The sequence below is a fragment of the Camellia sinensis genome, chromosome 4 (assembly GCF_055761805.1).
Source record: "Camellia sinensis isolate YWXY chromosome 4, ASM5576180v1, whole genome shotgun sequence".
In the NCBI taxonomy this organism is placed as follows: domain Eukaryota; kingdom Viridiplantae; phylum Streptophyta; class Magnoliopsida; order Ericales; family Theaceae; genus Camellia; species Camellia sinensis.
Genome location: NC_138964.1, coordinates 162,924,822 through 163,069,000, shown reverse-complemented (window position 1 = coordinate 163,069,000; position 144,179 = coordinate 162,924,822). Strand labels below are relative to the sequence as shown.

At 35.0% G+C, this 144,179-nt stretch overlaps 7 protein-coding genes across 9 annotated transcripts; 5 read left to right on the top strand and 2 right to left on the bottom strand.

Moving 5' to 3' along the window:
- Positions 1 to 7,265: 7,265 nt before the first annotated feature.
- Positions 7,266 to 14,415, top strand: LOC114274730 (beta-glucosidase 44). The gene is made up of 11 exons (XM_082866772.1): positions 7,266 to 7,675; positions 7,804 to 7,862; positions 9,085 to 9,160; positions 9,255 to 9,326; positions 9,428 to 9,515; positions 9,675 to 9,927; positions 10,049 to 10,164; positions 13,354 to 13,571; positions 13,691 to 13,722; positions 13,829 to 13,931; positions 14,025 to 14,415. Exons 1-11 carry the CDS (start codon positions 7,414 to 7,416, stop codon positions 14,300 to 14,302), a joined length of 1,557 nt encoding a protein of 518 aa, XP_082722898.1. The 5' UTR covers positions 7,266 to 7,413; the 3' UTR covers positions 14,303 to 14,415.
- A 2,893-nt stretch (positions 14,416 to 17,308) lies between these two features.
- LOC114274729 (5'-3' exonuclease family protein) lies at positions 17,309 to 32,193 on the bottom strand. Of its 2 annotated transcripts, none has more exons than XM_028216702.2 (12): positions 32,007 to 32,193; positions 31,887 to 31,923; positions 31,381 to 31,555; positions 31,208 to 31,286; positions 30,749 to 30,793; positions 30,462 to 30,611; positions 28,548 to 28,662; positions 28,313 to 28,413; positions 18,669 to 18,766; positions 18,474 to 18,566; positions 18,018 to 18,229; positions 17,309 to 17,785 (listed from the first exon to the last, which is right to left on the bottom strand). In XM_028216702.2, the coding sequence occupies exons 1-12, from the start codon at positions 32,082 to 32,084 to the stop codon at positions 17,379 to 17,381; spliced, it is 1,590 nt and encodes a 529-aa protein (XP_028072503.2). In that variant the 5' UTR covers positions 32,085 to 32,193; the 3' UTR covers positions 17,309 to 17,378. The 2 variants fall into 2 exon arrangements, with proteins under 2 accessions (XP_028072503.2, XP_082722897.1); XM_082866771.1 differs by having other exon boundaries at positions 31,381 to 31,568; positions 32,007 to 32,156.
- Positions 32,194 to 39,860: 7,667 nt separating this feature from the next.
- On the bottom strand, positions 39,861 to 42,592 carry LOC114274728 (small ribosomal subunit protein RACK1). Its single transcript, XM_082866770.1, has 2 exons — positions 41,432 to 42,592; positions 39,861 to 40,146 (listed from the first exon to the last, which is right to left on the bottom strand). The coding sequence occupies exons 1-2, from the start codon at positions 42,314 to 42,316 to the stop codon at positions 40,045 to 40,047; spliced, it is 987 nt and encodes a 328-aa protein (XP_082722896.1). The 5' UTR covers positions 42,317 to 42,592; the 3' UTR covers positions 39,861 to 40,044.
- Positions 42,593 to 89,833: 47,241 nt separating this feature from the next.
- On the top strand, positions 89,834 to 91,129 carry LOC145824181 (uncharacterized). The gene is made up of 2 exons (XM_082923798.1): positions 89,834 to 90,473; positions 90,801 to 91,129. The coding sequence occupies exons 1-2, from the start codon at positions 89,834 to 89,836 to the stop codon at positions 91,127 to 91,129; spliced, it is 969 nt and encodes a 322-aa protein (XP_082779924.1).
- A 2,558-nt stretch (positions 91,130 to 93,687) lies between these two features.
- On the top strand, positions 93,688 to 109,435 carry LOC114274727 (peroxisome biogenesis protein 3-2). 2 transcript variants are annotated; one of them, XM_028216698.2, is made up of 7 exons: positions 93,688 to 93,873; positions 94,252 to 94,413; positions 94,525 to 94,724; positions 94,881 to 95,011; positions 106,548 to 106,675; positions 107,603 to 107,830; positions 108,745 to 109,435. In XM_028216698.2, the coding sequence occupies exons 1-7, from the start codon at positions 93,869 to 93,871 to the stop codon at positions 108,998 to 109,000; spliced, it is 1,110 nt and encodes a 369-aa protein (XP_028072499.2). In that variant the 5' UTR covers positions 93,688 to 93,868; the 3' UTR covers positions 109,001 to 109,435. The 2 variants fall into 2 exon arrangements, with proteins under 2 accessions (XP_028072499.2, XP_028072500.2); XM_028216699.2 differs by having other exon boundaries at positions 93,746 to 94,013.
- Positions 109,436 to 111,983: 2,548 nt separating this feature from the next.
- MOS4 (modifier of snc1,4) lies at positions 111,984 to 126,099 on the top strand. The gene is made up of 7 exons (XM_028216697.2): positions 111,984 to 112,395; positions 113,209 to 113,384; positions 122,121 to 122,204; positions 123,711 to 123,780; positions 123,867 to 124,000; positions 124,088 to 124,146; positions 125,792 to 126,099. Exons 1-6 carry the CDS (start codon positions 112,141 to 112,143, stop codon positions 124,143 to 124,145), a joined length of 777 nt encoding a protein of 258 aa, XP_028072498.1. The 5' UTR covers positions 111,984 to 112,140; the 3' UTR covers position 124,146; positions 125,792 to 126,099.
- A 12,796-nt stretch (positions 126,100 to 138,895) lies between these two features.
- LOC114274746 (uncharacterized) lies at positions 138,896 to 140,051 on the top strand. Its single transcript, XM_028216719.2, has 3 exons — positions 138,896 to 139,412; positions 139,841 to 139,941; positions 140,037 to 140,051. The coding sequence occupies exons 1-3, from the start codon at positions 138,896 to 138,898 to the stop codon at positions 140,049 to 140,051; spliced, it is 633 nt and encodes a 210-aa protein (XP_028072520.2).
- The last annotated feature ends 4,128 nt before the right edge of the window (positions 140,052 to 144,179 follow it).

Sequence of the window (144,179 nt, the reverse complement as noted above, 5' to 3'; positions counted from 1 at the left end):
AATTACTCAAGAATTATTACTGATAAGTTCATTTGAATGAATGTACTTATGAATACCTTGGTCGATAATTACATGATTCTGAATGCCTTGTTCGAACAAGATGTGTGCAACTTTTTGTGGGTATTGATATGTTGGAAATTGTTCCATAGTGGCAATGGAGGAAGGGGTGGTGGGGAAGGGTATTGCTGGTGGTTGGTTTACATAGATATACATGTGTTTGTGTGTGTGTGCATAGGGGTTTAGTTCAGAATAGAGGAAGAAGATTGGGGTATTTTCATCAATTCAAAGTTCCGTTAATACATATTAGCGGTGTGTTTTAATCCACAAACAATTAGAGGTTACGTGCTTATTTCCAAATGACAGGGGCTTGTGTGTACATGGCCCAAACCACAGGGGCTACATTTAGTTCATCATGAGGAAAAACCAAATCTGAAATTTGGAAAATTAATGAGTACCTAGTTGCATTATTGGAGGTGTGAATTACAAAAAAAGAGAAATATACAATTGGAGGTGTGCAATTACAACATGAAGCATTTACTTTATTTTTAATCTATTAACCTTAGGATACTAAATTGTTATTTTTATGAATTATTATGCAGGCTGTAAGAGGTGGTAGGAGAGAAAATATTTGAATCAACTGTTGCAACTGTAGATATTACTGCTTATGAACACAAGAAAAAATAGTTTGTTACCTTTCTATTTTTCCCAGGTCCCAGCAGATGGAATCATAATTTCTGGTCATTCTCTTGCCATCGATGAATCTAGCATGACTAGGGAAAGCAAGATTGTAAGTTATTTAGAATCAACATAGAATGGGGATTGTTGATGGCAAGTATCTCGGAAGTATTTGAGCATTTAGTTTTTTATGTGATTTATTTAAATTAATTCACCATCAAAAAAATATATAAATGTGTATGTATCATATTTATAATCACCTAATTTCAAATTCAACCCAGTGGGATTCATTTTATGTCTTTACTCATTTCAGCTGTGCTCTAGGAACAATGAATTGTACTCTCCTTCACAAGCTCTGGTCAGGACCCATATGGTGTGGAAGAAGGACAAGAAGAGAATCAGGAGAGTGAGGTGCACCTGCTATTTCCCTTCCCACTGCAGGCATCCGCAGTGTGTGTGTGTGTGTGTGTGTGTGTTGGGTGGGGGGAGCCATCCTAACAATAACTCTTTGGTCCTTGTGGAAACTCATAAACGAATGTATATTTAAGAATGCAGCACCAGAATTGTATATTTTACACTCCAATTTTATTTACTAATTTTAGGATCGATTATCAGGTTGATATTTTGTATTACATATGTCGAATGGAGGAAATATATTTTGTATTACATATTTTGTATTACTAAATTATTGAGGTTGGAATATACTTGGGTCGTATGGAATTTGTATTACATATGTGGAATGGAATGGAATTGGATGTCGAATGGAATTTTTGGCATGCACATTGTCGAATGGTTGATAATATATATTTAGTATTGATGGATTTTGTTGTTTATACATTGTATAGGTTGTACTAATAATGGATACAGGTGGTTTCGAAATTTTAAAAAAAAAAATTTCTAATATAGTATTTGGCTACTAACTATTTTGGTAGCCAAAAACTATTTTCAAATGTTTTGGCCACTAATAATGTAGTAGGAAAATGAATAAAAGTTGGCATCCTTTGGCGACTAAATGCCATGGTCGGCAAATAGTTCAATTAGCGACTAAAACTTTAGTCTCTAAACAGTTCAAATTAGTTTTGTTATAACTTTCGGCGACTAATATTTTGGTCACCAAAAATATAACTTTTGCCGACTAACCCAATTTTAGTAGCCAAAAGTTGACGTTTGGCGACCAATAATTTAGTAGCTAAAAATTACCTTTTCGGCGACTGTTTTTTTAGTCGCCAAAGGGTCACATTTGCCGACTACACAAATTAGTAGCCAAATGTTGCATTTTCAGCGACCAAACTTGCGTTTAGTCGCTAAAACATTCACCGACAGGGTTTAGGCGACTAAGTTGGCAACAAAAAAATTTAGTCGCTAATTGGTTTTGGCGACTAAAAAGTGACCTTTGGCGACTAAGATTTTAGTCGGCGAAAGTCTAATTTCTTGTAGTGTATGGTCATTTTTCAGAAAGAATTTTCCAAAAATAAATTATAAATAATTCTAAAAAATTCCAAGAAAATTTATGGCACAGATTTATCACATTTTCTTAAATTAATTCCATACTTAAATTTATAAATCAATTCCATAATATAAAAATTTATTATGAAACTAGGATTCTCAAATTTCATTTTTTGTTTAGAAATTACCAGATTTGGTTTAATATAAAATTTTTAATGATTTTTCAAACACATAGTGAAATCTGCCTATAGCTCCAGATTTGGTTAAATTCTGTATAAATTCGTAAAAAACTCCGTAATTGTTACAAAAAATTCAGGGATGAAGTAGACATCATTCTAAACAACTTTGTAGAAGAAATTATATTCAAATTTTGAGTATAAAATTGTCTAAAAATTCGTACAAATTTTCTGGTAGATTCAATGACCAAATAAATTCTTCAATCCTCTCTTTAATAGTATAAACTACACATGCAAGCCTATTTCCATAATAATACCATGACTTTAAGACTATTAATATCTTCAAATATTTGATATACACATCACAAAATTTACATACATATATATAAAAATTTCTATCTATAAATTAGTCATTTTATCATATGAATATAATCTAAAAATTTCAACAATAAAAAAAATGAGAGGATTGAGAGGGTTTTCTTACTTAATAATAGAATGATGAAACGGTGGAAAATTTTAGCTTCCTTAATCTCTCACTCTTCCTCCTCTCCTACTCAACTTAGCTGCTTCACAGATTTCTTTTTTTTTTTTTTTTTCACCGAATGCTTGCATGCATATCTATATACAATGCTTGCTGAGCCCCTCTCTCTCTCTCTCTCTCTCTCTCTCTCATCATTCTCTCTTCATTCTATGAGTTCACTTTCTCTCAATTCCAAGAGTATAATGGGCTCTCCTTCCCTATAATAACATGCAATCCAACATGTGGAAAGTTGCCACCAAAAATCTGCAAGATTTGATTTTTTTTTTCCGTGTATTTGTGTGGGTTTCTTAAAATTGATACACTAAGATTTTTAATTAAGGTATTTAGTAAGAATAATTATCATATTGAATCCTAATTAAAATAATTTATAAACAACAAATATTGAACACCCACAAAATTATTATTCTTAATAATGTCTTCATTAGTGATTGAATTGGGTTAATTTAAAACTAACTTTTACACTAATATATATTTTAGATAAACTCTGGATAAAATTTATTTATTTATTTATTTTCTTTTAAGAATAATTAAATGTGGGTTTTCACAAGGGTAATTTCTGCCAGAATTTTATAGACAATTCTCCATACATAAATCAAGTTGTAGATATAAAAATCTATATCAAGTCAAGGAAAAAGCTCCATCAGATTCAAGCCTAAAACTCCAAAGGTGTCTTCATCAAAGTTTGTCAATCTACATAAAATATAAAGCTCGAAGATTCAAATTAAAGTTCATCAAATTTATCTTCTTCCACTAAATTAGAGAGGATTCTACAATCTGATTTAGAAAAAAGCTACAAAGCCTTCAAGTCAATATCTTACAAATTCGTCATCTTCTTCGCACTATTTGAAAAAAATTTCACCACTTAATCAGGAACAAGCTATCAAACTCTCAAATCAACTTTTTAAAAAGAAGAATCAGATAATTATCCTTTTGTATAAAATATTCTAGAGATTGTAATCACCTTATTCTAAATCAATAAGTTTTTATATGTTGTTACTCTATTTTTTTGCCTTTATTTTGAAGACAAAAAATTGTGTATTCAGTGACATTTCCCCTTGCAACATGCTTACTCCTTTTAAGGTGTTCAAATTACATTTTGTTCATTTTAAGCATGATATTATCATTTTTTTTTTTATTTGAAGGATATCATTTTTCATTGGCTATCATTATTCAAGACTATTGGAATTTGACAATTTCTTTAATTTCTTGTTTGTTTGAGTTTGTCCTATGTTTTTGTAATGGAACTACTTATTATGTTATTTATATATATGTATATATATAAATGCTTAACCATGACTGATTCTAAGAAAAGTGAAATCTGAGTTCTCAAAATTTACAGCTTAAAATCTTTACCGAGTTACCAGATCCCTTAGTTGTTGTCATTTACATGCTCTAGCTTATGATTATATCGTGCACATAGATTTCCCACTTCCCAATATAGTTGTCTCCAATCTCATCGCAATTATTGTATGCTATTTTGGCCTTATCTTCACTTCTAGTTTTTTTTTTTTTTAGATGGTGTATCTTAACCTCTAGTTAATAAAACATTTTCTTTTTAGGGCAAAAAAATGATATGCAAACAGTAAAGTGATAATGCATAAAATCAAAGGGGATTAACCAGCTAATCCTATTTTGTAAACTTATAATTCATAAGGTTTCAAATGCTTTTTTTGGTAATTGAGTAATTTTTTAAATTATTTGTTGATTATTTTATCATTATTAATATAGTTAGAGGAGAGCTAGCGTGATTATTGTATAAGAAAAGTGGTGGAGTGTTTATGTGTTATGTTGTTCGAAAAGCGCATTATTTTGATTGTTTTTAATACGCAGGACGTGAATTACTTATTAATTATTTTTTGGCACGTGACATAAAGACATGTAGTAATTCAATCAAATTGGATCCGTTACGTTAGAGTGTCACATGTTACGTTTAGAAAAAGTACGTTAAAGAATTTTTAAATTTTTTAGAGTGCTGAGGAGTTTTTATTTTTTTGGAGTGTCACATCATACCTATCATGTTATCACATTTAAAAAAAATACACTACAGATGAGTGAAAAATTTGGAGTGTCACATCATACCTGTCACGTTGTCACATTTGAAAAAAGTTTTAAATTTTTTTGAAATGTCACATATTTGGAGTGTCGCATTAATACCTGTTACATTGGAATATCACACCATACTTGTCACACATTCCAAAAAAAAAAAACAAATTTTCTCAATTAACTATTGAGGGTATATCTGTCCAACCAATGCCCATTTACATTTGAAAAAGAATTCACTAGTCACACACTATACTTAATAATAACTCCTCAATCAACCATTTAAAACGTAAGACCGAATAGTATAGAAGTTTCTACAATAAGATTTTCTAATAAATTTTCCTAAAATAAATACAAAACAATATAATAAATCTTTATTTTATTATTTTATCACGATGGCATGATTCTTGTGCAGAAAATAAAAAATTATTTATAAAACAAAAAATAAAAATTGTACGAAAAGTGTAATGTATTCTAATTATTATATTTTCAACGCTGTATTATATTTCTAGAGTATTATTTGTATACTAATTCTAACGTTACTCTTTATTAAAAAAGAAATATTTTTGTTATTTTACTTAATTATTATTTTTTATCTATATACTCGACTGCTATTTTTTATTTTACCTATTTATTCACACAAACTGTTTAAAAAGTCCCAAAAAACTTTTCAAATGTACCTAGTTTGAAATTATTTTGTTAAAATGGCTAGTGTAATAGCTAATGTGTTGGATCAAGTAAAATAGGATGAGACTATATATAAGACCATCTCCAATGTTGTATCAAAATTTTTATCAAATTTGTGTCAAAATTTGATGAAAATTTTGATCTGATTGATGCACTCCAATAGTAAATTCAAAATTTTTATCAAATCTTGTTATGACGTCATGAAGAAAAATTGACATTCAAATAAAGAAAACAAAATTGTCTAGGAGGATGATCGAGAAGACATCCGAGTAGATGTCCGACTCAACGACTACTTGTAAAATTTGATAAAAGATAAAAACTCTCTTCATTTGATAAATTGATGAAAGGATTAAAACTGACATTTAAAATATTTTTTATTAAATTTGTATTTAATGAAAGGTCTTATGAAAGTTTTGGAGGTAGCCAAATAGCAAGCTTGCCTTTTTTTTAAAACCACTAAGGTCTCGTTTGGGAATATATTTTTTTAGTAATTTTTTAATTTTTTAACTAAAATATTATGTAAAAAAAATTAGTATGTTTAGGATGACTTTTTAATTTTTTATGAAAATATGTGCAAAAAATAGAGAAAAAATGAAATTTTTGACTTTTTTGTATAGGTTATTGACTTTTTAACTTTTTTAATAACTTTTTGACTAAAAAAATTATTTGCCAAACGAGGCCTAAGTATTGTTTGTAAACCAACCAAAAAAATTAAATAATGAAATAAATCTTACAAAAAAACCAATTCTCATGTCCTCTTAATAAGTTTTTTTCTCTATTATTTTATTTTATAATATTATTTCATAAAAAATTAAAAAATCAAAAAAAAAAAAAATCAATTCTCAAATCCTCTTAATTATTAAGGGGAGCTTCTATTTACACACCACTTCCCCTCTCTTCACACACTTAATGATATTTTTTTTATTACATTTCCATCCTAAAATAAAATTACCAAAGTATCCCTTTCTTCTTCAACCAAAACCCTAACCCTAACCCTAACCCTAATACCCAACACAGTCCCTCCCCTCCGGTCATCTCCTTCCTCAACATCGTCCCTCTTTTCGTTGCCTCCCTCCGTCGCCTCCCTCCAGCCTCTCTCTTCTCGAATCGAAGCTCCACCGCACCCCATCGTTCGTCGCTCACTGACCCTCCCCACCACCCCCGTAACCCCTCACTTCGGAACACAACACCACCGCTGCCGCAGCTCCCACCCCTTCGTGACCCTCAATTCTACACACCCACAGAGAGAGAGAGAGAGAGAGAGCAGAACCTAAATCTAAAAAAAGACTCATTCAGAAATCAACCATCGAAAAAATGGCCTCCATTTGGAAATCAACCATCGAACCAATGAATTTGGTTCGACCATCAACATCCGAACAAAACATATTGATTCGACTATCAACCTCCGAAACCCCATTTTCGCGACTGAGAGAGAGAGAGAGATCAAGGGGATGAGGTGGGGGTCGCGGTAGTGTCGCCGGTGGGTAGAGAAAGGGGTGAGGATGGCGACTAGAAGTGAAAGGGAACGGTGGTGTTGCGTCGCCGCCGGCGAGGTGGTCGCTGGTGTGGAGGTGTGTGGATTGGGAGTGTTGGAAAGTTACGCGTATGAGGATATAATTGGAATAAAAGTATGTCTAATAAGTAAATTTTTTTTTTTTTTTCCTTAAGGTGTACGAATGGAGAATGATGTGTAAAAAGTAAGAATAGGTGTGTTTAAATCGATGCTCCCATTATTAAGTGGGTAATTCCCAAAAACACCCCCTGTGGAATTATCCTTTCTCGATTATAAAATGCTGAAACCAGTCACAACTCTCTTTCAGAGACTGTCTATCTGTGTGTAAGTGTGTGATGATGATGAGTAGTAGTAGTGTGAAGAAGAAGATGATGATGAGAAGAGCACCATTGGTGTTGTTGTTGGTCGTAACCGTGGTGGTTGCGAATGCATCGTCGCCGGAAAGTGTAATAAATTTCGACACGGGAGGACTGAGCAGAGGAACATTTCCCAAGGGTTTCGTGTTCGGAACGGCGACTTCGGCTTACCAAGTCGAAGGCATGGCCAACAAGGACGGCCGTGGCCCTAGCATCTGGGACGTCTTCATTCAAACTCCCGGTACACACACACACACACACTCACTTCTTCTATATCTATATGTATATATGTATTGCCCTTGTACTGTTCTTCTTCTTTGATATTTTGTTTTAATTTTGGATACGAGATTTATGGGTCTTCTAATGCAGGAATTGAAGCTAATAATGCTACCGGAGCTGTCTCAGTTGACCAATATCATCGCTATAAAGTACTATATTTATATGCTCTGTTTTTTATTATTTATTTATTATTATTAAACGAAGAACATATGCTGCAATTTTTGGGGGCTAAGTGCTGCCTTTGTTTGGATTAATTACACATACAATGTATTTCAACTTCAAAAATGATGCATTTGGACTCATTAATTTTTAGAAACGTAGAAGAAAAAGGGTACTTCTAAATTTCTTTAACTAAAAAAAAATCATACCTGTACCGTTTTGATCAAATAATTTGGTGAGAAATGATAAGAAATAAAATCAAAAAGATTTTCTTCTTTTTTTTTTTTATGTTTGGTTTATAAATTAAGTGACGAAATGGTGAGAAAATTACCTCTTTTTTTTAATGGTAAAAATCTTTTATTTTATAGTTTAATTTCTCATCAAAAGTGATGAGATTTGGTGGAAAAAAATTGATTGGTTCTATATATTTTATAATATCAAGATTGTCCATTAAAATAGGAAGGAAGAAAATGAAATCTCATCCATATCCTTATATCACATACTATTAGTTTTGTTTTCTTATTCATTCAAATATAATAGTGAGAGACCACAATCATTTATATTCTTTTCTCTTCCCGCAATTCAATTGGAGTGTTAAAGTGATGAAATGGGTGTACATTGTTTGTAAAAATGTGTGTCATGAACAATCTACAACCATTTTAAATGTTGCTGGCCGATGCACTTAGGACACTCGTTAACAAGACCCTTCAAAATCATGGAGTGGACTTTCTTCAAATATATATTACGGTTGTAACACCACGCGTTACGACAAGCTCATGGCCAGCCCAGAATAAGTGGCCCACATGAATGTGTGAATGGGTCGGCTCTGATACCATTTGTAACGCCCCACTACTTGCTGGCCCAAATAACCTGTGGGTCGACCAACAATACCCAAAACCTTTAGTCCAAAGTTATTTGGTAGCAAAGTAGTGGTGTTTTATATGTTCAAGATCACCCATGCAAACTTCCGATATGGGACAAAGTGTTACAAACTCCCCACTTATAAATCCTTGCGTCCTCGTGAGGGTCTATAATCAATCAGAATACCACGACAAGCTCATAGTGGGGCGTTGCAACAGTAATCATTTTATGTACTAGACTTCCTTTAAAATGCTTTGCAAAATGTATTTGAGTTTTTTTATCAAGGAATTTGGATTTTGGTTAGCAGTTTGTAGGAAATATGAAATTTACATTTCTATTCTCTGATGACAGGAAGATATTGATATCATGAATAAGTTGAACTTCGATGCCTACCGGTTCTCAATTTCATGGTCTAGGATATTTCCGAGTAAATATCGTACTACAATCATTCATTAATAAAATTATCGCTGAAATTATTCGTAAGTACTGAAATTTCCTTCCATCCAATTTTCTCTATGTAGATGGAACCGGGAAAGTAAATGAGAAAGGAGTTGCTTACTACAATAGATTGATCAATTACATGCTCAAAAGGGGTAGTTTTTCTTTGACATTGATAAATTGACACTGGGTGACAAAAGACAAATATGATCTTAACACAATTTGACTTTACTCGTTTTGAATTGAACATTCACAGGAATTACCCCTTACGCAAATCTTAATCATTATGATCTTCCTCAAGCACTTGAGGAGAGGTACTTGGGATGGTTGAGTCATGAAGTAGTGTAAGTATCATCACAAGCAATTGCCTTTGTTTATTCCATATGGTTTTACCATTTCTTAAGAATTTAAAATTTTTGGACTATAACATCTAAAATAAATGTGTAGTTTAGTTTTTTTTCTTTCCTATGTTGAGGTTTTGACAAATAGTTCAAACTATACAGGAAAGACTTTGCGGATTATGCAGATTTTTGCTTCAAGACATTTGGAGACAGAGTGAAGAATTGGATGACATTTAATGAACCTAGAGTAGTGGCTGCTCTTGGATACGATAATGGATTCTTTGCTCCTGGAAGGTGTTCCAAAGCATTTGGAAATTGCACAGCAGGAAATTCTGCAACCGAGCCTTACATTGTGGCCCATAATCTGATCTTATGTCACGCTGCTGCAGTTCAGAGATATCGTGAAAAGTATCAAGTAAGCTCCCTTTTTTCTATTTCACTAGTACTTTCAAGATCTCTCACCACAATCCATTTCATTAACAAACAAAAAATAATAAATAAAGGTGCATTTGCTTACTATACACTTAATGTCCCAGGAAAAACAGAAGGGAAGGATTGGCATTCTCTTGGATTTTGTTTGGTATGAACCTCTTACAAGATCAAAGGCTGACAATTACGCAGCTCAAAGAGCAAGAGACTTCCATATTGGATGGTAAGAACTCCTACTCATGGTTACTTTTACCAAGCAAAACAGATTCAGCCATTCAAAGTAAAAAGAAAATTAATATTCTTGGTGACAGTAACAACTGCATGATTGAAAACTAGTAAATCACTTGATATAATTTGGTAGTGGGAAAGCTATGAAGCACGGACACGGACACGCGACACGACACGGACACGCCGACACGCAAATTTTCAAAAAATGGGGAACACGACACGCTGGGGACACGTTCAATATATATAATTAATTTTATTTATTATATATCATAAAATTATTAAAAAATAATTAAAAAAACATTGAAATAACATAAAATTGCATTCCATCAATACATAACATGTCATTTGAAGCTACCAACCATCATTTGTTACAAAATGCATGAAAATCAAACCACAAAATATAAAATTATCCAATGTACCAATAACTATCATCTATTACAAAATCCATAAATATCAGAAAATGTGAATTTAAGTAGAGGAAACTATTACAACATCTTCACCACCACCTCCATCTTCTCCTTCGTCTGTAAATAGGACCGCCTCCATAGCCGGTTCATCAAGTGAGAGGTTAGCTATCCCAAGCATTCCAATATCATCAAGTGAGTCAAAGTTATCTCCAGCAATGTCCCACATTTTTGTCTCTCCTTGCAAGTATTGGGAGCTGCTCCTTGATAAAAGACGAAGATTGCTATGAATGAACACCAAGTCCTCCGCTCTTTGAGGGACCATTTTGTTCCTTCTCACTGAGTGAATAAAGGAGTAAGTACTCCAATTTCTCTCACAACAAGATGAAGAGGCGGGTTGCACAAGTAATCTCAAAGCTAGTTTTTGAAGAGATGGTGCATATGCACCATATGCACACCACCAAGTATAAGGGTCCATGTGCCACCTATTATGAATGGAATCATACTCCGAGAATGCTTCAACATAACCCGAAAATTTTCCAAACTCAGTTATCACCTTGGTTCGCTCTGTGATATCTTCAAAATACCTCTTAAAACACTTGTTCCTCTCACGTGTCACCTCTTCATCCCTATGTGGAGGAACTCTATTTTGATCCTCATGGAGCCACTCATCACTATAATATCTACAATACAAAATAGGAAAAAATAATTATTTCAAGAAAGACTAGATAAGTCCATTAAAATGAAATATCTAATAAAATGAGAGAATTGAGCTTCAATGAGTTGTCCAGCTGCCTTACAATTAGGAGCATTATCCGTAATGACTTGAACAACATTACTAGCCCCAACCTCATTAATCACTTCTTTCATCAAATTTGCAATAAAATATTTGTCTTTAGTTTCTCCAGAACAATCAACTGCCTTAATAAACATAGGCCCACTTTCACTCACCGCCATAAAATTAATCAAAGGCCTCCTTTGAGAATCACTCCAACCATCACTAACAATGCTCACCCCTTTTTCCTTCCATGTGCCCCTAATTGGTTGTAACAATCTATCAATATTTGCCCTCTCCTTTTGAAGTAATGTGGTTCGTAACAAATTATAACCGGGAGGCAAATATCCAGGAATATTATGGTTTGCAGCAAATGTGTAAGAGCTAACATAGTAAGGATTTCTTGCAAGATTAAATGGTACCCCCCTGAGTAGAACATCCTAGCAATTTCAAAATGTAATTGCTCTCTATCCTTCATGTTGAATGCTTTCTCAATAGCACTCCCACTCCCAGGCACACTTCCACTCCCACTCTCACTCCCACTCCCACTTGCACATGTCCTCCTTTTCTTTGATTCATACGCATAACTACTACCAATTGATACACTAGAAGGGGGTAGTGGTACATTTTTGGGATGAGCATTTTTAATTCTCAATTCAGCAGCATCATTCTCATTTTGCAATTGTGAAAGTTTTTGACTTGTAATTCTCTTACAACCACCAATTCCCTTTCCTGGAAGTTTTAATAGATGTGCCCTTGCTCTTGTATATGAACCTTTGAAAGTATTATTACAAAAATTACATTGTAATTGGCAATTTCCTCCTCCTTCCCCAGGTTTTGCTAATTTAGTTACATACTTCCACAATGGTTTGTTCTCATCAAACTAATCATCAGGCATATCATTAGAACTACCACCCGCAGTAGCCATTGTTTCAGAATTACAAATTTGTTCCTATAATAAAATTAATAAACACACATTATTATTAAAATTAACAAAATTAATAAAAAATATATATATATATATATATATATTAACAAAACTAATAATAGATATATTCTGAAAAAGAAATATTAACAAAACTAATTAATATATATATATTCTGAAAAAAGAAATATTAACAAAACTAATTAATAAATATATATATATATATATTCTGAAATAAATACATATTATAAAAAAAAGACTTATTTCAACTTATTAACAAAACTAATTAATAAATATATATATATATATTCTGAAGTAATAGAAGAAAAAAAAAAAAAAAAAAAAAAGACCGAAGTTGTTTATATATATATATATTTCTGAAATAATAGAAAAAAAAAAAAAAAGAAGACCGAAGTCGAAGACGGAGGAGAAGACCAGAAGGAGAGAGAGAGAGAGGAGACCTCGACAGACACAGAGAGAGAGAAAGGTGTACCTTACGACGACGAGCGACGGCCGAGGAGCGACGACGACCGACGAGCGATGACGAGCGACTGACGAGCGACGGACGAGCGACCAGGTTGTCTTTCTCCTCTGTTATCTGCCTTCTCTCTTTCTCTTTTTGTTCTCACTAACCTCTTAGATCGATTTAGGGCTTTTGATTTAGGGCAAACAGAATTTTTTTTGCTTTTTTACAGATTGACCCCAAAAATATTTTATAAATTCTGAAATTGACCCTAAAAATGTTTTCTAAATTCTGAAATTGGCCCCGTGCGTGTCCGAAAGTGTCCATAACGTGTCCTGGACGTGTCCGGCTTCAGAAAAAATAAAAAAAAAAATTGGACACTCTCTAGTGCGTGTCGGACACGTGTCCACCGCGTGTCCGTGTCCGACACGTGTCCGACACTGGTACGGAGCCCTCGGAGAGGTGTCCGTGCTTCATAGTGGGAAAGCAACAATGTGATAGAAAATACATTACAATTAAGTGACAATTCATTTAGATGATATTAACAGAATTTATTTTTAAGTGATTCTTTCAAAATTTGTAGGTTTTGCAATAATGCCCTTGGTTTTTTGATGTAGGTTTATCCATCCCATAGTATATGGTGAGTACCCAAAAACAATGCAAGAAATTGTGTGTGATCGGCTGCCCAAATTCACAAAAGAAGAAGTTAAGATGGTAAAGGGTTCGATGGATTTTGTGGGTATCAACCAATATACTGCTTACTACATGTACGACGCCCATAATGCCAAACCAAAAGATCTCGGCTACCAGCAGGACTGGAATGCTTCATTTGCTTGTACGACACTATTTTCCCTCCGTTCTTATCTGACAAAATTGGAATAAATATTCATTGTTGGTGTAGATCTTTATATATTTGAATAATATTTCCCTCTTTTTGGTTGTTGAAATTTGCAGATGAAAAAAGAGGAGTACCAATTGGTCCAAGGGTGAATTATCCAAACCATACATTGATATCTGTCTTTTCTTAACCTTTATGACCTAATTGTGTGTGCCACATTTCCAATCAATGGTTGATTAATTGAATAATTGCAGGCATATTCTTATTGGCTCTACAACGTGCCATGGGGTCTCTACAAAGCTGTGACTTACATAAAGGAACATTATGGAAATCCGACTATAATTTTGGCTGAAAATGGTGTGGTTTATTTAAGGTTTTCACATTTTTTTTTTTTTTTAATCTCCTATGATCTAGTATTTCAGTGTTATATCATCTATGCATGATTTGCAGGCATGGATGATCCGGGTACTGTCACTCTTCCAAAGGGCTTGCATGATACAACCAGAATCAACTATTACAAGGCTTATCTGACTCAACTGAAGAAGGCCATTGATGATGGAGCAAATGTAGTTGGCTACTTCGCATGGTCGTTGCTTGACAACTTTGAATGGAGACTAGGCTACACTTCAAGGTTTGGCATTGTTTATGTCGATTTCAAAACCCTCAAGAGGTACCCAAAGATGTCTGCCTACTGGTTCAGACAATTGCTTCGCAGAAACAAGCATTAGGAAACCACATCTGTTGTTTTTCTCTGTTTTTGGTTACAGAATGTGGTTGTTGTAGAACTTGTGCTATTTGACCAATAAAGGCTGTAGTCAGTGGCTCAATGCATATGCTTTTACCCTCTTTTTTAGTTTTTCATAAGAAGTGCATGTGTTTTCCTAATTGGTTCTTGCAATTACAACTATTTCCACTGACTCGAGCCAGTCAAAAAATTTAAAAATAAATAAATAACAAAAATCTATGGCATTGGGAAAGGAACTCTGTTTTTAGGTGCTTCCTGTAAGCAATTTCTTGGAAAAACAGGTTTGATTTCTCATGTTCTGTTTGCTGCATATGTCCTAAGTGAATTATGTCAATTTTCATCTTTAGTGCATTTTTTTTTTTTAATTATGTCAACTTTTTTCTTTTTAAATCTGTCTCAACTCGATGAACCTGAAAAGTTTTCAAAAAAGACAAAAATAAATCAATTTTTGCAATTTTTTTAAATAAAGTTTTACTTATTTTAACCAAATGAAACCAACGCTCACTTTGCTAGCAAGCAAGTTGGGAGGGCAACGGTTTATCCGAACCGTTCAAACTGCCTAACCCGTCCAACCCGCATATAAATAGACAGTTTCACAAACATAATACGGTCGGATGCGGTTTAAAATATGACAAATTTGCGGGTTGCGGGCGGAATTACGGATTAAATTCGCAACCCGCAAAAATCGCCCGTACTTTAATTATTATTATTATTATTATTTTTTATATACCAACTTTGTAACTTTAACAGGAGCACCATTATGTTTTCTATGACACTACGATCCTTATTTTTAAGTATTTCTCAACTTTCTTAATGTCGTAGAATTATCAAGTCCTAAACTTGGTTTCTTATATGATTTTCATTGGTGACTCATCCACTTTTTCTTAATAAAATTTTCCTTCTGGTGGTCGATGGAACTTTTAATTTGATTATTGATCACTAAACTGACAATTCTAATTAAGTGCAACATTTAATGCATTGATATACAATTTGTGGGACTATCTAATAGTTTCTCCATGGTGGTTATAGAAAAGATTTTTTCACTAAATAAATCGGTGAGAATACTGGTTGGAAGGAAGTTCATATTTATTTTTATTTTTTTTAAATGATATTCATTTTTCTTTACTAAAACAAATCCCAGAGGGTCAAGTACACAATTAATGTTGGATTGGAGTATGTTGAATGATTTGTTTGTGTTAGGAATTGATTTTGTTATGTTTTTAATTTTATAATTTTTAATTCATTAATTATTAATGTTGAAGCATTTTAGAAAATTGGAAGAAAATGACTCAAATAAATATTTACAAAATGGGAAAAAAAAAATCAAAAATTAAATTTTAAAGGAAACAATCCAAACCGCAAACCGCCCGCACATTCGCAATCCCTATCTGCACAAATCACAAACCGCACTGCAGGCGGTTGCGGTTTGACTTTTTCCCAAACCATATACATGCGGGTGAGTCAAAATCGAATCGCAAACCGCACAAAATCGATCTACGAACGCCCCTAGTTGCAACCCTTAGATCGAATATCAAAATCAAAATCATTCCAGTAAAATAAAAAAGTGAATTGTATTATAAAAATGATTCCAAATTTGGTGCTGAAAAATGTGATCAAATTTTCCATTGGTGTTTGGTTTCATGCTCATATGTTTCAATCAACTTTCATTAAATCAAAATTCAAAATTTAGGTTACAGGAGAAATTAAGGTTGCGTTTGGTAGAGTTTTGTAAATATGATTTAAGAGTATGAGTTGTATTTTGAATTTGAGAGTTGTAGAATTATGATTTGAGTGTAGAAAATTTGTTTGGTTATGATTTTTGAAGAGAGTGTTGAATTGAGTTTTGAATTGAGTGTGAAATTGAGTTTTGAAAATTTGATTTGACATGTGAAGTAAAAAAATTGTTTGGTTATGAGTTTTGGAAAAAAATTTCAAAACTTAATTTAAATTGTTATAACTCATAACAAAGCATACTACTTTCACACTATTGAAAATTTTGATCAACACTCGTAACCAAATTCCTTTTAAAATTCAATTAAAAAAATTTATTATTAACAGAAAATAACATTAATCAATTTTTTAATTGAAAATACTACAAAGGAAATAATTTTTTTTTCAAAATAAGACCTTGTTTGGAATATCCTAAAAAAGTCAAAAAGTCAAAAAAATACTATTCATATCATCTTATTTAAGTCATATCACCTCTCTACCACATCACTTCAAACCCAACTCATATTTCATAAAAAGTCAAAAAATACATTTATTTAGATCATCCCAAACCACTCCTAAACATTCAAAAAAATTTAAATCATAAATATTTAAATAATTTAAATAATCTAAAAAATTTAATAAGTAAAAAGTTAAAATAAATATTCAAAAAATGTAAATCGTAAAAATTTAAATAATATAAAATGTTAATATTTTAAATTTAAAAACAACTCTATAATCAAACACATAAAACAAAACTCAATTAAGAAATTATTTTTAAAACTCATAATCAAACACATAACTCGAAACTTCATACTACTTTCATAACTCTACACTCAAATCGTAACCAAATATATAACAAAAAAATTAAAATATTTAAAAATATTTTTATAAAATAGAGTTTGAATTTATTTTTATAAAATATTTTAAAATTTAAAAAATTAAAATCATAATATTTTGAAATTAAAATATTTACAAATATTCAAAAATTTAAAAATTTAAAAATTTAAAAAAATCATAACATATTTAAATATTAAAATATTTAAAATCTTAACAAAATTAAAATATTTTTAAAATATTTAGAATATTTAGAATATTAAAAAAATTAAAATATTGATTTGAATTGAATTGAGTTTTGAAAAAAAATTTGAATTATGTATTTGGTTATGAGTTTTAAAAAATAATGGTTATATTTTAAATTAAGTTTTGAAAAATAGGTGTAGAATTATGATTTGAAAGTTCAAAATAAACAATACATTCAAATCATTTAGTAAAATTATAATTTGAAACCTAACTAGACGGAGCCCAAGTTTCTCATAATCACAAAATTTTTAATTTATAACCAAAAAATATTACACTCGAGAAAAGAAATTTAAAATACTGCTCTTGTTTTCTGAACTTTGGCAATTCCTTCTCTTCAACTTCTCATTTTTGGCTCTCATTTTCCCATCACTTGTCTTGATAATAGGTTTAGAATCTACACTCTCTTGTGATTCTGGTGTCACACATAAGATTTCCGAGTTCTCAACCTCAGTCACCTCTGAAACTTGTTCAGTAACATTCTCACACTGATCCAACTCAACTTCAACAAGTTTTCGCTTTCTGAACGGGTTGTTGTCAGGAACTTTTAGGTGAATTTTGTCAATAGCTGTCTCATTTTCTTCTGTAGATCGAGCATTCAAAGGGCATACCAACTTCTCCAGCACTGTAGATTCATGTAAGTATTTGCTTTCTTCTATCACGATTTTCTGCCCCATTACTGCAATGCCACCGGAGAAACATTCCATTAGAAATGAGTAAACTATGTTTTAGCCCAAGGCTTTTACCTATAATAGAAAATATCTATACAGCAAATAAATATATATTTCTATAGCTTCAGAATTTTTGCAAGTTGAGATAGAAGTTTCAAATTGTTGAAGTCATCTGAACACATTTTGCAATAAAAATTTTATGAGCTATATATCATGCATGCTTGGTTAGAGAACACTTGCCTGCAGTTCTTTCTTTTCTGACTTTGTGAGAGGAAACAACAGAAAAGCAGCACTCTTCTGTAGATATGGCAGTGGCCTCATGTCTTGGGAATTGGTTTTTGGTAGTAGGATTGAGATGAGTTGCAGAACTGGGAAAGTGATCAAAGGCCTCCATGGTACTTGGATCCAAGTTACCTTCAGCAATTGCTGCTGCTATTGATGGTGGCATTTCTCTAATTGTGGTCAAGGATAAAGAAACTTAAATCTTGTTGTCACAAAAGATTTTCAACCGCTGATCACATTGCTAATTGCCCTCACATTACTTAAATTGCCCAGTTTCGAAGCTATGAAACAAGGATTACTAAAATTGATGTTGTCTTATCAGATCAAGTGCCAAATATTGAAACCTATAATATGACGCACAAGTTTACCTAAACATTGAGAAAAAAAATAATAAATACTAAAATGAAAGGATACGGCCCCAGGAAATCAAAGCCTTCATCTAGAGACTGCAAAAGCTTTTCTGGAAGAGGTTTTAGGTGTTTGAGGCTCTTAGAGTCAGCGTCATATCTGCACAGAATATAAGAAACAAGGCATTAGATATAAGCCAAAAAAAAAAAAAAAGAATTAGAGAGACTGGTTTAAATGGAATATATCTAACAAATTACAGACATTCGGGCATGCTGGAAAACTGCAACTGCTTCTCTGAACAATTTTGAATAATCTTCAGGCATTTGATTGCGCTTCTCAAACTTTAAGATGGATAGAACCTATAAATAAAATGCGCAAACATCTGTATAGATGAGTGAAACTGTAGAACTCATACATCATTAAAACATACAACAAAGTGGCATATAGTTTAAGAACAATAAAATCCTTCTAAAAAAGATTGCATATGGTAAATAGAAATTGTGGGCGCTGATTTCCGACCACACTGCCAAACAGGAACTCAGCAAGAGAGCACAGGTAGAATAGATTAAGCCCAAACAACCTGTTACAAAAAGATAAGAATCCGGTGGTGGTTCGTCCACCCGACGGCACTCCGACGATTAAGTCAGTAATTATCTCTCAAAAATAGGTAACAGTACTTAACTCACTAAACAGAGCATAAAAAACATATCTTTAACCCACGAGGGTACCTTACTTTTGTAGCCAGCACTAACTTGATCCCTATAGAAGCCTAACTTCAATGGACTCCGGCTCTCAATGCTCATCTATGACTCCCAACCAAATAGAGATAAACTCCCTAAAAGTTTTATCTTTATCCAAACTGAGGTCCTTCCCTATTCTAGGACTTTTGTCTCTTATTCGTTCATCTCGAATTCCGATATCTCCGCAGATAACCTCAGTCTAGCAGAGATCACCTCGGCGCCATGACTAAGACACATGGCACCTCGACTGACACTTTGGTGTCACCTTGGCCACATGTTGTCATTCACAAAATATGTCCTCACAACTGCCCCCTAAGTTCTATTACCTCAGCATCCTGAGATGATAAAACTTATATCATTTGTCCATATAGCACGTCGGCTAAGACTTACTCCATCCTTTATGATCAAGATCATCATATGTCGGCTTGACATGACCAAGACTCTGCAGTCTACTTTATCAATGATCAAGAACCAAGTTCTTCAAGTTCCTTAACCAAGACCGTTCCTCTAGCTGAGGTTCTCACTCCATTAAATCAATAACTCCAAGAGTTCTATCTGCATATGAGCTGCCCCGCACGGTTTTCTCAACCGTTTCCGCCACGTGTCCCTCTTTCATTAATTTGTACCTGACACACGCTATTAGGCCGCATCGCTTCTGCGCGCGCCGCTTGACAGGCACGTCGTCCAAAGAACATTTTATTGTGGTTTTGCCGCCTTTTCATGTTTAATCAAAACATCTCATTCTCGCTCCGTCTTTTCACCTTTGCATTTTTCGTTTTCCTTTTGCATTCAAGTTTTTCTCTCTAAACAAATCCTCTACCTCCATTGTTATCAAGCACTCTGCATCTGTACTCCGTTTATCTCCTCCGGCGACGCTTTCACCGTTCTGCTCCACATATTTCCCCCGTCTAACTCCGGCAAACCTCAACCTCGGACCCAACTGGTGAGTTCTTTGTTTTTTTTCATTTTTCAGTTTCAATTTTCCATAATTTGAATATGTTTCCATCTATACCATACGTTTATTCTGTTGCCATTGGATTCGTTTTCATGGTTACACTATGTTTCTTTCTTTTCTTCGATTATGAATCGATTTTCTATTCTTGGATCTTAAATCTTATACCTGTATAGTCTTTTATGAAAAATGCCAATCATGTTCTTTTGCTATGACTTTTGCATACTGTTCTGAGTTTTTGCACATCTGCACACACTCACTCAGTGTTCTTGAATTTCTTGAGTCTAAATCTCATTTTCTTTTCTATTTTTATTTCTTTATTTCCAGATTCTTGCCTCTAATTCCTGTATCTACATAGATTTAGGCTTGGGTTCTGATAGAAAAACCACATACTTAGGAAAATTGAAACAAACTCCCCTAGATCTTAAAAAACCCTTGCCCCCATTCCTGTTTAGGGTTTTAGCCGAGGTCCTCCAAACCCACATCAACCGCTCCCCTCTAAAATCTTACAACTTCCTCTTTTAGCGAACATCATGGGTATGTTCAGATGGAAGGTAAATACCTCAGAAAAAATTGAGTACTTTAGAAGAAAGGTTTCCATCCCAACCGATGTTCACCTTAGGCTAACAGGGGAGGAAGACTCCATCATACCTGATGGGAACTCCATGTCTTTCCCCGTAGTTACTTTGATAGAGTGTGAACTTAGGTTCGCTCTAAACATCCTCAACCTAATGCAATTGGCCATTAACTCTTCTAGAGTCATAAATGGTTTAATTGCTCTAGCTAGCCGAGAAAATACTAGGATAACACTAGCCGTTATCCAATATTGTTACACCATGTATGGCCTAAAATCTAAAAAAAGCTACGTCTATTACCTCAAGCTGAGTACAAACTCATAGCCGACCTCCCAGACTCGAACAAATGTGCTAGAGATGATTATTTCATCGTCTCGGGCAACTGGGAGTTCTCACCCGATGATAACCTCCACCTCTATCCTTTAAGCCGAACAGTGTTTAAAGAAGGTGATGGTAAAAACCAAGTGTCACTTTGCATGCTTTTAAGTCTTACCACTTTATTCTCTTTATATGTTCTAATATCTAATATTTGTATTTGTAACTCTCCCTCAATCATCAAAAGATTTCCGCAAAACCTTCTTTCCCAACAAAGACTTTAAGAAGTTGCTGGACTTGCCAGTTGACCAGCGCAAGGCCCCTCCTACTCAACTATATACCGACGTACAAATCCACAATGCCCGACGTCCCCAAGAAGAGCAAGTCTCCACCTTCAGCAACAACTCCACAAGCCGAATCATCATCAAAGCCAGATCAAGAATCAACCTCTGGTCTTGTGGAGCAACCATCCACCTCGACTCCTTAATTAATTCCTCCACATCAGCACCAACGTCGTTGCCGAGTTCCTACCAACGCTCCAACCGGTAAAACCCGTAGCCGCAAATGCTGACTTTCAGAATGATGAACCTACGACCCAAAAAACCCATCTACTGCACTTCCAACTATCCACCTTGGCACCAAAATAACTGTAGCAGCCACTGCTAAAGAGATGAGGCGCAAACTGGTAGTTGTTGAAGACCTACTCACTAATATCCCCGAGAATGTGACAGTGCAATCCTTGTCCTCCCCTTCTCAACCAATTCTGAAGCCAAAACGGATAAAAAAAGGCCAAAGCAAAGGCCACAGTGACTTAGATTGATTCAGAGAACACTATGCCTATTTTGAAACTACCCAAAGCCTAGAAAAGCGCCCCTTCTGCCGATAAACGGCCAGCTGAGGCCCTACCATCCGATGCCCACCAGCCAAAAAGTCGAGGTCCGACCACCCAGAAGGCAACAGCTACTCTTGAAACATGACTTGCGCGCCCGAGGTTATGGTCGACGACAGACCTCTTAATGCCAATGATACCACGACAAATCTTGAAGTCAGCGCAGCCCTATCAATGGTTGTTCTTCTTCCAAAAGACATGAATCGGATGGCCGAGTTGCATGAGTATGAGAACTTTGCTCTCATGATGCAACACTCGGTTTTGGTAATCTTCTTTTACCCATTTCTTTATAGTTCTTTCTATATTTAGAAAAAATCACACTAATCCGTTTTACTTCTTGCAGGCTATTCAGCATGCTTACTCATATGCTGTCAAAACCGAGGTAATGAGAAAGGAGTTGGCAAGAAAGACAAAAGAAGCAACCAAACTTCTATCCTCACTCAACAAAGCCGAGGCCAACAACCGAGCTCTAATAAACCAAGCCAAGGATGCCAAAGTTGCTTAGAATTTGGCTGAGGAAAAAGTAAAAACGACCAATGACGAAGCAGAGGCTGCAAGAGTCAACCTTGAAGCTGCCAAGGCCAAAACAGGTGATTTGAAGGCCAAGCTTCAAGAGGCCCTTGCCTCTAAGGAGGCCGAGGTAAAGACAGCTGATGAAAAGCCTTTGAAGAGGGACAGGCCGCCGTTCGTGATCAATACAAATAGCAAGCCAACTTGCTTGCTACCGAGGTTATTACCTCAGTAACCTCGGTTGGACGACAACCCTCAACAAGTTAGCGGTTTCCATGGACTCCGACCTTCAAGACATCAACCAGCTTGAGGTGCCTTTCCCTCCAAAGCCCAAGGATAACATCGAGGATGACAAAGCCGACGAAATGGAGGAAAAGGCTGCCACTGATGTCAAGTCTCCCACCCTCAATGAGCAAATAGACTTAACTCAAGACGAGAAGGATGGCTTGGCATCCAAGGGCACCTCCCCCAAACCAACTACCTTTGAGGCCGAAGTCCAGTGCGCTGAGAAGAGCTTGGATTAAACTTTGTTGGAGATCGATGCCAAGATAGCTACCGAACAGAATATAACACTGCCATCCGAGGTTAAAAAATCACAAATCAATCCAAATACTTAGGATGTTTTATCTTTTCTTTATACTATCTCTTCTTTTAGTTGTATTTTGTTTTGTCTGAACAAATGTTTAGCTTCATACTTGGCCGATGTGCCCTTTATGTAATTGAACAAATAATCTTTTTTGAATGCAAGTCTCCTCCTTTTTTCTAAGTGTTTGAATGCATTTTTTTCTCTTATGCATGTTTACTAGTTTCATACTTAAAATAATTTTGCATGTCTTCAAAGTATATCTTTATCTATATAACCTCTTCGAAATGAAGTACATTGGACATAACTTCTAATTGTTTATCTCGGCCTTGACTTAACATTTAAAAACATTGTAAAATATTTTCACAAGTGTTGTTTTAAACTTGCCACTTCACTCTCACTTATTGTCTTCTATCAAGACTTCTGTCTTCTATACTTCCCAAGTTTGGCAATCTGGTCATCTCGGCAAATACGTATGTACTTCTTGCAATATTACCTCGGCCTTAACTTCAACTTGTAAATTTTTCTAAAAATTTCAACAAGTGTTAAGCCAACTCTAACTTGTAAATTGTTCTATAAAATTCCAACTCCGAAGCACTTTAAACTTTTACTTATCATTCTCCAGCTCCTTGCCCCCTAATGTGAACTTAAGTTTCACTTATGTCCACATTAAGTACGTATAGTTTTTGCCGAAATCAGATTCAAACAAAGACTAGCCAAAGTTTTCAACCTTAATTTTTTTGTTAATCTAATTGAAATGCACTTAGTTTCATTCTAAGCTTAATTCTGCCAACATGGAAAGGCTATGTTAAACCAACTTAATGCAACTCCATTATATGCAAGTCTAATTGCATCTCTGCCATATAATGAGTCTAAGTTATTCGTCAAGTTTCAATCAGAAATATCGCCAACTTAGTTTAACTCTATTATATACAAATATAATTCAGCTCTGCCATATAATAAGTCTAAGTTATTCATCATGTTTCAATCAGAAACATTGCTAACTTAGTTCAACTTTATTATATGCAAAATATGATTCAACTCTGCCATATAATAAGTCTAAGGGTTGGTTTGTGATGTTTTAAAAAAGTACACATTTTGACTTATTGACTTATATGGGTTGGGTTTGTGTTGGGTTTGATGTGATGTGTTAGAGAGGTGATGTGATTTAAATAAGATGATGTGACTTAAATAGGATAGTGACTTTTTGACTTTTTGTATTATTTAAGTTATGCCAAACTTGGCCTAAGTTATTCGTCGTATTTCAATCAAAAATATCGCTAAAGGACTAGTCAGTCCAATCACACAGATTTTCAAATTTTTTTAAAAAAAATTAGGCTAATAATTTTATTATTACCTCAACTAAGAAAATTATGACACAAATTTCGAAAAACAAAAAAGTCTAATGATAGAAAAACTTTAAGTTGTAAGTGTTCTAAGGCCTTAACAACTCTTTGCCATCACTGTCCTCAAGCCAATATGCACCATTGCTAGCTATCGAGATGATTCTTTAAGGTCCCTCCCAATTTTGGCCCAACTTGCCCTCTCTAGGATCCTTCTTGTTGCCAATCACTTTTCTTAACACCAAGTCCCCAACTTTGAACTCTTTTGGGTTGACCTTCTTATTATAGGCCCTAGCAAGTTGTTACTGGTATACCCCCAGCCGAATTGCTACTCTCTCCATTTTCTCCTCAAATAGGGCCAGATCTCAGGTTAGGAATGCCTCGTTAGTCCCATTCTCTACTCCTTGGATTCTGATCCCTTAGATGCCGACTTCTAGAGGAATGACTACTTCTGTGCCATAAGCCATGGCAAATGAAGATTCCCCAATTGATCTTCTCGGAATAATTCGATATGCCCAAAGTACATCGGACAACTCTTCCACCCATTTTCCTTTTACTACTTCCAACCTTTTCTTGATCCCATCCAAGATAATTTTGTTAGATGCTTCCACCTGACCATTACTTTAAGGGAAACTTGGAGTGGAATAATAGTTCTTGATTTTGTACTTTGCACAGAAGTTTTTGATTAGCTTACTGTTAAATTGTGTACCACTATCTATTATTATTGCCCTTGGGATCTCAAACCTGGTGATAATGTTCTTCTATATGAAATTCCTCACATCAATGTCCCAAATCTTCGCAAGGGGTTCAACTTTTACCCACTTTGTGAAATAATCAGTTGCTACCAGCAAAAACTTCCTTTATCCAATCGCTTGGGGTAGTTGTCCAACAAGATCCATGCCCTACTGGGCAAATGGCCAAGGGCTGGACACTTCGTTTAAATCTGCTGCTAGTTGATGTATCAAAGGTGCGAACCTCTGACACTTCTCACATTTTCTAACATAAGCTTCAGCATCCTTCTGCATGTAAGGCCACCAGTACCCCTGAGTAATGGCCCTATGAGCAAGTGATCTGCCACCAACGTGGCTTCCACATACTCCTTCGTGTATTTCATACAAGAAGTCTTCAACTTGCGAATGATGCACACATCTCAAAAGGAGACCAATAAAAGACCTTATGTAGAAATGTCCTGCTGTCAGACTAAACCTAACCGACTTCAATCTGGTCTTGTGTGCTTCTTTGCGATCATCTGACAGCTTTTCATTTCTAAGGAGTATTACTATTGTATCCATCCAACTTGGTCTCATCTCTACACATTATTTCGTACTCTGTGATCAGTAGTTCCATACTTGGGCCTAACAAATAGTCAACCATTATTGTCCTTGCCTCCCTTGATTTCATTGCACTAGCCAGGTTAGCCAAGGCATCAGCATGGCTATTGTCATCTCGGCTAACCTGCCATAGTCAGCAATCCTAAAACAAGGCTAGTAATCTAACAACCTCTTTGACGTAGGCTATCATTCTTTCATCTCAGGCTACATACTCGCATGTTGCTTGGTTCACAATAAACTATAAGTCACAAAAGACCACCACCTCATCGACTTCCATTGCTACTGCCAACTTTAATCCCACAATCAGTGCTTCATATTCTGCTTCATTGTTTGAGGCTTTAAACCTTAGTCGAATAGATTGTTCTAATATCTGCCCATCTGGCGATACTACCAGTACTCCTGCCCCCGCTCCTTGTCGGTTTGAACTCCCATCAACAAACAGGCAAAAGGAGTCGCCGATGTAAATATCACAGGGCTTGAGTTTCTCTTTTTTCTTCTGCTCTGTTGTGGGGTTTTTCATCCCCAACTGAGTTTCTTCTTATTCACTTGGACATCCTAAGCCGCGGCTCACCGAAGCCCAACGTGGTATGGCACCAAATGTGAACTCAGCCACGAAGTCAACCAAAACCTAGCCTTTGATTGTTGTTATGGGTCTGAACTCTAACTCAGATTGGCCCAATAGCACTGCCCATCTAGTCACCCTACCTGTTAGATCTCCTTACTATAACAAGGACTTCAAAAGGTGCTCAGTCAATACCATAATCTTGTGAGCTTAGAAATAATGTTTCAACTTCTTGGAAGCCATTATGAAGGCCAATATAAATTTCTCCAGGTGTAAATACCTGATCTCTACGCCCACTAAGGTTTTACTCACATAGTATACTGTCATTTGTGCTCCCTTCTCTTCTCTAATTATCACTGCACTCGCTGTATGCTCTGAGACTGCCAAGTACAAGAATAACTCCTCTCTAGGTACTGGATTTGAGAGAACTGGGGCTGTGGTCGAGTATCTTTTCAAGTTGGCCAAGGTGCCTTTACATTCCTTTGACCACAAGAAGTCAGTAGCCTTTTTCAACAGGCTAAAAAATGATTTACACTTATCCAAACTTTTACTTATGAAACTGGTCAAGGTTGCAGCCCTTCTAGTCAACATCTGCATTTCTTTTGCTGACTTTGGACTTTTCAAATCCATGATGGCCTTAATTTGATTTGAGCTTGTCTCAATGCCCCTTCTAGTAACCAAGTACCCTAAAAACTTTCCAAACCCCACTCCAAATGCACATTTTGAAGCATTGAGTCACAGCCGATGTCTTTAGAATGTCAAAGATTACCTTCAAGTCAGCCAGATAATTCGCAGGTTCCTTGGTCTTCACAACTATGTCATCGATGTATATTTCCACTGTTTTGCCAATCTAATGTCTGAACATCTTGGTCACTAACCTCTGGTACGTTACTCTTACATTTTTCAATCCGAAAGACATCACTTTGTAGCAATATAGCCCTTTTGGGGTGATAAATGCAATCTTCTCTTCATCGAGGGTACATTGCTATTTGATGGTACCCCCCATAAATCCAGGAAGCTCATCCTCCCATGTCCTGAAGTGGCATCCACTAATTGATCGATCTTGGAGAAGGAAACTATCTTTGGGACAAACCTTATTCAGGCTAGTAAAGTTCACGCAGACCCTCCACTTGTCATTCTTCTTTTTCACAACCACAGTGTTAGACAGCCAAGTAGGGTAGTTTACCCTCAGATGGCTTTGGCTTTTAATAATTTGTCCACTTCCTCCTCTACTGCCTCCACATGAACCAACGTCGGCCTCCTTACTCGCTGAATGACAAGTTTTGCCAACCTGTCTACGTTCAGTCTGTGGCATGTAACCTCGAGATCAATGCTAGGCATCTCGTATGGCGTCCAGGCGAACACCTCTATGTTTGCTCGCAAGAACGCTTCTAACTCCCTTTTCTTTTTCTCTACCAAGCTGAGCTGAGGAGGAAGAATCACTCTTCATCCCCTTACTAGACCAAAATTTTATTCAAAGCTTCCTTGCTTTTGTCGACAGGCTCTTTGCCGACGTCATCCAGGACCTGTTTCTGTTTCTTTTTTTATAATTTCCTAGATGCATTTATGTTTTTCTTATAGAAGTCCATATATTTGATCCTCGACATCTTATCAAAAGTGAATAGACAAGAGAAATCAAATAGAATCTTGTGTGTGATACAACTTAAGCAACCAAAACATACATAGGTTACCATAAATCTATCCTTCGGTGTGTTCAAATGTCTAAATAAACCAATGTACCATTTTTTTCATTTCTATAACTGTACCTAATATTTGATATCATTAATTCTAATAAATTGCCACAATTTGTCACTAACACTTCAGTCTAGAGAGCACTGAATCTGAAGATTTCAACTCACCAAATGGCAAAATTGAAGAGAAGTTTCACTAGGTTATGAAAGAACTATCTAGCTTCCAGGTTTTTTCAAAGCAATTATTCCATAAGAGTGCACACTGCATATATAATAACAGAACTATTTCAATGGAGTTGAAGCATGTCTTTTCCTATTTATATCTTCTCTTACCGTAATAAGAAATGTAGTGAAAGCAATTCAAGTAAAAAATGAAATGCAATTCATTTTCAGAAAGAGAAAAGGCACACTTACACGATCCAAGTTCCGGTACTTGGAAACCAAAGAATAAGCTTTCGTAATTCCAATTCCAGGAACAGATGGAAGAAAATCGCAGCCAGCTAATACGCACATGCCTGTGAGAAAGCTAGAAGATAAATGTATCTCCCGTCTCAAATAAGTTCATATATATGATAGGAAGGAACCGCAAAGGGTTGTATAATTTTTAGAATTATAAGTTTGTAAATAAATTTGAAGCGTCTCAAATCACCTGTGAAAAGCTCTTTATCAAAACATTGGAAGGAAGGCACACAAGATGTAGACTCAAAAACCTTGTTTTGCACTATCTCTTCACCATTGCCATAGCGATCCATCTTGAAGACAACCTGCTTGCAACCAATGCAAAACATAAAAAGACAATTAGTGCTAAAAATGATGCTCGAGTCATCAAATATCAAAGGCCCGTTTGGTAGAACCATGGGAAAATGATTATAGATCTTAACTTAACCGATTATAACTTATAACTGTGAACATAAAATGTTAACCTATTTGGTACAGCTGTGGAAATATGAATTTAAATAGCAAAATAATGTTTGGTTGATAAGGTGTAAAATAATTTTTTCTGTATAATTGACTTTTTTGCCCTTATATGATATAAAAATAATAATTTTGTAATTTTTTTGAATTTTAATTGAAAAAAATTATTTCATTAATAAAAGTTAATATAATTAGTATTAAATAGTATCAACTAATATAAAAATTAATACATTTGATAAAAATGTAATGAAAGTATTATTGTAACAATTTTTTTCCATTATAAATTAATTAGTATCAATTAACTGCTTAATCAGTATCAATTAATACTAAAATTATTAATTAATATCAATTGGTGGCTTAATTAGTCTGAATTAATACTAAAATTATTAATTAGTATCAATTGATATTAATAATTAATTTTTATTAGTATCAAATAATATTAATAATCAACAATTGTTATTAATTAGTATCAATTAATTGCTTAATCAGTATCAATTAATTGCTTAATTAGTCTAAATTAATACTAAAATTATTAATTAGTACCATTTGATATTAATAATTAATTTTTATTAGTATCAAATAATATTAATAATCAACAATTATTATTAATTAATATCAATTAATTGCCTAATCAGTATCAATTAATATTAAAATTATTAATTAGTATCAATTAATGGCTAAATTAGTCTGAATTAACACTAAAATTATTAATTAGTATCAATTAATATTAATAATTAATTTTCATTAGTATCAAATAATATTAATAATCAACAATTGTTATTAATTAGTATCAATTAATAATTAATTTATTACAAAAGTATACAATATTAATTTATTAATAATTACTATTGATTTTTTAATTAATATTGATTTTTTTTCTTTTTCTTCAAAAATATATAATTTTTTATTTTTTAATTAATATTAATATTGATTTTTTCCTTGTTTTTCAATTTTTTTCCTAGGGTTTCAACGCCGCCGGCGAACAACCGCCGATGGCTAGGGTTTCAATGCAAATTGCGATCGCGACGACGACGGCCACGACCACAAACAACACAAATCAACACACACACAGAGAAAGAGAGATGGCAGTGGGTTTCAGATCGCAATCACAAAGAGAGAGAACAAGCGACAGAGCAGATCGTGATTAGGTTTCAGATTGCGATCGCGATGGCGGTGGTGACCAGAGGTGACGACGGACCTCTAGTTCGTTGATGCGATGGTGGTGGTTCTCCGATCGCAACGTTAGGGTTTCAAACCGCACGAACCAGAGAGAGATATCGCTAAGAGAGAGAGGAACCAGAATGTCGCCGGAAATCATCTCTTGTCGTTGAAAATCGCCTCTCTGGTTCTTGAGAGAGAAAAATGAGTGTGTGTTGGTTTATATACATGGCACACTTGTAATAAGTTGAAATTGTGAGGAGCATTTAAGTCATTTTGCCCCTCAAATGAGAGCTTCCCGCTTAAGCTGTTTTGGGAAGCACCTCCTCCCCCACTCAACCAAAAAGCTCAATTTTCACTTATAAAAAGCTATAATCTACACCCATAAGCTACACCAAACACGCCAAAATCACTTATTTTAAGTTATAAGTGGATTTAAGTTGAAAAAAGGCTGTGCCAAGCAGGAGCAAAGTTCTGTTGAAGTTCTTACAGCTGGACAGCCATATGCCAATAGATCACTGTCCTCTGAAATCACTGCTACAATTCCACCTTTTTCTGCTTCAAGGCTGGATAGGTATGCTAATTGTGCATCAGCTTCATATGGAGATACTACAAATTCAATGTTCTCTGATCTCAGAATCTGAAAAATCAACAGTTGAAAGAATCAAAGATTATGAAGAATGGCAAATTGGTACTTTTAATTCACAGTAGGTGATGGAAAAACACTAAATAGTATTCCAAGTTGCAAATAGCTGATAAAGAGTCGCAATTTGGTACCTGAATCAGTTGATGTGCTGTTGATGGAGTGATACTCACTGCCCTCTGCAAGTGAAAACAGAAAAGTGAGTATGAATGCTTGATTGTTTCGATAATTTGCATATAACACATAAGTATCAGAAACTCATAAGACATTATTAAAGAACTGAAAGGAGATTGTTAAAAATAAAATTAAAAAATTCCGCAACACCAGAAATCAAAAAAAAAAAGAAACTTTTAAAATTAGGACAGAGTGGTTGTAATTCATCAAATCTTAGATAACTGTAGTCTATAGATTTCAATATATTAAATGGTCAGAAAATAAACATTGGTTAGTACACTGTTCAATAGTTTCTTATTGACTTGGTTATCAATTAACACCAACACAGAGCACTTTTCTATACATAAGTTAATCCAAATTAGGATAAGAGAGAAAGAACACATAAACAACTGAACATAATCCAACAATACTAATAATACCTGGAAGAGCTCAGAGGCAGCATTGAAATTGCCTTCCTTGAGCTTCTCCATAGCCAAATCACGGTTGGCTTTTCTTCTCCTAATTCAAGCAAAATTAAAGGTCATCATCTCAACAAAAGCACCAAATGGGTAGACTCAATCAAATACCATCAGTATGCTAAGTAATGACATGCCTGTGTCGCTCGTTCTCAGTGGTAGCCTTACAGGGGATATTCCCGCCATCAAAAACAACCACCGGAATGATCTTATGGTGACGGAGCAGATTGATTCGGTGCATAAAGTAGTTCAAGTACTGAAATTTCTTTTCACCCTCCATATTGAGAGAAAGCTCCATGCTACATGAATATGCTGATAATTTCCCCTTGTTATTTTCCAAAAATAAGATTATGCGCAGGCATCAAGAACACAAAAACAATAGCTACAATGTTGAATGTACAGTAGTTTTTGTACAGTAATTTTGAACTTATTTGTGAAACCCAACACATTTCAGTATTTTTTTTTTTTTTTTTTGTGGGTCTAGTGAGTTGTTTTTTGTGCATTTAAATTTTTAAAAAAGTGACTAAAAAATCACTAAAAATAGAAAACTAAAAAACAGTTATTGAAGACAAAGTCAAACAAGGTGTGATGGATTTGGTCAAAAAAAGAAGTCCAATCCAATAATACAGATTCAGAATCCTACCTCCTTTGTGAAGCCATGAATAAGCATCAATACCCACCTGAAAAAGAATGCAAAAAATGTAACTACGAAGAATCTGACATCGACAGATATACATGAAATGAGAGGAGGTGAATATATTACCCGCTTGCCCGCATACTTCTTGATGTGAATGGGTTCAATATGGGGTTTCATGAACCTGAGAAGATCTTTGATACCCATTACTTATACACTGGACTATACATACATATATATATCAATTTCAGGGTTTGTGATGAAGAAGAATGGAGATTTGAGGATTGGAGAGAAAAAGTATTACCCAGAGGGAATGGCGGGTATATATATGTATATGTTATATTTTATATTCAGGGGTGATTTGGTAGGTGACAAGGTACTGTGAGTAATTTGTGATAGCCAATGAAGAGAGTCCACGTAAGAAAGTAAACATGCTGAGGGTGACGTGGTGAAGTGGTATGGGTGTTTGTCTAAACTATTTGGTGAGCCGGAGAGTAGCTTAGTCGTTTTCTGTTTTTATTACTACTAGCTCTTGATTTTTACCGCGAAATGAGTTTTGAAATTTTTGATTTCTCAAAAATGAAAAAACGCCCGCCAGAATTGGTCGGGTTTGCCAAACGCTCTTATGGTCCGCGTGTCAAACACTTCTCAATCAACGCACTAAAATAGAAGTAATGAGAAACATTTAGGCCCGTTTGTTTCACTTGATATAAAATGGAGGATATAATATGATTTGAAATTTAGTCATGATATATAATGAATAAGATATAAGTATTGGATAGTATATCCCCCAAGTCATATTTGTTAACTTGATATATAAGATTGGATATATGTTATACATATTTGTTTTACAAAATATATTGTGGGATATAACAAGTAATTTTTAAAATTGCCCTCATAATATTATATTATATTAAATTAAATTAAATTAAATAATATTATATTATATTATATTCAAAATTTATATTAAATTAAATTAAATTCAATAATATTATATTATATTAAATTAAATAATATTATATTAAATTCAAAATTTGTATTAAATTAAATAATATTAAATTCAATTCAATAATATTTATATTAAATTAAATTCAATAATTATATTATATTAAATTCAAAATTTATATTAAATTATATTATATTAAACTTAAAATTTTATATTAAATTATATTATATTAAATTAAATTCAATAATATTATATTAAATTCAATTCAATTCAATAATATTATATTATATTAAATTCAAAATTTGTATTAAATTATATTATATTATATTATATTATATTAAATAATATTATATTATATTATATTATATTCAATAATATTTATATTATATTAAATTCAATAATATTAAATTAAATTCAATAATTATATTATATTAAATTCAAAAAAATATATTAAATTATATTATGTTAGATAGACAAAAGGGTAAATTCGACTTTTTACATCATATCCCAACCAAGGGGATATGATATAATGGGGGGTGCTATTGTATATCCTCCACTTTTTGGGGATATACAATCCCACCAGATATTATATCCCCTTCAAAAAAAATTGCAAACATGGGATATATGGATCCCACCGGATATAATATCCAATCCCAATCTTCATATCCCTCAATCAAACAGGGCCTTAAAGCTATGTTTATTTAGGATAAACTTCCCTTCATATTTAGGAGTTGTTTGGGATGTCTTAAATAAGTGTATTTTTTGTCTTTTTAAACTAAAAAGTTGAGATTGAAAATATGAGAGTTCGTTTGGTTTGTATTTCTGAAAAAATTTTGGGAAATTTTCTTTACAAATAAGTTTTTAATAATAATCAAACCAAACAAATTTTTCCATAAAAATTTCTCAAAACTTGTAAACCAAACAAGTTTTCCAAACAAATCTCTCTCTCACACACATCAAATCAATCACTTTTTCTAAAACTCTCTCTCAAAATAATTTTCCAAAACATCTTTTGAAAAAAACCAAACCAAACAACTTTTTGTACTTTTATCTCTAAAACACATCTCTCAAACACAAACCGAATGTTTTGGTTAACTTTTTATGAAAAAATGTATATTAAAAAATTGTATAAATTAATGTGTAGTGGAAAATTAATATTGGGAGTTGTGCAGCTGTAATTGTTGACTTTTTAACTTTTTGAGTAACTTTTTGACTTTTTTGAGACTCTCCAAACTTGGCCTTACATTTTTCTATATATTCAAACTCTTTTTGTGATTTTAAATTCGAATTCATAGCAATAATTTGAATTGTTTACTTTGTACGTCCCGTAATAAAAGTCATCCATGAAAAAATCAATTTTATCGAACATCTATAGATATAAGAACAAATCATGTTTTGTTTTATAAAATAAATAGCAAAACTTAAATAATTCATTTTGTAAAACAAAACGTGATTTGTTTCTATATTTATAATTATCTGATAAATTTAATTTTTTGTATGGATAATCTTTACTGTAAAGCCTAAAAAATAGATGATTTTGATCATCAAAGTGAATCCGAATTGAGATCCGCAAGAAGAATGTGGATTGTTTATGGAGAGAAGCTTATCCCATTTATTTTGGCCCAAAATAAATTTTAAAAAATTTGGAGAATTTTTTTTAAGGTCCCTGCTATTAAAATTTTACAACATAAAGGACACTCAATATTTTCATAATGTCTAAGGTCCCTCAAGCTGATCCAGAGAAAATTGGTCCAGATAAAATTAGTCCAGAGAAAATTCACGTCACAGAGAAATTTCCCACTGTAAATTTCTCTGTCTTCTATGTACTTCCCACTGTCACAGAGAAATTTCTTTGCCTTTCCACAAAATTACATCTCTAGAGAAATTTTAAATTTCTCTGCCTCTCCTAGACTCAACACTCCAGAGAAATTTGAAAATTTCCCTGACTCTACCGGCCTTCAATTGATCAAAATGAATCCAGAGAAATTTAAAAACCCAGAGAAAATTGGTCAAAATGAACCCATAAAAATTTGAATTTTCTTTGGGTTTGATGTGTATATAAGAACCAGTTTGATGTGTATGTGTATAAAAGAACCTGTTTGGTCAAACATTAATTTGATGTGTATATAAGAACCAGTTTGATGTGTATATAAGAACCAGTTTGATGTGTATATAAGAACCTGTTTAGCCACTGAGATATGTGTATATTTTGGTCAAGAACACTGAAATATAAGAACCGTGTTTGAAAATATTTTGGTCACTGAAATATATAAACACCAAACTGGTTCAAACTGGTTCTTATATACATATCTCAGTGACCATACATATCTGTTTGGTCAATCCAAACCAGAAAAATTCTCTGGATCAACCTAGAGAAATTTCAGTTCAAACCATAGAATTTCTCTGGACCAATCATAAGTAAAAAGAAATGAATTGGCATTCATCACAAGAAAAATTTTCCTTTACTAGAAAAATCTTATGCAATACTCACTTTGAAAAACACACTTCATTATCTATGCCCAAATGTCAGAGCATCGTGGATTTGCATATGCTTGATGAGTTCCATAGCACTGAATCTCTTACTCTGCGTTTGAGAAGATGATTGGGCATGCACACACAGTTAGTGAGAAAAGAATCTATGTACTAACATGTTTGGAAGGATAGAAAATGGAGAGACAGATTTGAAGTGTTACTAAGAACCAAAAAGAAAGTATAGGACCCATTTATCTCGGGTTCTTTCTATGGTTACTTTCTGCAGCGAAATTAAAGTAATTTACCAGAAAGGTTGCTTGGTTGGTAAGCTCAAGGTTGCCAAGGTGCCCGGAGAAGATGCGGGTCGACATCGACATAGCGTTGTTGATCAAATACACCATCACCGCCGGTCCGCGCGAGTTAAAAAAGGATCTTCAATTCAATCCAACTGCCCAGCCTCATCCTCTTGAAGAATGGTAGTTGGATATCTGAAAGTACTTTTTCGAGCTTCGACCTCGATTCATAGGCGGCGGCGGCAGTGGTGGATGGTGGTTCTGGTGGTTCCAGTGGAGGTAGTGGTGGTGGTTGGACGGACTGTGTGATGAAGCGACTGAGACTTCTTGGTGATGTTGGCGCAATGTTGATGCGAGCATGCGATGCGGAGGAGTACAAATTCCATGCTTTTCAATCCAGCTCCACCGCTATTGAAGCTATATATATATATATATATATATATTTGTGTATGTATTCTAGAGAGAGAGAGAAGTGGGAAGCTGAGGTTTGATTTCAGTCAAATTTCTCTGTGATATATGGGTGTGGGAGTTGAGGGACCTTAGACATCATAAAATAATATTATGGATCTCTTCCATTACTAAAAATGGGAGAGGGACCTTAGACTAATTTTTCTTTAAAATTTTGGGTTGCTTTTGGTTTAATTTTGCAATTATAATTCTCTTTTTTGAGTGTGGAATTGTAAGTTGAGTTTTAAAAAGATAAAATTTGCTTAGTTATGAGTTTTAAAAAATGTTTTGAAAAGAGTTTTTGAATTTTAAAAAGAGTTTTGAGTTGTATTTTGAAATTTTTTGGATTTTTTTTAAAAATATTTAAAAATTTTCTTAATTTTATTTTTTTTAGGATAAATATTTTATATTTTAAATATTTATTTATTTATTTTAATGTACACTATATTTCATACATTTATGTGCTTTATTTTTGTTTAGTATTAAAAAAAAAATTAAAAAATTATTTTTTATTTTAAGGATTATTTAATTTATTTTTTATTTTATTTTATTTTATAAAATATATTTTTAAATATTTTATTTGTTTTGTTATGCATTGATTAGTTAGGATCTGAGTGCAAAGTTTTGAAAATAGTGTGGAGTTTCAACTTATAGCTCGTTTGGAAAGTTGAGATTTGAGTTTTTTTGGCTAAAATAGCTACAAAGAAACAAAATATGTTTTTTAGCTCAATAAGATAAAACATCACATCCAATCCATAATCATAACATTTTTTATCTCAAAAAAAGTCCAAAAAACTATTCTCAAACGAAACTTTTTAACTCCAGGCTAAAATAGCCAAAAAAACCAACCAACTTCCCAAATAAAGCCTTATTTATTTGGCTATGAGTTTTGAAAATAAATTTTGAATTGAATTTTGAGTTTTGTGTTTGGTTACAATTTGAGTGTGAATTTGTATTTTGGGTTTAAAATATTAAAATTTGAAATTAAAATATTCACAAAAATAAAATAAAAATATTTAAATAAAATTTATATATTTAAAATAAAAACACAAATTTTCTTTAACATTTTTTAATATTTAAAAATAAATAAATCCAAAAAATTCAAAATTCAAAAACTCAAAATACAATAATTCAAAAAAAAAAAATCAAAACTTATCACCAAACAAATTTTCTCTTTTCAAAACTCAACTCACAATTCTACACTCAAATCACAACTCAATTCCAAAACTAAGCCAAACACAACATATAATAATGACTGAAAAGGCAATTTAAGATTTTTCTCAACAGTTATTATAATAGAGCTTTACATAAGATCATCTCCAGTCATTCATATTTTCTTTCATCAAATTTAAATTTGATAAAAATTTTGCTCAAAAATCATCTCCAGCCATTTTATAAAATTAGGGGAGAGTTTTTTTTTTTAATCAAATTGAGAACTCATCAAATATGAATTTGATAAAAATTTTAAAAGATGAAACATTGGGGATGATGTTTTTTTCATCAAATTTGAAGAGAAGGGAAATTTTGAATAATAAGGGAATTTTAAAAATATATATATTTTTATCAAAATTTGATGGAAAAAATTGAATAATTCATATCAAATCAAGTTTTTTACTCAATTTTAGAATCAAATTAGATAAATTTAAAAAAACGGTGAAGAAATGAAGATGCTTTAAGTATTTAAAAACAACTCAATTTAAAATTTTCTCTATAGCCAAAAAAAATACAGTTGCCAAACCAAGTTTAATAATGTTTCCTGCAACTATTATGCAAACGCCTGTAATAAATCATTTTATCAATTTTTTTACCATTTTTTTGAATCCCCACCTAGCAAATTGAATTCTCTTCCTTTTCTATTTCAATCTCCACCTTAATACCATTGTAGCCCTCATCTTTTTGACCGCCAACTTTTTTTATGCAATTTTCCCACCACCAACAGTCCCACCCTGCTGGCGACCTTCCAGCACCTTCCTCACCAACGACCACCATTCCATAACCTCCGACCACTGTGACTCTCTTCCTCTTCCTTTTTCTTTCATTTTTTTTCTTTCCAAATTTGATCTCTCTCTCTCTCTCTCTCTCTCTCTCTCTTCTTCTTCTTACACATAGCGACACATTTTTGTCCAAACCGGCACTGTCGTCTGTGGCGGAAATCACGACAGCAGTTGCGATTGTTGAAGGAATCAAACAGAATGATTGTTCAAAGCCTCTAATTGAGATTGGCTATGACCCAGAGCTCCATTTGTTGAATTGGTTTGGGTTTAAATATGAACTTGGGTTCGAACACTTGTAGGTATAAGAGAAGAGGAACATAGGGTTCCTTCATTTTCACCACCACAAAGAGGCACGCAGTGGTGGCAAAATCACCGGAGATGGAAAAAGAGATCGCCAGCAACAGTGGCAATGGTGGTCTCCAGTGGAGATGGTAGTGAAAAGGTTGATGGGATAAGGTTCAAAAAATTAGGATTAGAGTTAAGTTTTGAAAAATTAAGATTAAAATATTAGGGATAAAGATAAAAATGTCACTTCATGCTTAAATAAAATTAGAATTAAAAAAAAAATAAAAGAAATGAGAGTCCAAAGAAAAAAGATAAGGACTAATATGGTACCTTTTTTTTATTACTCGGGTGAATCAAAAGTAGCACAAGAATTCAAACATCACATGACATGAATCAGTTTGGATTTTGGCCACAGAAAATGGAGGATAATAGTTCACTTTCACCCTTCTTTTTTCAGGTAAGAACATAATACACTGTTAGAGCATCCACACTGGAGCTGCTAATGCTAGTGTTAGTGTCAATTGTTAAAATTTAGCTAGCAATGTTTGTTGTTAGGTCGTGCAATGGAGCTGTTAAGGGTAATATTAGTCCACTTTGTTAGTGTCAGTTGTTAGTGTGTTTGTTATCTGCAGCGAGTGTTCTAGCGAGGGACGGGAAGTGAGTTTTTTTGTCTTCCGGGTTGACCGGCCGGACGTCCGGCTGGGTCAACTGCAATTTTTTTTTAAAAAACTTTTTGGGATTTTTTTTTTGGACTTGAATTTAATTTTAGGCTTGAAATTTTTGATTAAACTAAATTATTTATTTATTTTATTTATTATTTACACACATATATATATATATATTTAACACACCCCTTAACACATTCATTGCACTACCACTCACTCTCTAAAATTAACAAACTCTTGACACATCTTAACAAATATTTTTGACCCCACTTTTATCACTTTTTGTCATATAACACACTTTAACAAACAATTTTGACTATCTCATTGTGGATGCCCTTATTGGCTTCAATCTCAGTCTCAGACAGCTTCAGTCCAGCAGGACTTTCACCTAAAAGAATGGGGCAATCAAATACAGAAAACAGTTCCAAGCCACAAAACCATCTTCTTGACCTTCAAACTTCTCAATGAATGTCAACTATCAAACTTCTCCCGAAGGAAGTTTGAGAAGGTATTTTATGTAACATGTAAAAAGTGAGATCAGAATTTGATGCGACAGAACACCCTATAACACATCCAGCCGAAAATAAAATGACTAGTCGGATCTCACATTTAACACTCCACGAGTAAAAAAGTAACTCGACCGCATGACATACCCATAAAATAAAATACTACAATGGCTGCGATGGGAAGGGAAGGGAAGGAAAAGCCACAACTGCATAAAGAACACACCACCATGGGACCAATGCAATTCTCCCAAGTAAAGCAGCAATTAATAAAAACAAAAATTAAACCCCTGCATCAAAGCATGCTGCATACTTCATTTCTCACCTGAGAATTAGGACTACATTATCTAGTGTACAAAATGTTCATAAGAAAGCTCAAACAAGGCAAACAAGCCTATAACTTCAATTATGGTAAAAAACAAATGTAAACAACTAACAAAATATCCAAAACAAACAAAAATAACATAGGCCACAAAGCCATCAAACACAGAGAATCCAAATTATCCTTCCAACATTTCAACTGAAACCTAGATGACATAAAAATTTCTACAATGAATTGCAGTCAGAAACGACCAATCCCCCAAACTCTGACTACGCCATCAGTATATCCACTGAATAATGTGCTTCCATCGGCACTCCAGCTCAAGCTTGTGCAGTATATGACCTGCATATACAATGTAATGGCTTTTCAGCATTAAAAAGATGCAAAACAAACACTGGTTGCCATCATGTCCCCATTGTCATTGCATACTTGTGCTAAATGAACAAAAGTAAAGAACAAAAATATCAAGTGTTTGTGCTACAAAGACAAGAATGGCATAAAATTTCATAGCAATACTTATTGAAAAAATGAAGGGCATAAACCATGAGAATATTATAATTGTGCACAAGGACTGACCCCACTACTCATCAAATCCACATGAAGTTGACAACAAAACTGAATTCCTCTTGGTAACAGCTAACAATGATCAATCAAGCTACTTCTTAGAAGACAAAGAAAGATACTACAGAAACAAACCATTTGCTGGCAACATGCAGTTTCATAGCCTTGGAAAATCCAACTGCACGAGGCATACCAGTGCAGCATAATTAATAATGGGAAAGTCTGGGGACCCAGACTTACCCACCCAGGATTTTCTGGGGTGGATGATTGTGTGTTGGAGATTAATTTGTGTAGTGTGAGGTCCATGTGGGTGGTGGTGGAGTGTAATTTTTGGGTAATTTCTGGATTAATAAGGGTGGGTTTATAGTATTACTCATTAATAATTTCAAACCTTGTGGTCAACAACAGCCAAAGAATTATTGAACATTACAAACAATCATGCCTATATGCACCCAAGCAAATCCACGGAATGAAATTGCCAGTGTCTGACATTCAGAAAACAATGACTAGAACAAAATTGTATTCGTAAACATAAGTAAAAGACCCCAAAAAACATCGAGATTTAAAATTCTTGATAAGGGAATCATCAAGTGACACTACTGATACAAACTAGACAAAACATTTACAAGAATGTAGTGTGGTAGCTATCCTAAAACTTAGATCCATACTATCAGTAAACAGTAAAACATGTCATGAACAGACACAGACTAGAAATGACCTTGAAATTGGAGATGAAATCACAACTGATGTGAATGTAACATGATTTTATTGAATTTACCATTTAAACGTATCAAATCTTTCTACACCTACGACTTCAGCTTATCAAAGTATAAATACGGTATTAGCAATTCAATTGTGGGCATTCAAAAAAATATTCTGAGCTTAAACTTGCATCTCATATTAAAATATATCCCAAAACAATATACAACAAATACATACTACCAAGAAATAACCTTTAGCGAACAATCATATGTCAGAACCAATTCTAAAGTTTCAGGCTACACAAAAACATGTAAATCTCGTATGTCTGAATGAATATATAAAAACAGAAAGAGAAAGAAGGGACCTTGTTTTTGACACCAGAGGATTGCGTATTCCCGCCTTCGGCCATTTCCGCCTCCTGTTTAGCATCGACCCTGAGATCCACAACAATGCTCTTGCTCTCCAAATCCCAGATCTTGATGCTGGCCTCAGTAGCCGCACAGAGCCAGTACCTATTAGGGCTGAAACAGAGAGCATTAATGATCGAGCCAGCATCGAGCGAGTAAAGCCTCTTGCCCTCCGACAAGTCCCACAACAAAATAGTCCCATCTTTCCCTCCGCTCGCGCAAAGCGACCCATCAGGCGACACCGCCACCGTATTCACATAGCCAGAGTGGCCAGCGAGAGTAGACCTGATCTTACAGTTGGTAAGATTCCAGATCTTCACGGTCCGGTCCCAAGAGGAAGACACAATCGTCGGCTGGAGATTGTTAGGGCTAAATCGAACACAGCTGACCCAATCGGAATGAGCATCACCGTCCTGAATCGTGTACTTGCACTCTCCGAGAGTGTTCCAGAGCTTGATGCTTCGGTCTCGGGAGGCAGAGACGATCTGGCGATTGTCGATGGAGAAGGCAACGGAGAGAACGTCCTTGGTGTGGCCGACGAAGCGGCGGGCGGTGGTGCCGGCGGCGAGGTCCCAGAGCCGGAGCTCGCCATCCCAGGAACCGGAGAGAGCGAACTGGCCGTCGGAGGAGAGGACGACGTCCTGGACGAAATGGGAGTGTCCGGTGAGGCGGCGGCGGGGGAGGCCGTAGACCTTCTCTTCCTTGGTGAGGTGCCAGAGGATGATGGATTTGTCGCGGGACGCCGTCACGATCATGTCGGAGTTGTCGATTGGGGTGGCGATCGCGGTGACCCAGTCCGTGTGCGCCCTCATTGTTCCCCGCAGGACCAGAGTTTCCGCCATTTTCTCTCTCTAAACGCTCTTGCTCTTGCTCTTGCTCTTGCTCTCTAGGGTTTGGGAGTGAGGCCGGAGCGAATGAAGCAGAGTATATATACGGGCTTTGTTGGAATTAGATTAGGGTTTTGAAAGGGTTCACATGCTACTGTAGATTGGATGGGGCCTGGGTTTATCATCGGGTTTGGGAGGTTTGTTTATTGGATGTTGGCTGGGTTTATCATCGAGTTTGGGTTGATGGGATGGTTTGATTGGGTCCGGAGTTTGGACAGGAACCAATTCATATACATGAGAGGGGTGGTGGCCAAATGTTGGGTCGGGTCCACACTGTATAATAAGGGTCTGTTTGGTAATTATCTTATTTTTAGTTTTCAATTCATACTTATAGAATTTTAAAAATTATCATAAAGATTTATTTGATAATTTTTTTGGTTTTTAAATGATTGTCTCAGTTTATAAATTTAAAGAAAAAACATAAACTCAAAAAAAAATTTAAATGGAAATTTAAATATTTGACTAACAATTTTTTTTAATTATATTTTTTTCAATTATTTTTTTTTTCAATTATAATGTTTATGATCCTATTGTCATAAATAATAAAAAAATATATAAATATTTTAGGCCTAGACAAACATCTTTTTTAGTTTATATTTTTAAAATTTTTCAAATATTTTGTTCAAACCAAACGGGTTTGTAGTTTATGTTTTTCTAAAAATAAACAAAACTCAGTTTATAAATTTTTTGTAAACATAAACAAAAAACGTAAACATTACCAAACGCTACCTAAGGGTTTTGTATTTATCTAAGTTCAATCTTGTTCTAACATTGAGCTTTTATATCTATCAAAGTCCGATCCAAAAAATAATTATAAATTACAAACCCGTCTATAAGACTATATGTTAAAAAAAATTTAAAACATTTCATAATTAAATTTAATTACATGTTATATTTATTAAATAAATATATTGACATCATTATAAATTGAAATATTTTATATATAAATGGAAGGATTTCTTAAATAAATTCAATCATACATCATCACACAAGTTTCAATAAAATCAATAAAGATAAAGTCTAAATCTTAACAAAAAAATTTTCTTAATATATTATAAATAAATAAATAGTTAATTAATTTAATAACAGGGCGAGCCAGATTGAAAGTATAAACCCAAACCCAATCCATTAATATTTCAGACGAAAAATAATGACCCAATCCAACCCTATGGGCTAAAACAACATTTTCAAACCCTACAAAAATATAACTGAATTGAGCGGGTCAACGAGCTGATGTCCACCCCTACAAACAAGATTATATGCATATGGGTAATTGGATATAACTTGAAAATGTGAATTATTTTGGTTGATTGAGGAATAAGAAGTCCTAACATTGGAATTGTTGGAACAATATTCTGTGTAAAATAAATAACTTGAAACAAATCAAACAAATAAAAATAAATTTCTTACATAATTTATTTTACCGAAATGTAAAAGTACAAAAATATCAAGTCGAGTGTGTGACACTCTGTCCTTAAGACAGATTCGCCCCACCACGGTATTTACGGATAAATGGTGTCTATATCCCAACATACAATGATCTTCACAAATTGTAGTGATACTTCAAACAATTTGTACGGCGAACAAAACATGTGTTCTAAACTCTTTGAATTTTTTCCTATAAAACTAGTGTGTAGAATAATGCAAATAGAGCAAAAATTCAAAGCAATAAGAGAATTTCTGAATACCAAACTACTAGAAATGATGTAGTATTTATAGGCAAAATAGGTGACCTTTAGATCTGTCCGAATAGATACAAAAGGGATGAACAAATCTGTTTTCAAATTGGAACAGGTGCAGTTCAAATTTGAACAAATCTGCTAGCAGTTTTGGACAGATAACTGCTAATCTGTTTAGGAATTTTTGGACTGGAAGAGGTACAATGTTGGACAGAAATTTAAATTCAATTTTGGCACAAAATTTGAATTAATTTTATTTAGAAAAATAATTTTTACTGCAAGATTTTTTTGGAAAAAATTCAAATAAATTTTTTTCAAAAAATTAATATTAGAACCGACTTGACCCACAACCCACTCCTCGCACCCAAACCCAAACCCAAACCTGGCCCGGCTCGGCCGGTCGGACGGCGGCAACGGCACATGCGCGTGTGGTGGTTTGGGCTAAGGTTCACTTTGTTCATAACTTCTTCATTCTACAAACTTGGGATGCCCCTTGGAGCCCAACTCAAGTTTGTACACCTAAAGCTTATATACTCACAAAAGCTCACTTCAAGTTTCAATGTGGGACAAGCCTTACAAGGAAACTCACATTTAATTCTTTAATTGTCCATTCCACAAACCCTAAAACGACGTTAAGTTTCTATTCACTCATAAATGGTTTTGACGAACTGTCTTCACTATGTGACTTGCCATGTGGCAAGGAACACGTCATCTCTTTGGACCCACCCCAAAAGACGTATGGGCCCCACTCAAGTTTGGGCTTAAAGTTGGCCCAAAATAAGCCTATAAAAACCAAATTTCCAGCAATTCCCCATATGAATAAAATTTAATGCAAAGAAAATGCAACAACATGATCTAATTATAGAGAGTACAGAAATTGAGAATAGTTTGCAAATGATAGGTAGCTTTTGGCTTTGAACCTTCCCTTGTGAGACACTATCAGATTTACTAGCAAACTAGCGAACATGATGTATTGAACTGTTCAGCTATTTGTGTAAACCAAGACAATAGAACTCACACAGCATTTTACCAGACACAGTTTAGTTCTCATTATTGTGTTCATTTTGGCCCTGAACAACCTGGTCTTTTATGAGTGCTTTAGAGAATTATAGCCCTTCACAAATATCATAGAACCAGCCCAGTTCATACTTATATAGGTGATTCTTATGAAGAGTATCTTGTCATACTCTACTAGGTACACCTAGATATAAGAATCATTAAAAGTATTACTTAACCTAAAACGTTGCAGACATCACTATTTCATCATAGAAATAAGTAAGAGTTTGACTCCCCAGTGATCCTTCTGAGTCATACACAACTCAGTTGTCCCTTTGAACCTAGATCTTGGGATCTCCAGTCAACCAGGTTGGGTTGCCGTTGTGGTAACTCTGATTTAATAAGCTTAAGTCCTATTCCCCTGGATGAATTCTCAACTAACTCTCTTGTTAACCCTTTGGTTAGTAGATCCGTTATGTTGTCTTTAAACTTCACATATTCAATGGAAATAATTCCATTAGAGAGTAGTTATCTCACGGTGTTATGTCGAAGACGAATGTGTGTGACTTACCGTTATACATATGACTTTGTACTCTACCAATTGCTGATTGACTATTACAATGTATGCATATAACAGGCACGGGTTTTGGCCACATTGGAATATTTTCAAGGAAATAGCAAAGTCATTCTGCCTCTTCCCCAGCTTTATCTAAAGTTATGAATTCTGATTCCATAGTAGACCTGGCAATGCAAGTCTGTTTAGAAGATTTCCAAGATACAGCCGCACCACCAAGTGTAAAACACATACCCACTGGTGGATTTCGAGTCTCTAGTATCTGATATCCAATTTGCATCACAGTATCTTTCAAGTACTGCTGGATATCTAGTATAATTTAACCCAATGTTATAAGTAAATCGGAGATATCGTAGAACCCTTATAATAGCTTTCCAGTGTTCTACTCTTTGATTACTCATATATCTACTTAATTTACTTACTGCATAAGCTATATCTAGGCGAGTGTAGTTCATCAAGTACATTAAGTTTCCAACAATTTGGGCATACTCTAATTGAGAAATACTTTTATGTACATTCTTAGAAAGAAACAAATTAACATCCACAAGTGTTATAGCAAGATGATCATCATCTTTGCTAAAATTGTCAAGTATTTTCTCAATATAATGAGATTGTAACAAAACATAACCTTCTGATGTTTTGGTAATTTTCATACCAAGTATTACATCAGCAATCCCCATGTCCTTCATGTTAAAATGTTTATTCAACATTTTCTTGGTAGTTTTAATCATGTCATTATTACTACCTATGATGAGCATATCATCCACATAAAAACATACTAGTACATAACATTTGTCTGTGTTTTTAATATAAACATATTTGTCACGTTTATTAATTTGAAACCCATTTGATATCATTGTCTTGTCAAATTTGTTATGCCATTGCTTTGACAATTGTTTTAGACCATATAATGATTTAACCAATTTACACATTTTTTTTTTCTTTTCCTGGAACAGAAAATCCTTCTGTTTGTTTCATGTAAATTACTTCATCTAACTCACCATTTAAGAAAGCGGTTTTTACATCCATTTGATGAATTTCTAGATTGTATAAAAATGCAATGGCAATTAACATTATAATGGATGTTATTCTAGTAACTGGTGAGTATGTGTCAAAGTAGGCAAGACCTTCTTTTTGTCTATATCATTTTACCACAAGTCTTGCATTGTATTTGTCAATTGATCCATCCACTTTTATTTTCTTTTTGAAAATCTACTTGTACTCAAGAGGTTTACAACCTAGTTGTAAGTCCACTAATTCCCAAGTTTAATTTTGCAAGATAGATTTAACTTCGCTGTTTACAGCTTCTTTCCGTAAAAGAGCTTCAGAACTGGACATAGCTTCTTTGAAAATTAAAAGCTCATTTTCTAACAAAAATGTTAGAAAATCTGGATTAAAAAATTTTGAGGTTCTAGCACGTTCACTACACCTAGGTTCATCTTCCTCATTTTGATCTATCTCTTGCTCTTGTTCTTGATCATAACTAGTAATAGCATTAAAATATATTTTGTTAGTACTAGTCTCTATTTCAGTCTTGTTTGGAAATATATGTTAAGAACGATGCATTCCGAGATTCAATAATAGTATTTATATGCATTTCGGAATGTTCTAACTTATGAATCAAAAACCGATATGCACTACTATTCTTGGCATAACCAATGAAAATGCAATCAACGGTTTTAGGACCTATCTTAGTCTTTTTAGACTAGGAATAGCCACTTTAGCTGAACACCTCTACACTTTTAAGTATTTGTAGGATGGTATTCTCACATGCCACATTTCATAATGTGTTTAATTCACTTTCTTTCGGGATACTTTATTAAGTAGATAATTAGCAGAAAGTATTGATTCCTCCCACAAATTCTGAGGTAATCTAGAACTGATTAACATGGTATTCATCATTTATTTTAAAGTCCTATTTTTCCTTTCAGCAATTCCATTTTGTTGAGATGAGTAAGGAGCGGTGGTTTGATGAATTATTCCATGTTCTTTACAAAACTCACCAAAAGATGATTCATATTCACCACCTCTATCTCTTCTAAGTTTTTTTAATTTTCTTACCAAGTTGATTTTCAATTTCATTCTTATATTGAATGAAAGTTTCAAAAGTTTCATCATTTGTTCGAATTAAATAAACATAACTATATCTAGTATAGTCGTCCATGAAAGTGATAAAATATTTTTTCTCATCTCTAGTTTGAATTGATTTAAAATAAAAACTGTCACTATGAATTAATTCAAGTGGCTCCGTACTTCGTTCAATTGAATGAAAATGAGTTTTAGTTAATTTTGCCTCAACGCAAATTTCACATTTATAATTTAAATCAATGCCAAAATTAGGAAAACATTCCATATTAATTAATCTATGCAAAGATCTATAATTAATATGTCATAGTCTACCATGCCATAAATTTGAAGGCTCAAGCAAGTAAGAAAAATATGTATTTTTATTAATAACAGAGGGTACAACAGTCATTACATTCATTTTGAAAAGACCATAAGACATGTAACCTTCTGCTACATACATCATGTTTTTGGTAAGTGCAAAGCCTAAACGCATTTTTACTCAACATAGATCCGGAGACTAGATTCTTGCAAATGTCCGGTACATGCAGCACATTGTTGAGAGTGAGTTTCTTTCCAGATGTCATCTTCAGAATAATCTTTTATTGTCTTTCAACTTCAGAAGTCGAGGAGTTGCCCATAAAAAGTTGTTTACTGTTGTCTACTATTGAATAAGATATGAACATCTTTTTGTCGACACAAACATGGCGAGTAGCACCAGTGTCCACCTACCATTCTTTAGGATTTCCGACACGGTTTGCCTCAGAAACAACTGCAGAAAGATTTATGTCATCAACTATCACGATCCAAACCCGCCCCTATAGGTTTAGCATTGTAACCGGCCAGTAATCCTTGGACTACCGAAGGCCTCTGAACAGATTAACAAGATTAAGGGGCTAGCGGAAACAAATACATAAATATAGTTGTCCAATGAGCTGTGCTAACTTATATGAAACGGAATATTCAAAAACTTTATATACAATAACCGGTAGTCAACCATACATTATACCCACACACATTACAGTATTTTAAGTACAGCCAACGACATCAAATCAAGTCTTAAATAAACAGAAACCACAGAACTTAAACACAGGACGCTTCGGGAACCTCCACGTGAGGCACAATGGTTGGCTGACAACAAAACACAGATCCAGACAAAAACCTTTAGGCTCGGGCTCCAGAATGCTCACCTATACATATATATACACATAATGAGTTAAAGCCCAATGAATAACATTAAGGTAAAGCGGTTAGTGAACGAAATCCGAATATATCATAAGTAGAAAACAGACCAGAGCATAATCATTCTCATATCAGAACATAATAATGGTACATCCCATAGAACACATCACAGAACGTCTTCCGACTAGAGTAATCGATTCCAGATACTGATTAAACACATATCACCACAATGAAGTGGCTAACGAGATCTCGTAATTACTTGTATGTCGTGGACCCGCATTTTCATGCCGTCCCCCATGACTTGGGACTATCTATGGATACCATAATAGATTTCAAACATGGAATATTCGTTCACGAAAACAGATATCATTTCAGAAATCAGAACTTATCATATTTCATTTGGAACGTAATTCATATGAACGTATCTTTACAATAACGTTACTCACAGTGGTTTCCTGCAATGGTCAGTCAACCCTCAAGTCTTGACCTACAACCACAAAATACATAACACAAGCATGTCTTATCATTACAAATTCAAGTGGCCATTAAGGCTTAGCTTTCATTACATTGGTTCTTATTCTTTCTTATCACATTGCCTAAAACACACACACTTGCAGTCTCGGAACTTAGTACATTCTTTTCTTAGTGTGTTTCTAATCCATAACCTCATTACTATGGCTTAATTAAGGCTTAGGAATGCCTACGATGCAATGAGGATGCCAAAACATGCCTTGGAACACTTAGGAAAATATCTGAAAATAAGGTCCACGCTCGAGCGTAACTTTCATCGCTCGAGCGGACATGCAAAATGTGAATGGTCGCTCGAGCGCACATTCCTTCGCTCGAGCGATCTGTAAAAGACATGAAACTTCTGGGAGCTTGCAATTCACGCTCGAGCGGACTTTTGGTGGCTCGAGCGGAGTGCACGCACTCAGATTGGTCGCTCGAGCGTGAACTCCCATGTTCGAGCGTAGATGCAAATTCTGGAATTTCCAGATTTGATCACCAAGCTCAAAACTCGAATACAACCTTCCAAAACACATCTCTTGGGCCCCAAAACTTGAGATAACAAAGCAAACTTGTAAAACATGAAGAATAAAGGATCATTTCATAAAATCATGATCTAAGAGTTTGCCAAAAGTTCACAATTCATCTTGAAATTCAAGAAACAAAACATGCATGTAAAATCTTTTCTTCAAACCTCATGAAACTAGCAAATTGAGCTCATAAGCTCCATGCATGTAAGAAATTCTTCCCAAAACATGATTTTAAGTGAAGGAACATGATAATTCAAACATGCATGCACTAAATAACTCCCAAAATAACTTAGATGCTCAAAATTAAACTAAAATGACAAACCTCTATATATATATGTATACATGCAAGTGAAATTATAATCAAATTCTCCATCTTCTTGACCAACATATGTAAATTACATGCAATGATCCTAACAACTCCATGAATTCATCTCTACAACACATAACTCTTTGAATTAATAGTCAAAAGCTTATCTAGAGTCTTGAATTACTCTTGCTCTAGCACAATCTTTGATCAATTAATAGTCAAAAGCTTATCTAGAGTCTTGAATTACTCTCTCTCGAATTGCACTCTCTTTCTGTCTAAAATGAATTCTCAGATTTTAGCACTAAGGGGCAAAAGGATTGAGCTAAAAAATGAGCTTAAGACTCACATATATAGTTATGGTGCTAAAATATATTAATTAGAATATAAGGCTAACTAAACACGACTTAATTAATCAGACTAAATCAATTTTTAATAAAACTTGCCATATGGTTCTAAAAAATCCAAATAACATATCTGTGTAGTCAATTTCGGTTTCGGATGCCGATAAGGCTTTCAATTTACATATTAAAGTGGAATTCCAAACATATATTTCTATAAGTAATAGATAAAAAGTCAAAATCATACAAAGTGCAGAATAAACACATAATTTATTTTAATCCACTCATTAACATCATTAAATACGGATTAGTGGCTAATTACGGATAGGGGTTGTTACATCAACACTATTGGAAATTCTGTCCACTTCGGTCATATTATCTTGAGCAGACTTCTTGCTTGATTTTCCTTTGCCTTTGCGTTTGCTACGACAATCTTTGGCCCGATGTCCCTTTTTGTCAAAGATGTAACATTTGCCATTGAACTTGTAATTTTTAGTTTCCCTTCATTTAAAGCCTTGTGTAGAAAACTTTCGTTTCTTAGCTTTTGGAGCATGTTCCACCACATTTGCCTTAAACTCCATTAGATGCTTACTAGTCCGCTCCTCAAACTTGTTATTGTTCTCCACAATCCTTAAACACATAATTAATTCTTCCAAAGTCATTTATTTGCACTTGTGTTTGAGGTAGTTTTTGAATTTCCTCCAGTCTTGTGATAATTTTTCAATTAAGGTAGTAACCTAGAAGGATTCACTGAGAGACATGCCTTCTGCATGAGTGTCATGCAAAATGAGTTGGAGATCTTGAACTTGGCTGATCACAGTCTTAGAATCAACCATCACAAAGTCTAGAAATTTGCCTACTATGAATTTCTTCGAGCCGGCATCTTCTGTCTTGTATTTTTTCTCCAAAGACTCTTAAAGTTCCTTTGCCGTCTTCATAGGACTGTAGATGTTGTACAATGTGTTGTCAAATCCGTTCAAGATATAGTTCCGACAAAGGAAATTAGTATGTTTCCAGGCATCGACCGCAACAACTACTTGTCGGTCGGTTTCATCCTCTTTCAGAGTAGGAATATCCTCACGGAGGAAACGCGCTAGGTTGAGAGTAGTAAGATAAAACAACATTTTCTGCTGCCATCTTTTAAAATCAGTTCCTGAGAACGTTTTTGATTTCTCACCGTGATTGACTGGCACAGTCACAACAGAAATAGGGGTTGGCGTAATTGCAATCATCATACTAGTACTTGTTTGAGCATTAGTTTGACCATTTTTAGTAGTCATGAATTCTAAATTATAAAACAAAATTATAATTAGAATTTCATACTACATAGAAAATTTAAACAAAAACCACAAAATTAAATTCTGTAAAAAATAAAAGAAACAATAATTGTAACTTTTATTTCCAATTAATTTGAAAATAAAATAAAATTTTATTTAAACAAATTAATTCCACACAGAAAATTGTAACATTTCAAAAATTAAAATGCTGAATAAGAATTTTAATTAATGAAAACTCATAAATTATTTATGAAAACCAAAATTAATTTCTGACCAATTTCACAAATAAATATTCTGAATTGTTAATGACTACCAGTATATTACTACTAGTTGTCAAAGAAAATAAACAGCATATTATTACTATTTGTCAAACAGTATATTACTACTATTTATTTTTTCAACCAGAATATTATTTTGTAAAACCACATAAAATAATTTATGTAAAAAGAAGAAAAAGAAAAGGAAACAAACGAAAAATTCTGTATAAATAGAATAATTCGAATATGTCTTAAGATTGTTGGAACAATATTCTGTGTAAAATAAATAACTTGAAACAAATTAAACACATAAAAATAAATTACATACAAAATTTATTTTACCGAAATGTAAAAGTACAAAAAGATCAAGTCGAGTGTGTGACACTTTGTCCTTAAGACAGATTCGTCCCGCTACGGTACTTACGGATAAATGGCGTCTATCTCCCAGGATACAATGATCTTCACAAATGATAGTAGCAATCCAAACAATCTGTACGGCGAACAAAATCTGTGTTCTAAACTCTTTGAATTTTTTTTTCTATAAAACTAGTATGTAGAATAATGCAAATAGAGCAAAAATTCAAAGCAATAAGAGAATTTCTGAATACCAAACTGCTAGAAATGATGTAGTATTTATAGGCAAAATAAGTGACATTTAGATCTGTCCGAACAGGTACAAAAGGGATGAACAAATCTATTTTCAAACTGAAACAGGTGCAGTTCGAATTTGAATAGATCTGCTGGCAGTTTTGGATAGATAACTGCTGGGTAGTTTAATTAAAAACAGTTTAGTCTGTTTAGGAATTTTCGGATTGGAAGAGGTACAATGTTGAACAAAAATTTAAATTCAATTTTGGCACAAAATTGTACCTCTTCCAGTCCAAAAATTTCTAAACAGATTAAATTATTTTTAACAGATTTAAACTGCCCAGTAGTTATCTGTCCAAAAATGCCAACAGATCTGTTCAAATTCGAACTACACATGTTCCAGTTTAAAAACAGATTTGTTCATCCCTTTTGTACTTGTTCGGACAGATCTAAAGGTCACCTATTTTTCCTATAAATACTACATCATTTCCAGCAGTTTGGTATTCATAAATTATCTTATTGCTTCGAATTTTTGCTCTCTTTGCATTATTCTACATGTTAGTTTTATAGGAAAAAAATTCATAGAGTTTAGAACACAGCTTTGTTTGCCGTACAGATTGTTTTGAGTGCTACTACAATTTGTGAAGATCATTGTATCTTGGGAGATAGACGTCATTTATCTGTAAGCACCATAGCGGGACGAATTTGTCCTAAAGACAGAGTGTCATACACTCGACTTGATCTTTTTGTACTTTTACATTTCGATAAAATAAAGAGAGCAAAACTGGAAGGAAACTAATGAATTTCGGATAAAAAATCTATTGGAAATGTCCTGGTATATATAGGGCTGAACATGTATGAAATTCAAACTCGAACAGATTTGATTTTTACTGAACAGATGCAGTTACTGTTTGAACAGATAACTGCTACAGTTTCATATCTGTTCATAACTGTTTAATCTGTTTAGGAATTTTCAGACTAGAAAAGGTACAATGTTGGACAGAAATTTAAATTCAATTTTGGTACAAAATTTGAATTAATTTCATTCAGAAAAAATAAATTTTCCTGCAAGAATTTTCTGGAAAATATTCAAATAAATTTTATCAAAAGAATTAATGTTAGAACTGACTCGACTCTTAACCCACAACCTTGCATCCGAACCTGTCTCAACCGATCGGCGGCGGCAGTGCGCACGTGGTGGTTTGGGCTAAGGTTTACTTTCTCCATAACTCCTCTCTTCTACAAACTTGGGGTGCCCCTTGGAGCCCAACCCAAGTTTGTACAGTTAGAGCTTATATACTCACAAAAACTCACTTAAAGTTTAAATTTGGGACAAGCCTTACAAGGAAACCCACATTTAATTCTTTAATTGTCCATTTCACGAACCTGAAAACGACGTCAAGTTCTCATTCACTCATAAATTGTTTTGACGAACCATCTTCACCGTGTGACTTACTATGCGGCAAGGAACATGTCACCTCTTTGGAACCCCCCAAAAGACGTATGGGCCCCACTCAAGTTTAGGCTTAAAGTTGGCCCAAAATAAGCCTATAAAAACCAAATTTCCAACAGGAACCTCTATAAGGCTAGGTAGAATAGTGTGGGAATGGAATAGAGGGCTAGGTAGAATAGAATGTTCATTTTATTCTATTGCTTGGATACTTAATGGTAGCAAAATTTTTCCAATCCGATTGTATTTATTTTAATTCAATTTTAATATAAATGAGTTGAGAAAGCATTGATTGGATAAAGTAAATTATTATAGCAACATATAAAGATGCATTACTAAAAATATTAAGTTTAAACACAAGAATTCACACGCAAAACTCACAAAAAATCAATTTGTTGCCATCCTTTTATACCCACACCGAATGATATCATGATAGAATGACAATTCTCATTATTATATTTTAGTTATACTTATTAACTTTATGGAATAGAATAATATTTTTTATTTTTCCTTACTTATCAAACTAGTAATAATGAATTTCACATTGTATAGATCATGATAATTTTGATAGCTATGATAGTAGTTATAGCAGCGGTGAATTGGTGGCGATAGTGGTAGTGATGATAGTAGTATGATGGTTATAATAGTAATAGTAAGATGGTGGATATCGTTGGTAGTTATAGTGGTAAGGCGGTAGTAGTGGTGGTGGTGATAGGTTGACAGCAAGGTTTTAAAAAGCGACCACAACCGTTACGTAACGCCGTTACGTAACGGTTTTGGCGGTTACCGCCACCCGTTCCGGCCGCTTTTGCAGTGTGATTGAGATTCACAGGGGTGTTGGCCGTAGCAGCTGCCGTAGCAGTCGTAACGTTGCCGTAACAGCCGTAACGGCCTGTTACGCACCGTTACGTAACGGTTCCAAACTGTTTCTTTCAAAAAAAACATACAAAAAAAAGTTGAAAATGGGGGAAGAGGGATAGAGAGAAGAGGGAAGATAAAGAGAGAAAATAGAGAAGCAAGAGATAGAGAGAGAGAGAAGAGGGAAGATGAAGAACATGTTATTGATTTGTTGCAACTATAAGACCTATGCTATTCTATTCAGCTGCTATCACTAAACCATTTTGTTTGTGTGTGTCTATCTATATATTGTTTGAAAATAATAATAATAATAAGTGGTCATTATCTATTTGGCTTAGTTAAAATATGTGTATATATATATATATATATTTAGGCTCTTATTTATTCTCTTACTTTTGTCATTATTTATCTTATATATAATAGCTAGTGATTGATTTTTTGTAAAATATAAAGTCATTAATTATTAAAATAAAATGTAAAAAACTCAGTTTATAGTGATTTAAAAATATGAAATATATTGGATCATACTTAAAAATTTACAAAAATTGATCAATATTTATTTTTAATCCAATAAATATGATCATGGAAAAAAAATATGCGTATCGGTAAATTTTTTTCAAATTGTGCGAAAAATAAAAAAATTCACGGTTCCGGTTACCGCAACCGTTACAGTACGGCCTTTATACCCCGCAACCGCAACCGCGTCACCGCCACCGTTACAGCGACCGCAACCGCTTTTCAGAACCTTGGTTGACAGTGACGGTGAGACTATATGTTAAAAAAAATAATTAAAACATTTCATAATTAAATTTAATTGCATGTTATATTTATTAAATAAATATATTGACATTATTTTAAATTAAAAATTTTTGTGTATAAATTGAAGGATTTCTTAAATAAATTCAATCACACATCATCACACAAGTTTCAATAAAATCAACAAAGATAAAGTTTAGATCCCAATAAAAAAATTATTTAAATATATTATAAATGAATAAATAAATAATTAAATAATTAATTTAATAACAGGGCGAGCCAGATTGAAAGTATAAATTTCAAACCCAATCCATTAATATTTCGGACTGAAAATAATGACCCAATTCAATCCTATGGGCTAAAACAACATTTTCAAACCCTACAAAAATATAACTGAAGCGAGTGGGTCAATGAACTGATATCCACCCCTACATACAAGCTTATATACATATGGGTAATTGGATACGAGTTGAAAATGTGAATTATTTTGGTTGATTGAGGGATAAGAAGTCCAAACCTTGGAACTCTATAAACTTCATTTATTATTTACTATGATAATAAATGAAATAATGTGGGAATGAAATATAAGGCTAGGTAGAGTAGAATGTTCATTTTATTCTATTGCTTGGATGCTTAATGACGGCAAAATTTTTCCAATCCGATTATATTTATTTTAATTCGATTTTAATATAAATGGTGTGGGAGCCGAATAAATAGAAGAGTCGGAAGGTGTGTACCCCAGAAATTAGATATTATTCGGCTCCATATTGCGTGACTAGGATGCCGAATACGTTAGGAAGACCGAATAACCGGAGATCAGTAGCTCCGAATAAATAAAAGGGGAATGAGATAAAAGTAGGCTCAGGCCTTGAGGCCCAAAAAGCAAGTATAAATACAAGAACCACAGATTTAGAAAGGTATGTAAGAATCACTTCACTTAACTTAGTAAAGAAGCTATCATGAGTGTCTAAACTGACTTGTCCGTCGGAGTGCTAATTCCGGCACCCCCGACCGGAGTGTTTGTATCTTTTCAAGTGACTAGCTAAGGATCACTAGCGTCTCCCAGGATCTGAAGAGTATTTCCAAACCACCTCCCCACAATTGGCGCCATCTGTGGAAATACTCAAATACATCCATGGCAGGCGTGACTGAAGATCCTCCGATAGCTACTGACGAGACCACACGGAGAGATGACCTCACTCTAGCAAACTTGCTTGGACCAAAAACCATCGCTGCAAGACTTGCGTTAGACCTCTGCTCATCTTCAAACCCAACGCAAAAGACAATACAAGTGACCATGGCACAAGCTAGGCAACCCAAACAGAGGTTGGACAACATCATCGCTGAGAACGAACGCCTTCGTCGTGATCTAGCCTCGGAAATAGCAAAATCCAAACAAATAGTGCGCTAGGCTTCTGAGCGACCCCCAAGGGCAGATGATCGATGATCTCGAGCCCGACAGCAAGAAACTGACGGCCGATATGCCTCAACAGATCATCTTGAGGAGTTGGCAAAGGACGAACGTCTCCAACAATGCGTCCGGAGGAGTGCGATCAAAACACCTGTCCTTCCAAAGGATGCATTTCCGCGTGACACCGTCCACATGATATACAGCCTGCCAGCAGCCCCGGCCGTATATGCGATCCAATCACATCCAGGCCCCCAACAGCAACTCACGCCAGCAAGGCGGCCCCGAGAAACGCCAAGTATCACCTTTGACAACTCTTATTTGATCGGATTAACACTCCCTCACATCGATCCATTGGTTGTTGAGCTACGCGTAAACCGGTTCACCGTCGAACACGTTCTTATTGACCAGGGCAGTACTTCGGAGGTTATGTATTATAAAACCTTAATCAAACTCGGATTCAACGAGTTAGACTTGAGTTCGGCTCCTTATCCACTATTCGGCTTCAATGCCAATCCAAAGTACCCATTGGGAAAGATCAACTTACCCGTCCGAGTAGGATCCAGAACGGTGGATGTGGAATTCTTGGTCGTCAGGCTGCCATTGCCGTACATTCTCATCATGGGGCGATCGTGGTTGCATACCTTGAAAGCCGGCCCAAGCACCTATCATCAACTGCTATGTTTCCCAACAGAACACGGCATTGAGCAAATCCGCGGCTCCCAGAAATCGGCACAAGCATGTTATCTCCTTACCGCCAAAATGCCAAAGGAACTGCAAGTAAACTCCATTGAGGTGCCGAATCGGGAGATACTTGATGACATTGGGCGGTATCCAAATGAGAAGGCCACGAAAGGTTTAGACTAAGTTGACATCGATGGAAGCCCAGAAAAGTTCTTCATGATCGGCGCTTCTTTGAATCAGGCTGACAGGCAGCAGCTGATCTCTTTCTTGCTCAACAACCTCGACGTCTTTGCGCGGACTCCGTACGAAAGCTGGGAATAGACCCGTCAGTTTTACAGCACCATCTGAACGTCGATCCCAAATGTAAGCTAATCATTCAGAAAGGCCGGCGGTCAGTTGCGGAGCACACTGCCGCCGTTGTTGAAGAGGTAGACAGACTGCTTGACGCTGGGGCAATTAGAGAAGTCACTTACCCTACGTGGCTCTCCAATACAGTGGTGGTGAAGAAGAAAAATGGGACTTGGCGAGTGTGCGTCGATTTCACGGATCTGAACAAAGCTTGCCCCAAAGACTGTTTTTCGCTACCCAGAATTGACCAGCTTGTCGATGCGATGGCACGCCATCAACGCATGAGCTTCCTCGATGCTTACAGATGCTACCATCAAATCGCCATGCATCCAGATGACCAGGACAAAACTGCATTCCTCACCCCAAGAGGAACCTACTGCTACAAAGTTATGCCTTTTGGGCTGAAGAATGCAGGGGCAACCTACTAAAAACTGGTCACCGCCATGTTCAAAGAGCAACTCGGCCACACTATGGAAGTATACATCGACGATATGGTGGTCAAGTCCAAAGAAGAACAGAATCATATAGCCGATCTAGAAAAGACATTCAGCATCTTACGCAAATACAGAATGAAACTGAATGCTTCCAAGTGTGTGTTCGGAATCGGCTCTAGCAAATTCCTGGGTTACATCGTCAATCACCGAGGAATAGAAGCCAACCCGAGGCAAGTCACAGCAATCTTGGAACTCGACTCCCCCCGTTCAGTAAAAGAAGTCCAAAAGTTGATGAGGATGGCCGCTGCACTCAACAGGTTCATCAGCCGGTCTACAGATCGCTGTCGACAATTCTTTCAGACACTACGGCAGGGTAAGGCTTTTGAATGGTCCGCCGAATGCGAGACAGCTTTCAACGGACTCAAGAACTACCTCCACTCAGTACCTCTCTTGACAACACCTGCCGCTGGTGACCTGTTCATTCTATATCTGGCAGTTTTCGATAGGGCTGTCAGCGCCGTACTGCTAAAAGAGGAAGAGGGGGAGCAACGGCCGGTGTATTATGTGAGCAAGGCAATGGTTGATGCCGAAACACGCTACCTTCCGCTGGAAAAAATCATCTTAGCCTTAGTCACGGCGGCAAGAAAACTGATGCATTACTTCCAGGGACATAGCATTGGGGTGCTAACAGATTATCCCCACTGATTAGTACTACAGAGTGTAGAAGCATCAGGACGTGTATCAAAATGGGCTCTTGAACTTTGCCAATACGACATTCAGTTTTTACCTAAAACCGTAATTAAGGGGCAGGTGTTGGCCGACTTTGTTGCCGAATTCACCAGTGAGCTTGCCAACCTCAAACCTGACGAAGTTCGACCAAAGGCTGAAGTTCGACTAAAGCCGAACTGGAGAATTTATGTCGGGGATATTTGGCAATTATACTGTGATGGATCATCTAATCAAAGGGGCAGCGGCGCTGGAGTTGTAATCATGTCTCCAGACGGCGTAGTAATTGAGCAGGCCGTCAAGCTTGTCTTCGAAGCATCAAATAACGAAGCCGAATACGAAGCCCTTCTAGTCGGTCTGCGGAATGCGCACCTTCTCGACACTCGGCATTTGCTTGTGCTTTGTGATTCAAAATTGGTAATCAGTCAGCTAAAGGGGGAGTACGCGGCAAGAAACGACCGTATGGCGGCCTACATGAAAATGGCCAATTCCTTGCTGGCAAAATTTGACCATCACGAACTGAACCAAATAACACGCGACCAGAACACGCATACGGATGCCTTGGCGTGCCTAACCTCCGCCATCAATTCTGAGATCAAACGGACGATCGAAGTAGGCTTCATCCCGGAGTCGAGTATTGGCCCTTCGGAGGAAATCCATGTCAACGTTATAGAATCCGCACCAAGCTGGATAGACCCCATTGCTGCATTCCTCTTTTCTGAACAACTCCCAGAGGACAAAGAAGAAGCACACAAGTTGCGGAATAAAGCCCTGCGATGCTATCTGGATCCGCAAGGAGGGCTTTATAAAAAGTCCCTATCTGGTCCATATTTGGAATGCGTGCACCCTGACAAAGTGGAGGACCTTCTGACAGAATACATGTGGGCAGTTGCGGTGCCTATTCTGAAGGACGCTCTCTGGCCCATCGAGCTATAACACAAGGGTATTATTGGCCGACAATGAGAGCTAACGCGGAGAGTTATGTAAAAAAATGCGAACAGTGCCAAAAGTTCTTCCTATTAACCCATCTGCCTGCTGAAGGGTTGAACTCTATCACCAGCCTCTGGCCGTTTGCTCAGTAGGGACTTGATATCGTAGGACCATTGCTGAGGGCCCCAGGGAACAAGCGATTCTTAATCGCCGCGACAGATTACTTCACAAAATGGGTCGAAACAGAGGCTTTAACACATATACGAGACACCGACATTAAACACTTTGTATGGAGAAACATCATAACACGATTCGGCATTCCGAGAGCTCTCATCTCAGACAATGGCACCCAGTTCGATTGTGGCGTATATCGAGAGTTATGCAACAAATATGACATTCGGCCTTACTTCTCTACATCGGCCTACCCCCAAAGCAATGGTCAAGCCGAAGCCTCTAACAAATCCATCTTGGACGGCATCAAAAAGAGGCTGGAAAAAGCTAAAGGCAAATGGGTCGAAGAATTACCGAGTGTATTGTGGGCTCATCGTACTACGTCGAGGAGATCCACTAGAGAAACGCCGTTTGCTCTATGCTTTGGAACCCAGGCAATCTAACCCCTAGAAATCGGCCTCCCAACTCTGAAATCGCAAGTTTTTGATACGGGCCGAAACGACATGATGCTTGCCCTGGATCTGATTCTAATCGAAGAACGAAGAGACCGCGACCTGGCATCCATGGCACGGTATCAGCAGCAGCTTGCCAAGTCGTATAATCAGCGAGTTCAGTTGTGCCGATACACGCCAGGAGAGTTGGTCCTAAAGAAGATACTTCCAGCCGACCGAAGACCGGCCGATGGAAAATTGGGTCCAAACTAGGACGGCCGCTATTAGATAGAATCCATCGCAGGAACAGGGGCATACCGGCTCTCAGACATGTCAGGAAGAAGCCTGCCATGGCCTTGGAATTCAACACATTTACGTAAATTCTATCGTTGACTCGACTTGTGGGCTTGGTACTTGTACATATTCCACCGTTGCAATACAAAGCTTCTCGTTTTCTCAAGCTCGCTCCCAAGCCTTTAAGGGCCGATTAAGCCTTCCAAGGCCAAATTAAAGTCTCCGGATTCGGAGCCCCTTTTGGTGCATGACACCTTAGGGCCGATTAAGTCTCCGAATTCGAAGCGCTCTTCGTGGATATCACGATTGGCCAAATTAAGTCTTTGGATTCGGAGCCCCTTTTGGTGCATGACACCATAGGGCCGATTAAGTCTCCGGATTCGGAGCGCCCTTCGTGGATATCACGATTGGCCAAATTAAGTCTCCGGATTCGGAGCCCCTTTTGGTGCATGACACCTTAGGGCCGATTAAGTTTCCGGATTCAGAGCGCCCTTCGTGGATATCACGATTGGCCAATTAAAGTCTCCGGATTCGGAGCCCCTTTTGGTGCATGACACCTTAGGGCCGATTAAGTCTCCAGATTCGGAGTGCCCTTCGTGGATATCACGATTGGCCAAATTAAGTCTCCGGATTCGGAGCCCCTTTTGGTGCATGACACCTTAAGACCGATTAAGTCTCCGAATTCAGAGCCTTTGTGAGAGATGCATTCGGACCAATCCACTGGCCGAATAAATGTTCACTGAGAATTGTTCTCCATTCGAGCCGGTCAATGCATGTTTAAACATTTGCACCACACAAAACAAAACTTGCCAATAAGTTAAAATAATACGTTTAATTAAACACATCATATTTCAAGACCAAATACGAACGTTGAAAATAAAAGAAATTCTATTTGTTCGGTGCGAGTCTGTTCTCGCGTTTCAAAGTCTATTTATTCGGCACTCTCATCGTCGCTCTTCTCAATTTTGAAATCGGAATAGGGTAAGTAGTGATGATGATACAGGGGTGAAACCAAAATCAATGCCCACGGCTTCGAGAGCTTTCTCGGTTTGAAGGGTCTTGATCCAGCTGTGCTTGAATCCACGATTTTCACATCGACAGACCTCCTCGACAAGGTCTCGTTTGGTCCTCTCTATCCCGACCTTCAGGCCGTCCTGAAACCCGTTTTCATAATCCGAGGTCCGTTGGGTCACTCTCTCCTCAACGACCAATTTAGATTGACCGGCCGCTACCGACATACTCGTTTGAACATTCTTCAGCTCCCAAAGCTCATACTCAGTCTTTTCCGCGCGAATCTCCAGACTATGATTCCTTTCGTCCTTTTTCTCACTCTCACGTCGCGCTTCCCGCAGACGCATGCCGACTTCGTAAGCAGTATATAGTCCTTTTACGGCCCCATGTATGCCTGTAGCACGTCCGCGAGGGACCCCGCTACAGTTCGGACTCGATTTGTGTCACGGTTCTTAATCTTGAACCAAAGAGTCCGCGTCTGGCAAATCGTTTTGAGAAAACAGATTTTTAGAAAAAGAAGTGCCAAACATGGACTGCTTTGCCAGATACAGAGTCGCCACCTAAATATTTTATTATGGGGGAATTTTGGAAACCCTGACTCGGTGCCAAAGGCCACGTGTCCGTCATCACCAAAGTTGCCTCGGCTCGGGAACTTGGGTACGATTAGGGAAGGTCAGCTATGAGAACCCCCTCTCGCCCGATCCGAAAATCGGCCTCTACTAACCATGATATCCATTTTTAAAAACGTTATGTGTTCTTATCCCAATTATTAGCCTAGAATTACTATGTTATGCGCGCAGCAAACAAGTATAGACTAGATTGCCTAATTTGGAAATAAGCATTGCATATCCGTTTGTTTTGGAAAAACATTTTGAAATTTGCTACTCGCAAGTAGGCTAAAACACGGATTTCAACGAGTTTTTCCAACTCAGGCAGTCCAACCTTCACCCACAGGCATCCAAGCAGTTTATCACATAAGCATCTAGCCACATGGTAAACATGCTGTCATAATAACATTCACACGCATGTGATATGCTAAAGCATGAAACATACTTACATCGTACTCCGTGCCAAAACAGAGAACTCATTAGTAATCAATACATGATCCAAGTCCATGTTTTAAATGTCTAATGCAACACATACAGGATGCATTTAGAGTAGGCTCGGCTAACCTAAACATGGCACGTGAAATACAACTAATTGATGCACGTATTCAATTTGGAATTGAAGTACAAATGCAGTTAGCATGATATACCGAGCCCGGTGCATGCAAGACAAATGTATGGATGCACGCATGCATAGCATAAGGTATGCTAATTTAAACATGACCTATTACTAACCATCAAAGCAGGTAAGTAAAAGGGAAGAAAGAAGTGGGGATTGAAAGACATGCACACACACGCACCCACACTTATTACAGATTTGCCCTCGCTCGGAGTGACCAAAAGAATAATACAGTCCGAATAATAAATCGACTATCCTAGCTAATTAATTATTACAGACCATTAATTAATTAACAAAATAAATGCAGCAAGAAGGTGGCCGCAGCCCTGCCTTGGGATGCGTAAGTGATGCATGCTCGAACCCGTCTCGCCCGGAAAGTCCGCACCATACCATTACTGCCTCTGTTTTTACTGCCTTGCTTCTCTAAAAAATGCCAAAGTTCCGGGACAGGTCCCCTGCACACTGCAGAATATCATCGGCTGGAGGAAATGCCCACCGGCAATATATAATTTCCACCGGCAGTTAATGAAGCCCTCGGCCCATGAAGGATTGCCGGCCGGCACTGAATGATGCCGGTCGGCAGAAACTTCCTGCAGAAGACAGTTTTGACAGCAACAGAGGGCAAGCAGTGTATGGCATGAAATTTTTAGGCAAATGTATGCATGGACACACTCCCTATCATGTAATGGACTCAAGGGAGCATGGCCCTCGACCCTCGGGCCGTCAATCACGCATTTCGATGCATGATGGCCAAAGAGTCAAGTATGCATTTCAATGTCAAATGCAATGCACACAAAACATACAAGGGACCCAACCTCAATCATGATTGGTCAAGAGGCGAGGCAATGCACAACAATGCACATGCGACCTAAGCATGCAAGCAAACATACAAACATGCAATAAAACTACATGGCACACACAATGCTAACAACATAACATGCACAACGCATTGAAACATGGCATACACAATGCAAGATGGACTTACACCAATGTGAGTGGACCTCAGCCGCACCCACATCAGTGGCCATTAGATGAAAAATGAGATACTCGAAATGCGTGCACACGTGCACGCAAACCGAGGACCGACCCTAAGGCACCGAAATGGCACTCTAATGAGACATGGCAAAGACATGGAATATGATATGCAAACATGCAAAAATCAGTAGTAAAATGAGGGGCAAAACAGCCCCGAAACAAGGCGAAATGACACCCGATGCACGGAATTTCTCCCGAAATGCAAAACTAGGTACATGAAATGGCTTACAGCTATACAAAGCATGCATAATTGGTACATGGAATGAAAATATAGAAGAAAAACAGCCCCAAAATAAGCATTTTTACAGTTCAAAGCATGGCGAAACAGTAAGCACAAGTGGGACTAAATTAGCATACAAAAATGGGGCCAAGAGAGGGGTAATGAAGCAACTCACAAATGCTGGCCCCAAACAGAGAAGGGGCCTTCTAAAATATTGAATAGGGGCCAAAAATATGATGTATTATAGTTTACGACAAACCCCAAAAACAGATACAAGTATGCTCAAAATGCTATGCAAAATAATGGCACCAAGAGAGCTATAACATGAAGTATAAAAAGGATGTCCCAAACAGCCATAGACCCTTAATGAAACATGAAGATAGGGTCAAAATAGGGCCATTTTCAGTTCGGACCAAGGTCCAAAAACAGAAGCTCAATAGGCTAATAAATCATGCAAAAATAGGGACCAAAGAGGGGGATAATGACAAGTGGCATATGGAGATCCCAAACAGTGATGAGCCCTTCTTCAATGTTGAAGAAGGGCTCAAAATAAGACTATCTATAGTTTACATCATGCTCCGAAACAGATTACACATAGGCTAAAAGTACTATGCAAGATTATGGCACACAAAGGGGTAATGAAGCAAGTGCAAAATGGGGGTCCCAAACAGGGTAAGACCCTTAATGAAAGATGAAAAAGAGCTCAAAAAAAATGCCACTTTCAGTTTTGGTCGGAGCTCAAAACAGCAAGCATCTATGGCTTAGATATGAAGCAAGACAAGGCTAGAAAAGAAGGAATGAAGACTTACCCTTGAAGAGCAGCAATGCAGCAGCCTTTGATCCAAGAAAAGGAGCTCCTAACCTCTGAAAATTAGCCTCAAGCTACTAGAATGGATGATGGTGAGGTTGGGTTATGAGGTGTAGGGTAATGGAGCCAAGAACCTTACACTTTGAAGCTAGAAGGGAGAGATACAAAGGGAGAGAGTGTGTGTATGCCTCTGGAGTTTCAGAACCTGTGCAAATGAGAGGGAGGTTCTCCTTTATAGGCAAAACAAAGTGTAAAGCTTCTTGTGGAAGCTAAACAAGGGTGCATATCCTCCATACACGTGTATGGAGGATCCAGTCTGTGCCCTCCAGCTGGCACAGCTGGCATACACTCAATCTGTAGAATGCTCTAGAAGGTCGTTGGCCAGCAAAAATGGTTGGTCGGCTAAAATAAATGGCCGGTCGGCACAATAAATTGCCGGTCTGATAAACAGAGTGCCGATGGGTGGCCGATGAGGTCAAAAAGTGCCGGTGTATGTCCAGATTGAAGCCCCGGAAGTTAACTTTCCAATGGCGCAAACCTTGCATTAAAATTCCTCCTGTGAAAAAAGTTATGCTCATTTTGGTGAAGCCGCGCAGATTCGATCCAACCGGGATGATGCCCAACTTCAGCTGATCATATCTCCCCCACCCGGACTTGGCTTTAAGAGATTCTTGAGTGCAAAATGAAGCCCCGGAAGTAAGCTTTCTGACGGTGGTGGCCCCATAGCTAAACTCCAAGTGTACAGATAGATAAGCCCGATTCAGCGAGGGCTGCTTGACTCGCTTCTACCCGGATTCATGCCGAACTTCTCCCAAACTAGTTTTCTCCTCTCCTTTCCTCTCTTCTTCAACTTCAAACCCCTAAGTAAGGTGTTTTGAAAGATTTTTTTAAAGATTTCATCTCTCTTTCATTAATTTCCACTTTGTCCTTGCTCGGTTTATCGAAAAGCGCATCATTTGACAAAATGTGAGCCTCGGAACATTGTAGAAACTTTATTTCAAAAATGTTTTGAAAGAGAGGGTTTTAAGGTCTAAAAACCATCCAAAATAACTTTGGTCCAAAATGGGGTGTGAAGTTGAGATTTGTCTCTCTTCTTGCCGAAGAAACTGAACATTTGCCCTGCACACCTGTCTCCACCAAGTAAATCATCAGTAACGCCCAAGTCTTATGGGCTGTCAAAAATGGGGTGTCTACAATGCCGTCTCAAAATATTTCGAAATCTTAACGTCCGACCATCGATTATTGGACTTCCGGCAGGAAGATCTGTCGAGCGAACTCAACTGCCACACCTGGGTCTTTAATGATAGAATCCGCCTCCGTCATTCGTCTATTTCTCACAAAAACCGCAAAACTCAACGGTCGTGGCGTCGCATCAGGCTCGATTGTCGGTCACGGGCGCGTAGAATTTCCCCGTTGTTGCCTGTCTTTTCGGGGCGATCTGCTTCGACGACTAAGGGGCTGTTGTGTTTCCCGATCCTTGGACGTCCTTCTTCCCGTACGCATAGGCTCGCTACTGCGACTCATTACGACGTCTAATTCAGCTAATCTTCGTCCCTCCCAAGTTTCCTGAATGGAAATAAGTAGGGCCTCTGGCGTGCACCCGCCCCATTTATCCTTCAATGTACGCAGCTCTTCCGAGGAAACGTCAGTAATCCCAAACGTCAAAAGACGGATGACAACTGTCCAGCCCACGAGTTAGGCCCATTCGGCTTCGCAAGCTCGCACCCTGGCTAAGGCAATGGCAGATTTACTAATCTGGTCGACCATGTTTTCAAGCGCAAGCGCCAATCAGTCTGTGCCTCAGCCAGCCCACGAGTTAGGCCCATTCGGCTTCGCAAGCTCACGCCCTGGCTAAGGCAAGGGTAGATTTACTAATCTGGTCGGCCATGTTTTCAAGCGCAAGCGTCGATCAGTCTGTGCCTCAGCCAGCCCACGAGTTAGGCCCATTCAGCTTCGCAAGCTCGCGCCCTGGTTAAGGCAATGGCAGATTTACTAATCTGATCGGCCATTTTTTCAAGTGCAAGCGCCGATCAGTCTGTGCCTCAGCCAGCCCATGAGTTAGGCCCATTCGGCTTCGTAAGCTCGCGCCCTAGCTAAGGCAATGGCAGATTTACTAATCTGGTCGGCCATGTTTTCAAGCGCAAGCGCCGATCAGTCTGTGCCTCAGCCAGCCCACGAGTTAGGCCCATTCAGCTTCGTAAGCTCGCGCCCTGGTTAAGGCAAGGGCAGATTTACTAATCTGATCGGCCATTTTTTCAAGTGCAAGCGCCGATCAGTCTGTACCTCAGCCAGCCCACGAGTTAGGCCCATTCAGCTTCGTAAGCTCGCACCCTGGCTAAGGCAATGGCAGATTTACTAATCTGGTCGGCCATGTTTTCAAGCGCAAGCGCCGATCAGTCTGTGTCTCAGCCAGCCCACGAGTTAGGCCCATTCAGCTTTGCAAGCTCGTTCCCTGGCTAAGGCAAGGGCAGATTTACTAATCTGGTCTGCCATGTTTTCAAGCGCAAGCGCCGATCAATCTGTGCCTCAGCCAGCCCACGAGTTAGGCCCATTCGGCTTCGCAAGCTCGCACCCTGGCTAAGGCAATGGCAGATTTACTAATTTGGTCGGCCAAATACCTAAGCTAAGCAGCCAATCTAACCATAACCGAAAGCAATATCATTCATCAACAACATTTTCCTTAGCAAGTTGAGCACAACTCATGAAATTTTATATACGCAAATTACTAAACAAAAAGCTACAAGCCCGCATGAAAATGCCTAGCAAAAAGATCAAATTAAAAACTGTAAAAATACATTCAACATCCTAAAAACTATGTCAGTCGCCCAGATTAGTCATCGGAATCAGACTCCAATGGCTCAACATCCACTTGCTCATATGGTATTGGCATAATCAATGAAACTTTAGCAGCAGCAAGGGCTTTGTGCCAGCCATGTTTGAATCCTCGATTTTCAAACTTCAGGACTTGGTCCAAATACTCGGCGAGTCCAGCATTTTTCCCGGCCTCGAATACTTTGGAAGCCTCCGAGTTGGCTGTTTCCTTCGCCGTCTTTATTTCAGCCAACTCAGCCTTATAGACACCCAATTTTTGACCATCCTCAAGACTTGGACGTCATCGTTTGAACACTCGATGATCATCTATGCTCGTGTTCGTTTTGAGTTCCCAGGGGTCTCGACTACGCGCCTTGCCTCAAGATCTCTTAACTTATCTGTTTTGTGCTTGGTTGTGAACCAAGCACTTGGGTTTTTGCCTCTGAGGGCAGGGAATGGCTTGTTGGCCATCCCCACACCTCACCGGCCATGGCTTGAGGCCACTAGCCCTGTTTTCTTGCTACCGGCCAAAGGTGTTGGCCGGTTGGCATTGTGTTTGATCGGCCGGCCACTGATTTTGGTCAATCGGCCACTTTTTCTGGCCGAGACCTTTTCTTGAGGGGGTTTGAACCTTTTAAACCCTTGTTTTAGCTTCTTGAGGAAGCTTGAACCTTTTGAACCCTTAGTTTTAGCTTCTTGAGGAAGCTTGAACCTTTTGAACCCTTGTTTTAGCTTCTTGAGGAAGCTTGAACCTTTTGAATCCCTCGTTTTAGCTTCTTGAAGAAGCTTGAACCTCTTGAACCCTTGTCTAGCTTCTCCAAGAAGCTTGACCCTTTTGCTCTAGCTTCTCCAAGAAGCTTGACCCTTTTTAGCTTCTCCAAGAAGCTTGACCCTTTTTTAGCTTCTCCTAGAAGCTTGCCCCTTTGCTCCAAGCTTCTAAGAGAAGCTTGGACTTTTCTTAGCTTCTTGAGGAAGCTTGACCCCTTTGCTCTAGCTTCCTCAAGAAGCTTGACCCTTTTTGCTTTAGCTTCTAAGAGAAGCTTGGCCCCTTTGCTCCAAGCTTCTTAGAGAAGCTTGGACCTTTCTTCCTCTATAAAAGAAGAGCTCCTCTTCCATTGCAAGGGTTGAAAAATTGGTCTAAGGCACAAGAGTTGTGTCTCTCTCTATATTCAAGCTCAAAAGTGCATTGTTCTTGCACCTTTGCATACCATCTCCTAACCTAACCCCTCCACCATCACTCTAAGCATCTTGGAGGCCATTTTCAGAGGCTAAGGGACTGGTTTTTCAGACCAAGAAGCTGCTGTCTCCTTGAGCTTCAAGGCTAACACTTTTTTCCCTCTTTTAAGTATTGTTTTGCTTCGTATTTTTGCCATACTTGCAAGCATATTTGGGCTTTGGCATAAACTGAAAAAAGTCTTATTTTGAGTTCCTTTTGAAGTTTGTTTAAGATCACTTTTGTGTTTGGGGTTGTTTACTCCCTCTTAGGCCTTGTTTGGCCTCATTTTTGTGCATTTTTTGTGAGCTTCGGGACCACCTTGTATTGGCCCTCTCTGGATTTCAGTGGTGGGGATGGTGTTTTAAGGTCCTAAGTAGAAGAGGGTCATCCTCTCTCCTTGTTGTCTTGTTTGTTGCCTTTTTTGGCCTTCCAAAGGAGCATGCCTCTCTACATTTTTGAGGTTTAGTTCAGGCCATTTTTTGTGACTTCTGGGACCTACCTTGGCCCTGTCCATGGCTGGTTTGGTCATATTTTGCATGCATCTTGTATGTGTAATGTAACCCCAGTCATAGCTCATCAAAGTAGCATGTTTTCTTAGCTTGTGTTGAGTCCATTTCAGTAGGTTTTTGGTGATGTTTTACCATGCCATGGATCTGTTTTAGGTTGGTTTTGTCACTCCATGCTTGCATGATACACTTGTAGTGTAAACCCCCTAAACTAGCTTCACATGCTTCATGCTTTGTCATGTCTTGTTAGCTTGTTTGGTTTACATTTCAGCATATTTTTGGTAATGTTTTGCCATATCATGACCCTATCCATAGTTGGTTTGGTCCTCCTTTGCATGCTCCATATAGGTGTAGAACAAATCTTGTTTTCTAGCCTTTTGTGCATGATGTTTCGACTCATCATCCTAGCATATTTTGGCTTTACTCTAACATGATTTTATGCTTATTTTGGGCTGTACTAGGACTGTTTTGGGCTTCCATGGCCATATCACTCATGCTTTGTATAGCTATAGTGTAAATGCTTAGGCTAGTCTTGGGTTTTGAGGCCCCTACCATGCGTTGTGTGAGTGTTTGCATGCTTCGGAGTCATTTTGGAGTCATTTAGTATGCCATTTCAGAGTTGGAATGTATGCCATATGTCCATGTTTATCTTCTTTTAAGTGTGCTTAAAAGTTGTCTCTTTGATGCTTGAGTGTTAGTCCATTTGCATGCATGTTTGTATGTGTATTTGCCCCTCATTCCATAGCATTTTGGCCACTGTTTTGGGCCTAGTAGAGAGCTGTCCATCTTGGTGTAAGACCATCCCTTGCATGTTGTTGCATGCTTGCCTTACATGTTGTTCATGTTTAATTGCATTTGGCATGCTTGAATGTCTATGTTGCATGCTTGTCTGGGTTGCATTGCATTTGGTATGCTTGTTACCTTAACATGACCATGTTGCATTAGTTTTGCTTGCATGATTGCATCCCATCTCTCTTGATCAACCATGATAGAGATTGGGGGCCTTATGTTTTTATGTGCATTTCGTTTGACATTGAAATTGCACACTTGGCCTCTTTGGCCATCACGCATTGAAATACGCGATTGGTGGCCCGAGAGTCGAGTACCATACTCCCTTGAGTCATAAACATGATAGGGAGGTTGGTTGTACAAACATTTGCTTTGAAATGCATTGCCATGCCTTGTTTGTCCTCTGTTGCTGTCAAACAGGTTTCTGCAGGAATAGATGGCCGGTCGGCCATCTCCAGTGCCAGCTGGCTATCCATATTTGGCCGAGAGCTTCATTTGTGGTCGATGACCACTTCCCCATGGCCGGTGATCATTTCTCTTGGCCAGTGGCATCCCACAGTGTTCAGGGAGTGTTCCAGAACCAACATTGGGACTTTTGCAATTTTCAGAGGCATAAAGCAGTGTAAACAGAGGCAACATGAGCATGGCGTTGGATTTCCGAGCGAAGCCGAGCATGTGTGCATTTGACCCTCTTCCCGAGGCTGTTTTATTGCTTTCTTAACTTAATTAATTTTGTTTAATTAGTTAAGTAGTTGTGTAATATTTAATTAGCTTGTTAGTTAATTAATTTGTATTATTCTTTTGGTCCCTCCGAGAGAGGGCGAATTATGTAATAAACATGTGTGTGTGTGATGCATGTTTTCCAACCTTCACTTCTTTCTCCCTTTTCCTTAGCCTCCAGTTTGGAGACTGCCTTCTGGGAAAATTTGAGCGCATCTTTGCTCGCGTCCGCCGCCTTCTCGGCATCCGATCTCAATTAATCCGCGCTACGAGCCCTCTCCACCTCGGCCTCGGCCCTTGATGCTTCCTTGTTCGCCCTCAAAGCTTCGACCTTGGCCCTTCTCCTCTGGCCCTCAAGTTTCTTTCGTAAACGACCAATCTGTTTGACGACGTCGCAATGGCGATGGCCCATATCGGCTATCCTTCCGACAATCTGCAAAACAAGAATTTAAAACCACAACTTCAACAGTATTTGGATAAAGTGAAACAAAGTCCGAATATGTACCAAAAGTGCCGATTGGGCGGCTAGTGCTGTCGCATTCAGATCTGGTTCCACCCGGAAAGCCTCCGTGTCAAATGACAACAACACGGACGTAGCCAAGCTGAATGTGACTTCTGGATCTTTAAGCGCCGAAGCATCACGAGAAACCGGCATGTTTTTTATCGTCGGCTGAATGACAAAAAGAACGACCACATTCGATCCTTCTAATCGAGGACGTTTGCCGCTTTGTTCTTCTGAGTCGGCCTCAAATTCGGCAGGGCGTTTCGCTGCCTCTTCTTCAACTTCTTGGTCGTCTTGCACGACCAAAGTAGATTCGGCATTCCGATTTTTTGCCGTCTTTACCATAATAACGCGCAAGGACTCTGATTCGCTAACAGGCAGGGAGAGTTGAGATCTGGTGGCGGGCGGTACTTCAGACGGAAGGGCCTCCGCTCTTTGCCGCGCGGCCAACCTTTCCGTATTCGCCTTCTTAGCAAGTTTTGTCAGGCTTACCCCGGCCATGTCTTTGGGGCCTGTAGTGGGAAGATCCTCTAAGCCGTAAGAAATGCCGTCAAGTGAAAGATCTCTTCGGCCCGAAGTGGATAGAGGATCGTCCGAATTCAATACCTCGTCAGACTCGGTTTCGTACTGATCTGATGTGGTAACATTAGCTACATCCTGCTCCGAATCTGACCCTTCAAAACCAACCTGCCTCAAGTTTTTGAAGTCGGACAAAATAAGAGCAATAAAAGAATCTTCACCCTCCGGAACAGGGATATTTTCCGCCGCCGAGAAGGTCGTATATGTCGGCTCATAACGAAGCAGAATGTGGGCCGCCCTCCCTTGTTTCTGAAGACTTCGACGGTCGAAATACTTGAGCGTGACTTTGATATTCGAAAGAATGACGTCGTCAGTCGAAGACAGGACTTTCTTCAAGTCGTTCCCTGCACAAGCCAAGCCGTAACATTTCAAAGAAGAGGCTTTACAACAAAAATGAACAAATAATAAAAGCGAGAAGGCAATCGGCCACCTGGCTCGCCCTTCTGTCTAGGAATAAGGTTGACGTGATCCTCCCTTTCGCCAAATTCCCAGTTACCCTGGACAACGACCATAACATCATCAACTCGTTTTCCAAAACTGGAAAGCATAGTAATTAGCTGATGGTCGATATCATTGGAGCTAAGAAAGAAACGCCGTGCCGACCAGAAGACTTAGCCAAGGCATAGCAATGCTGGATGGCTGGAATGCCAAGGTTAATTCTAAGGTGATGGTTGAGCGCTACAACCCTCATTATAATTCTAAAGAAATTCACATTGAATTGGGAAGGGATTAAACCCCAATGGCGACGCACAGCCCTAAGAAACGGGTGAAGGGGAAAACGGACTCCACCCTCTGCGATTGACAAAAGAGGAAAGACAATCGAGGTTTTGTCCTCTCTCTCCATATCAAGAGTGCCATCTGCCACAAACGACAGACGGACATCATCAGGAATGGAGAAATGACGTTTAAAGCCAGCAATTCGATCTGATGAGAGGAGGTCTTTTAAATGTTTCGCCATACCCTACAGTTTATAAGAATATGCCAAGGAAGGAATAAACCAGAAAGAGTCTTCGAAGCAAGGAAGAAGAGAACTTACAAAGGACGAAGAGGATATCGGAGAAGAGAGTTGTAGGGACGATTCAAAAGGCAATCTAGCGACAAGCGTCATAAAATACATACTCGAAAGGACGTCAGAATTTTATATCGCAATAAATAGACATGTACGAGAGGGCGGGAAGTCGACACGACAACCGAAAGGGGTGCTCTTAGATATCCGCATGAGGATGAGGCCAACCGCCAAATTTTGGCTCTAGTTTTTCAAAATTCGAAACCAAGCACTCCAGCCAACTGTCGTTGGTAAAGTGCTTGGGGGGCAATTGTGAGAGCCGAATAAATAGAAGAGTCGGAAGGTGTGTACCCCAGAAATCAGATATTGTTCGGCTCTATATTGCGTGACTATGATGCCGAATACGTTAGGAAGGCCGAATAGCCAGAGATCAGTAGCTCCGAATAAATAAAAGGGGAATGGGATAAAAGTAGGCTCAGGCCCCGAGGCCCAAAAAGCAAGTATAAATACAAGAACCACATATTTAGAAAGGTATGTAAGAATCACTTCACTTAACTTAGTAAAGAAGCTATCCTAAGTGTCTGAACTGACTTGTTCGTCGGAGTGCTAATTCCGGCACCCCCGACCGGAGTGTTTGTATCTTTTCAGGTGACTAGCTGAGGATCACTAGCGTCTCCCAAGATCTGAAGAGTATTCCAAACCACCTCCCCACAAATGGTTTGAGAAAATATTGATTGGATAAGGTAAAGTATAGTGGTAGGTAAGTTAAAAATAAATTTTGTAGCAACATATAAAATTGTATTACTAAAAATATTAAGTTTAAACACAAGAATTCACACGCAAAACTAAAAAAAAAACAAATTTGTTGCCATCCTTTTATACTCACAGGGAATGACATCATAATAGAATGACAATTCTCATTATTGTATTTTAGTTATACTTATTAACTTTATGGAATGGAATAATATTTTTTATTTTCTATTTACTTATCAGACTAGTAACAATGAATTTCACATTGTATAGATCATGATAATTTTGATAGTTATGATAGTAGTTATAGCAGCAGTGAATTGGTGGCGATGGTGGTAATGATGATAGCAGTATGATGGTTATGACAGTAATAATAAGATGGTGGATATGGTTGGTAATGGTAGTGGTAGTGGTAAGGTAGTGGTGGTGGTAGGTTGACAATGACGGTAATGGTAATAATAAGTTGATGGTGGTTGTGGCGGTAGTGGTAGCGTGTGGTGGTGGTAGGTTGACAGTGACGGTAATGGTAGTAATAAGCTGATGATGGTTGTGGCAACGGTGGTAGGGTGTAACAATGTTTGGCAATAATGGTAAAGTGGTGAAAGGAGGGTGGTGGCAGCGGAAGCTCATGGTAGTAATAGCAGCATTCATTTTTAAATGATTCCATGATAAAGTGGAATATTTATTCATTGGGTTTGAGGAAAGAATAAATGTTTTCATTTAGATAAGACGCACCAAATAAGGGAAAAAATACAAAATTACAATAGACAAAAGTACAACTCATTTTATCGTACCATATGTGCTCTTATTAATAACTTTGCAGATAATCATGTTTGATGGGCATAGCCTAGGAGGGCACAACCCATGGCCCAGGTGAGGTTCAACCCAATGTTGTCTTAAGCTCCTCAAACAATAACGTGGGTAAAAGCCCAACAGTAGGCCCAGTAAGGAGGCAGAGGAGCTGATACTGGCCTAGGCCCAGTAGCATTTGGGCTTGTGTGTCAAGTAAAGGGGCTAGCCACGTGGCAAACAAAGATCCTACAGAATTGTTGACACCATACATTAGGCATTTAATGCAACAAGACCTCTCACTGCGAAGGGGGGTGAGACGGCTATGGCCGATGATAGGTAGGTGGAAGACTTTCGGCCAATGGGACAACATGAATAGACAATAAAATGATTAGCAAGAGATATAAGGAAGCTTCGATAGGATGTTGGTAAAGGGTAACGCTCTCTCTCTCTCTATCTCTTTTTCAACCTCCAAAATTCTTTATGTTACTATCCAAATCACGTTTAATCTAACGCGATCGTTGGAAGGTCCACGGGAAGGAACCACTCCCATTTTGATACCTTCCCATTGGACTTGTTGCAAGTAAAGTAGAAGGAACTAAGGATAATATTCCCATGGAACGCTTGGATTAGTCCAACTCGTTTTCTGTCGAACAAACTGCATTATCAATGTTAATTGATAAAATATTTTGACTCATTTCCTTAATCATAATCTAGGTCCAACCAATTCATCCCAATGAGAATCAAAGCAAATCTTATCGAGTTCAAATCAAAACTTATCATGATATATTTATTTGATAACTTAGTATTTGACTTAATAAATAGATTAATTTAGAAAATTAATCCTGCCATCCACTCGTAGAAGTAAACACGAAGTTCTACCTAACCAATTCCTATTTGATTATTTGTATTTATTTTGATATGGGTATTGTTAAAATAATAGTATATAGTGATTAGAGTATTAAAAGTGATTGAGATAGCAGTGGTTTGCAGTTAATCATAAAGTATAAATGGAAAATAAGTAAAACAGTACAAGGAAAATAAAAAAGAATCATTCTAATATTATTGATACTTTGTATCCACTTCACCTATACAATAGGACTATTTTATTAGATGTCTCATAATGTTTCCCTTATTTATTAAGCCTTCTCTCATATCATTGTGAGTGTCCTTATTTCTCAACTCTACTTTCGCAACAGCGGCGGCAGTGGAGTTGGGCAGCAGTGATGGGAATGACGTCGACGGGACGACGCACTTTAAAATAGATCTTACTTTTAAATCACATATTTGAGATGATTGGTAATTTTTCTTAACTCGTAATTGTTTTCTTTTTGACAGATTTATTTTTATTTTTTATTATTTGATTGTGATGGCTCTCTAGAGTTTTGTTTATACATTGTTGGTGTTTATAATATAATTAAATCACATATTTGAGAAGATTGATAATTTTTCTTAACTCGTAACTGTTTTTTTGTCAGATTTATTTTTATTTTTTATTATTTGATTGTGATGGCTCTCTAGAGTTTTGTTTATACATTGTTGGCGTTTATAATATAATGTTTTTCATGTTTTAAAAAACAGTAACTATTGATCATCCGTTGAGCAATGATTCGTATATTATTCTATGACGTTTTATTTTGGAGAATTTGAATTATAAAGATTTGAGTTTAAGTCACTCTAATTAGAGATTTGTTCTGTTAATTTTAAGACCACAAAATTAATTGGTATGCATAAATTAATTCATACATCAAATTATCAAAAAAAGTAAACACATTTATAATTTTTGTTTGATTTGTATGTGAATAAGCATATCAATGGTTTATTTAAGAATAGCTTTTTTAGCATAATTTTTGATTTTTTGATTAATTTAGCCTAACTAAATTAGCTTCGTTTGAGCAGAATTTTTAATTTTTTTTGACTTTTTTATTTTTTTAAGAGAAAAAGTAAAATGATTATAGTTTAAATGTGATATTTTGTCTTATTTAATCTATTTTATCTTTTAATATTTTTTTAATCCCAAGCCAAACCCAACCCACTTGTCAAACAACAACTTAGAATTGTTAGGGTTGGTTGAGATGATTTAAATAATTATATTTGTTAATCATGTTGTTTAATTTTGATGATATCTAAAATATTATTTGAAAATTTGGATCTTCTAATACACATATTTGGATTTTTTAATGCACATGTTTTATATTATTTGATACAAAATTAAATCTGTTTAAACTATAGGTTGTATGTTATATTTGTTATAAATATTATTTAAATGGAAATATTTTGAAAATATTACTATTCACGATTTTGAAAAGTTCGGCCGGTCACTATTCACCTTTTGACGAAATTAATATTGATTAGTTGTATTAATTTGACAAATTTGATATTGATGGGTTGTCTTCTTTTGACAAAATTTATATGGAGTGATAGGATATATTTAGTTTAAAATCTCTACAACATATACATTAATTTAAATAGGACATATATTTTCAGATTTATCATAAATTTTATTTAAAGAGATTTTTCTGTGTATGAAAATATTTGATTAGAATATTATATATATATAATGCATTTAATACAAATAGCATACATCACGGGAGCAATTAGACTTTTTACACAAACATCAATTGTATCATATATATCAGCATATGGAAACATTATTAGTGGAAACATTATCATAGCATGTGAAAAGTCATTATTAACTTTTTGCTTTATTGTACAAGTTTGACTAATACCTAAAGATGTTCAAATTTGCAAGAGTGCAAATTTCTTCCACATGATTCTCTTCCAAATTGATTCATTCAGCTGACATCTTGAGGAGCGTCTGTCTTCTCCAACAGATATATTTTTTAGTATAAATAGAAGTGTTGTGTATGAAGAAAAATAAAAAATTTGAAGAGAAAAATTTATGTGTGCTCCAAAATTCTGAGTATATTGTATTCTGCTCTTTCACTTTCAGATCTTAGTATAGCATTTGTTCTTACACTTTCATATCTACTATTTGTGAGAGAATTGTTGTAAAAGAGGGTTTAAGTACTACTTATTTTTATTCATTATTTTTGTGAGAGATTTTGAAATGGTAAGGCATTTATTGTTGGGTGAAACTCAATAGATAAGAGTAAGTCATGTGCCAAATTTATAAGCTTGGTGGTGTATTTATTCAATTGATAGTAAAGAAATTCTTAATGAGGTTCCTTGGGGAGTGGACGTAGGCCTGGCGTGCCGAACCACTATAAATCTCAGTGTTTGATTTTCTCTCTCTATCTCTCTTACTTTTATATTGACAATTATTATTTTGTTTTTTTTATTTGTTAAAATTCTGAATATTGTGTTAATTTTAATATTGTAAAATTTTTAATAACCCAATTCACCCCCTCTTGGGTTGCCTACCTGGGATAACAATTGGTATCAGAACCTAGACTCTAGTTTGTGTGACTTAACCGTCTTAGAGTAGATCATGACAACTCCTAGTTATTCCTTACCTGAGGGACAAGCCTCCAATAGGCCACCACTATTTAGCGGCACAAATTTTAGCTATTGGAAAACTAGGATGACCATACATGTTCAATCTAATGATTATGAATGCTGGAAAAATATTTGCTATGGTCTAAAAATTCCTACCAAAACCGTAGATGGACTTAGGGTACCAAAACTTGAAGATGAGTGGAATGAATCAGATACTATAATGGCCTAAATTAATGTCAAAGCCACAAACATGTTATACTGCGCCTTAGATGCCAATGAGTTCAACAGAATTTTCACATGCAAAACCGTAAAAGAAATTTGCGACAAGCTTATAGTGACTCATGAGGGAACCGAACAAGTTAAAGAATCTAGAGTTAGTTTGTTAGTCCATAATTATGAACTCTTTAAAATGAAACTTGATGAAACTATTCCTCAAATGTTTACTCACTTTATTGATATTATTAATGGTTTAACTTCTTTTGGAAGATTTTATACTAATGCTGAAATTGTAAGAAAAGTGCTTAGGCCATTGCCAAAAAGTTGGGAGACAAAAGTTACTGCCATTACCGAAGTCAATGATTCATCAAAGCTAAGTCTAGATGAGTTAATGGGATCTCTCTTAACTAATAAGCTCATAATGCAAGAAGAAAAAGAAGAAGAGGACAACAAAAAGAAGAAAGGAATAGCTTTCAAATCAACCTCGAAACATTAAGAGGAAGATGATACAGATGATGATGAGAAAATGACATTTATCACTATAAAGTTCAAAAGGTTTGTGAAAAAGAAACAAGGCGTGTGGAATTTTTTTAGAAAAGATTTCAATAATAGGGATTTTCAAAAGGAAAAAAATCACAAAAAATCTGAAGTTACTTGCTACAAATGCAACAAACCTGGACACTACAAGTCAGAATGTCCAGAACTTAAGAAACAGTTCAAGAAAGACAAGAAAAAAGCCATAATTGCGGCATGGGGAGAAGATAGCGACGAAAGCGACTCAGAAACCGAAGTCGACTCAGAAACCAAAGTTTGCAAAAATGAGGTTGCTAACCTATGCTTAATGGCACTTGGAAATGAAGATGAGGTAAATGATGAATCTTTTACGTTTGATGAATTACATGCTGAATTTAAGAAACTTAGTTTGAAAAGTAATTGTCAAAAGAAAGTGATTTCAAGTTTATCAAAAGAAAATGAATCATTAATTTCCAAGATAAATACTTTAGAAAATGAAGCCATAAAAATGAAAAAGGAAGATGAGATTTTAATTCGAAAAAGAGTCTTCAACTTCTGAGAAAAGATTAGTTGTTTCACAAGAAGAAAATGAGTCTTTAAAAAATGAGCAAATTATTTTGAAAGAAAATATTGAAGACTTGAAAAGTACTCTTTTAAAATTCACTCAAGATAGAGAGACTTTAGATAAAATTCTTAAAAATCAAAATCGTACTTTTGGTAGAGCCGGAATTGGATATAAACCTTTTTCAAAAGTAAAAACCGTCAAAAATGATTTTGTGCATGCATCTTTTAGTCACTCTCATCTCACATGTCATTTTTGTGGTACAAAAGGTCATATTTCACCTTCATGTCCTGTTAAAAGAATTCCTTTTGCTAAAATAAAAAAGATGTGGATTCCTAAAGACATTTCAAGAATGTCAAATTCTAACTTTTATGGACCCAAGAAAATATGGATACTAATAGAAAAATCAATTTTGTGTAGGTATGTTTCAAGACAAAATCCAGTAACGATAGATGGTATCTCAACAGTGCATGTTCGAGACACATGACCGGAACTAAAACTATGTTCGCCACACTCCAACCAAAAGATGGCGGATATGTGACTTTTGGCGACAATAGCAAGGGAAAAATCATTGGTGTAGGTAGTATTGGTAAAAATCCTTTTCCTATTATTGAAAATGTTTTACTTGTTGAAGGTTTAAAACATAACTTGCTCAGCATTAGTCAACTATGTGATAAAGGTTATAGAGTTATTTTTGAGAAAACTCATTGTACTATTGAGAACACCCTAGAAAACAAAAACTTATTTGTAAGTTATAGACATGAGAATGTATATGTGTTTGATTTACATGATTTATCTTCTCATGTTAACATTAAATGTTTATCTGCTATAAATGATAATGGTTGGCTTTAGCATAGAAGATTAGGACATGCTCATTTTGATTTAATTTCCAAACTTTCAAAAAATGAATTAGTCATTGGCTTACCAAAAATTGTTTTGAAAAAGACAAACTTTGTGATGCATGTCAATTTCGAAAACAAACTAGAATTTTTTTAAATCCAAAATTATCATTTCAACTACTAAACCGCTTCAAATCTTGCATGTTGATTTATTCGGACCATCTAGAACATTAAGTTTAGGAGGAAAATCATATGCTCTTGTATGTGTTGATGATTATACTAGATATACATAGGTATTATTTTTAGCACACAAAAATGAAGCTTTTCATAATTTCTCAAGACTTTGTAAAAGAATTCAAAATGAAAAAAATCTTAATATTTGTAGTATTAGAAATGATCATGTTAGAGAATTTGAAAATGATGATTTTATTATGTTTTGTGATGAATTTGGAATTAATCATAACTTTTCTGCCCCTAGAACTCCTCAACAAAATGGTGTAGTTGAAAGAAAGAATAGAACTCTTGAAGAAATGGCCCGTATTATGCTTTGTGAAAATAATTTGTCTAAATATTTCTGGGCGGAAGCTATTAACACTGCATACTATGTTGTAAACCGAGCTATGATTAGACCTATTCTTAAGAAAACCTCTTACAAAATTTGGAAAGGTAGAAAACCTAATACTAGTCACTTGCGTGCATATGGTTATAAATGCTTTGTATTGAATAACAATAAAGATAACTTAGGAAAATTTGATGCTAAATCGGATGAAACTATATTTCTTGGGTATTCAATTTCAAGTAAAGCCTATAGAGTATTCAATAAAAGAACTCTACTTGTTGAAGAATCTGTGCATGTTGTTTTTTATGAATCTAACATCATTATTTCTAAAAATCTTGTAAGTAATAATATTGTAGAAAAATAACCAAGCATGGAGAACATTTATATAAAAGAAAATGAAGAAAATCCAGTACGCGAACATAAAGAAGAAATGACAATGGAAAAACTTCAAGAAATATATGCTCTTTCAGAAAACGACTCAAATTTACCCAAAGAATGGAAGTATGCTCATGGCCACCTCAAAGACCTCATCATAAGTGATGTGACGGAAGGTATAAAAACTCGGTCCTCTGTTAGAAATGTTTGTGGTAACTTAGCGTTTGTTTCACAAATTGAACCAAAATCGTTTTTAGAAGCTGAAAATGATGAAAACTGGATTTTAGCAATGCAAGAAAAATTAAATCAATTTGAAATGATTGAAGTTTGGTTTTTAACTCTTCGACTTAAGGATCATCCCGTTATTGGTACAAAATGGGTTTTTCAAAATAAAATTGATGAATCCGAAATTGTTACTAGAAATAAAGTTAGATTAGTAGCTCAATGTTATAATCAAGAAGATGACATTGATTTTGATGAAACTTTTGCACCAGTTGCTAGACTTTAAGCTATTAGAATGTTACTTGTTTTTGTACGTTTTAAAGATTTTAAATTATATCAAATGGATGTTAAAAGTGCTTTTTTAAATGGGTACATTTCAGAAGAAGTTTATGTTGAACAACCTCCCGATTTTGAAAAACATAAATACTCGGATCATGTTTTCAAACTTTCAAAAGCCTTATATAGTTTAAAACAAGCTCCTAGAGCTTGGTATGAAAGATTGAGTAATTTTCTATTTGACAAAGATTTTTGTTGAGAAAAAATTGATACAACACTTTTTGTAAAAATCAAAAAGGAAGATATGCTAATTGTTCAAATTTATGTTTATGATATCATTTTTGGTGCTACTAATGAAAGTTTGTGCAAAGAGTTTGCTAAAGATATGCATGGCGAATTTGAAATGAGTATGATGGGGGAATTAAATTACTTCATTGGTCTACAAATTAAACAAACTAATGATGAGATTCATTTAAATCAAATGAAATATATCAAGGATCTACTTAAAAGATTCGAAATGGAATCATCAAAGCCTGCAGCAACTCCATTGAGCATATCAATAAAAATTGACAAAGAGGAGCAAGGTAAATCTATAGATGAAAAGAAATATTGAGGTATGATTGATTCTCTACTCCATCTTACTACAAGTAGACCCGATATAATGTTTAGTGTTTGTATGTGCGCACGTTTTCAATCCGCACCGAAAGAGTCACACATCACCGCAGTCAAACGTATTTTCAGATATCTTATTGGCATTCCAAATTTGGGATTATGGTATCCTAAGGGAACTACCTTTGAACTTTTTGGTTACTCAGATGCCGACTTTGCGTGATGTAGACTTGACCGAAAAAGCACTAGTGGCACTTGTCATTTTCTTGGACACTCACTCACTTCTTAGTTTTGCAAAAAACAAAACTCAATGGCTCTGTCAATTGCTGAAGCAGAATACATTGCCGCCGCTGGGTGTTGTGCACAATTACTTTGGATGAAACAACAACTTCAAGATTTTGGACTTCACTATGATCATATTCCTATAAAATGTGACAACACAAGTGCCATTAACCTTTCAAAAAATCCTATTCAGCACTCACCCACTAAACACATTGAAATAAGACATCATTTTCTAAGAGATCATGTGCTTAAAGGTGACATTGAACTCGAATTCATGCCTACAAATCATCAATTAGCTGACATATTTACCAAGCCTCTAAATGAAGAATAATTTTGTTATATTATAACTGGACTTGGTATGATAAATACTCCAATATAATATTTATATTAATTTTTTTTAAAATAAGTAAATAATTTTTTTTATAATAAATAATTAAATAAAATAACTATAGCAATAATTATTATTATTATAAAAAATAATAACAATAATAATACTAAAATTATATACATATATATATAAATTCTCTCTCTCTCACCCGTTCTGTCTCTATCTCTCAGTCGCTCTCTCCCTCACTCTTTTTTTTTTTTCCTTTCTCTTGCTCTCTTACTCTCTCCTTTTTCCTCTCATCCTCAGCCGACACCATCTTCATCCTCACCATTGTCTACAACCAGCTCCACCATCTACAAAATCATCCATCACTTTCATCACTACCATCATCCACCTAAATCCCTCACAAATTTACCAAGCTCCATCACTTCGCTACCTAAAATCTGCATCACCATTTTTACCGATTCATCAAGTTCCATCACCGATCCATCAAGATCCGTGACTGATCCATCAAGATCCATTATCGATCTACAAAAATTCATCACCGATCTACAAGATCTTCTCCATTTCTTCGGATCATTAAGGTCATCACCAATCAACATGTTAAAATTCTTTTTGCACTGTGTTATATTTTTTTACTTGTTGTATGTGCTCCAAACTCTCTTGGATTTAATAATGGTTGCTTTTACCTTTTCTGAAGAAATTATTTTTTATTTTTATTTTCTCATTTTATGCTAGTGCACTTGGTATAATTGTTTATGGCCGGCTCTTAATGGCCCTTGGTATTATAGATTGATAATTTGTTTCTTCAAATTTATGTAATTTTTAATGTATTAATTTAGGGGGAGACTCATATATTTTGAGATTAACAATTATTAAAAAAAAAAAGGTTTGTGTATATTCTATGCATAATTTTAGGGAGAGTATATATATATATATATTCTTTATCTGCACTACTTCTTATCTGCACCACCAAATTTTTTTTGCAAAGATAGAATTTAAATTGTTTTTAAAAAAAAGGAGAGGAGAAATGCTTGCAATTTTATTTTAGAATGAGAAAATATTACTCGATTACATGCAAGTTTTTAGAAGGCTTCATAGATTTTTTCCGTTTCACTTCTTTCAACAATTTTTCATGAGCCTCTTTTATATGCCTCTTTCTATTTTCGACTTTTGTGAGTCTTGGCATTATAACTGTTGCATAATATTGCATCGCATTCTCCAACTGTGCATTTTTCCTTTTTAGCTCTTTCTTCTCCTTACACATATTAACCAGTTGTTGTTTTAACAATCATACCTCATCTCTCAATTGCTGATTTTCTTGTACTCTTGCTTGTAATTGTTGCGCCATATTGGAAACTACAGTCATTGCCTATATACTAAGAGTCATAGTGTTATTAATAACATCGATATCATTTCAATTACCAATAACATTAGGACCCTCATTTACAGGAATAACATGTGCCTGCACCACTGGTAACCTCTCATGTGCCTGCATTACAGGCACCTCATGCAGGTCCGAACCATTGATAGCTAAGGTAAGGAATGACATAATTACACAAGAAGCTAAAACAATTCTTTTTCTCCAACACTTGATAATTTCGTTTCTTTGCCTATATCCTTGTCACTTTTTATACACTCCATCGATCCAATACTCGATGCATATCTGCTCAAATCTTTTGTTTGTCAACATTTTGTGCGCTCGACAAGACCTAAGGACCATTATTATATTTTGGCATCTCAGATATTTTATTTTGATGATGTCAAAGGGGGAGAATATTTTGTGTATGCATGTGATTTAATTATATCTTGCAGAGTTATCAAATATTTTGTTAATTTTAATTTTGCGTCAAAAACATACTTGTATTGCCATCATAAAAAATGGGGAGATTGTTAATCATGTTATTTAATTTTGATGATGTCTAAAATATTATTTGAAATTTTGGATATTTTAATACACATATTTGGATTTTTTAATGCACATGTTCTATATTATTTGACACAAAATTAAATCTGTTTAAACTATAGGTTGTATGTTATATTTGTTATAAATATTATTTAAATGGAAATATTTTGAAAATATTACTATTTACGATTTTGAAAAGTTCGGCTGGTCACTATTCACCTTTTGACGAAATTAAAATTGATTAGTTGTGTTAATTTGACAAATTTGATATTGATGGGTTGTCTTCTTTTGACAAAATTTATATGGAGTGATAGGATATATTTAGTTTAAAATCTCTACAACATATACATTAATTTAAAGAGGATATATATTTTCAGATCTATTATAAATATTATTTAAAGAGATTTTTCTTTGTATGCAAATATGTGATTAGAATATTATATATATATATATAATGCATTTAATACAAATAGCATACATCACGGGAGCAATTAGACTTTTTACACAAACATTAATTGTATCATATATATTAGCATGTGGAAACATTCAGGCCCGGCCCTGGCTATAGGCCCACAAGGCCATGGCTTAGGGCCCCTCAAAATATGCCCAAAATAGGGGCCCCCTCCTATTATAAGTTAGTATAATATGTTAGGTGTGTTTTAAGTCCAAATTTTTTTTAAAAAAGGCCCAAACTAACTTAATTTTTTTGACCCATTAAAAGGCCAACAGTTTAAGGCCCAGCCCAACAGTCTGAAAGGCCCATTTTTCTAATTCCTAACCCTATTATCTCTTAATCCAACCTTCCCTACATTTGTTTGATAGCACACACGAGCAAGGACGAAACACACACCAGCAGCCCAGACGAAGCAGCAACAAGCATAGGTATTTTTTTTTTCTATTCAATTAATTAAATATTTATCTTGTCTTTTGCACAATTAATTACTATTATAATATTGGTATTTAAATCATCAAGAAAAATTTATTTAAGTTTAATAGTTCTGTAACAACATCGACTCGTAATTAGTTGCTAATCCGTAGTCAATGATGCTAATGAGAGAATTAAAATAAATTATGTGTTTGTTTTGTATTTTGCATGATTTTGGATTTCTCTCTGTTACTTGTAGAAATATCTATCTGGAATTCCGCTTTAATATGAAAATTGAAAGCCTTATCGACATCCGAAAACGAAACTGATTACATTAATATGTTATTTGGAATTTTTAGAACCATATGACAAATTTTATTAAAAATTGATTCAGTCTGATTAATTAAGTCGTGTTTGGTTAGCCTAATATTCTAATTAATGTGTTTTAGCATCATAGCTATATATATGAGCCTTAAGCTCATTTTGAGCTCATTTCTTTTACCCTTTTAGTGCAAAAAAAATCTGAGAACTCATTCTAGAGAGAGAAAGGAAGAGATTGAAGAAGAATTGAAGGTTTTGTGTTGAATTCACCAAGATTGTGCTAGAACAAGAGTAATTCAAGACTCTAGGTAAGCTTTTGACTATTAATTCAAAGAGTTATGTGTTGTAGAGATGAATTCATGGAGTTGTTAGGATCATTGCATGTAATTTACATATGTTGGTCAAGAAGATGGAGGATTTGATTATAATTTCACATGCATGTATACATATATATAGAGGGTTGTCATTTTAGTTTGATTTTGAGCATCTAAATTATTTTGGGAGTTATTTGGTACATGTCTGTTTGAATTATCATGTTCCTTCACTTAAAATCATGTTTTGGGAAGAATTTCTTACATGCATGGAGCTTATGAGCTCAATTTGCTAGTTTCATGAGGTTTGAAAAAAAGATTTTACATGCATGTTTTGTTTTTTGAATTTGAAGATGAATTGTGAACTTTTGGCAAACTCTTGGGCCATGATTTTATGAAATGATCCTTTATTCTTCATATTTTACAAGTTTACTAGGTTATCTCAAGTTTTGGGGCCCAAGAGATGTGTTTTGATGAGTTGAATTCGAGTTTTGAGCCTGGAGGTGCAATCTGGAAATTCCAGATTCTGCATCTACGCTCGAGCGTAGGAGTTCACGCTCGAGCGACCGCTCTAAGTGCGGGCACTTCCACTTGAGCGACCATGAGTCCGCTCGAGCATGAAATGCAAGCTCCCAGAAGTCTCATGTTTTTGCAGATCGCTCGAACGAAGGAATCTGCGCTGAAGCGACCCCTCTCATGTTTGCATGTCCGCTCGAGTGAGGAAAGCTATGCTCGAGCGGAGACCCTGTTTTCAAAAATTTGACTAAGTGTTCCAACTCATGTTTTGGCATCTTCATTGCATCTTAGGCATTCCTAAGACTTAGTTAAGCCATAGTAATGGGTTATGGATTAGAAACACATTAAGAAAAAGAATGTACTAAGTTAAGAGTTTATAAGAGTGTGTTTTAAGCAATGTGATAAGAAAGAATATAAGCTATTGTAATGAAAGCTAAGCCGTAATGGCCACCTGAATGTGTAATGATAAGATATGTTTGTGTTATGTGCTTTTGTGTCTGTAGGTCAACGTTTGGAGATTGATTGACCATTTGTGAGAACCACTGTGAGTAACGTTATTGTAAAGATACGTTCATATGAATTATGTTTCAAATGAATTATGATAAGTTACCATTTCTAAAATGATATCTGTTTTCGTGAACGAATGTTCCATGTTTGAAATCTGTTATGGCATCCATAGATAGTCCCAAGTCATGGGGGACGGCATGTTAATGCGGGTCCATTCCATTCATGTGATTACGAGATCTCGTTAGCCACTTCATTGTGGTGATATGTGTTTAATCGGTATCCGGAATCGATTACTCTAGTCGGAAGACGTTATGTGATGTGTTCTATGGGATGTACCATTATTATGTTCTGATACGAGAATGTTTATGCTATGATCTGTTTTACGCTTGTGATATGTTCGGATTTCGTTCACTAACCTCTTTAAATTGATGTTATTCACTGGGCCTTAGCTCACTATGTATGTATATATATAGGTGGCCATTTTGGAGATCGAGCCTGAAGGCTTTTGTCTGGATCTGTGTTCTGTTGTCAGCCAACCATTGTGCCTCACGTAGAGGTTCCTGGAGTGTCTCAAGTGTTTAAGTTCTATTGTATCTATTTATATAAGACTCGGTTGTTCTGTTGGCTATACTTAAGATACTTTAATGTATGTGGGTATAATGTATGAATGACTTTTGATTATGTATATAAAGTTTTTAAATATTCCGTTTCATATAAGTCAGCACAGCTCATTGGACAACTATATTTATGTATTAGCTTCCGCGAGCCCCTTAATTTTGTTAATCTGTTCAGAGGCCTTCGGTAATCCAAGGATTACTGGCCGGTTACGATGCTAAACCTATAGGGGCGGGTTTGGGTCGTGACAAGTTCACATCACATAATTTAAAAGTTTTGTGTTTTGTTAAGTGGTGGTGCTCGTGTTTTGTATTTTGATTTAAAAAAATATTTTGATCTCAGCACAACAAGCATAGGTAAATATTTTTTTTCTTATTCAATTAATTAAATATTTATCTTGTCTTTTGCACAATTAATTGCTATTATAATATTGGTATTTACATCATCAAGAAAAATTTATTTAAGTTTAATAGTTCACATCACATAATTTAAAAGTTTTGTGTTTTGTTAAGTGGTGGTGCTTTTGTTTTGAATTTTGATTTAAAAAAATATTTTGATCTCAGCACAGTAAGCACATGTAAATATTTTTTTTTCTATTCAATTAATTAAATATTTGTCTTGTCTTTTGCCCAATTAATTGCTATTATAATATTGGTATTTACATCATCAAGAAGAATTCATTTAAGTTTAATAGTTCACATCACATAATTTAAAAGTTGTGTGTTTTGTTAAGTGGTGGTGCTCTTGTTTTGATTTGATCTAAAAAAATATTTTGATCTCAGCTCATCATGACTCTTAAAAGAAATTATCCGTCTGGATTCGCAAAAAGGAAAAAGAAGCAAAGAGTTGAAAAATTAGTCGAGTGTCAAAGATGAGCTATTGATAAATTCTTTATGAGTGACAAACAAACAAAACAATTAGTTGAAGACTTGAATAGTGAAGAATTTGAAACTTTGGTGAATAACGAGAATGAAAATTTGGTGGATAATGAGAATGAAAATTTGGTGGATGACGAAGGAAATGGGGAATTTGGGAGTGCAGAAGCCAATCAAGATAATGAGATGAATACGGAATGTGAGCATTCAAATATAGATGATCCAGGAACTTGGAAAATAATTGACCAGAATTTACGAGATTTTTTAGTTGAAAGAGGTCCTGTGAGAAGAAATTGTGAGTTCAACTTCCCTAAGGATGATTCTTCTAGGCATAGGCATTTCTCACCTGTTCATTACATTCAGCATTTACCAAATGGAGAAAAAATTGATAGGACATGGCTGATATACTCGGAACTTTTGGATAAAGTATTTTGCTTTTGTTGTAAGTTGTTTAAGCAAGAGGGAAATAAGACTCAATTGGCTACCGAAGGATTTAAAGGCTGAAGAAATATTGGTGAGAGACTTAAAGGCCATGAAAGTGGTAACGAGCACATTACTTGCATGAGCAAATGGATTGAGTTGGAAGAAAGATTGGGAAAGCATCAAACAATAGATAAAAGTATACAAGAACAAGTTAACAAAGAAAAAGAGCACTTGAGACGAGTTTTATTGTTGAGAATTGCAGTTGTGAAAACACTTGCCAAGAATAATTTTCCTTTTTGTGGAAGCCATGAGAAGATTTATGAAGAAAGCAATGGACTTTTTTTAAGCATAATTGAAATGATTGGCGAGTTTGATCCAACGATGGAACAACACTTGCGGCAGATAGAAAAGGGTGAGATTCATTACCATTATCTGAGTCACAAAATTCAAAATGAGGTGATACAAATGTTGGCCGGGGAAGTCAAAAGTGCAATTTTGTCGATAATCAAACTAGCAAAATACTTTTCGGTCATACTTGATTGTACACCGAATATAAGCCATCAAGAACAAATGTCTCTTGTTATACGATGCATAGATGTTTCAACAAGTCCAATTAAAGTGAAAGAGTTTTTTTTGGAATTCTTGAATGTGGATGATACATCAGGGATAAGACTTTTTGATAAACTTCAAGAAGCATTAGTTAACCTTCAACTTGATATTGATGACTTAAGAGGGCAAGGATATGACAATGGCTCTAACATGAAAGGCAAAAACAAAGGTATTCAAACAAGAGTACTTCAAGTAAATCCTAGAGCATTTTATATGTCGTGTGGTTGTCATATTCTTAACCTTGTGCTTTGTGATATGGCCAACTCTTACTCTAAAGCAAAAACTTTTTTTGGTGTGGTACAATGCATATATGTATTATTTTCATCTTCCATTCAACGTTGGGAAATTTTAAAAGATAATCTAAAGGAAGGCCTCATGGTTAAGTCGTTGTCGTAAACGCGTTGGGAAAGTCGCATTGAAAGTGTTAAACCACTAAGATACCAAGCTTAAAAAATAAGAGATGCTTTAGTTGACTTGTACAACAATCTTACCACAGATTCGATTGCAAAAAGTGAAGCTAAATCCCTGGTAACTCGTGAACTTGAGACTTTTGAGTTCTTGTTTAGTACTGTAATTTGGTACAATTTGTTGTTTCATGTGAACTCTATTAGCAAGCTTCTTCAAAGTGAAGATATGGATGTCGCAGTTGCTGTAAAGCAGCTAGATGGGCTTGTTAAGTATGTTGCAATGTATAGAGAAGTTGGTTTCACGGAGGCTATGGTTGAAGCTAAAGAAATGGTAAGTGAATTGGGAATTGAACCTACATTTGTTGAAAAGCGAATCATTTCTAGAAAGAAACAATTTGATGAGAATGTTAGCGGATAGATGACCTAGTCGGCTAAAGAATCGTTTAGAGTTGGTTACTTCCTTTATTTTGTTGATCAAGCCCTTTGTTCACTCAAAAACAGGTTCGAACAATTCAAAGTATACGAGGCAAACTTTGGCTTTTTGTTTGACTTGAAAAAGTGCAGTGATGAATCATTGAAGGCGGGGTGTGTGAACCTTGAAGAATTTTTAAAACATGGTGAGATTTTCGATATTGATGGAGCTAAAAGTCTTGAAAGAGAGATTGCCAAAAGAAGTCAATAAACCAATTGAAGTGCTCAATCATCTGCAGTTGATGGCAAATTATTTCCCAAATTCATGGGTTGCTTATAGGATACTCTTAACTATTCCGGTTACAGTTGCATCGGGGGAAATAAGCTTTTCAAAGTTAAAAATCATCAAAAATTACCTTTGATCAACCATGTCACAAGAAAGATTGAATGGATTAGCATTGTTATCCATTGAAAATGATTTTGCAAAAAAACTAGATTATGCAAGTATGATTTATTTATTTACTTCTAAAAATGCAAGAAAAGCGAGGATCAAGTGATACTTATTAGTTGTTATAATGTAATGCTAAGTATTTTTTATGATTTTAATACAAATCTTTTGTCCTTTACTTTAATTTTTTTTTCATTCAATAAAAAAAAATGTGAAGGGCCCTAGAAATTTAGTAGTTGATTATCGGCTCTGGGCCCAGAAAATCTCAGGACCGGGCCTAGAGACATTATTAGTGGAAACATTATCATAGCATGTGAAAAGTCATCATTAACTTTTTGCTTTATTGTACAATTTTGGCTAATACCTAAAGATGTTCAAATTTGCAAGAGTGCAAATTTTTTTCCACGTGATTCTCTTCCAAATTGATTCATTCAGCTGACATCTTGAGGAGCGTTTGTCTTCTCCAACGGGTATATTTTTGAGTATAAATAGAAGTGCTGTGTATGAAGAAAAATCAACTTGAAGAGAAAAAATTTTGTGTGCTCCAAAATTCTGAGTATATTGTATTCTGCTCTTTCACTTTCAGATCTAAGTGTAGCATTTGTTCTTACACTTTCATATCTACTCTTTGTGAAAGAATTATTGTAAAAGAGGGTTTAAAAGTACCACTTATTTTTATTCATTATTTTCTTGAGAGATTTTGAAAGGATAAGGCATTTATTGTTGAGTGAAGTTCAATAGATAAGAGTAAGTCATGTGCCAAATTTATAAGCTTGGTGGTGTATTTATTCAATTGATAGTAAAAAAATTCTCAATGAGGTTCCTTCGGGAGTGGACGTAGACCTGGCGTGCCGAACCATTGATTTTCTCTCCTTATCTCTCTTACTTTTATATTGATAATTATTATTCAGTTTTTTTTTGTTTGTTAAAATTCTGAATATTGTGTTAATTTTAATATTGTATAATTTTTAATAACCCAATTCACTCCCTCTTGGGTTGCCTACCTGGGATAATAAATTTTTTTTTGAATTTTTATAAAAAAAATTAGGGAGGCAATATGATATAAATAAGTGCACTTATCTAATAAATGCACTTATTTAAGGAAAGTGAAATAAACTTTTAATAAAAATCGGCGGTGCTATATGTACCAATTAGTATACTAACTAATATACAAACACTGGTTATGATATTATTATTGATCTCACTCGTTATACAAATTATAAATATTAAAACCTTTTAAATTATGTCACATCATCAATTAGACTACACTAATTGATTCATATAATATTATTCAATAAAAATGGGTGGTATTTCAAACGGTTATTTTGGAAAAATAATTAAAAGCCGTTTTTTTGATATTTTTTTGACTTTTTTGTGAGAGAAAAAAATGTGTTAAAAGCTGAGAAGTAGCTTTTAACTCACTTCTCAAAATAGGCCAAAATATTGGAGGAGTACTTTGGGGCTGTTTGGTTTGTTTTTTAGAGAGTTGTTTTTCAAAAAAAACTTCAAAATTTTGTTTGGTTTGTGATTTTTCTTAAAAAAATTATAAAATCACTTTATCTCTCCTATACATCAATCAATCATTTTTTTTCTCTCATCTCTCATTTTCAATCACTTTTTTCTCTCACACACACATCTACTCAATTATAACAAAATATCAAATCATTCCAAACTCCAAAACTACTTTCAAAATATACAACCAAGCAAACCAAAAAAATTTCTAAACTCTCTCTCTAATTTTTTTTTTTTTGAAAATTACTCTTTCAAAAACAAACCAAACACACCCAAATAATTTCATGAAATTTCAAGGAGGTCAATGCTAATTTACCTTTTATATATATATATATATTTCCAAGACTAGATTTTGCCAATTTGAACGTCTGTTCAGGAAGTGAGTTGACTTTTTGAGTTTTTTAATTATTTTAACTTGGATTAAAAAATTTAGTTTGAGAAGAGTTTTTTTGGTTTTTTAACTTTCTTTTGTGAGAAAAGAGTGTAATAATTATGAATTGAATATGATGTTTTATTTATTATGATTAAAATAACCTATTTTATCTTCTGTCACTTAAAAAAAAAAAATATTTCCAAACGGCGCCTGAGTTTGCTCTAAAAGTTTCGCGGTGGCCTAACTTCGTGACGTTCGTCCTTTTAAACCCCTCTCAAGGCCTAATCCTTGGCTCTAGAGAGAGAAAGTGCGTTTTCCAGAGAGAGAGAGAGAAGGGGGGACAGTCCGGCAGTTGTTGAGGTCGGTGGGAAAGTAAACTTAGTTGTACATACCGAAATACAAACGGAGATTGAATGTGGTTGGTTCACTGCCTCTCTTTTTACTTCGGATCGAAGTTGTCATCACCTGTGTATTTGTGTTTTCTGCATAATATTATGTTGTAGTTTGTTTAATTTGGGAAATTTGGAGCTCGGAGAAGCCCTATATCATCATTTCCATGTATGCACATGAATTGGGTATTGTGAAATCCAACTGTTTTTGTGCCTCAATTGCTTGTTTCCTTATCTGGGCTCTTTTTATTTTGGTATTATATCATTGGGTTGTGCTTGAAATTAATTATTTTTGTGATTGAGTTGGTTGTATCTTGATCTGGGTATTTGTATCTATAAATTCAGTGGTTGGGTTTTGTGAGAAATAAATGTTTGCTTAATTTTATCCCTTTATGTTGTTGTGATAGGGAGTTTTGGAGAAGGCATAGGAGGAAGGTTTACCTTACACTTGGGGCTTTAGGAAGTGGGTATCTTCTGTACAACCTTTATGATGCTCACAGACGCAGGCTCTCCGATCTGGAGAGAGAACTTGCGGGGGAGCGCGAAAATGATGAGCTCATTAAGGCCCAGTTAAGAACTGAAATCCAATTATCATTTCTTTTATTGGTTAATTGTAAATTGTTTGAGAAACAAATGTATGCAGGTTCTGAATTTTGTGTTTCTTTGACTAATATTAATAGAATGCAAGCGCATTTTGAGAACATTCAACGAATATCGGATACAACAACATTGCCTCATTCAATGCTCGAATTGAGTAGTAGGGTGGCAGAAGAGCTAGACCTTTTGCACTTGACAGAGAGGCTAATAAGAGGGAAGGGTCAGCCCAACACTCTGACATCTTCTGAGAAACTTGAGCTATGGGAGAGACTCAAAATTCTAAGTACGATATTGTTGACCTTTCACTTTTCTTATTTGTATGGTGTGTAGCTTACAAATTTTTATTTATTCTTTCTTGTAATTTTATATAATCTTATAGCAGTAAAGCTATTATAATGGGCATTTATTGTTAGTTAATAATATTATTTTTTTTGCGCAGGTTTCACAAGAATGGTGGTTTCCCTTTGGGCAATGACTATGACTAGTTTATATATTAGAGTTCAAGTCAACATATTAGGGAGACATTTATATGTTGACACAGCACGTGGTCTTGGAAGTTTTGATCTACTTGTAAGATTTACTGTCTTTCCTCTGTTTATTAGTTTGGAAAGAAATATTTACACATTTCACTATCTTATTTGTGCACCAAATAGGGTTTGGAAAATAGTTGCGTGCTTTTGATTCTCTGTTAATACTGTTTGAAGTTGCAGGTAAGTGTTTGCGGTATAGTTCTTAACAAGCTTGAGGAAATGCTATTTTTCCTCGCTTTGCTGTAAACCATGTGGTTTTATCCAATAGTTAACTAAAAACAAAACATGTTATGTTATTTTGTAGGTTTTTCTTTCGTAGCATTCAAAATCTCAAGGAGATTTGTCGTGTAATGTTTAACTATAGATGCATAAATCCTGCCTGTGTTTATTTCACAGGTAAAAGGATTAATTGGTTATTGATTGGCAAGTTGTTATTTAATTTTTTTATTCAGCATGTCCTAGGTTGTACTATTATGCCTTGTGTCAAAAGATAAGGAATAGAGACAATTACACACTCTAATTATCCTTGAAATGTAGAGAAAATTCTTTGTTATCTCTATACGAAAAAGAAAAAAGATGCTAATAAGTGATGGTATGGGTGGTGATTCTTGGTAGTTTATTTATTTATTTTTACGGTAAATTACATTTTGCCGCTGCAGTTTAACTTGAAAACATAGAACACTCCCTATGATTCAAAAATGTACACACAACCGCCTTATTTGGGCACTACGATTGAAAAATGTACACTAAATTGCAAAATCCAACTCCGTTAACAGTATATTTTATTTTATTTATTTATTTATTTATAAACAGCCTATATTGTCTTTTTTCTTTTTTTGTTTCCATGCAACTACCCCCAACCTCTAACTTTCTCTCACTAAAATTTGAGCACTCATGGTTTTATCTCTTTCACTCTCTAAAACTAAAATTAGACATCCCAACAAAGAGAAATATTTTGATGAGAGGGTAAGTTAGAGTAAATACTAGTGTGGATGTGTGCTGGGCCGTATAACAGGAGAGGAAGAAGGGGTGGGTGATGGTGTTTGGGTGGATATTTAGGCGGCTGTGGCTGTTGGTAAATAGGGAGTGAGGAATGGCTGCCATGGTAGTGATGGAAGAATTGAAAGGTGCCTAGCCAGTTGTCTTAAAACCCCCATGGAGGGGTCGTGTAACTAATGGTGGATTTTGCGTGTAGATGAGAGAGACAGAGAAGGGAATTACCAGCTGCCACCGCAAAAGGTGGTTTTGAATTGAGTGGTGGTTGTGGGTTACTGTGATGGCCATGAGGTGTCTGAATATGTGCAGTTGTGTGTGAGAGTGGATATGGATGTTGGTTGCCAAGAGAGAGAGGTGTTATTGGTAGGGTTGTTATGCCGTTGGTACTGTTGTACAAATTGTGTGACTTAAATAAAAGAAATAGATTTATGGTAATTTAAATTGGAAAAATCGTAGAATAAGAATTCATGGGAAATTACATCTTGATGAACAGAAATACATATAACAAATTAAAATACTGAAATGAAAAAAGAAAGCAAACCGAAGCCTGTGTGATATCACAGTCTCCTTAAAACAGATTCACCGCCTCATCGTGGGTGCTGGAGGTATGTCGGCATTTGTCTCTCAAGATACGACGGTTTAGAACTTGCTAACGCAGAAGCATCTTTTGCTTAGCTCCAGCGAACTGACAATGCCAGCACTCTCTCACACATGAAGAATATATTATAGGAGTAGACTGACTATAATATGAGAGCAAAATTTTTTTTACTCCAACCAAAGATGATGGGCTCCTTTAATACACAATGGGGAAAAGAGGAGGAAAGAACTTAGCTTATTTTTGTGATGATGTTCACAATGTTGAGCATGCCCTTATATAGCCAAATGGCAAGACCATGTGTACCTCATGGCTTCCAAAACCATGTGTCCCTCATGGTTAGGCCATGTGTATCTCATGGTCTAAGACACTATTAAGGCCATGTGTCCCTCATGGTCTAAGACACTATTAAGGCCATGTGTCCCTCATGGTCTAAGACAATTTTCATTCATGAGGCCAACATTATGAGACAATTTTCATTCAATTCTCAAATCAAAAAATCATTTTTTGCAACAACCCGTTACATGAATAAAAATTGACCAAATAAGAATGACGGGTAACGTTTAACAACAAAGACTCGAAAAGAGAGCACACAGACTAACCTTGTATCAAAAAAGGTAGATGTTGGTCTTGAATCTTTCGTAATGAAAGCCTATCTGATTTACTGTCTGCTGACCAGTGAACGTGATGGCTTGAACTGTTATGCTGTTTGTGTAAACCAAGACAATAGACCTCACACAAGAGTTATTCTAACCGTTGTTCTTGTTTTCACTGGTGTGTCCGATATGGCCTTGGAACACTAGCCTGATTCAGAGAGTGTTTTTAAAGGATTCGGCCTTGTCAATTCTTAAATAAATGGCCCTACTTTGCACTCACATAGGTGACCTATATAAGGTATCTCATTATACCATAGTTGATTATTCACATCACTTGGGTCATTAAAAATATTAGCTTAACCTTTCACCCTCAGAGTATCACTGAATATAGGAATGGGCAAGAGGATTTATCTCTTCAGTGACTCACCCGTTACACGTAGTTAGGTTGTCCCTTTAAACCTAGATTTTGGAATCTCCAGTTAGTTAGGTTAGGTTTTCCGTTCTGATAACATTTACTAAAAGCCTTTACCCCATTCCTCTTGACGACGTTTCTACTAACTCTCAAGTTAACCCTTTGGTTAGCGGATTGGCAGTGTTGTCCTTAGACTTTACATAGTTTAGAGAGACCGCTCCATTCAAGAGTAGTTGTCGTATGGAATTATATCTACGACGGATATGTCTAGACTTTCCATTATACATATTACTCTGTGGCCATCCAATCGCTAATTGACTATCACAATGAATACAGATAGCAGGCACAAGTTTTGGCCAATGTGGAATATCTTCAACAAATTGGCAAACCTATTTAGCTTCTTCAGTTGCTTTATCTAAAGTAATAAACTCATATTCTATCGTTGATCTCGATATACGTTGTCTGCTTGGAAGATTTTCAAGACACGGCTACCCCTCCAAGGGTAAATAGATAACAACTAGTGGATTTGGAGTCTTTTATATCAGATATCCAATTAGCATCACTATGCCTTTCTAGTACCGTTGGGTATCTGGTATAATGTAACCCATAATCCCGGGTGTAGCGGAGATAACCCAACACCCGCATAATGCCTTTCTGATGTGTAGCATTAAGATTACTCGTGTATCTATTAAGCTTGCTAATAGAGCAGGCTATACCCGACCTTGTACAGCTCATCAGATACATTAACTTCCAATAACTCGAGAATATTCTAGCTGAGAGACACTCTCACCATTACTTTTGGTCAAATGTAGACTAAAGTCCACTGGTGTCTTACACTCGTATCTGATTTACCAAATTTCACAAGTATTTTTTCAACATAATGAGACTAAGAAAGTGCAATACCACCAGATGTTCTGGTAATCTTAATACCCAGAATCACATCTGCAAGGTCCATATCTTTTATGTCAAATTTAGAGTTTAACAATCTCTTGGTAGTTTTAATCATCTTATCATTACTAGCAACAATGAGTATGTCATCAACGTATAGACACAAAATAACGTAACCTTTGTCAGTATCTCTGACATATACGCACTTGTCACACTCATTGATCCTAAACCCATTTGACAACATAGCGTGGTCAAACTTCTCATGTCATTGTTTAGGAGCTTGCTGTAAACCATACAATGACTTGACAAACTTACAGACTTTCTTATTTTGTCTTGAAGCTGAGAACTCCTTGGGTTGCTCTATGTAAATTTCTTCATCTAAATCTCCATTTAAAAAAGTTGTCTTTACATCCATCTAGTGTATCTCCAGACCATGTAAAGCCGATATCGTAACCACCATGCGAATGGATGTAATCCTTGATATAGGTGAATACGTATCAAGGTAATCCAGGCCCTCTTGTTGCCTGTATCCTTTGATAACTAGCCTAGCTTTATACTTATCAATTGACCCATCGGCCTTCATCTTTCTTCTAAAAATCCACTTACTCCCCAAGGCCTTACTGCCTGGGGGTAGATCAACCAACTCCCAGGTATGGTTCTATAAGATGGAGTCAATTTCACTTTTAATCGCTTCTTTCCATAGACGACTTTCAGGTGAAGTCACAGCTTCATGAAAAGTTCGAGGTTCTCCCCCTAACATATAAGTCAAGAAGTCCGGAGATATCCTTGCCCTCTTACTCCTTTTTGGCTCATCTACTTCTTCATGTTGATCACTATCACTAGGATCATTTTCAATGTTCTTTTCAGAACTTTGATCATCTCCTCGAGTTCGGCAAGGAAACACGTCCTCAAAGAAGGATGCATTCCTTGACTCCATAATGGTATTCTTGTGTATATCTAAAATATCAGACTTGTGCATAAGAAACCTATATGCACTACTGTTATATGCATAACCAATGAATATGCAATCCACGGTTTTCAGACCTATCCTAACCCGTTTAGGTGTAGGTACTGCCACTTTTGTAAGACACCCCCACATTCGTAGGAAATTATAAGAAGATTTGCGGCCTTTCCACAATTCATACGGAGTTCTTGTCTACTTTCTTTTGAGGTATCCTATTAACAATGTAATTTGCTGAGAGAATTGCTTCCCTCTACAAGTTCTGTGGCAACCCAGAATTTATCAACATTGCATTCATCATTTCCTTCGACATCTTATTTTTTCGCTCAACACCACCATTTGACTGAGGAGAATATAGTGTTGTAGTTTGGTGGATAATTCCAAATTGAGCACAAATCTCAATAAACGACGATTTATATTTTCCACCACGATCAGTTCTTAAAGTCTTTATCTTTCGGCTTAGTTGATTATCAACTTCATTTTTAAAAAGAATAAATTTATCAATCGCATTATCTTTGTTTTTAAGCAAATACACATAACAATATTTAGTGCAATCATCAACAAAAGTGATGAAGTACTTGTTGCCACCACGTGATTATACGACTTTCAAGTCACACACATCACTATGCACTAAATCTGAAGGTTCGGTACTTCTTTCAATATAATGAAATGAAGTCCTAGTCAATTTTGCTTCTACACAAGTTTCACTTGTGATTTGGATTAATCTATGCAAAGAGTCCAAATTCATATGACCAAGTCTATCATGCCACAATTCAGGGGACTCAATCATATAAGCTGAAGAAGAAGCTTTCTCATTAATCTTTGGGATAATTGTCATTACATTGAGTTTAAACATACCACCCAATATATACCCCTTCTCCACATGAACTCTGCTCTTGGTCAGCATGACCTTATCAGACTTGAACACCATGCGGAAGCCACGCTTGCTTAAGAGAGACCTCGAGTCAAGGTTCTTACGAATGTCCGACACAAATAGGACATCGTTCAGAGTTGGCTCTTTTCCGAAAGTCATTTTCAAGACCACTTTACCTTTTCCTTCAACAGTTGAGGTCGTAGAATTCCCCATGACCAACTGCTTACCATTTGAAATCGGTTTGAAAGTTGTGAACATCTTCTTCTCGGCATAGATGTGGCAAGTGACCCCAGTGTCCACCCACCATTCTTTCGGGTTGGACCCTACTATGTTCACCTCTGAGACGACAACTGACAGATGCATGTCGTCCATATCTTGAGGTAGATCCTCCATCTCAACCATGTGAGCCCGACTTTTGTTTTGTGGAGGGTTTCTCTTATAGGGTTTTTTCTTCTTGCGGCAGTCAACCGCCCTATGTCCATCGCTTTCATAGTTAAAGCACTTCCCATTAAACCTGTAAGTAGGTTCTTGCAACTTGTAGATCGGCCATTTAGAGACACCACCTCTAACCCCCAACTTTGAGCTTTTACTGGTTAGTGGCTCCTTCTTTACTCTGGAGGACTGGCCAGGTACTTCCCCCTTTCCTCCTGCTGTCTTCCTCTATTCGGAGCTTGACGACGAGCTCTTCGACAATCATCTATTTTTGCTTATGCGTCAAATAATTCTTGAAGTCTTTCCAGTCATCGGGCAACTTCTCAATCAAAGCAGCTGCCTAGAATGATTCACTCAGCGACATTCCCTCTGCATGAATCTCGTGCAGAATCACTTGGAAATCTTAGACTTGACTAATGACGATTTTTGAGTCTACCATTTTGAAGTCCAGATACCGACTAACGACAAATTTCTTTATCCCAACATCCTTGGTCTTGTACTTCTTGTTCAAAGCATCCTACAGCTCCTTTGCCAACTTCTTGGCATAAAACACGTTGAACAATGTATCTGCCGGCCATTCATAACATAGTTCCGGCAAAGGAAGTTTGACTGCCTCCAAGTATCTAAAGCCATGAGCTTCTGCCTGTCTTGCTCATTCTCTCCCATGGCTGGTGAATCCTCATTCAAAAACTTTGCAAGGCTGAGATTAGTCAGGTAGAACATCTTTTGCTGTCACCTCTTGAAATTCACTCCAGTGAACTTCTCTGGGTGCTCATGATGGTTGAGCAGTCCCCCTGGAACAGAAAGAGTAGCAAAAAGATTGACCACAGAGGTCACAGCAAGATTGACGATAGAGGTCACATCAGGGGTTGGCAAGTCAGTTGGCCCAAGGTTCACATCCCCACCAACATTAGCAGTAGCATAGCAGTAGCAGTTACAATTTCCATTTCTGAAAAATACAACAGAATTTCACTATTTTGTGTTTTCAAAAACTAAACGTAACACTAGAAAATCCCAAAATCAAAAATTTAATTCAAAACTAGTCTCACTACTTACTCTAGAATCAAACATGGTAAGGAAAGTTTCCAGGAATACTGGAGGGGTCACACTGGTCCCATTTAAGACCCAGTTAACCTTTGACAAAACTTTCAAGAGCATGTTTACTCCTAGTCCATGGGGAATAAATTTAGAATTAAGTTTTTCAGGGGATAAACTAGGTTAAAACAAATCAAGTTCCAAAACTTACAAACAATTAAAAATTGCTAATCAAATTACAAGCAATTAAAAATTGCAACAACAATTTCAAGCAAATAAAATGGTTCCAAAACATTACAAACAAACAAACTTGCTTTAACATATTGGTAAATTAATCACAACTAAAACTCAAGCAAAAAATTGCTTCAATTATAAAGAAAAATAAGCAATCCGTAAGGATTCTATTTGGTCCAAAATTCCTTTCCACGCTTAGGTATTTCTGTTCAACAAAAATGTTAGTAGTCCAAAACTTTTGATTTTACAGTCCCAAATTCTATTCATTTGGTTTTGGAATTTTTTGTTTTTCATTCTCTTTCGCATAAGTATTTAGGAATGGCAACGAGTCAGGGCGGGGCCGGAGATCATACTCCTCGTCCCCGATTCCCGATGGTGAAAATTTCCCAGTCCCTAGCCCTGATCCCCAATGGGGAACCTATCACTGTCCCCTAACGGGGATCGGGTTTCCCCGAACCCCAAAATTCCCTGGCCAAAAAAAAAAAAAAATAGAGATTAAGATCGATCTGTTTCATCTCATCATCATCAACATTAACAACAACAAACATATAGTGATTATATCAACAACTATATATCAACAAGAATCAAAATCAACAGCAAAGATTATCAACAATATATATATATATATACATATATATTGTATATATCAACAACAAACAGAGATTATTGATAAGAATCAAAATCAACTGTATATATATGTATATATCAACATCATCAACCTCAAACAGTGGGGATCTGCTCAGATTTGTCGGAAGAGGAGGTGACGGAGGAGGAGGAGGAGGCAACGACGGTGAGGAGGCGGCGACGGGGTAGGGAGAGACCAAGCGACGGAGTAGAGGAGGCAACCAAGCGACGTAAAGGAGGAGGCGAGAGAGTGCGATGTGTGTGTCTCAGACTCAAGACTCAACCTCAAGTGTCTCTAACCCTGAAATGAGAAAAGAAAGAGAGAAAACATATATATATATATAGGCAGGGGTACAATGGTAATTTTATATTGGGGAACCGGGTATGGGGCTGTAAAACATATCACCGTCCCCGGCCCGAAAATGGTCGGGGATTTATTTTTAAACACTATCCCCGGCCTGTCGGGGGTATTTTTTGGGGAAAAACCATTTCAATCGGGGTCGGGTCCCGTTGGGTCTGTTTCAAATTGCCATCCCTATAAGTATTCCTGTAAAGAAAGTTAGCAGAAAAATACAATAAAATACAAAACAAATAATTGAATGAAATTATAAAAGTAATAAATTATTTTAAACCTCCTAGCAATCTACTTAATAGCAAAATAAAGTAAAGAATTAAAAAGCTTTACAAGTTACACAATAAACTTGTAACTAATTCTAGAAACAAAATCATGCAAATAACTATACAAATAATAAGCATGTAACATAAATTAAAATATAGAAAATAAAGAACATGCAAATTATCTTTAAAATTTAGGAAATAATAAACATGTGAATTAAACTATAATGTAATAGATATGAAACATGTTGATTATACTAGAAAACTAGAAAATAATTAGCATGTTTTCTTTAACTAAAAACAAATTGAAACACTCCTGAGCATGCAAATTATGTTATAAAAGCATGCTAAACATGATAGAAAACTAAGAATCATACCCATGAGATATACTTATTCTAGAACTAGACACCATGAAAAATATATTTATTCACTTAAATAAATTGGAATAGTTGACTGGATGGAAACAACATTTACTAGCATAAATATGAAATTCAAATCTATAGACATTAGCAGAATAACATAAATATGAATTCCAGGTGGGAAACAGTGGACTACGGAATGGTTTCTATTTTTAGGAATAACAAAACACAAGTTCGGTTTTCCAGAAAATAAACATAGTAGTGCAGGTCTGATTTAATATTTTATAATAACAAACAACTATTATGCATATACATAGACCATACAGTGAGCAAAACTCCTAGGGAAAACAATCTATCAGACTAGCATCAAACTATTTTCTATCCTAAATACTAGGAGAAGGAAAAAAAAAAGTGTATAATCCTAATTACATATGAATCTATTTGTTAATTTCATGAGAAACATAGAATCTGTTTTAAGATTATTGTACAAATTGTGTAAATTAAATAAAAGAAATAGATTCATGATAAATTAAATTGGAAAAACCACATAACAAGAATTTATGGGAAATTGCATCTTGATGAACAGAAATACATATAACAAATTAAAATATTGAAATGAGAAAAGAAAGCAAATCGAAGCCTGTGTGATACCACAATCTCCTTAAAACAAATTCGTCGCCTCACCGTGGGTGTTGGAGGTATGTCGCCGTCTATCTTCCATGATACGACGGTTTAGAACCCGCTAACATAGAAGGACCTTCTGCTTAGCTCTGGTGAACTGACAATGGTAGCACTCTCTCACACAGGAAGAATATATTACAGGAGCAGACTGACTATAATACGAGAGCAAAAATTTTTGTACTCTAACCAATGAGAATGGTCTCTTTTTAAACATAATGAGAAAAAGAGGAGGAGAGAAATTAGCTTATTTTTGTGATGATATTCACAATGTTGAGCATGCCTTTATATAGGCATCTTTGGCATGCCAAATGGCAAGGCCATGTGTACCTCATGGCTTCCAAAACCAAGTGTCCCTCATGGTTAGGCCATGTGTGTCTCATGGTCTAAGACATTATTAAAGCCATGTGTTCCTTATGGTCTAAGACACTATTAAGGCCATGTGTCCCTCATGGTCAGGCCATGTGTCCCTCATGGTCAGGCCATGTGTAAAATGCTCAATCATCATTCTCAATCTCTCATTCATGATGCCAACATTACGAGACAATTTTCATTCAATTATCAAACCAAAAAAATCATTTTTTCCCAACAGGTACTGCCATGAAGGAGGTATTGTGGTAATGATGGCTGCCATAGAGGCGGCCAACAGAGATCTTGGACCCTGGGTGGTTGGGCTCTTAGGTTGACGATAAGGGCATAGCTATGAAGCACGGGTGCAAGTATGGATACAGATATGAGTACGGATATGATACGGGTGTGCCGATACGGCAAATTCTTAAAAAAGTAGGGTATGGATATAGGTACGTGTAATTTTATTTATTTTATAGCTAAACATTCAACATATAAATCAAAGTTTCAATATCAAAACTAAAAAGATAACAGTTTGTCTAAAAAATTATATAATTCTTTCTTCTTCTTTTTTTTAATTGTCTAAAACATGATGTAAAAGAGAGCAAAACTATGACTCATGAATAAAGGGTGTTGGAAATATATTACTTGATGATTTTCAAACTTGAAAGAAAAATAATAAAGGCTGCAACAAATTCTAGCAACTGCAATGCAAAAAAGAGCAAAACCATGACTCATAGATAAAGGGTGTTGGAAATATATTACTTGATGATTTTCGAACTTGAAAGAAGAATAATAGAGTACAACAAATTCTAGCAGCTGCAAACAAAAACAAAAAAAAAACCCTTGCCCGTACCCACGGTGTGCCCAAACATATTTGTCGTACCTGGCATATATTCGCTGTATCCGGTATGTGTACCCGCACTGGTAAGTACCCGGTACTCGTATGACACCATTTTTAGAATACCTGTGCTTCATAGGGGCATAGTCATCATTTTCATAGGCTATTTTGATTAATCTCCATTCAGATACAAGTGTGTGTTTAACACGCACTGTTATCTTTGATGGATTCAATTAATTTTTCACTTTACCAGGGCTATGTGCACATTTTTAAATCTCAGAAATGTGGTGTGTTTTTGGGTTAAACCACAAGCGGGTAAAATGTAATTGACCCAAAATTCAAAATTGTCACTCTATAGTATTGTTGAAGAGTTTGGTTATGTGTACATTGCTTTTATCTTTTTTTCATCTGTCTCTCTCTCTCTCTATATATATATATATATATATTTCTTTTCTTGAAACCAAGATCAAATGTCAACCTCTCTGCTTGTGGTTTGCTTGGCTGAGTTCTATGGAAGCATCCCAAAGTGTACCACAGAAATTTTGAATGGCTTTCATTGCAAGCCTCAAATTCTTTTATGGCACAATCATAGTGGTATGTGTCTCACACCGGAACTGAGAAGTGAGTTGAAGAGAAATGCTAGAGACTCACAATTTAGACCCTGAAACGCACCCACAATGATGTGACAAGGGAGTTGGGGCCTATATGATTGGGTGTGGAACAAATCAAAAGTTGACACCTAACATGTCACATCATTGTGTCAAATTGGAGGACTTTTTTAGGGCTCTCAAACATTTTTTTGAGTTGAATTTGAATTTATTTTTGTGATCTCCTTGCATTGTAGTGACTAAGAAATGAGAGTGAAAATTTCAGTGCAGTTGATATGCATTCCTACTTAATATGATGTGATTAGCTAGAATAAGAAACAATAAGGGAAAAGCATCACTAATGTCCCTACAATTCTCCCATCTCACCTTTTTAACAATTTTCTGTGGGCCCTGATATTTTATTTCTTCTCTGAAATTAGTCCCCTTTAATTCTTGTTCTTATAGGAATTTATCACACAAAAAAAATTCTTGTTCTTATAGGAGGAAGCTGATCTAATTGATAGAAATGATCAGCAGCAGTTTTTGGCAAGTGCTGATTTTCTTTCAAATTACGGCTTGCCGACTTTGATTTCTAATATCCAGGCAGCAGCGTCTGAAGTACTCAAGGGGTAAGGCATTTGTTTCTGTTGTAAAATATGGCATATGAATATCTTCATAATTTACCATCAATGGTGACCTTATCAGTATTATTTTTGTCTTTGTGAAAGTCAAGAATCTATACAACAAAATGTGATTTTACTATTCTTTCGGACTCTGGTGAAAAGACACGTGTATGTATGTGTGTGTGTGTGTAGAGAGAGGTGAATGGAACTTTAAAACCCTCTTGAGACAAGCTCCTTAAGTTTTGATCAACAAAGCTAACCAAGTTAGTTCCATAAATGAGTTTCCACACCTTACTTGCCAGCTATGAGTAAGGTGTCTCTGCAGATTTCAATACTATTGGATTTCCATTAATGGAAATCTTTTAATGCCATCAATGCCAATGAGTTCTATGATGTAGATGTCCCTCCTAAAAATCTCAGCTTCGAAGAAACTGCATAATGAAAAATGCAAAATATTACTTTCTTCCTGATGCTCTAACAAAGCATTGTTGGAACCATCCAATTAGAACACCCTATACCCAAGCTCCCTGCATTGCAACCCGCACGACTGAATAAGCTTTTGAAAAATGAGTTTCGAGAACTCTTGGCAAAACATTTAGGGGTGAGATGGCAAATTCAACTCTTATTCTTGTAGATACTAGCTCTGTTGGTAATAACGCCTGGAGTTTTTTTTCTCCCTATACTATAATTTTTAAAACTGCATGGGATTATCAATTAAAAAAGAAAAAAGTGCACCCAATTTATTCCTCATTGGATGGGGGTATGGGTGGAGCAAATTGGGTACAGATGCCTTTGGCATTATTTGTACAAAGTTGCTGCCCTCAATCAACTATCTCAAGCCTTTTTTTTTATTTTTCTTTTCCATTTTTATGGGAAATTATCAATCAACCATCTCAGATCTTTTAAAAATGTTCATAAACTTTCCATATGCAGAAAGCAGTTGAAGGATTTGTTCAACACCACTGTTCTTCATGAAACCATTACACAGATATTAGATGTGTTCATGAGCATGCGAAGCCCTCATCACTGGGTGGACTATTTAATGCCAGAGGATGCTAGATCCTACAAACTTGTTGCATTCTCCAACAATGGCAACCCAGATCTTTCTGATGGCACCACATTTGACCAACTCATGGTGGAGACACATGCAGTGTTATCCAGGTACTATCATTTTCTTTCTGTTCCAAGTTCCAACAATTGCGAAATATTAGGTTTAGTTGAAAGGGTAAATGTATAACTCCATTATGAGTGCAAATTTCAAGCTTGGGTGTAGACTGTTTAAGAAATACCTTTGTTTGAAACCCAGCACAATGAACCACGTGAGACAACTTGATTTGTTTCAAGTTTATGTACAACCATGTTACCCTCTTTCAATTATGTGCTTGGAAACAACTCAAGGAAGATGTAATTACCTTTCTACCCTATATTAGATTTCATTTTTAGTAGGAAAATGATAAAAGGTCATTCCCAGTACTGGTTTCCACTAAGTGAGAGCACCAGGACGGATGGACTGAGTACAAACCTGACCTTTGATATTATATTATTTTCTGAAGCAAATATGAAGGTGAATTATTGCTAGTAAATAAATACCAAAATTTCCCCTCGAACTTTTCTTGCTAAATCTGTTTGAGGTTATTTTGCTGAAATAGTAGGCGTCACAAGAAGGCGATATACGAGTTTCATATATGTATATATTTGATAAGTGATATACAAGAAAGGACGGTTTGGTCCAATTGTAAGGCTTGTGCCATTAGCATTCTTGGTGGTGTGAGTTCAAGTCACGTAAACCACCTCTACATGTTGCATACATCTTGCCCTTCTTAAAGCCCACTTTAGCAGAAGCCTCAAGCATTGGATTGTCCTTTTTAAGTAATATACAAATTTCATAGTGAAGCTAGCTATAATTTTGTATTTTTGTTTGATTATGTGATCTGTGGGGAGTTATTTCAAAATACATCCTAATCATATTATCGTACCCTGTTCTGAAAGGTGGGAACCCTAAACATCAGACAACCAAAACTAATTTGTATCTTCTTCTTTCTATTGATTTCTTAGTTGTTTTTTGTTCCTTGCAGTGCCGAATTTGGGAATGTTGTTGACATATCATTAAAAACAGTGGTAGATGCACTAATGGAAGATATTAAGGTTCAATTGGGGGAAGGCAATTTGTCGTCAGGGATGCCACTGGCCAAACTTCTGCCTCGAATTGCACAATTCAGCCCTCTACTGCTTGAAGAACCTAGCAAGAACAGGTTTATTCAGATAATCCGAAACATAGCTGAAGTTGAACTATTTTTCACTCTTCTTTATGCAAACATGCCAACCTCATAGGTTAGTGAGCTAGATTGTAATTTCACTTTCCATGGAGGCATTGATCTTAAAGGATTTAGGTTTGGGCCTTCAAAGTTTCAACAGTTTAGCAGGAATAAATGAAAAGATGAAGGTGGTTCGGTGAGATTGTAATTTGTTGCCGGTACTGTTTACTGTATTATGTATTTTGAGTCTTGCCAACATTAATTTGTTTGGCCATGGTGAGCTATTCTTGCTTTATAGGAGGTTCTCCTCTTGAATATAGTAGTATCATGCCGGAAAGTAACATTTCTTCTATGGCCTCGTTTGGGAAGTTGGCTATTTTAATGGGTTATATTAGTTTTTGATTATTTTAATAGGCTAAATTTTTTATGTTTTGGAAGATGATTGGATTTTTTTATAGTTGTATATGATGTTTGTAAGAGGAAAAGTGAAATGATTATGGGTTTGATGTGACATTCTGTCTTATTGACTATTTTAGCTTATTTTGTCTTTTTGTAAATTTTAGCTAAAAAAAAAATCAAAAATTCACTTGCCAAATAGGGTTTCACTTTTGTATTTTTAGGTTGGTGCCGCTTGGCTTGGTCATTAAGCAAGTGTGCTTTCGAGCTGGCAATAGGTTTAATTGGCTTTGGGCAAAATGTGTGCACATTTGAAGTTGCGGAGGTTTGTTTATTTTTGGGATGCAAATGGAGCACGCTATGCTGGTCTTGGTTCCTAAATCAGGAACATTTACATTCAATTTTGCAGTGTCTCCAATAATGGGTCCATCTAGAATGAATGAAATTTAGTGATTGTTGCTATGTTATAAATTTGGAGGTATGTAGAATATCTAATTCAAGTTTGCACTTGGATAGTTTGCCTGTTAGCCAAATTTGGCATTTTTTTGCGGAATGGATAATGGTTACAGAAATACGATCTTCTTCAATTACTTGATCATGAGTCATGACCTCGAAAACATTTTTTTTTTTTTTTTAAATTTGGCAAAACATAATCTTTTGGTTTTTAAGGGTTGGGTTATGAAGCCTGTCGTTTTAGTTTATTTTACTCTCACACATTGTTTGGGCACAATATCAACCCAATTAATTTGATGAAAATTAAGAGCATCTTCCGTGGTTAATTTCAAACTATAATGTTGGCATGCTACAATGTCAACTTTGGTAATCTTACTCTTAACTGTGTAAATGTCATTTTCATGAAACAAGGAGAGTTACAGCTGTTTAACCACTTATAATTTATCTTATTTTTTTAAAGTTAATTAGAAGTTACATCCTCAATTTGAAATCCAATATAAGTTGGGGAAAACCACTAAAAAGTGAAGTTTGGAGAATAATTATAAATTAAAAAAAAAAGGAGAATTTAAAATTTTACTCTTAACTGGTGAAATTTATCATGCAATTACAAAAATATCCCACTAATTCTCTTTATTTTTCAATGTCACTCTTTATTTTTATTTTTCAATCCATCACTTATCACGATCTAATTTTACCTTTGTCAGTCCAATCTCTTTCCTCCCATTATACAATCATCACCATTACACCAAAAATTTATTTATCTTTTCCTAACTTTTTCCGCCCACTAACTAGTCTCCCTCCTATGCCACTGCTATGGTGGGGGTGGCATGCATGGGAAGTATGGATGAAGGTGAAAGTAGAGGTGATGGTACTGAGGTTAGGGGAAAGAAGGAGGTTGTCGACAACTAGGAAGAAAAGGGTTTAAAAAAAAAAGATAAACAAGGCCATAGAAGTAAAAAAATATATATTTAACTTGTTTGGTTTGAATTTTTAGGATTTATTTTTTAGAAAATTAATTTTTTTTTTGTTTTTACTAATTTTTTTTAATATTCTAAGTAATTTTGTAAATTTTAGATACGTCTAACATAAATACATTTAAAAAGTATATTATTTGTGAATTTTTTTAAAAAAAATTCACTAAATACCAAAAATACAAATATATATATATATATATATATGAGAATTTAGTACATTTTTCATATTCTTGTGTATTTATTAACTTTTTCATTTTTTTTATAAATATTTTACTTTTTAGATACATGTAACATATATCTAAAAAAGTAAAAAAAAAAAAAATTTGTTTGAAATTTTAAAAATATTAACAAAAAACTCAATTGAAACCAAATACACTGATTAATTTTCTATTTTTCTACATTTTATTTTTATTATCTACCTACTTATATTCATTTTTATTTTTTTCTTTTCTACTTTAGCATTTTTTATTAGGGAAAAAAAAAATGGGAGTTCTAGGGAAAGAGTTCTAATAGTGTGTGAACCCCATAATAATATGATATTTGTGTCTTGTTTTTATTTTCAATATTGATAGAGAGTTCTAAAGAGATCTCTAATAATGTGACAAGAAAATAAATAAATAAATAAAAATATAGACACACACATCATATTATATGTAGACTCCACTCCTTACCACATTACTATAGAATTTCAAAATTAGAACTCTCAATCTTTATTCTTTTGTTTTTGTTGTTTTTTTTTTATTACCAAGTCATTAAGAAATGTATGAGTAGTGATAGAGAGCTCTAACATAAACTCTTATGAGGCGTCAAACAAAAATAAATAAATAAATAAACAAAAAATAAACCAAAACATTACATCAGCATGTGAGAGACCCACCATTAGAGTTATATTAGAGCTCCCGAATTAGAGCTGCCAAACATTATTATTTTATTAGTAGTATATAGGATAAATTATAAATACACCCTTGAAATTTATTTAAATTACAAATTACCTTCTGTAGTTTTAGAAATTACATTATACCCCATAAAATTTTTAATTGCATAACAAATAAATCTTTTTTTTAATAAATTATCAAGTTAATTAATAATTTTTAATAATGTTAAAATTTTATTTCAATTAATAATTCAAATAATTTTATTCTTGTACAAATAAACAGTTAAAAATTTTATTTTTTTAATTAATTTTATTAAATAAAAAATTTTAATAAAAAAATATTTATAATTTTTCAAGCTATAGATATTTGTAATTTATCTTATTATATATGATTTTCCATATGAACTAGCTACTGCCCTTTCTTCATCCTCCGCTACCCTGACTCACAAGCACAATACAAGAAGAAGCTACGGTCGTCGGCTGAGTTGAGCCCTGAAGCTGAAGCGAGCAACAATTGCGATGACGAACAACAATGGGGATATTCTAATGCTAGAAGCTCCACCTCGTCCAGCTTCTTCTGAACAAGCTTGTCGACCTTGGTGGTCCACCGGCGCTGAAATCATCGACGCCTTGCCCTACATCGACGACGACTACGGCTACCCCAAAGTCAAAGAAGAGGTGGATCGATTGGTCGAAGATGAGATGCGTCGCAGCTCCAAGAAACCCTCCGATTTCCTCAACGACCTCCCTCCTCTTCCCAGCTTCAACTTCCAGGTTCTCTCTAAACATTGCGTTGCTAGGGTTTTTGTTTTTAGATTCTCACTGTGTTTCCACTTTTCTAAGGTTTTGCTGATGAGATACTCCTTTTCGATTCGATGCTCAAAAAAATTAAATTTTACTACTAAAATTTTACATTTGATATGAATCCCTCCAATGGACAAACTTTGATTTAAGTGTAAATTTGAGAGCCACAAAATATGTGGAATTTTTTGAGTAAAATTTGCATGTCTTGATTTGGCTAAAAATTCAATTTCGTATGTACGAGAGCCACAAAATAGAGATTTTTATACAAATTTTTTGAGTTTGATACAGGGGTTTGAGTCAAGGATTGGAGATGCCCTTATTTGTGTTTGCATAGAGTTCTTCTGTGCTAGGATGGATGAAACATTTACTTTGGATCACTGATTTGGGTAGGGGTTTGGAAAGGAAAAAAGGAAAAACGTGGGTGCATTGTGAATGAATTATAGATAGATACATTTCGCTTTTCCTTTCCAAATCCATGATCCAAACACAGCTTTTATTTTATTCGTTATTTTCTTTGTACATTGTTTTCTACAGTAACCAAACTCGAAAATAATGATTTCCTCTGCATTGTCTTCTTACAAAGCTGGGAAGCCTCATATTTGGAAAAGGAAATATTTTCAAAGACTACTAGATTTTTAGTTACTGATTTGATTTGCTGACTTATTTTAATGGTGTATGAAATTGGGTCTTTTAATCAATGCTAATGCTAATGGTTAGTTAGTACACAATATGTGAGGTGAAGAACATGTTGGAGCATCTCTTATTTTGGAACTTATATTTCAGAACCATCCAATGCTTGCCAGAGAGTATGAGCGGGTTAGAGCTGGGAAACCTCCAGTGCCACTTGATATGTCGCGATATGGACTTGAACCGCCATCTATGAACAAACGGAATGATGAATCTGCTTGGAAGCAGGCACTGCAGAAAGCTCAACGCTTACTACAACATCAAGTAATCAGGTAACATTTTTGTATGATTATAGAAGGCTAATTTACTGCCTAGTTGCTTCTGGCATGATGAAGGTGATGTAGGACATATTATGAAACTAAGTCCTGAGCTGCCTATGAGAGGATTTTGTGGTGGGTTTTGTCTATTATGGAAACTTGCTTTTGTAGGGTTTTATAAGATGGAAAAGGCTTGTCGGGTTTTTTAGATGGAAAAATTTTGTTTTGACTTGATTCTCAAAAGATATAGGTTGCAGGATTTCTAGAATTAGTTGCAGAAGTTCTCTAGACAATACCTATTTTTATCATATTATGTTGTAAATTTTATAGCACACTGTAGGGATGAACAATGTTAGGGAGGGTAATGTGAAAAAGTTTTACGAAAGGTGCAGTAATGTGCATGAAGGGGCATGCTTTGGATTACTGTCATCCTAGGAAGCATGGGTGTGGGTACGAGTGCGGGTACGCCGATACGGCAAAACTCAAAAAAACTATGATACGGGTACGGCTGTGGTATGCCGATATTTTTTTATTTTTTATTTTTATTTTTATTTATAATTATGGTTAAAGGATCTAACCTACAAATTAAAATTAAATATCAAAACTAAAAAGAGAATTACAAAACTAAAAGACAAATATTAATATATTTCAATTCAACAATGCCAATTCAATCCATAATGCAAGCAAAGAAAAAAACAAAAGAAAGCCCTATGTATCTAAACTTGACACTTCAAAGTTCACTTCCATCAACTTCATCATTGAATAAAATAGCTTCTATCTCTGGCTCATCAAGTGAAAGATTTGCAATTTCAAGGAAACCAGAACCCTCCAATGAATCAAATGCATCTCCCCCAATGTCCTATAACTTGGTCTCTCTTTCTGTGTATAGTTGACTCCTTCTTGATAAGAGGCGAATATTGGAGTGCACAAAAACCAAATCCTCGCACCGTTGTTGTGTCATTTTATTCCTCTTCATGGAGTGAATGAAAGAGTAGGTGCTCCAATTCCTTTCACAACATGATGAGGAACATGGTTGGCCAAGTAATTTCACTGTCAAGGATTGGAGCATAGGTGCAAAAGAGCCATGTGCCAACCACCAAACCACTAGTTCCATTACTCTTCTATCACATATTGAGTCAGAGTCTCCAAAACTTTCTAAGCAACGTAAAAACTTAGCATACTCTGTATTAACAACCCTTCTCTCATCTGAATCAAAAAAGTATCTCTTAAAATACTTGATTCTCGTCTCAGGAAATTCAACATCTTTGTGAGGAGGAACACGAATGGGATTTTCATGGAGCTACATCCCACTATAATACCTTGATTTCATAATTAGAAAAAAATAATAAGTAAATTATGCAATGAAAGTGAATTATACCTTGGATTCAAAGAATGAGCAAGATAATGAAGAGGTGTGCTACTTTTTGTGCACCTTTCCACTAATATTTAATGCACTACAGAGTAAAAGGACAACTCTTCATTTTCTGACTTCCCTTCACGCCTATAGATGGATGCCTTCATCCGTTCAATCATTGAATCCCACATCTCATAAACCAAATGTAGACATGGCTTATCAGTGTCACAAAATCTGAGCATCTCATAAATAGGTAATGTGAATGAGAGTATATATTCAATCTTGTCCCACCAAATATCATTCAACAACTTTTCCTTTACAACAGCTACTTTCCCAACATCATCTTCCTTGTAGGAAGCTCATTTCTCACTTATCACCATTGTTTGGAGACCACGATATATAAGTTTAAGCCTTTTCAGCATAACAATTGCAGATGCAAAGCGTGTATCTGCAACAGAAAGTAGCTTCAAAAGTACAAACTTATTAAAAATAGCTAATCTCATAGAATGATTCATAATGAAATTTTTCACAAACATTACATCATCAATCACAGTAGTGATCCAATGGCATTCATCATAAGCATATGCAGCAACTCCAATTTCCTTTGCAGCACAAATGTTTTTAAGAGCAAGATTAAGAGTGTGCACTACACAAGGTGTCCAAAAGATCTTCGGATAATTACCTTGAATTATTGATCCGGTTGCACTACAAACAGGAGCATTGTCAGTGTTAAAATCCACCTACTCTCCACCTACTTCACCCACTTAAACCTACTCCACTAAACCTAACCCACTACTTCACCCACTCTCCACCTACTTCACCCACTTAAACCTACTCCACTAAACCTAACCCACTACACCACTACCACCTCACCTACTCCACTAAACCTAACCCACTACACCACTACCACCTCCACTTCACCTACTCCTTACCTACTACACACTCACCCTCTTCTATATATAGGAATCATGAATCATTGTAATAGATATCAATATAAATCAATCAATAATACATACAATTTATTCTCTCTCTATTTCTCTTTATACATTAAATTTTACATGGTATCAGAGCAAGGTTAAGACCTTAGTATTTCTCGCTTCACCGGCGGGCGGCAACCTCGCCTTGGCCGCCCGCCGGACCTCAACCTATTCCGCTTATTTTCTACACATACCTTGACTTCTTCAACATTTTCTTACACCCCTCCTCCGCTATGTCGGCGGCGGCACCCGCATCATCGTCTAGCCTCTATCGCCGTTCACCTCGCCTCTCACATATCCGTGGTTGTACTTTTACTCGTCGTCGTCGTTGGCGTTTCTGGCGCTGCTTTTCTGCTCGTCACTGCTGTTTTTTTTCCCGATTTGCTCTCTCTCTCTCTTAGCCATGGATTTGGGTGTGGGGTGTAGAGCTGTGGCTCTATTGTTGGTAGCCATGTTTGCTGGCTTGAAGGTTTCAATGGCAGCAGTGTACAAGGTTGGGGACTCCGCTGGTTGAACCATCATTGGGAATATTGATTACAAGGCCTGGGCTGCTTCCAAAACGTTTCATGTTGGAGATGTCATCATTTTCGAATACAATTTTCAATGTCACGTGTTGCAAGTGCCCCACAAAGAATACCAAGCCTGCAGAAGTGTAAGACAGTAACATGCATCTTCACATACAGCTTGGGTAATGTGTAACTATCAAAAGCACAAGCTTCTTGGACATCCCTCTCTCTCTCTCTCTCTCTCCATGGACCCAACATCATCATCATGCACCCACTCTATCTCCCTCTCTCTCGTCTTTTCCCACTTTCAAACCCACTTTAATCATATCTCTCATTTCTCTTAATTTATTTCATCCACGTTCTTTCACCCTTTTCTTTTATTTTAATATATATATATATATATTTTATTGTAATATATTTTCCCTATCCCTTGTTAGTAAGCATCACCCGTTTTCCATTCTCTTATTATTATTTATTTTATATTCCACCAAAAAAAAAAAAAAAAAAAAAAAATCACACTACTGTTTTTCTTATCACCCATCCACAAATATTTTTCTCTATTTTCTTTATCCATTATTTTCTTTTATTTTATTTTTCTTATTAAACAAAACAACACCACAAAATAACACCAACAACATTCCACAACCTTGTCATTTTATTCATATCAGGGGATCAACCTCGATCACACTTTTACATTAAAAAAAAAAAAAAAAAAAAAAAAAAAAAAACCACACAAACAAAAACAAAACTACCACACCCACAGTGGGATTTTTCTTCTCTACTCAGCCGCCGGTCTTTTCTTCTTGCCTCCGTCCTGGGTGGTCCTTGCCGGTGTTGCCTCCGTGCTTCCTAGACCACCAAGCAAGTTGCCTCCTCCCTGCTCCTCCACTACAGCATACGGTGGACCTCCAAATCGGAACATCACGGTGGCCTTCCGCTTCAGCTCCTTATTTTTCGCCTTTAGCACACTTAACTCTGCTCGCGCATCCTTATACATGCGTTGGAGCAGAGCCAGTTGGGCGTTTAACTGCTGCACCTCATTTGTCCTACTCTGCAGCCGATTCGACAAATTTGTAACCGCAGTCATGGTTTCTACACATGACTTCAATGTATACTGATTGGCCTCCACATCCGACTGTACTGCCATTCTTTGCTCCACCGACCGCATCGGAAAGTTCAATGGAGCAAAACCAGAGGTGTTTGGTTGAGGTTCACGGGTCTCCGCACCAGTTATCTCTCTTGTTGACTCGTTGAGGTCGGGAAAGAGAGTGAGTAGACCACGGGATGAAGAGGCCATATTCTGGGTAGCTGAACGGGAAGAAGAGGCCATGTTTTTTGAGTTGTTGAGTGTTTCAGCGAAATAGCAATTTCAGACTGATAATGTTCGGAAGGGGAGTGTTTCAAGATTTGCAGCTCTTAGAGGCAATCTCTCAGAAAAACGAATATCTCTATCAGAAAATGAAGAGTTTTTCAGAAGTTTTTTCCCAGGTTTTTTTTCTTCGCTTCTGCCTCAAGCACAACCTCCGCATTGGTTTATATCGACACTGACGACGCGGCCGACATGCCACTCTGTCGCTCACGTGCCTCGCCGCTTCTCCGGCTCACCTTTTGATGGCTCGACGCTTTCTGTCGGGCTCGACTTTTGATGAAGTGGGCGCGCCTTTTGAGGGCGCAACTTTTGATGGCACGTCTTTTTATGGATTGGGCACGCATTTTGATGGCACGTCTTTTTATGGATTGGGCACGCCTTTTGATGGCACGCCTTTTGAAAGATTGGGCACACCTTTTGAGGGTGCGACTTTTTAGGGGTCCGACAAGACTCTGTAAACTGTTCCGACATTGATTCCGGTTAGCTCCTTCATGGGTCCGACAAGACTCTGTAAACTGTCTCGACATTGATTCCGGTTAGCTCCTTTATGGGTCCGACAAGACTCTGTAAACTGTCCCGACATTGATTCCGGTTAGCTCCTTTATGGGTCCGACAAGACTCTGTAAACTGTCCCGACATTGATTCCGGTTAGTTTCTACAAGGGTCCAGCAAGACTCTGTAAACTGTCACAACAACTGTCACAACATTGTCTGCTACAACGGTCCGACATGACCCCATAAACTGTCTTCTACATTGGTCTGACACAATCATCTAGTGTCTTCTACACCGTTATAACACCACCATACAGTGTCCTCTACATGGTTATGACACCCCCATACAGTGTTCTCTACAACGTTATGACACCACCATCCAGTGTCTTCACCAATGGTCTGACACGACCATACAGTGTCTCTTATCCTCTTTTATTTTTATGTATTTTCTTGTTTTGTTACTCTCTCCAAACTCAAGTTGGTTAGTTCCTATCCCCCTTGAGTTTGCGGGGGGCTGTTAAAATCCACCTACTCTCCACCTACTTCACCCACTTAAACCTACTCCACTAAACCTAACCCACTACTTCACCCACTCTCCACCTACTTCACCCACTTAAACCTACTCCACTAAACCTAACCCACTACACCACTACCACCTCACCTACTCCACTAAACCTAACCCACTACACCACTACCACCTCCACTTCACCTACTCCTTACCTACTACACACTCACCCTCTTCTATATATAGGAATCATGAATCATTGTAATAGATATCAATATAAATCAATCAATAATACATACAATTTATTCTCTCTCTATTTTTCTTTATACATTAAATTTTACAGTCAGTAATTACTTGAAGCACATTATGCGGGCCCACTTCATCAATCACTTCACTAATTAATTTGACAATATGATACTTGTCCTTGGTCTCACTCTCACAATTAACAACTTTTGTAAACATAGCTCCACCATTAGATGTTGCCATAAAATTAATAAGAGGCCTCCTTTGTGCATCAGTCCATCCATCAGATACTATACTCAATCCCTTCTCATCCCATGACTTTTTAGTTGGTTCCAATAATCTTTCAATATTTGCCATTTCTTTTTGAAGTAAAGTAGTCCTCAACAAATTATATCTAGGGGACATACCCAATAATTTGATTCTCAGCAGCATATTGAAAAGCACCCACAAAGTATGGATTCCTAGCCAAATGGAAAGGCAAACTAGCTGAATAGAACATACGAGCAATTAAATAATGTATATGTTCTTTGGCACTTTGATTGAATGCCTTATCTAAAGGACTACTCCCAATTGCCTTTCTCTTTCTTGGTGCATAACCTTTCAATCTAAATGTTCCAACATCTCCTACACCGCCGTGGCTAGTACTAATTTGAGAAGATGGAGGTGGTAAAGGATCATTTTTTGGCTTTGCCATCTTTTTCCAGTTCTCAGCTTCTTGATCTGCCTTTCGAATTTCAGAAAGAAGATCGCTCTTTGTCCTTCACAATTGCACACACTCTAATTCCATGACTAGTAAGCCTCCGTTTGGGAAGTGGGTTGGTTTTTTGGCTTTTTGGCTATTTTAGCCTGGGTTAAAAAGCTTGGTTTGGGAAGGGCTTTTTGGCTTTTTTGACTTTTTTTGTGAGAGAAAAGTGTAATGATTATGAGTTGGATGTGATGTTTTGTTTTTTTGTGGCTAAAATAGCCTATTTTGTTTTTTCTAGCTAAAATAGCCAAAAAAGCCCGGAAAAGCCCTTCCCAAACGGACCTTAAGTAGCAACAAATGGGCTCTAACTCTAGAATATGACCCTTGGTACTCAATGTTACAAAAATTACATTTCAATGTTGTATTACTACTTCCTCCTTCCCCCCTTTTGACTAATTTTGTAACATAGCCCCAAAGAGGAGCATTTTCATCTCCAGATTGATCAATGGAAGTAGCAGAAGAAGCACTTGCAGATGAACCTAAACTGCTTGATGAACTCATTTTTCTATAATTTAAAACCATTAAGCATCAAAAATAATATTAGTAAAATCTCTCACTTTGACATGTTATGCACTGTGAATCTGTGATCATAATTTATTTTTAAAATCGTTCTTTTGCTCATCAAATATTTAAATAACAATTTGGACAGATCTAATATATTGCATATATTGAATAAAATATATATTCCAATGACAAGTATCATATTGCATATATATATGACATATATCAGGAAAAAAAAAATCAATAGTTCAAAAATCTGGACATGTATCAGAAAAAAAGAAAAGAAAAAAAGGGAGTTCAAGAAAAATGAAGAAGAAGAAGGATCAAAGAAAGAGAAAATCAAAGACAGGAGAAAAATCGATAAACAGCACAAAAATCTGGACAAAAAAATGAAAGAAAAATCGATAAACAGCACAAAAATCTGGACAAAAAAATGAAAGAAAGAGGATGAAGAATCGAAGAAGAAGAGGGGGAAGAGTCGAAGATGAACTTACCTCTTCAATCGCACATTCGAAGGAGAGAATCAATCAGCAATACCTTCGATTAAACCTTTCAATCGCACCTTCGAAGTGTTCTTCAAACTCTCTTGGGAGTATTTCTGGAAAGAAATGATTGAATAGACATGGAACCCTAGCACCTTCATAGTTCTTCAGTCTTGGAGTATTTAGGTTCTGAAAAGCGGTTGCGGTCGCCGTAACGGTGGCGGTGACGCGGTTGCGGTTGAGGGGTGTAAAGGCCGTAGTGTAACGGTTGCGGTAATCGGAACAGTGATTTTTTTTATTTTTCGCACAATTTGAAAAAAACTTACCGATAGGCATATTTTTTTTCCATGATCATATTTATTGGGTTAAAAATAAATATTGATCAATTTTTGTAAATTTTTAAGTATGATCCAATATATTTCATATTTTTAAATCACTATAAACTGAGTTTTTTACATTTTATTTTAATAATTAATGACTTTATATTTTACAAAAAATTAATCACTAACTATTATATATAAGATAAATAATGACAAAAGTAAGAGAATAAATAAGAGCTTAAATATATATATATATACATATTTTAACCAAGCCAAATAGATAATAACCACACTTATTATTATTATTATTTTCAAACAATATATAGATAGACACACACAAACAAAATGGTTTAGTGATAACAGCTGAATAGAATAGCATAAATCTTATAGTTTCAACAAATCAATAACATGTTATTCATCTTCCCTCTTCTCTCTCTCTATATCTCTTGCTCCTCTATTTTCTCTCTTTATCTTCCCTCTTCTCTCTATCCCTCTTCCCCCATTTTCAGCTTTTTTTTGTGTGTTTTTTAAAAAGAAACAGTTTGGAACCGTTACGTAACGGTACGAAACAGGCCTTTATGGCTGTTACAGCACCGTTACGACCGCTACGATAGCCGCTATGGCCGACACACCTGTGAATCTCAATCACACTGCAAAAGCGGCGTAACGGGTGGCGGTAACCGCTAAAACTGTTACGTAACGGTGTTACGTAAAGTGTTACGTAACGGTTGCGGCCGCTTTTTAAAACCTTGAGTATTTTGGAAGGAGATATCGGAAGGAGATGAGATGATCGAATGATATAGAATAATAGAACCCTAATTTTATTTGATTTCATGTTTTATTTATTACAAAAAAACTCCAGATTTTTATAATTTTTTAAAATAGACACAAAATTGCTCCGGTACCCTTTAATTTATAAAAAATCTCGTTTTTTACCCCGGAGTATCCAAAAACGTACCCATGGCGTACCCATTACTATGCTGATCGTATAAAACATACCCGGTGCGTTTTTTGCGTACCCAGTACGTGTTTCCGCACCCGGTAAATACCCGGTACTTGTACAGCAACATTTTTGGAGTACCCATGCTTCATAGCTGTCATCTGAATTACTCAAGTCTGATATTCAAAGATAAATCATTGCTCCTCTTACTTCATATCTTCTCTGGTTGTCTCTTGGTTGTGTCTTCTGTTCTTTCACCTCTCTTGCTTCTTTCCCTCCTCAAATCAGGTGCTGAAACTTGCATGGTTAATGTTGCAGGCTAGAAAATTTGGATCTAATGTCAAAACATGGTGTTGATGTCTGGAAACAACACAACCAACGACTGGAGGCATTCTTGTCCAGGTATTTTATTTTATTTCTTATGAAGAGTCTCTTTCATTTCTTGATTTGAAGGCAGACTTAACCATTTACTTTAGTCGCCAATTTACGTAAGTTTGTTTGAACCTGTCCATTCCAGAGCTCAAAATCATATATTGCATATCGTAAGATGTTTTATAGCTTGCAGCGTTTACTTGGTTAAATCAAATGTGTTTTATGTAATCATGTTGACATTTAGATGAGGCTAGATGCCTGAGATAACAACCTTTCTGGTTGTTTTAAGAGTTCTTCCAGTGATAAGGAGGCTTCATTGTTAGACTACCTTCGTAAGGAGGGCAATTATTGTGTTTGGCATATTTCTTTTAGAGGCAACCTTCATGATTGGGAGGAAGAAGAGTTAATTGACCTTTCAGGTAGATTTATAATATCATGAAAATTACAAAGGGGGAGGGTGTTATGAGATGGTTGAGATCCAAGTTAGGAATTTTTTAACTGTAATAATTTCATGCAGCTTTGGTCGGTATGGTGGAATTTCTTTTCCTTGGAGAGGCTTGGAGAGGAGTTTTCTTGCCAAGTGCCTCATCTAACTTGTGGTTTTGTATGGATGACAACATGTGGGAAAATCTTTACCATTGATAATTTGGTAGGTAGACATTCTATTTTTGTTAATTGGTGTTTGTGTAAACAAGATGGGGAATTTGTCGGCCATCTTCTTATTCACTGTCATGTCGCTAGAGAGCTTTGGGGTTTGATTATAGAGATGTTTGGAATGCATTGTGTTTTACCTGGGTGTGTTAGGGGATCTTTTGTGTACTTGGAGAGAGGGTAGAGTTGGGAAGAGAAAGGAAAAAGCTTGGCTGCTAGCTTCCGTATGCTTGATGTGGATTACTTGGGGAGAGTGGAACCATAGGTCTTTTTTTAAGGCATGAAACACTCTTCAAGTTGAAGAGTAGACTTTGCTTCTCTTTTATAATTGGACTTCTAGAGTGATCAATCCCCTGAAGCATTTTTTATCTGAGATGTATATGAGGTTTTATTTTTATTTTTATTGTCTCTTTTCTCTTGTTTAGTAGCCAGACATGGTTGGCATACAACGAATTGACACAGGTAGATGAAACAATTCCATTGATCACAATAAGCTTTATTGAAGCTAGAGAATATAGCAGTTTTCAAAGGGTACATGAAAAAGCATAGCACCATGTATGTGATTTACATGTTAATGACAGAAATAATGAGAAAAGGTTAAACTAGTACATCTCAGCATGCTGTGGGGCCAAATATGTGTTAACACTAAAGCTTTTGAGAAAGAAGAAAGTGTTGCATCTAACAGGTGGACTCCAATTAAAGGTTTACTCATTTTCCATTCTTCCATTTCTCATTTGCATATACTTCCGACCTTTCTGCCTTGCATTAAGTTGACAAATCAAAGTTTTAAGTGTTCACGTAGATGTTGCTTTGGGCTCTTAGTGCAATGATTATAGTTGCTTCTGTTCATTCTCTTCATAGTTTTAATACACTATTTTTCTACAGAATGCAATCACAAGCTGTGGAACTGAATGAAAAGATAGAAGTCGTGAATCGTGAAAGGAAGTATCATCAGGTCATTAAAATTTCTGAGACATCTGTTTAGGTTTCCATTCTGTCCATGCACTTTCTGATTAATATGCTTTCTCCATGCGATATCAGCAAAACACAGCATACGAGCTTAATGCATTATCGGCACAGTGGAAGGAACTGTGTGAGAAAAACATAGAAATCCAAACAGCATGTGCTAAAATTGAAAATCATATTGAAGAAATGAAGAGAGAAGCTACAGAGAGGTAAGTTAACTTTTAGATTGGTTTTTTTTTTTTGGGCATTGCTAGTTTGGGTATGAAATTATTAAAATTTTTATTTTATGTTTTCAGAGGCTGGAATTTAGATGCTAATATAGAGAATGGATCCTTGCTGCATCCAGAACAGTAAGGTATGTGTGTTTTTTTAGTCAAGAAGCATTGGGTTCCATGCTGTTTGAAATTAAACATGATTTTGGTACTCTAAATAGTTATGTTTTAATTCTAGAAATTTCTGTACACATCATACATATATGGAGTGTTTCATGTATTAACTGAAGAGTCATCCTAGTAGTTTATATCTGTTGGTATGGGTTGTGAGTAGATTGAATACTTTGTTAAAATGACATGCCTAGGTGCTTGTTGTTAGAGCCTATAAATATCAATGTACTTTGGCCATTGTGATGAAGAATGAACTAGTGGAGTCTGTTATCTTCTACCTGCTTCTCTACCCAACTGTTTGTGTGTGTATTGACACCTCTAACTTCCAACAAACTGATGTTAAAGCTTGCAAAAAATTCCAACACATGGGAGAAGAAGAAGAAAAGTGATAGGGGCATTTAGATTATCAAAGCAACAATAACTTAAGCCTTGTTTGGCATAACCTATTTTAGTCAATCTTTTTATCTTTTTATCTTTTTTGGGTCACATCAATCAATATCTCCTCTTTACTTTTTTACACATCTTTTTATAAAAAGTCAAAAAGTACACTTATTTAGAACATCCCAAACCACCCCTTACTGTTATCACATCTGTTTTTAAGAGAGTAATGCTGACAGGGTTCCTATTTAGCAATGTCACATGGTTTTATGTTTTACTGAAATGCTTCCTGTTTATAGAGTTTTTGAGCTGGGGAAAATCGAAAATAAAACAAAGAACAGTGTGCATGGGTAAAATCGGTTTCAATTCTTCACATGTTAATATGATCGTTGCAATCATAAATATGTGCTATATTTTTGTCTATCAATTCTTTGTTGCATTTACTGTCATGTAAAAACTCAGTCATCTATTTCAGAAATGTCACACATGTAGAATGCATACTCATAATTATAAAAAAAAAAAAGAAAAAAAAAGAATTGCAATTAACATCCACGAATTTGGAGTTGATGCATGCGAATAACTTAAAGGTGTTTACCCAAGAGAGGGAAACTGATAATTGTATCAAGTCTAATTACAGCAACCCATCAGCAGGGACTTTTTTGGCATTTTCACACAAGAATGAATACTGTAAGTCTGGTCATTTTAATGCCCATAATTATCTTTACTTGATTCTAAAGCAATTATCAATAGCTCTCAATTGTCAAAACACCTTAAATAATTCTAGATGATGCCTCAGCTGGTTGTTGTATGGTGGTTTAGGTCCCCAAAAACAGTAATTGATCCTTGATGCATTGAATTTGTTGCATTAGAATGAATACACTTCCTTCCAATTTGTCTGTATAGCTAAATGCATTCTTCCATTGTGGCTGCACATAAAAATAATATATAAAATCAATGTCTGATGAAATTGTTTTTCAAAAATCGATGGCTGATATCAATGCAAACAAACAAATGAGATGATTGAACAAGGTGTACAAGGCAAGAGCCTTGCTCACATCTCAGCTGTGCCTCTTTCAGCTCCCCATGGCAGCTAAATTTTCCCTTATTTATGATTGACTGAGTTTGTTTATTATAATGCATTCTTTATTTAATTATTTATTGCAACTTCCCCCACTTTTCTGTGTCGATTGAATTTCTTTCGTGTTAAGATTGCTCATTGTAATAGCTCATGTGCTACAGGTTTTCAGAAGATTGATGGAACGAATTATGAAGGGGATGATCTTGTAGAGGGAGTGTCTCATGCATTTTATTTTTTTGACTCTCAAGTATATTGGGATTCTTCCCTAATTCACAAAAGGTGAATTTTGAGTTTGCTCGTAGTTTTATGAATTTTTTTTAATTGTAAAAACTATAAGGAAAAGCTTGTACTTTGCTCTTCTTTTTTTTATGTTGAATGAAACCTTAGCTTAGCTGAAGTAAAATTGATTTGAGAAAATAAAGTTTGTGATGGGTATGCATAACTGAAATGCAACCACATTGGCAAATAACATGAAATGGCCATTGTTTATTTTATTTAGATCAAGTGTCAATTTTGGAGGACATTCATTCATCCCTTAGCATGCCCCCTTGGCAAGAAATGCTGGAGACCAACATTTAAGTCTCACAATTCATTCACAATAACATGGCTAGTAAATTGAATTTTACGTGGTTTAATTTATAACAAATCATAACTCGGCACATAACTTGTCATGTTATAATTTATAACAAATCATAACTCGGCACATAACTTGTCATGTTATTGCAGAGACTGTGGAACTTAAATCGTGCGTCTCAATATTTTTTCCTATGAAAATTGCAATTTGACTAAAATAGCATTGGAAAGGAATTAACAATTGAATACAATTGGTCCTATTAATATTTTCAATTCTTACTTAATAGTTCTCTCGCTCTCTGACTTTGGTAATCTTTATATTGTATTTTGATCATAAATTTTGGTAGAGATTTAGAGAGAAAAAGTAAAAAAATAAGTAAAATATAAATGAAATATATTTATATTTTATTTTGTTATTATTATTTTTTTAAATTTACGATCCAAGCATATTCTTAATAATTTGAAGTTGCAGTGGCGTGCGATAGGAAAAGAGGTATTATGTGGTGGAATAGGATAATCTTGTCATGGTTTTTTTTTTTTTGGAAGGGGGGCGTCAAAGATAGCATTAATATGTTAGTATAGTTAAATAACAATTAAAAGGTTTGCTGCTACTCCCTATTAGCTTGAATTTTTGACTTTCAACTCGCCACACATTAAGGTGCGACTCCTAAACCATTGGGTCACAAATGAAAAATATAATATGTAAGCCTAAAAAAGTAAATTAGTTATTATTAATGTTAATATGTATGAATTTTACTATACAATAGTTGAATTTGAATCATAATTATTTTTCTTGATCTTTAACATTATTGTTTTTGTCATTATGAAAAAAATTAATGTAATCAAGTTTGTTGTATTAATATCGGTCCAATTTACTGTTTTTTGAAGTTACGTTTAACCAAACGAGACCAATAGTGTTTGGGTTGGTTTGATTTGAAATTTCATTTGACCAACTTTAACTTGGCACACCCCTCTCTCTTAAAACCTTTGGAGTAGTAGGAATTTGACAATGTGTATGTGTGAGTTGTTGGGCATGTTTTCAATTTTGAAAAAATAAAAATAAAAAACCAAAGATGCATGAAATAGTCTTAATCTCATCAAACTCTAGCAAATGAAGCGTTAGGACTTAAATTTATTTATTTATTTTTTTTTTTTTTGACAAGGCAATACTTGTGCTCAACCCTATCTTTAACAAGTAGAGTTTGCCAATTACTTTTTCTGTTGTTTTAGAGGAAAAAAATAATAATAATAATGGTTATAGAAATAGTTTAGTGGGCCCTTTAATTTTTTATTTTTTATTTTTTGTGTGGAGAAATGGCCATTGTAAGGGTAAAATGATCTTTGCACCATCAAGGAAGATTTGCTAAAACAAGTATAACATTTTATTTACCCAATGTTAAAGACGGAGCCCTTGTTGAGAGTAAAATCTATTTTTGCGCTATTACTGTGAGATTTCCTAAAAATAAAAATAAAACTAAAAATATTTTCAAATATTATTTTTGTATGAGAACTCATTAGTACAATTGTTCTATTGAAACTTCAATGGAGTTAATTATTAGCATTTCTTTTAATTTAATGGCCAGATCGTTTTTTGTCTTATACAAACACATTAATAATAAGCATTTACTATTGGTTTAGGTCTCTTTTTAGAAATGGATTAAAAGTTAATTCTCAATTTTTAACTTATTTTGAATTATATGATCTTTAATATTTTTTACACATTTTTAAAAAAATAAATAAAAAAAACATTTAAAAAGTCAACTTTTAACTATTTTTACAAAAAAAACTTCTTAATTTCGCTTTTCTTATCTTATATCAAAGCACTTATAAATTGCAATGGGCGTCAAATATTATTCAAAATTTAATAAATAAATTTACAAACTAGTGCTCTTGAAATTTGTTACATGAATTTGGTCAGCGAAGAATACTACATTCACATTACTAAAATTTCAAGAAAATCACCATCACAAACAAGAACTCTTCTTTGAAAGCTGCGTTTTATTATGCAGAGATGTGTTGACTTGTGAGCTTTCCCCCATCATGGCGGCCACACTTACTACTTTTTTTCTTTTTTTTTTTTTTTTTTTTTTTTTTTTTTTTTCACAATGGCGGCCACACTTGGCAAAGGTTTAAAAGCTTTACATTTCCCTTTTTATTAATAAATAGTAATAGTCAGCACATAACTTTCTATTATTAGAACATTTCTAACGGTGAATTAAAATTTTTATTAAATTTGAATAAAGTAAAGTTAATTTTCTCAATCTGATATCATTTACTTCAACCGTGTATCAAAAGGGAAGTGGTCAACCGGTTGGTTGACCAGCCAGTCGACCGGTAAGGCAAATTTTATTTTTTTTTTTATACCTGTTTGAATTTTTTTGACCGGTTTAAACCTATCTATTTGAAAGGGAACCAATCGACCGGTTGGCCCACTTCAACGGTAACGCACAGTGAAAAATGATGAAATTTGGAGCATGTTCTCACTTTGATGAATTTTTTGTTTCATTCTTATTTTGATATCAATTTGGCGAAACCATTGGAGCTCCAAAAAGTGATTTTTTTCACCAAATTTCAAATCTGATACAAAGTTTGGTTCACCGTTGGAGATGGTCTTACATATTATATAATTAGTTATAGGGAGATTTTTTTTGGTTAAAATAATACAAAAGACAAAATAAATTGTTAGCCCAATAATATTAAATATCATATCCAAACTATAATAATTTTACTTTTCTCTCAAAAATATTTAAAAAATCAAAAAATCTATCCCAAATAAAAATTTTTAGCCTCAAATTAAAAAAGTTAAAAAAATCAACCCACATTCCAAACTAACCCAATCAAATCCAAATAATAGTATAAGTGAAAGAGGCGTCTAGAGATAAAGAAGATTATATGTTCATTTAAGTTATTATGAGTATCTCCGACGGTATATCAATTTTTTTATTAAATTTAAATAAAAATTTGAATACAAATTTCTTTTCATATCAAAAGTTTCAATCGAAGATTTTGTAATTCTTCAAACTATCGATCGACTAAGCAGACAACTATACAGACGAACAACTGAGAAGTGTAATTTTTTTGATAAATTTGTGTCTTATAACATCTAGAAAGATATCAAATTGTGAAGATCCAATAAATAATAATTTAATAAAAAAACACATTGATCAACCATTAAAAGAACATAAAATGATTTTTTTATTAAATTTAAATTTAATAATAGATTTAATAAACTTAGGTCAACTTTGGAAAGACTAAATAAGTGCACTTTTTGACTTTTTATGAAATATGAATTGGATTTAAAGTAATTTATTAGAGAGATGATGTGACTTAAATAAGATAATGTGACTTAAGTAGGATAATAATTTTTTGACTTTTTGTATTTTTTCAATCTTCCCAAACTAGGCCTTCAAGTCCGTTTGGGAAGGACTTTTTTTTTAGCTATTCTAGTCACAAAAGACAAAATAAATTATTTTAGTCACAAAAAATAAAACATCACATCCAACTCATAATCATTACACTCTTCTCTCACAAAAAAAGTCAAAAAAACTAAAAAATCAAAAAACCCTTCCCAAACCAAGCTTTTTAAGCCAGGCTAAAATAATTAAAAAAAAGTCAAAAAATTAAAAAACTAACCCACTTTTTAAACGAAGGCTTAATAAAGATGGTCTAACCTACAAAAATATGTATTATTGCATATATATATATATATATATTTTTTTTTTCGGCTCAAGTGCACTTACTGAACAAAGACTAGTAAAACCATGGTCTGTTTGCAGTAAAACCATGGTCTGTTTGCAGTATGCTAGAAACCTCTAATTCGGTAAAGCTCTAATCCAACACTAATGAGGTAGAAAAAAACAACAAAAAATAAAAAATCAAATAAACAATTAGTCCACAGCATCAGAGATGATACTAATTAATCCTCTCACTCTCACTCATTTTCCAAGTATTTGATTTAGCTTTAAGAGAAAGTTTCGAAAAAAAAAAATTCAAAAAAATGTTCAGTTTGAGATTTTTTTAAAAAAAAATTCAAAATTACTTTTCTTTCTTCCAATTCAATCAATTACTTTTTTTTTCACACATCTATTCAATTATAACAAAATATCAAATTATCTTAAACTCCCAAATTTTAAAATCACTTTTAAAATATGCAACCAAACAAGCTTAAAAAATTTCTAAACTATTCTCCCAAAACGTTTAAAAGTCATTCGCTCAAAAGCAAACCAAACATGGCATCCACTTATATCCCTTTTCCCATAATCAAAGTTGTTTTTTTCTTTTTCTTTTTTCTTTTTGGTTCAAAGACCCAATTACCACTTTTTCCCTAATTCCCCTATTTTAAAGCAAAATAGCCCAACAAATACTCGTTCCAACAAAACCACTGGATCATGACTACATTTCACTGCACATTCAAACTTGGTATATCTTCTTGGATACACAAGAAATTTCTGGATAAAAAGTAGGACACCGGTGAAGTAAAAACACCAGTAAGCAATATTGGATAGATATAAGAAAAACCCTAAAACACAAATCTGGATACAGATAACAAAGCTGCAACACAAAACCAAATCTCTTAATGTAAATATAAAAATAAAATAAAAAACAATATTCAGAGAGATTTACAACTCAAATTACTCGCCTCAAAAATCTCCTTTCAAAATCTATAAATAGAACATAACAAAAAAATCTTTAATAATAATAAGAACCAAATCTCTCTCTGTAGACATGTGATCAGACCAGATGAGTTCCTTAGATCCACCTGTTGAAGATTAGATCTGTAGATTCTGAAGAGCTCCTGCATACAGTTAACAGTTGGAAATAAAAACAAACAATAAAGTCAAAAAAAGAAATGACTTGAGTCAGTACCCAGAAATAGCAAAATATTGAAAAATCACTACAAAACCAAATAACAAAATAAAAAAAGTAATAACAATAACAAGTGCCAACGATCAGGTCTAGGATCAGGTACTGTAGCAATATAACCATAACAAAATATGAAGATCCAAGATTTACAGTACCAGAAAGAATAGATCAATAGTTATTTAACATGAAATACTGAGAGAGAGGTGTGGTGTAGAGCTCCCTTCAATCCAAACAAGGATCTAACTTAGGTAATGCAGCTCCTGACGTATGGAAGCCACAAGCCTATCCACTTTCAAAGAAATGGATGGATAGAACTGAGGGATCCATAGATCAGCAGCTCAATCTTCCCAGTAAGTTCCTTTTATTGGACTTCAAGGAGCTCCACTCCAAAACCCTAATTTCAGAATTCCACAAACCCTAAACCCACACAACCATAACCATCTGCTTCCTTCTCGAACCCTAAAACCAAGAACAAAACCCAACAAAAAAATAATAAAAAAGAAGAAAACAGTAAATCTGCACAATATATTGCAAAGACTGAAATATCTAGAGGGAAAAAATAAATAAATGAAACCCACTGATCTACCACCACCAACATTCCAGAAAAAATAAATAAATAAAATAAAATAATAAATAATAAATAATAAAATCCACTGATCTATACCACCACCAAGCTCCCATACAAACAACAGATCAAACCTATCGGATTAATGACAGAAACAAGCAATGAATCCAACAGATCCATTGACAACAAGCAGTTGACCCTTGAGCCCTCCTCCCTGCAACCCATGAATGCCTTCACATCCAGGGTCTCATGAGGGAGATTAAAAGGACTACAAAGCTCACTTTTACAACTACCCTTATCAAGAACAAAACAAGAACCAACAACCTGCTGTGCCCCAAAACCACTAACAGAAAACCCCTAGGTTAAAGATGAGGTTTGATAGGAGTAGGAGAGACTATTTATAGGACCTAGAAGATGAGAAATGGTGGGTGTAGGTGGGGATGGAGGTTCGGCTAAAATTACTTTCATAATTTGACACTAACCAAAATTTTATAGCAAATAGTAAAGTTTTTTTTTTTTTTTCTTTTTTTTTATTTGAACGCAACAAATGATGAAATTTCAAAAAAGTTAAATGGATAAAAAATTATTATAAATTATTGTTTTATAATTTTACATATTTCTTAATAAAAAAAATTTAAAAATAAATTCGCAGACACCCGTGAATGTCCTATGGCCCCGTTTCAGGAAAGGTTTTTAGTAAAAAAACAAAACGTAATAAATTATCAATTCATTTTTTTTATTTTTTATAAAAAATTAATCAAAATAATCAATTATCGATGAGTGTTCTTGAAGTATGAAAAATAATAAATACATTGGAAAATGTGAGACACTAATGAATTTTGTATATAAAGTTTTTCAAATTTGTGGAAAAAATATTGAAGAAATGTTAAAATAAAGAAAAAAAGGGATTTTTAGCCAAAACTTAATTTTGTTAAACGTGTACCTTTAAAGTTAATAAACTTGTTTGGTTTGAATTTTTTGAATTTATTTTTTAAAAAATTAAAAAAAATTATATTTTATATTTTTTTATTTTTATAGAATTTTTTAATATTTTAAATTTTTAGGTACACATAATATAAATATATTTAAAAAGTATAATATTCGTAAAAAAATCTTTAAAAAATTCAATAAGTACCAAAATTATAAAAAAAATGATAATTTAGTATATTTTTATTATTCTTGTATATTTATTAATTTTTAAAATATTTTTTAATAAATATTTTACTTTTTAAATATATCTAAATAAGGTACATTTAAAAAAAAAAAAAAAAATTGTTTAAAAACTTTAAAAAAATTACTAAAAATAAAAAATATATATGAAAAATAAAATACTTAATTTTCAAAAAATTAAATCTAAAAATTGAAAACAAACACCGTGAATAAGTTTTTTAAAAATATATATATATATATATATATATAATATACATAAAATTGTATTGCTTTTTGGCTTTGTTTGTTTTGACCAAATATTTTTGCTTATTTTTCATTATTTGGTTAAATAAAAAATAGGTAAAATATTTTTATTTGCATCCTTTTTAACAAAAATTACTTAATTTTAAAATTTTCAAACGTCAAACTTTTATAAAGTTGGCCCTTACACACTAAATTTTCAATACAGTTAACATTTTCAAATGAGTATATTAGGTCATTAAAAAGTCCTAAGACCATCTCTAAAGGTGAACTAAATCCAGCATCAGATTTAAATTTTGATGAAAAACTCATTTTTTCACGCTCCAACGGCTGCACCAAAGTCATACCAAAATGAGAATTCAGCAAACAAGACATCAAACTGAGATCAAGACACAGATTTTACCAAATCACTGTTACTGACCGTTGAAAGTGGTATACCGGTCAACCAACCGGTTGCCCGGTCGGTTGACCAACCGGTCGCCCGGTTTCCTTTAAATTAGGTAGGTTCAAACCGGTCAAAAAAGGTTCAAACAGGTAAAATATATATATATATATATATATATTTTTGCCTACCCAGTCGACCGGCCGATCAACCAACCGGTCACCCACCTACAAACAAAACAGCGTATGGATTCAGAGTCTTTGGATGAATTGGGAAGGATGAAGACAAAACAGCGGAATTTCCATATTCCCACCTGAAGAGTCACCCACCTGCAAACAAAACAATTGATGAATTTCCATAATCCCACAAATTTGTAAATTATGTCCACAAGAGTCACCCACCTGCAAGCAAAAAATATATATATATATATATATATTTATAGTTATCGGTCGACCCACAGGATTTGATACAGAATTTGATGAACCGTTGGAGCATGAAGTATCAAATTGAGGAAATGGTTATTTTTTTACTCAAATTTGATGAAACATTAGATGAACCGTTGGAGATGCTCTAACGTCATATTTGTTTCGCTCTTTGGGGATTGTGATTGGATTAATAATATGTGGAATCTATTTAAAGGACATTTGGTTATGGATATGAGTGGGCGGATTAATTATTGCCTTGGGATTATAAATTAAGTGAGGTATTAGTGAATTTTTAAATGTTTTTTAAGTAAAGTTATAATTTTTAGAACAAAAAATTAATCATAATATTAAAAAAATTAAAAATTAAAAATATTAATTTTATATATTAATACTATTTATAGTATTACTAATTTGGTAGTGTATAAATAAACACTCTTTATCTTATATTTTTAACATAATACTATTACACTAATAATTTATTTATTCAATCTTATCGCACTCTTAATTCCTTTCATCCTATAGAGCCAAACAAATGTGACTTAAACGGTGGCGCTACATGTACCAATTAGTATATTAACTAGTATATCAACACTAGTTATGATATTATTATTGAACTCACTCATTAATCACATTACAAATTCTAAAAATTTCTTAAATTATGTCACATCATCAATTGGTACACTAGCTAATATATCAATTGGTACATATAACATTATTCTGACTTAAATGACACATTGGCCTCTTTTGGCAAAAATGTTAAAAGCAGTTTTTTGGCTTTTAATTTCTTTTAAATCACATCAACTCTATTTTTTTTACATATTTTTTCAAAAAAAAAAAAACAAAAAAGTCAAAAAAAAAAAAAGGAACTTCCCAAACAACCCCTTATTTAATTAAAATTTATCTTTTAAGTAATAAAACATTTTTATTTCAAGTGTAAATCAAACAACAAAAAATAAAAACAAATATAATTTTAATATAAAATATTTTACGTCAAAATAAACAGAGTTTTTGTATTTAATAATTTTTTTAAATCATAATATTTAAAAAAATTTAAAAATAAAAACGATTGTGTTACATGCACCAAATAGTGTACTAATTAATATACCAACATATGTTATGATATTGGGACTGTTTGTTATAGCTTTTAGGGGGTGATTATAACTTATTTTGATTTTGGAGTCTGTGCTAGACTGTTTGGTGCAACTTCTACTTATAGTTTATTAGGCATAAATAGCTTAAATAAACTAAAAAAATTGATTATTTGAAAGCTGGGATATGAGTGTTTTTAGCTTCTATTTTCTGATTATCAACTTTTACCTTGAAAAAAGCTCCACAAAAAATGTCACTATTATTAATCTCACTCATTATATAAATTAGGAAAAATTAGTCTATGGTCCCTCTCCCATTTTTTGTAATGAAAGAGATCCACAATATTGTTTTTTGATGTCTAAGGTATCTAAACCCACACTCAAATATCAGATCAGAAAAATTTGATTATCTTTCTCTCTTTTCGATCTTTATTCTATCCAAACCAAACCCTCTCCCTTTGTGCACATTACTCTCTCTCTATACTCATTTCTCCTCTCTCGATCGTCATCTCCGACGCTGCCGATTTCACATTTGCCTCTGTCTCTACCATGCTGTCGTCGAAATGTCGCGATTTGAGTCGTGAACCACCACAGTCTGAGTCGGACCACCGCGATCTGAGTTGAAATGAGATTGTAGAAGACTAACATCGATAGAGGGAAATCCAAACAAGAACATAAAGCTGCGATCTATTGACTTAGGCTTGCTATGACACTGGACTAAATTGCATCGAGTATGAGCTTTGTTTGTTCGCAAATCAAATCCAATCGCTTCAAGAAGAACTCGAGTTCCTCTACTCGCAACTTCCTCAATTTCTCATCCAGCCCTTTCAGCTTTGAGTTTTCAACCAATCTCAGAGCATTCAAATTCTTACCAAAATGTAATGATTCTTTAAGGTAAGGAAACTTAGACAAGTCTTGCTCTTCTTCAACTCTCAAACCTTTTTTTTCTTATCTTCATTTAACTCATTCAGATAATCATCATCAGCATTCATGTCACTCTCTTTCTCCTGAATGTTTATGTATTTTTCCCTCAATTTGGAGATTTCATCATTCAAATCCCATCGATGGACATAAATCTGAAGCGAGTTTTTGAGGAAATCATGCAAGGCAAGGGAATTGTGAAATGAGTATATCTCATTATTGGAGTAGTAATTAATAATGCTCTTCAAGATTGTGATTTCATCATTGATCAAATCATTTAGTGGCTTCTCTTCATTATGATTGCCATTTTGAGCCCTACTTTGAGAATTATCTTCTCCAACAGAGTTCTTGAATGGTATTTTTGCTGGCAAATCTGGGGAAGAATTGATGTCCTTAGAATAGAAATTTTCTTTGGTTGTTCATTTTTTCTGAATTGAAATTTTCTCTGGTTGCTCAATTTTCTCTAGATTAAAATTTTATCTGATTCTTCAATTTTCTCTGGATTGAATTTTTCTCTAGTTGTTTAATTTTCTCTAGATTGAAATTTTCAATTTTATCTGGATTGAAATTTTCTCTAGTTGTTTAATTTTTTATGGAGTGAAATTTTCTCTGGGCATTCAATTTGCTCTAGATTGAAATTTTCTCTAGGTGCTCAATTTTTTTTGAATTGATGTTAAGAGACCTTAAATATTATGAAAATATTAAATATCTTTTATATTATAAATCATGAACCTTTAAAAAAAACTTATAAATTATAAATATTAAAAAATTAAATTATATCACATCATTAATAAGTAATTATTTAAATAAAAATTAAAAATTAATATTTGAAAACTCCACAATAAAGAGAGTTTATGGAGAATCAAGTAAGATCTTCAAATTTTAAATTGGAGTGACTTCAATAAATATCATAAATAAATGAAAGAAAATGGTAAAAGTAAGTAAATTGTACTAGTATATATTAATGGGGGCAATAATAGCCGTTGCCTGCAATTTTTTCAAAGTCACTGAAAAGTATCGGGATGCGTATTTTATTTGTTTAACTTATTAAAAAGATTCCCCCTTGAAAATCACAGAGATATTTATTGACACCCTATATTAAAAGAAAAATTATTCATGTAGGTAATTTCTTTCCCTCAAACTTTTTTTTTTAAATAATGTTATATATATATCAATTAATATATTAATAAATAATATGACATAATTTTAAAAGTTTTAAATTTTTAACAAACCTTTCACATAGGCGTAAGATTCACATACATAATTCGTTAAGTCCCATAGTTTGGTAAAATATTTAGTAATTTATTTAGGGTCCTAGCATAACTTTTTAAAATTTGCATAATAGGTAGAGTTAATGATATAACATAACACTAATTGATATATTAATTAATACATTAATTGATACATATAATATCGTCGAACTTTTTTTTAATGAGATAGTATGGAAAATTTTAAAAATTAACTCACGTTTTAATAATGTTTTAAAATTTTTCTGACATAAATGACTATTTTGAGAAGATGGTTACAATCAATTTTTTGTTTAAAAATTGATTACAATTAATTTTTTGTGAGAGAGTGAAGTGTGCTATAATCTGATAAATGAATTATAACTCACTTCTCAAAGAGGACAAAATTTATCTTACTACCTCATTCGAATGATTTTTTTTAAAATATATGTAAATATAACCCCACTCATTTTAAAAATTCCTTTGACAATATATATCTACAGTTTTTTATTTATTTTATTTTTTCCAAGTTTGGCAGCTAATTTAGCCAACGTTTTTAGTCTAAGACTTTTTTAGTCTTGTTTGGCTTTTGTTTTGAGATTTTTTTGACTTTTATGAGAGAAAAAATGTAATGGTTATGGATAATAAGTGATATTTTATCTTATTAACTTGTATAATTTATTTTGTCTTTTTATATTTTTTAGTCTCAAAATCTTAGCCAAACCAGCACTTAATAACTTTGACTGTGCACCCTTAAGAGCATTTCCAACGGTGGACCAAATTTTTCATCAAATTTGAGTAAAAAAAAGTCAATATTCTCAATCTGATATGGCTTGCTCCAACGGTGAGTATCAAAAGGAGGAGGGTCGTCCGGTTGGTCGACCGGTAAGGCCATAATTTTTTTTTATTGTTTCCCTCCATTTCTGTAACCAATTCTTTTCCTATTTCTTTTTCCCTCCATTACATGTATTTCATTTTGGTTTACCTCCAACAATGATTTGCTTCTAAAATCTTATATAAACACATTATTCATATGCCAGACAAGTCCAGACAACTGATACGATCATAGCTGAAACAAAACAGAGCATAATGAAAACCTTCAAATCCATGATGTTGACTTCATTTTCATCATCTTCTTCTTTCTCCTCATCTGACGATGAGTTTGATGATGATTATATGGTCACACTTTTAGGGGCTTATGAGAAGAATAATGCTAGTATGTGTAAGGCCCCGGTGCCTCACATCGGGAATGGAGGGGGAGTTCCTAGGCTATAAAAATAAAAACCTAGACCCTTATATTGCATCGAGGCCTTTTCCCAAGTGGTGAAATCCCTATTAGAACTCCCCAGTTAAGCGTGCTTAGGCTGGAGTAGTTCCAAGATGGGTGACCCACTGGGAAGAACAAATCCGTGCGGGCATGACCCAAAGCGGACAATATCGATGACGTGTAAAGGGTCGGGGCGTTACAAATGGTATCAGAGCCGACTCTCAAGAGTACCGAGTGTGGGCCCCTGGCGTCTCTCGGTGTATGTGGGCGGGCTTGCGAGCTGGCAGGCTACTGCACGGGGACGTGCAGCCTTATGGAGGGTGGATTGTAAGGCCCCAGTGCCTTACATCGGGAATGGAGGGGGAGTTCCTGGGCTATAAAAATAAAAACCTAGACCCTTATATAGCATCGAGGCCTTTTCCCAAGTGGTGAAATCCCTATTAGAACTCCCCAGTTAAGCGTGCTTAGGCTGGAGTAGTTCTAGGATGGGTGACTCACTGGGAAGAACAAATCCGTGCGGGCATGACCCAAAACGGACAATATCGATGACGTGTAAAGGGTCGGGGCGTTACAGTATGCTTCAGATTCTTAAGTCAAATGATAGTTCAAAGAAAATAGGAGGTTCTGTTGTAGGTCATAAGTATATATGCAGAGATAGAAGGCAGGGTCATGAGAGATTGTTTGCAGATTATTTTGCTGCAATTCCAGTGTATTCACCTACAATATTTCGGAGACGTTTTCGAATGCGTCGTCCTTTGTATCTGCTAATTTTGAATGCAATCCAAGCACACAATTCATATTTTGTTCAAAAACAATATGCAGCTCATGTAGTTGGATTATCTCCCCTACAAAAAATGACTTCAGCGATGAGAATATTGTCATATGGTGTCACAGCAGATGCAGTTGATGATTATATGCGTATCGGGGAAAGCACTACAATTCAAAGTTTGCAACAATTTTGTAATTCAGTGATTCAAATATTTGGACCAGAATATCTGAGATCTCCAACACCAACTGATGTTGCTAGATTACTTGCTATTGGGGAGGTTCGGGAGTTTCCGGGTATGTTGGGAAGTTTAGATTGCATGCATTGTGAGTGGAAAAATTGTCCAAATGCATGGCAAGGTCAATACGTAGGCCATAAAAAAAAGCCAACTATTATTCTTGACGCAGTAGCATCTTGTAATTTATGGATTTGGCATGCATTTTTTGGAATGCCTGGCTCACACAATGACTTGAATGTGTTGGACCGACCACCTTTGTTTTCTTATCTTGCTCAAGGTAAAACTCCCCCTGTCCATTACACTATTAATGGACATAGTTACACTTCTCCAACCGACCTATTGTAACAGGGATGAGGGTAAATCTGACACCTCAATACGATGCACTGCTAGTTAGTAAACTTGAAGCAATGTGATGACTAAATTTAATTAATTTACCCCAAAAGGTATATCTACGGCTGGTATCTCTATTTTATGTTCACTTAAGAGGTACTCAGGAAGAAGATGAAAATTTTACTCTTTTGTCATATGTGAAAGGAAAGGGTACACAGTTTGATATTCCTACTTTGGCAAGCATTATTGGAGTTGAGGTAGGTGATGAAAATATCTATTTTCAGAGTGAGGCTGAGTTAGTTAATATTATTGGTAATCCTAGTGACGTATATACTACTATTTGTGAGAACAGATTTACTGGGACTAATCTACAAGCAAGACATTTAAAACCTTATCTTCAGATTCTCCACCGGTGGATTGTAAAAAATGTTACTCCGAAAAAATGACATCATAATGCGGTCCCATATTTTAATGCCTATTTGTTATATTGTTTTGAAGTTGGCCACAAGTTAGATTTGTGTTACATAATAATGAAAAAAATGATGTATGCAAATCTTGCTCAATTCATGGGTCGGCCATTACTGTTTGGGGCACTCTTGACAAAAAATTTCAAACATTTTAGGGTTCACCTCGTAGATGAAATGGAGATCAAAATCTGTTCACCCATTAATCAGTATACAGTGACCCATGCTGGTGGAGCCTCCAATTTAATGGGAAGTGTTAATGCTCCAGAAGATTCAAAAAGATGAAGTCCTACCAGATGATGGTCCAGAAGATGCTCCAGAAGATCCTTCTGCCAATGTGATGCCATCAACTGAACAAGATCTACCAGTAATATAGCCATAGTCTGGCTATTACCAGTAATGGGATCTTGAGAGACTGCTAACCAAGATCTACATAAAGTTTTATCTTCTATAATTGTGAACGCTTTATTACGAGAAACACGAGAAGTTTCTGAAATAAAATGATTATCAGTGTTCTGGTCTCGTGAAGTTTCCGACATAAAATTAATATCAGTGTTGTGCTCCAACATTTGCGATTCCTCAAACATTTCAAAATCTTCCATAGTTTGAAACAAATTCAGTACATACAATATCTAACTTACTGAAAAATATTAGAATGATATACACTCAACCTTAGAATCAGATAATATAAATTAAAGCGCACTGAGAAATTTTTTTATAATGACACAGAACAAACAAAATTCACAGCATATAATGTAATGCTATTATGAAAATGAAATACTCTGTCAACCCAACTGAAATTCACAGCATAATATTACGAAACAGATATATTTTATAGAGCACATCAGCAACAGTAAATTTTCAAAATACTCTGTCCATCCGACGGTAAATTATTGGAACGGCTAGTTATGAAATATGTATATGAGATGTAACTCTTTCAATTATATTTTCATGAGAATTTAAATTTGTATCACCCTTCAAATTATTCATAGTCCACAAAATAACCTATTTAAAAAAAAAACAGTTCAAACCAGTTCGACAGGTAAATTTTCAAAATACTCTGTCCACCAAATGTTAAATTATTGGAACGGCTAGTTCTGAAATATGTATATGAGAACTCTTTCAATTATATTTTCATGGGAATTTAAATTTATATCACCGTTCAAATTATTCATAGTCCACCAAATAATCTATCTCAAAATAAACCAGTTCAAACCAGTTCGCACCTGGCAAACAAAAGAAATGCAGAATTGAGGAACCGGTCGACTGGTTGGTCAACCGGCGGGTCAACCGGCTGGTTGACCGGTTGGTCTCCCTTAACGGTCACGCACAGTAAAATGGTAAAACCTGGAGCATGTACTCACTTTGATGAATTTTTTTGTTCCATTTTCATTTTGATACCAATTTGCTGAAACCATTGGAGCTCCAAAAAGTGATTTTTTCACCAAATTTCAAATTTGATGCAAGGTTTGATGAACCGTTGGAAATGACCTAAAAGTCACTCCAACAATGAGGAAAGGCTTTCAAAACCTTTCCAACTTGGTTTCCTTATCTCTAATTGTTTGGTGGTTGAGATTATTATAAATTAAAAATTAATAATCAAGTTGTATAAATTAAAAATATTTATTTTTCAATTTGTAAATAACTTATTTATTTGAGTTAATTTTACCTATGCGCTATTTGACATTTCTTATAAAAATTATTTATCTAGGTAATATCTCCCCCTCAAACTTTCTTAATGATGTAAGTTGACTCATGCTTTAATATTCTTTTAAAATTCTGTAGATTTTGTCTTATAGAAAGATTTTTAAAAAGAAAAATTATGATTGTGTTTGGTAGAATTTTTTAAATATAATTTGAGAATAGAATTATATTTTAAATTTGTAAGTTTTGAAATTATGATCTAAGCGTGGAAAATTTGGTTGGTAATTGAGTTTTGAAAAGAATTTTAAATTGAACGGAAATTTGATACAAAAACTTACAACTCATAACTAAATACACAACTCAAAATCTCATAAATTTTTTTAAAAAATTTAGATTTTTTTTTATTTAAAATGTAAAAAATAACATGTGCCAATTGTAAAAAAAAAATACACTATTTTGGTCAACTGGCCAGATTTTCGGGAGGACGACTAGTAAGCCCAAATTTTTTTTTTATATTGGATAGAGTTTTTAAAAGTAAATGTGAAATTAATTTTTAAAAATTCTAAATAAATAACACACTCAAAACTTAGGGATTGTTTGGGATGTTCTAAATAAATGTACTTTTTGACTTTTTATGAAATATGAGTTGGATATGAGTTGGGTTTGAAGTGATGTGATAGAGAGGTAATGTAACTTAAATAAGATGATATGACTTAAATAAGATAGTAATTTTTTAACTTTTTAACTTTTTTAAAACATACTAAACAAGATTTTAAAATAAAAATATGTTTAAAGAATACAACCAAATACAACGTATGTAAATATAAAAAGTCCCATTTGACAATGCTATATATATCTACAGTTTTTTTAATTACTTTATTTTCCAAGTTTCAAGTAGTGACTTTGACTGTACACTGAAAATAATGTCTACTCTTAAAACTCACTCCAACATAATAGAATGAGGAAAGGCTTTCAAAACCTTTCCAACTTTGTTTCCTTGTCTCAACGTTTAAGGGTGTTTTAAAAAGGTTGTTAAAAATTATTTTTTGATTTTTTTTTTCGAGAGAGAAGGTAAGTTAAAAATTAGGAAGTGACTTTTAACTCACTTCTTAAAATAGGCCTTAATCTTTGTTCGGTAGTAGAGTATATTGTAAATTAAAAAGTAATAATCAAATTGTATAAGACAAAAATATTTATTTTTAAATTTATGGATAATTTATTTATTTGAGTTAATTTTACCTATGCATTATTTGGCATTTCTTATAAAAGTATATTTTTTATCTTTTATATTTATTGAGTCACATTACCTTTCTAATTTTTTTGTACATATTTTTATAAAAAGTCAAAATATATACTTATTTAAATCATTCTAAACACTCTCCTAATAAACTGTAAATCTTTTTTTAAAAAAATCACTAAATAATTTGATACCAACTTCCAAATGAAAAAAGGATATAATTAAATTATTACAGCAAACATGACTAATGTATTTGTCATATTTTATATTTTAATACATTTGTTTTTCACTTTTTTATTATATATATATTTAAAATTTAAAATTTAAAATTTAAAATTTAAACACTACTTTCAAGTAGGGATATACTCTGTTTGGTTTAGTTTTCAGAATTCATTTTTTAAAAAAATTATACTTTTTATTTTTTGTTTTCACTCATTTTTTTTTAATTTTTAAACACACCTAATATAAATACACTTAAAAAGTATAATATTTATAGATTTTTTTTTAAAAAGTCACTAAATACCAAAAATACGAAAAATTACAAAAAATTAGTACATTTTTCATATTTTTGTGTATTTATTAATTTTGTAAAATATTTTTTCGCAAATATTTTACTATTTAGATACATCTAAGTAAAGAGCACCTAAAAAAATAAAAAAAAATATTTAAAAATTTAAAATTATTCACTATGAACAAAAAAATATGAAAAACAAACAATTCGATTTTTAGAAAATTGAATTTAAAAAACTGAAATCAAATAGATTGAATAAAATGAGAAGATAGTGAATTTGTAGTGTTCTCCCCTCAATCATATAGGGGGGATAAATTAGTGAAGTAGCAAGGACAGTTTAATTTACTAAAAAATATGTTAAATAAGTTAATAAGATAAAATATTATATTTAAATTATAATTATTATTTTTTTTAACAAATCTTTTTTTTTTTTTAAAAAAAAATAGAAGTTCTTTCCAAATGTAGCTAATTACGAAGTTGGGTTAATTTGTTTTCACTTTTTAATTATTTTAACTTAGGCTAAAAAATTTGTTTGAGTTGGTTTTTTTATCTTTTATGAGAGAAAAATGAAATAATTAGTTTGGATATGATATTTTGTCTTCACTTTTTAGTCTAATTTATTTTTGTGACTAAAATAAC

Bases quoted from the DNA above. Each gene is read 5' to 3' on its own strand.
- LOC114274730 (XM_082866772.1), top strand. From the start codon at position 7,414: ATGATGATGAGTAGTAGTAGTGTGAAGAAGAAGATGATGATGAGAAGA. The intron at 9,928-10,048 runs GTAAGCTCCCTT...TTAATGTCCCAG, and splicing joins GATATCGTGAAAAGTATCAA to GAAAAACAGAAGGGAAGGAT. The intron at 13,932-14,024 runs GTGTGGTTTATT...CATGATTTGCAG, and splicing joins TATAATTTTGGCTGAAAATG to GCATGGATGATCCGGGTACT.
- LOC114274746 (XM_028216719.2), top strand. From the start codon at position 138,896: ATGACGTGTAAAGGGTCGGGGCGTTACAGTATGCTTCAGATTCTTAAG. The intron at 139,413-139,840 runs GTATGTTGGGAA...TTCACTTAAGAG, and splicing joins GGAGGTTCGGGAGTTTCCGG to GTACTCAGGAAGAAGATGAA.
- LOC114274728 (XM_082866770.1), bottom strand. From the start codon at position 42,316: ATGGCGGAAACTCTGGTCCTGCGGGGAACAATGAGGGCGCACACGGAC. The intron at 40,147-41,431 runs GTCCCTTCTTTC...TTGTATATGCAG, and splicing joins CCTCTGGTGTCAAAAACAAG to GTCATATACTGCACAAGCTT.
- LOC114274727 (XM_028216698.2), top strand. The intron at 95,012-106,547 runs GTAAGATTTACT...TTGTTCTTATAG, and splicing joins TTGGAAGTTTTGATCTACTT to GAGGAAGCTGATCTAATTGA. The intron at 107,831-108,744 runs GTACTATCATTT...TGTTCCTTGCAG, and splicing joins ACACATGCAGTGTTATCCAG to TGCCGAATTTGGGAATGTTG.
- LOC145824181 (XM_082923798.1), top strand. From the start codon at position 89,834: ATGAGCAAATGGATTGAGTTGGAAGAAAGATTGGGAAAGCATCAAACA. The intron at 90,474-90,800 runs GTATTCAAACAA...ATCTTACCACAG, and splicing joins CATGAAAGGCAAAAACAAAG to ATTCGATTGCAAAAAGTGAA.
- LOC114274729 (XM_028216702.2), bottom strand. From the start codon at position 32,084: ATGGGTATCAAAGATCTTCTCAGGTTCATGAAACCCCATATTGAACCC. The intron at 18,767-28,312 runs GTAAGTGTGCCT...TTTTATTTATAG, and splicing joins AGTACCGGAACTTGGATCGT to GTTCTATCCATCTTAAAGTT. The intron at 18,567-18,668 runs GTCTGTAATTTG...TATTCTGTGCAG, and splicing joins GTTTTCCAGCATGCCCGAAT to ATATGACGCTGACTCTAAGA.
- MOS4 (XM_028216697.2), top strand. From the start codon at position 112,141: ATGACGAACAACAATGGGGATATTCTAATGCTAGAAGCTCCACCTCGT. The intron at 112,396-113,208 runs GTTCTCTCTAAA...CTTATATTTCAG, and splicing joins TTCCCAGCTTCAACTTCCAG to AACCATCCAATGCTTGCCAG. The intron at 113,385-122,120 runs GTAACATTTTTG...TTAATGTTGCAG, and splicing joins CTACAACATCAAGTAATCAG to GCTAGAAAATTTGGATCTAA.